The sequence below is a fragment of the Rutilus rutilus genome, assembly GCF_951802725.1.
Source record: "Rutilus rutilus genome assembly, chromosome: 24".
Classification (NCBI taxonomy): domain Eukaryota; kingdom Metazoa; phylum Chordata; class Actinopteri; order Cypriniformes; family Leuciscidae; genus Rutilus; species Rutilus rutilus.
In genome coordinates, this window is record NC_140228.1 from 13,896,009 (window position 1) to 14,031,663 (window position 135,655).

The following is a 135,655-nucleotide window of genomic DNA, read 5'->3' on the forward strand; positions in this document are numbered from 1 at the left end:
ACTCCCTAGTTCAGTAGTCAGGAAAATGACGTCACGCGGACGGCCGAAGTAGCCTAAAGCGTGCATGAACCGTCGCGCAAAGTCGTGGTTGAGGTTAAGGTTGAGGTTAGGGTTAGCTGCCTGGAAGGAGCCATTGGGGGCTAAAAACACCATCGAGCGCAGAAAGTGGATGACCGAAGTATACATATTTTTAAGGCTCTGTTTACATCTGGTATAAAAATGTGTTTTGGTCGATCGGATCACTAGTAGGATAGATGAGGGAGACACATTCCCATGTTACACCTGGTGTTTTAAAAGGTTAGTTCACCCAAAAATGAAAATTCTGTCAGTAATTACTCACCCTCATGTTGTTCCAACCCCCGTAAGACTTTCGTTCTTCTTCAGAACACAAATTAAGATATTTTGGATGAAATCTGATAGCTGTCTCCCTCCTCCATAGGCTTATATGTTATTGTTATATGTTATTTGTTTTTTTTTTGCGCACAAAAAGTATTCTCGTCACTTTATTAACTTATGGTTGAGCCACTGTGGACTATATTAAACATTGTCTTTACTAACTTTTCTGGGCCGGCAAGTTTCAATAACATAGAAGCCTATGGAGGAGTGAGCCAGCTCTCAGATTTCATCAAAAATATCTTAATTTGTGTTCCGAAGATGAACGAAAGTGTTACGGGGGTTGGAACAACATGAGTGTGAGTAATTACTGACAGAATTTTCATTTTTGGGTGAACTAACCCTTTAATTCGTCTCCTTTGTCCATTTTCAACCACTTCTGTCCTGATTTCTTCGAAAGAAGAATTTTCTTCTTCGTAAATGTATGGGCTTTATCAGATCTTTCGATCTAATGGACGAAATGAAATTGGGCAATTTACATTTGAACGCGAAAGGAGCCGACGGAAAAACACGAAGAGCAGCAACTTTCGTTTCGCTCTGAAAGCCGCAAGACCACGCCGAAAGATGTGAGTGTGTGTTAGAAATCATGAATGGCAAGAGAACATTCTGTTTGGTACGTTTTTTTTCCATCTTCAAACCAAACAAGGGTCTTCAGCGACAAATTTGAAATCCCGTCTGGCTAGCACAATTCCCATAAGGCATTAGGTCAGACTCAGTAGGCGTAGAGTATGTCTGAACACATCTTCTGCTTTCTGCTGTGTTTAATTGTTTATAGATGTATTTGACTGTTGTGCCAAGTCTAGCTTTTTCAGCATCTCTGGCAAGGTCATCCATGTGTGTTTTTACAATATAACAGAATTGTTTTCTTTTTCGTTCCTCATTCTCTGAGACTATACTTGATTCTTGCATGAGACCTGCAATATTTTCCTCATACGTTTGACTCTGCTGCTTTACTCCTATTTGTCTTGGTTGTAAATTGTGTGCTGGACCAATTATATGCTTCAAAGCTTTCTTTCTTAGCTAAGAGACTATTGCACAGTGGGAGGATGTGTATATTATGAGTCAAGAAAATATTTGATTCATTAATATGTTATGCTGCCACTGTTTGCAGTTATTTATTCACAAGGCTTTTTGGGATTGCACAAGCATTTTTTTCTTTTGCTATTCAACGCCAAGGTTGTGATACCACACACATTTGAAATTTGAAATTTAATTGAAGTGAATCCATGCTGTGTGGGTGAATAGAAAGGTGAGTCATATAGATGTGCATTATATTTGCAGGAATCTAAGCCACAACCATCATGTCACATATTGTCCAGACTCTCTATTCCTAATTAGTAAACATTTATTTGCACATGTTGGCAGATGTGTAGCCTAATTTTAATTATTATAATTGTGTGTGAGGCTTTGTTTGTCATCACCAGATGCTTGCCAGCTCTTTCCTATGTCTCCAATACAGACCCACAAAACTGCACCAATGCATGCTATTATCCTCATTACTATTGCGTTTGGTGCCAAAATCGACTTTTTCCAGGTCTAGAAGTCACGTTTTTAAAATTAAGCTTTCTCATATAACCAGGTTTTCAATGTGGTTCTTCAACAGATGATGAGGAGGTGAATAAAAATATCTTGATTTGCAGTTATTTCAACTTATTTTAATGTTTAATGTACATCTTGAGGTCACTTGGAAGTGGACTATCCCATTTAGATTTGATTTAAGCCCAATCCAAAAGAGCAAGTCATTACGAGATGAGTGAATGAGCGAACAGAATCAAGCTAAGTGCCAGCTGTGAAATAATTTATGTTTTTTCATAATTTTTTTTCTACTTTAAAGATGGCTTGACATTTCCTCCCAAAGTCCAAGGGAGAGAAGATGCGCTCTCAGTGGAGCGGACTCACCCTGTGGCAACTCGCACAAGTTTTAATGGGTTTATGTGTTTGATTTTTCCAGAGGTGGAGAATTTCACACATGAATGGAGCAGACCTCTAACATCAAACACAGACTGGTGCCTATACCATGCTCTGAGGAAGACTAGGAAGCAAAACATATAGGCTTATTCGCATCTCCTTCTAAATTAGGATGAAAACGTGGCTGTTCTGAACCGCTAGCAAAGCCAATGCTGCAATATCTATGCAAATGTCAATGGCACTCTCACAAAAATTCTGGATCTTTTTCACAGGCTTTGATATCAGTTATCATTATTTAAACAAAGCTAATCTGTTAGTGATATTGTTATTCTACGCACGAGCTAGTCATTTTGTGCTTAAAAAATAAACTGCAAGGAGCTGCAAAGCAAAGCTTAAGATAACCAGGAAGAACTCTACTGCGATTAAACCGAGTAGGATTCATCAACGTCTGAAGTCTTTGATAAAAATCGCACAGCTCAATTTCCATTTCTAATTACAAACAGCGTTCCTTTGTTCAGTATGACTGCATCAGGCCAATGACTTCAAATTCCTATAAAACTCCTGTGCTTAAAAGTTTGCTTTTAAGTGTTCATTTTAGATTCAGGAGGTAAGCACTACAAAGCAAAGCTCTCTCAACAGGACTTCGCTGTTCATTTTTTGTTTGTTCTTTAATGAAGGGTTTGATATTGCGGTACTGATAGGAAAACTCTGTCTCAATGAAATGCAAAGCTTTCACAACAACATGAAGACATGACATTTGGATATGGTCTCATTTCAAAAATAGACTTGATCCTTTTAACCTGTGTACTGTATAACAAGTAAAAAATACAAATACAAATCATCAGTATTACATATATTAAGTCCCTGAAATGTCCCTGTATGGAGTATTTATTTCAAGCTTAAATCCAGACACTGTGGCCCGGTTTCACAGACAGGGCTTAGACTAAGCCAGGATTAGACCATAGATCAATTAGGACATTTAAGTAATTTTTATAAACATGCTTAGAAAAAAACATTACCGATGTGCATCTTAAAACTAAAAAGGCACTGATATATTTTTAAGATCAGTCAGTGCAAGTTTATTTCAGTGGAAACAGCTCAGACTTAGATTTTAGTCTAGGACTAGTCTTAAGCCCTGTCTGTGAAACCAGGGGTAAAACTTATTCCCCCGGAGTCCTAGACTAAAATGTAAATCTGAGCTATTTCAACTGAAAGAAACTTGCACTGACTGATCTTAAAACATGTCAGTGCATTTGTTTTGTCTTAAGATGCACACCAGTAATGCCTTTTTCTAAGGCATGTTTATAAAAATGACTTAAACGCCTAATTGAACTATGACCGAATCCTGGCTTAATCTAAGCCCTGTCTGTGAAACCAGGCCATTAAGTTGCTGTGGGGGTAAATAATTAAGTGTTATTCATATCTTAATATTATATAGTCATTTTAATATATTTCTAATATCTATATTTTAGTAACTACAATCTTATTTGAGGAAGTTTCTGGTATGTATCCACCAGATAAATTAGTCAGTAGTGTCTATAAATCCGTCTCCACAGCTTTTATCATATGTCATATGTGGGTGTATAACTTATATTCAAGGCTCGTTTAGTGGCATTTAAATTATTTTAAAAGCATAATTCAAAGTTAAAGATAAAATAGAATATTAGTCATTGACTTTTCATCATTTCTCAGAAAACTATACATCAAGAATGCATGCTGTAAAAACTGGAATTCTAAGTATCTGGAGTTTCATAATGAATTTCAAATGTAAGACTCTTCTAATGCTAAATACAGAGGGTGACCAAAAGTCTGAGGCCACTATGAAAAGATTTCAGATTTTCTTAGTATTTGGTTTGTCCCTTTTTTGATTTAATGAACTCCACAAGTTTGTGTAAAACCTGATGATGAGCTTGAGCTTGGAAAGCAAGAACATCTGACCTTTGTGCAAAGGAGTCGCATGATAAATGTTATAATTAGCTTATTTGAATAGTGAGAAAGAGTGCAGACTATTCATTTAATGACATGTCTTTGTTTTACATTTGTCTTGTTCAAAAGTACGATATTTAAATGTTTTTGAAAGAAGTATCTTATATATGTTCACTAAGACTGCATTTATTTGATCAAAAATCTAGTAAAACAGATATATTGAAAGTAATGAGTAATATTTGAAAATATTACTACAATTTAAAACAACTGCTTTCTAATTTAACCCCAATCTTCACATTATCTTTCTAATTTGCTGCTCAGGAAACCTTTATTATTACAATGTTGAAAACAGTTGAGCTGCTTCATATTTTTTAATATTAATTTTTTTCAGGATTCTTTGATGAATAGAAAGTCCAAAAAAACAGCATTTATTTGAAATAGAATTGCCATTTTTGATTAATTTAATGCATCCTTTCTAAAAATATATATATATTAATTTCTTTCCACAAAAAATATTGTTAGTTTAACTTAAAGTAAGTAACCTGGTTGCCTTAAAATTTTAAGTGCATTTAAATTGTAAGCCCATCTAGATCGGCCTAATATCGGCATCCGATAGAATGGGGTGAAGGTCTCTGCGCGTTACTGTCTTTCCGTGTGGCAAAGTAATTTAATTCCATTTAAGCTTTTATCTGACTCCATTTTATATCTGACTCCATTTTATCACAACCTCGAATTTAGGTTAGATTGCCAATTGGTTATTGGTCAATTATATAATAGTTTAGCAATACATTTGATTGTTCTATTTGACTCTTTACTTATATTTTACCTGTTCATATTAGGAAGCGATGTCACTCAGAGGTCCTCACGCCTTGTTTAACGTGGGTCTCACGATCACAAGCTCGCCAGCTTCGGTCACCAAACAGAGGTAGGGGAGAGCGGGGCACAACCTAATGCTTTTTGACTTTCTCAGTTTGTGTAAATCTACTTATGGTTCAGAGTATTTATTTTTTCCCACATGTCTAGTACAATTATGTGGTTTTGTTTTATTAATACAGTATATACTTTTTTCTTGATATACCCCGAAAGAATGGAAGTGAAATGTGACAACATGCCCCATAGGTGGGGTACATTGTAACATGTGAGGGGCACATTGTAACATAACATATGGCAGCTTAAAATGTTATCTGAGCTAATAAAAAAAATATACAAAACAAACTAAAATATTTTCTAAATAAAATACAATTAAAAAACTTTTTCAAATAAAATAATGGCAATTTTTAATAATTAAATATAAACTCATTTTTGAGTTTTGACTACGAACACATGAAAACACAGCTATACAACATAGTTCAAAACAAATAAATAATTAGTAATTTCTGAACATTGACTCTCAGTCTTTATTCACCTTTTTCTCACGTTTTCTCAATAAAATTAATAAAAGTATAGAATATAATAGCATATTTCTAATAGGGGCACATTGTAACGCAGTGTTACAACATGCCCCCGCCTGCACAACTGGGATTTAAACCCTGCTAGTGTCTTCTGCTAGTTAGCGAAGCATTAAATAACTATCTCAACTGTTAAATAACATCTTGGAGATTAAAATAATATCAGATTTGTCTTATTTTAAATAAACACAAAAAATAGAGATGAAAAATTAACTTAAGTAATAAACTTACTTTTGCTATGGTTTAATAAATGTCTATGGATATCTTCCAAAAAAAATATACTTTTGGCGGAATTTTTTTTTTCTATATAGTGTTGATATGGCAACTAGTAAATACACAAAGTTTCGTCATCCAAGCATGTGCGGAAGTATTTAAAACAAGCGCGTTACAACTAACCCCGCGTTAGGTTATGCCCCGCGCTCCCCTAATTGCTATATACCTGAGATTGGTCGCATTCACGCTTACACAATCAAATATACTTTGGTATAGTCCCCGTGATTGCATACACTTGAAATTAAAGTAACGTTTTCTTCAGTAGAGGTATGGCCACTTAGGGCCGGCCCGTGGCATAGGTAGACATTCTCTGGTATAGGCAAATGCTAAGGGCGCCGGCGCCGTATATTCATATTTCATATGTTGAGTTCATTTTTTTTATTTGTTTCTTTAATTATTATTATTATAATTAGTATTTTGAATGTGCAATTGTTTTAGGTAAATAAAAGAATGTCTAAAACAAAGCTATTAAGTTTCTTGTGAGTATATGTACACTAACAGTGCAAGTACTGTACTGCGATGCAAGGGGGCGCCACTTAAAATCTTGCCTCGGGCACCAAATTGATTAGGGCCGGGCCTGGGCCACTAGGCCTACTACAGATAGCCTACAAGTCAACCAACTTTACTTATAATTTTATTATAATAGCTTTGGATTGGCCATGCCGTGGTTTCCCACGTAGCCTACACTTTAAAGTAACATTAAATTAAAACAGAGGTAAGACACACCCAGATTTAGGTTCGTCAAGCAGCACGTTTGCTGCCCTTAACAGAAATTCACTTCTTGTCTTTGCAAAACACGTACACTTTAATTATTAGTCGTCAGTAATCTGACGCAAAACTTGCGGTAACATACGAATCCGTTTAATCTACTTGGGAAAACAATTTCAGAGTCAGTCGGAATAAAATCAAATGTAACAATTATGTCAGGTAAATGTATCATGGCAATTTCATAATCAGTTCAAAGATAATAAACACAAAACATCAAATGCTCTGGAATAAAGAGAGAATATGCGAACCTGACGTTAAAAAAATACATGATGCGGAGTGCCTGCATACACTCCGCATCACGGGCTGATTTGAGTTACAAACTGCCGTCCTACTTATGGGGACAAGGGCTGATTTACATGGGGGAACACCCACAGCAGTTAACGAGATATCTCTAAACTCTCCACACCTTATTACCTTTTTGGTTTACTTCTTTGGGAATGAGACCTTTGTACCAGTCGCACTGAGACATTTCAAATGATACCAAACATGTACAGTATAATACTGTATGATAATTGTTCATATTAACCCATATAGATTTGTGGCTGAATTCAGGTAGGGATGGGTGAAGGGAATGATGTGTAAATTGGGAGGTGATCAACTCAAGTGTGATCGTGTCTCGAATGGGGATGGTAATATAGCAAGAGAGTTCAAATGTTAATTTCCTTTGTTTTCTCAGAGAGTAGCCCTCTCTTCCAGTTCTTCCAGTTTCTCCAGTCTTATGAAATAAAAAAAAATTGAGTTAATACAATGGAGTTTGGTTTAATCAACATAACCTCAAAATGTTATGTTATCTCAACCACATAAATTAAGTAGATTTGACAAAAGAAAACCTGTTGTGATAACACATCATGAAAATATTTTTTTTATAGTGCAAAAAAAAGTTTTATTTTTGAAAAGTAGTGTAGATTTAGAATCTCAGATCTTCAATGTGGTCTTGGCAACCTCTAAATAGACCGAAACTGTAGGGCAGAATACAACGTCCCAGAAGAATACTTTGTATGTGAGGTATAAAATATTCATGGGACGTTAGTGTACGGCGGGTAACACTGATGTTTGTGGAGCATCATTTTTAAAACTCACATAATCAAGTCTGCAAAATTCCATAAATATATAAAACATTAAAGAGATATTTACTCACTTCATGCTGTTCAAAGACATGTTATTAGACATAATGGCAGTCACTATTCACTTCCATTGCATGGAAAAAAGTGCAATGAAAGTGACTAGGCACTGAAACATCTTTTGTACAGTATTCAATTCAAAAAAGAAAGTCATATAGTCTTGGTCCATCTTGACCAGGTATCTCTGATAGAAGAGATATTGTATCTTAATGGGTATAAACCTTAATTTTGTGCCAAACTATCTATTTAATGTTATGTTTAAAATGATTAATATTCAGTAAATCACTGTCTTTCAAACAGAACTAGGCCATGTGAGACCATGTAAACTGACTTTATTAAATCTCTATACATTCATGATATCAATGCAAAAACGTTGTTTAAATCAGATATTCACAATGCTGCCAAAGAACTGCCTCAATTAGTGTTTCCGTCTCGTGTTTGAAACAGAACAAAAGTCTCTGCAGTGTCTCATTTTCACTGAAAGCACTATGATTTATCAGGACAAAGATTATTGTAAAAAAAGATGGAGATGGTACAGTACCGGACATGGTTCTTGTGGCTCTTATGTGTGCTGTGCAGGATCCCTTCCTCTGGTCCTATCTGAATCATGAGGCTGTGAATAACAGCAATTGGCACTCGGTCACCAAGCATTGTGGGAATGCCATTATTAGAAGCTTATTTGGTGAAGATGATAATTTCAACACTAGTCCAGAGTCCAGCTGAGAGCCGTGTCAAGTGCGTTTCCAGTACAAATCCATTTCACATGGACCAGTCAAGTGTGGAAACTGTTTTGACAGTCTTGGACACACATGTTTACCTATGAAAAATCCATTTCCTTTTTCTGATTGGTGCATGTGTGCATGAATGAACGTACAATCACAAAGTTGGAATGCAATACATATATCACAGGAGGAGAAAGAGGTAACAAATAATTCCCTAAAAGTCTGAATTTAAATAGCAAACACTTGATGGCAATGTTCAAACAAAAGAAGTTCAAACTAATTTTTTTCTCATATTGAATAAAACATCAGATCTGGGTGAAGCACAAAGCAATTTACAGTAGGCCTATGTGATGTGAATAGAGCAAGGCAAGCTAAAAAAAAAATATCAACTATCTCACCAAACCATTAATCCTCAGATTAATGATTCATGTCACTATGTCTTTCTCTGAGGACATCCGCGTTTATCATTCATAAAGAATGTTAACGTGTTGTTAATCACCCTTTTGTTAAGACAGTGCGAAGGGTCTAAGTAAACGTTTAACTTTGAGGAGGAAAAAGTGAGGCACAACTTCAGTAAGACTAACTTCCTTCACAATTTCTGAGAAAAACAATGAAGGCATCTTTCCTTATTAAACAATACGGGCCGTTCACACTGGGGACTGTAACGACAACTAACTAAAGTTTTAATAACCATTCTAAGGCTTATTTGCACCAAGGAAGATAACTACAATCATAATGATGAAGATAAATATGAAAGCAATAGCAGAGTCCACACCGCAACTGTAACAATAATGGCACAGAGAAATAACATCGTTTTAATCACTTTGTGAACGATTTTTTCCAGCTGATGAATGACAAAAAGCAATATATATTGTTGGTATCACTTTCAGAAAGTTTTATACATTGACAGCCAATCAGAATCCATCATGCAGCAACAACCTGCACCAGGGTCCCGGATACCATAGCTATGGTCCTGGTGGAAGCTAATTTAGTTGTGAACGGACCTTTACTTCTGGTCCTCAAATTCAATCAGCCAAGTGGCGAGAGGCTGCTCACTACAGAGCCAATAGGTGGAGCTTGACGTCCAGATACCCTTCTCTGGACGTAATGGGAGGAGCTTGAAGGTTGAAGTTAAAATGTACGTTATTCAATATCAGTCAAAACTGTCCATTCTTATTTTATTGGAATATTGTGGTATTTATTATAAATGATTCATCCTTGATGAATCCTTCATCCCCTCATAATCTTTAAAACAAAATAAGTTCCCATCCCTCTTCTCTGATGATGTTTACTGGCATGAGGGCGGGACAAACTGTCACTCACATGACATCACAGCAATAGCAAGCAACAACCATCCAATCAAATCCTGATGGACAAAATCAAATCCCACCCTACATTTTTTCATTTGAGAAGCAGTTTCACTTAAATGTACGTGTCAATAGGGAAGAAAAGACTACCGCAGCTTAAGTTTCATGCTGATTTTATCTGAAGCAGTGTCACATTGACAACTGTGATCTTGTTCCGAAGGTGCTCTGAATAGGCATCTTAAACTTCTCCGGAAGTAAAAGAGATTAGACTACGCCCTCAAACCAGACCTGTGAGCGCCAACAGCAGAATCAGAACATGGGACTGATCCTCTCATGCTTGTTTAACACAGAAATGAAATGGATCAGTGCAGTAGAGAGTGATCTGGGTCAAACCGAACATCTGCACTAATCTGTTGGACTGAAGGTGAGTGAATACTGCCAAGCTTTCAGTGCACCATTGCCAGGCAAGAGACAGCAACACTTGGAAGTGTAATGCCTGCACTGTTTTTCTTGTCCAGCATTACTCAGTGACCTACACCATTTTCCTTGGTCAGTATTGCCACTCTAAAAGGCAGCATTACTCGCAAGACTTTCCTAATCTCCGTAAATAAAGATCATAGCCTAAGAGGATGGACCAACAGAAGTGATCATAAAGTTGAAATTATACAAGTCCCAGATCTCAGCTTAAAGGTGCTCTAAGCGATGTCACGTGTTTTTTAGGCCAAAACATTTTTTGTCACATACAGCAAACATCTCCTCACTATCCGCTAGCTGCCTGTCCCCTGAACACACTGTAAAAAAACACGATCTCTGTAGACAGCCCAGGCTCCACAAACAGCAAGAAAAACAAACTGGCCCAGCCTGGACCATGAAACACAACAAACAGTGTTCCAGCCAATAACTGACAAGAATGATTTGGGGGTGGGGGTTGGGGGGCGTGCACATGAAGGGGGGTGTGGGGAGTGGAGGAGAGAGAAGCATGAAGAGGGAAGTTAGCTAGAGGAGAGATGTCCTAGACAACGACAACGACTAACATTCAAAATTTATATTCTTGAGAATTTTGATATGGCTGACCAACGCATTCTCATCCTAGGGCGTCATATACTGACGCTTTTGACATTTCGTCTACATCCAACGCACATGGCACCCTTTAGCGTCAATATGACACGCACAGAGCTTTGTTCGGTTATGGGTAGGTTTAGGTCTGGGGTAGGGGTAGGGTTAGACCGCTAGGAGGCGCGTTCTGGCCCATATCTATCTGCGTCTCATATTGACGCTAAAGGGTGCCATGTGCGTTGGATGTAGACGAAATGTCAAAAGCGTCAGTATATGACGCCTTGGGATGAGATCGGGCTGGGCTGACACACGACCAAAGAGACAACGTTCCGATGAACAAATAAAGAAGAGGGAAAAGGAGAAGGAACGCACAAAGTCCCGAATTTACATCGGAAAAGCATTCAAAAGGTGGCGAGAACTCCACCGGCAGAAGGGCTTCCAATCTGAAATTCAGGTGGCTCTGTTTTTGCTGGACAGGTGGGTAAATCCAGTTTGGTTTTTCTAAATGGTTCATGACTGTTTCAGGAAGCACGGAAGGGAGGGGGAGGGGACGGGATGAGGAGGAGGGAGGGTTGAGCTAGCCTCTGTTTTGTTTGACAATACTTTGAACGTCAACAAGAAGTGACGTCACCCAACATTGCTTAGAGCACCTTTAAGTTTTAACAGTAAACCTCATTATCATATAAAGTCAACAGCAGTTTTTTATTTTTTATTTACACACAACAGGTCATATGTTCAGTTCAAAAGAATCAAAAGATAGATTTTTCACCTACATGAAAATGCAGGGTTTTCTCAATCAAAAAAGTAATACTAGCTGAACCCAAAGACATCTGACCTTTTTGTTTTTTATCTTTACCTAATCTTTACTTTTACCTTATATTAAACACATAAAGATTTTAAACCTGTTTAATCCATGTTTGTGCACTGTTGACAATCATCTGAGCCTATAAAACGTACACAGCTCCCTCAGCCTATAAGACATAGTTTTATACTGCCACCCAATGTTCTGATACATATATTACAACCCTACAAACACCATCTGATATAAATGTTTATAGTCACATGAATTATTACAAGAAAAATGTCCGCTCAAAGGCGATTAAAAAATTCTAAACAATACAATTAAACTTTTATGGTCATAAGAAATTCTGAATGTGAAGCTAAGACATTCTAAAACATGCAGTTTGTTTGGAAACATATAGGCCTGGGACCCGTACCATGATGGTAGTTGAACAAACTCAGGGATACAGGATTAGTTTCGAGTTGACAAAACCAAACCAATCCAGCCAGGCTTTGTTGGTACCATGATGCTGATCATCAACTTTCTCTGTCAACTCAGGCTTTGATCCTGAGTTTAGAAGTTTAGGTGTGACATCAGCAGCAAAGAGCCAATCACGTGAGTGAAAAAGATTGAAACTGCGATTCATTTCTCGCGTGAGAAACGGCGCAATTCACTTCTCTCTTCTGCAGAATATTACGAGATTGAAAAATATTAAGAATTTAAACAAATTTACACAGCAAGAAGAAAATAGCTGTCTATGAAAGAGGACAACTAAAAGAAAAAGTCTTGCTATATCAGTGCAAGTAAAAGTTGTGAAGTTAATTTATACAGTTGATAAAGGTATAGAGAGAATTGAACATTTAAGCTCACATGTAGTAATTTTATAGCTTTATCTATTGATTCTAAAGCGTAAAGTTATATTTCCTTTATACATTTATTCATTTAAACTGCATAATATTGATTTATAAACTAAAATTGTACATGTGTGATCGATTAAGGGTATAAATAATATCTATATCATACAAAATTAATATTCTAAATAAGCATCAGGCTACTAAAAAAGCCAGATGATTTTGTCTTTAAAAATAATTTGCTGTAGTGACCTTTAATTTGGAGAAGAAACAGGTGGAGTGACTTTATCGCATCAGACATGTGTCACTTTGCTCACAGCTGATTAGATAAGTTCGGTTTGCAACCTCTTACCTGGAACATAACCTGCCCCGGACCAGGTTAGCCGTGGAGTTACTATGGCGATGAACACCGCTGAAAGACAAACCACTTTCATGGTGCCTAAAACCCAGGGTTGGCGCAAACTAAACTGAAACATATCAGGCTAGCCACCTAAACCGGCTTCATGGTATAGGCCCCTGGTTTCACAGACAGGGCTTAGATTAAGCCTGGTGTGCATCTTGAAAAAAAAAAAACAATGGCACTGACATATTTTAAGATATGTCAGTTTAACTGCTTTCAGTCAAGAGCCCAACTAAAGTAAACACTGACCTCCATAATGGTGACCTAAAAATGGCGGTTCTTTCCTTTATTGATTCTGATTGTTAATATCAGATGTCTTCACTAAGGGTCAGTCATCATGCAATTAATCACTTATCTCATTAACTTTAACACTGCTTCAGTGTTCATTTTAACACTCTTGACTCAAACTCTGAGGAGAGTCAATTTAACACTCTTTTTTTTGTGAACCTGCAATGTCAACATGAATGTTTCTGAAACATCCCAGGATATTTAAGCTAATTATCGAAATATATTTTTTTCAGCTATAAGTCTATAAGTTAAAAAAATTAACATACAGTACATAGCTTCAACCAGTAAAAATGCTCAAGCAAATCTTTTTTCCCAACAGCCAAATAACACAAACCAAATAACACAAACACACAGTGTACTAATAATGTTCAGCTGCTGATTTATATGAAATTTCTGAATCCGTTTTAGCAACAAACAAGTTCCAACATGTGAATAGTGCACACAAATCTGCTCACATAGAGGACCTAAGGGTACGTTTACATGACAACGATGCACTAAAAACGAAAAGTTTTTCTTTGTACAGACGACAACAGATCCATGAAAACGACAAAAAATGCATGCCAGACAAGTAGTTGGCAGAACACTCGCGCCGAACGCGCATGCCTATAGATTAAACACGTAATAAGCATTCACAGATTCACATTTTCATAGATGATAACGATATCGTTTTCAAAAACGTGCACTTTGAAACCGTTTTCAAAAGTTTGCGTTTTCAGGCCACCAAAACGCTGTTGTCGTGTAAATGAATGGCAAAAAAAACAAAAACTTTTCCGTTTTTAGTTGAAAACAGTGTCGTGTAAACGGCCCCTTAGTTGGTTGCTGGAGGTTCATGTTGGAAGAAGTTAAAAGAGCAGTTTCCCAGTGAAACAAAACCAATTCAAATGTCCATCTAAAAGTGTTTGTCCATTAAGCCGAACATAAGACAACTTTAAAAAAGTTTTAAATGTATGCATCATCTGAATCAAATGTAGGATGTAAGACAATATTGGATACTATTGTAAGTGTTTAAGTAATAACCTCCAGCACCAATTACAGTTCACTGACAAAGAGGATTTATAAAAACATGGGTCACATATGCATGACATACAATTAATCTAAATACCGGTTTTCTCTTTTGTGCAACTAAACAATTAATCTACAACATGAAAAACTATTATTATAAAAATACATATCTCATAGATTCAACAAACACAGTACTTTGTGTATTATATGAGGAGTGAGTAAATATGTATCCATTAAAAAGGCTGAGAGCTGTGATCTCAGTAACCTTCAATCAAAAGCTCATTTTAAATGTAAAAATGTATCAAGAACCCATGATTGCAAATGGATCGTCACTTTACTTTTTCATGCTATCCTGAAAGGAAAACCTAGAAATCAGTCAATAGAAACAGAGCCCTTGCAGCACTATTATTACAATTAGCATTCAACTGTTTAGATTGACACTTTAAAATGATCATACATACATTCTCATTCCACATTCCATTTTTATAGCTGTAATTATATAATGTAATAAGGCATTGACAGATGAAAATACTGTAGAATACCACAGCACTAAATGTTATCCTCGACAAAAACTTTACATGCAAGCTGCTGCTACTACACAGCAAAATGACAACTTTGCACCAACCGACAGAAGCATAGCTTGCTTGTAAAATTTTTGGAATTTGTCTATCGTTCAGATAATTATATCTACACTTATTACTTGCCTGCAAACTACTTCCGCTGAACTTAAATTTTTCATGTGGATTGCTTGAGGAATAATAGCAAGTGCATGACATTAGCAATAAACAAATGCAGTGTACAAACTAGTGCTGTCAAATCAATTAATCATGATAAATAACATCTACCATAAAAGTTTTGGTTTACATAAAATATATGTGCGTATGTGTGTGTGCTTATCTCTTGTGTGTGTATTAATATATGTATAAAGTATATAAAAGTAGACGCATGTGTGTGTGTGTATATACAGTATATATACACACACACGCGCACACACTCGCATACCTGTATATATATACACACACACACATATTATGTAAACAAAAACTATAATGTTAGATGTGATTAATCGCGATTAATTGATTTGACACAAACTTAATATTCTGCGTCAGTGTAAAATGATATGACATCCTTATTAAGTGATAAAATATAAACTCAATATTGAGTTATCATCAAATTAATATGATCAAATTATAATACTGCCTGCTGCAAAATAAACAAACAAACGCTCTAGTGGTTTTTGTCCATAATGATTTGTATTTCATAAAGAATAATAGTGCAAATAAATAATTACATATGTAAACTAGGCTCTTTAAATAAACACTAAAATGTATACTAAATCTGCTTTTGTTAAGACTTGCAAGCTCCTGCAACTTTTTAAGCACCTGTTCTTCTTCTCTACATCTTGCCAACTTAATGAATGAATGCAGTATTATGACAATTTTATTGAAATTATTCCAGATTTATAGTCTTTGGAATGAGTATTATAGAAAGGCTACACAAAATTGTCTTGTGTAGAAAATGGCATAAGACCAACATGAATGTGCTTTGTATACAAATTATAGTACTAATATAATACAGAAAAATGAAGGTATTGTGGAGTATAGCCATAACTAAACGACACTGTCCAAAATTAAAAATTAAAAAAGATCATGTTTAAGCTTAAAAAGATTGAAATAGCTAATGGCTAAATTTCCTTCATTTTTTCCTTCTAAATTACCTGATACTGATTCACTACCATCCCCACTTTAGGTCAATTACACACAATTTTTGTGATTTTATAGTTTTATAACAATTAACCTGGCAACAAAATGAACCCTTCCTACAAAAAGATTAAGTTTAAATTAGCTTAAACAATGGTAAGTATTCTTATTTTGCAGCAAATAAATAAATTAAAATAAAATTAACTTACTGCTTACTTCATGTCTGTTCATCAATTCCCCCATATTACACTCACAATATGTCATTAACAACTTGATTTTTCATCAGTGTATTTGAAGACCCCTGTAAAAAACGTCATTGCACTCACCATCCATGTAATACAAAATAAACATCATACCATTAGATCAAAGCAAGAGCTAAAGCGAAAATCAATGTCAGTTTACGTGAGCCACCAGTCCGTGAGTAAAAAGTCTCCTCCATTCTGCTAGTATCTCACCCTTCTGCTGAAGTCCTCATACTCCACAGTCCATGTTCCTGTCCAGCAGTTTGCGGTGGAGGGTTAGCAGCGTGGAGAGGCAGGCCACGGACATGTGGAAGACCAGCTGCCAGATGTTCCTCGGGCCAAAGAGAAAAGCGTTGCATAAGATGATGAGAGTCAGGAGAGTGAAGGCTTTCAATTTCTTCTGGCAGGTATGGAACAAGTACAGATGACACTGTGTAGGGAAGGAGACACAAATTTGAGTTAGGCAGCTTCGTGTGCATTTACAGGTGTTATAAAATGCCACATGAAGAGTAGTAATGCAATTTACCTGGCAAACACAGCAGAGAAATGCCAAAAGAAAAGCCACCACATTCCACAAACCATCATAATCCTCCTGTAAAAAATGGTGTCATATCATAAATAAAAATTAATTATAATGAATCAATTCATTTATTAATTAATTACATATCAGGAGTTATTATAGGGATTTTGTACCAGTGTTATTTTATCATTATTTATAGACTTAAATAATTATTATCTTGAATTAGCTTTTATTTTTACATTTTCATGTTGTTTTCATTTTAATTTTAGTTTACGTTTTAGTACTTTGCTATGTTACTTTAACTTATTTTATATTATTTATATTATTAACATATATTTTTTCAGCTTTATTTCCAATAATGAAAACAACTTTTAAAAGTTTTTGTTTAACAATAACAAAACAAAAGGGATATGAATCAAGATATGAATCTCCTTCCATCCCCAAAAAAAGCATTATTACCCAAGATGCCACCCTTTTGTGGCATTCCTACATACATATGTCTGCTAGGCAAAAAAAAGTGTACAAATATAAATAATGACTTTATGGTGTCATTTACACCAATAAGGACTTTAAGCCTATACAGCTTTTAATAAACCATGGATATCTGCTACTGCATGACAAGATTATTCAGAGTATCAGCTGATATAATAGATTTTTTTTAAATCAGTATTGGCCAATACTGGATATTTAATTGCATGCTCATTCATGCACTAATTTTATATTTAGAGTACCTTTGAGCCATCTAACAATTGCTTAAAGATAATCTTTAAAAACACTAATAATTTCATAACTGTTAAATGTAAACTTAAGCAAAATAAATATAAATGAATATCCATTTTACATAATATACACTTGAAGCATTTAAATAATCTGATTTTAGTTTTTAGTGTTTAATTTTTAATTTAGACAAAATAGTGAATATATTTACTTTATTTAGGCAGAAGAGAATACAATTTTGATATTGGCTATGTATTGGTTATCATCCATAACATCTCTTAAATGAACACCTGCATCCAACAACACTTGGACCACAGTGTTACCTGAAAGGTGTATTCAATAAGGTGAACACCACGTATAAGGTTGAGGGCAGCACACATGATGTTAAGAACCAGTGAGAGGATCCCTGGTGCTGAGATTGGTTCCAATCTCTGACTTTGACCTTTAAAATCAACAGAGATCAATAATCAGTCCAAACATATCTGCCCAACTTAAGCTGCTGCAGCCCTTATGAAATAACTGCAATCGGCACTATAGCAAACCTGACGCAGTTGCTTGTTCTACATGCCCATTGGCTGCTCCATTGGTGAGTGCCACGTCCTCCATGGTGAGAACCTGAGGGGGGCTGGTCCTGAGGTCTTCCTGCACCTCGGCCAGGGTCACCTCCAGAGATGGACCCCCTTTCTGGTTATAATGCTGCTGGAGTTTTTGAATGGCACTATCTGAAATTAAAACATGAGCAGCTTATTAGTGCAATTGTTAATCTTAAACTGTTTCATATTCATGGTTTAAATACACTTAATGAATCAAATCCAATCCTATGCATTTTTCTGTCACCTTACCAAACTCCAGAAATGGGTACGGCCTGCTTGCCAGGGTCACTGCAGAGTTGTCGAAGCATGCTGTGAATTCCCAGCGCAAGTCTTCCAAGAAGCAGAAGGCCGTGGCAGCGGGGAGACTGCATGCACATACGGTCATGTACGACACACCCTCGGATGAGAGGAAGCTACAACACACAGAGAGACCACTTAGTTAACAAATGAATTCACAGGACGGCCACCAATTTCCTTGGCTTATCTCGGACTCTGGAATGCAGGTACACAAGGCCAGGTACATTCTTATAGTTCCTGTATCTGATTTGGCAACACTTAGAGGTGTAACAATACACTGATGTCACAAAATTCGGTTTGATGAAAGACATATGATAAACTGTTCATTAAAATGCTAAATTTGGCATTACATCAGGAATAGACTTGAATAGGCTTGTATGCTGTCCTTCTCCACCATTAACAGGGCAATGGTGACAGCAGAATAGAATTATTCATGATTCAGCTTAGCTAAAAATACAAGATTATGACGATATGCTTGTACTGGGACCCTGATTACATACATTTAAATTTTTTTTAAAATATTGTATTGTTTAAATTATGCATTTAATTTTTTGGTTACACTTTACAATAAGGTTTTTATAAGATAACATTATTTAACTACATTAGTTAACATGAACTAAGAATGAACAATACTTCTACAGCATTTATTAATCTTAATGTTAATTTCAACATTTACTAATGCATTATTAAAATCTAAAGTTGTATTTTTTTAACATTAGTTAGTGCACTGTGAACTAACATGAAAAAACAATGAACAGCTGGATTTTTATTAAAACCAACTTCAACAAAGATTAACAAAAACAGTAACGAATGTATTGTTTATGGTTAGTTCTTGTTAGTTAATACACTAATACCTTATCATAAAGTGTAACCAATTTTTCATTTATTCATAATAATTTTTTTTTTTAAAGAGACCATGCACGATTTTTAACATAAATGTTAAATGTGCAATGTACCGGATTTACCCCGAGGCTAATTTTCATCCACAGTACCTTTAAGTGACAAACTAACAAGACAAATTGATGGATGGTCAAATGTGAAACTTTCTGGGTTTACCCTATTTGATGCTAAATTAAATCTGTGTAAACTTTTATTTTTGGTGAATTGTGCACAACATTATTGCCGCTTTACTTATTCACTATTCACTGCTCAAGAGCAAAACACTTCCTGGATCACACATTGTGGGTTTGAAGCTGAAGCCTTTTGGTTTCCATGACCACTAAAAGACACAGAGTTGTCCACAAACAAGAGTGCACTTACTGAATGTTGAGTTCATGGCCCCTGACTGTCCCTCTCTCTGGTAATAAACATAGGGATTTTGAGATCACTTTCAGCTGTTGCTTTCTCTCCTGAAGTTCCTTGTTATGCAGGAAATCAGTGGAGGCGGAGAGAGGGAGTCCATCCCTGACCCGGACCACAAAGGCAAACAGGATCAGTGACATGCTCCTCGGAGGCTTCTATGAGAACACATCCTGAACACAAAGCCGAGGGAAGATACAGATAATTATTAAAAATAACAACTACAGCACATGTCTGTAGTATGTCTGATGAGAAGAATCTTTCAACTGTGGATGTAAACTAAACTAGCGGTAAAAATGTAGGCTAGACACATCTACTCATGCTTTAATATTCATATTTTCACTTTATTATTGCTTATTTTGTAACACTTTACAATAAGGTTCCATTTGTTAACAACATTAGAGTGAACTAACGCTGAAAAACATGTCTAAAGCATCGAATGTTAATTTCAACATACAAATTCATTATTAAAATCAAGTTGTCTCTGTAAATTTTATTTAATGGACATGGGCTAACATGAACCGTTGTATTTCAGGAAGTAATGGTTAGTAGATTAATAAATACTGTAACATAAATACTGGCTATTGTTAGTTAGTGCATTGATCAAAATCAGATTAAATTCATACATAGGCACAATGTATATGTCTATAAAACTAAGTTCAAGCATTTTAGCATTTTGAGTCTTTTGATCAAAACATTTATAAGATAATGAGAAATATATATTTAGTTAAGTATATCCAAACGTTTTACTGGTAGTGTATGTCTGCACTCTAAAGACCTACATTATTTATTACTACTTATTTTACATGATATGCATATTATAACAAAATGTTACATTACAGTTTAACATGGTTAATATGAAATGAATTTGTACAGTACATTAAGGTACGAAAGGTACATTAATTTTATACAGTTTTAATAGTGAAAAGGAATCCACCACTGGTTTGTGACTGTACGATAGCGTAACCATTGGTTCCAACATAACTGGACCACATTTTCAAAGTTTGGATATAAATTCCCATGGTGAATCATTAAATGTGGACTGGATTTTTAATTAAAATACAGTAGTTCAAATACACAGTCATTCTACAAGGCACTGCTAGCAGGTGCAGATGCGTTTTACCATCCCTTACCTTACGACAGCTCAATACATTTACACTGATTATGTCAAACAGTGAATTAAAAAAGCTCAAGTGTATAACAACTGTGTTTTAAAAATGTCTCAAAATAATGATTACATAGTTATTTATGACTTAATGATATAAAGACGCGACCAGGGGCTTTTTGTTTGTCTCTCTGAATTATGGGAAACAGGGAAGCCACCGGAAGCCGTTATTTCAAAATAAAAGTCCTTACATTACTGAAGATCAATTTCAAAATGTCAAATGCTGGTTTATGTGAATGTGTTCTATTTACAGAGAGCATAGATACAAAATAAATAAATAAATACATATGAAAATAGTAAATATATTTAATATTTTAAACATATTTAATATTAAAATAAATATGTAATATAAAACACTCTTAATTAAACAAATATAACATAAATAATATAGACGGATATAAATCATTTGCGATATTTTCAATGAAGAAGAAGAACAATTTGCAATTGCTGTGGTGGGTTATGGTTTCCGTCGATAGTCGGCGGCTGTGCAGAATCTCAGTGTAAAAAGCAAAATAGAAAGTAGAAAGGCGATGTTGCCATGTCAACTTTTTATAAGCGCCTTTGGGATTTTTCATACAGCGACCTATATGCAGGTTTTGGGGTGATTATTTACAGAATACAGTTCCGTAGAGGAGGGAGGATATGTGGTGGTGGATATGGATTTAATAAATTCTTCATAATTCATACACAAGTAGCCAGCCACGAGCCATCCCTTAGCCACACCTCTCTAACAAAAACGTCCGATTCTCCTGAGATATCTGGCAACACAGTAGGAGCTAACTTACAGCGATCAGGCGACCGAGCGGGTTTAGTTAGTTAAAAGCTTTTTGCCCTTTAACTATCTATACAGGTAAGTGCAAAAATATATGTTTGTGTCAGTACATGAATACTACTATATCTGAGTCATACTTGTTTTTATGTAATAATTTAACACTGAAGATGCCGTTTATAGGTTCTTATAAAACGTCGTTAGCTTTAACTGGTAAACAATGCTAGCCAGCTAGCAATCAAACGACCTGTGGCCAAAACTTAAACATTTATTATTTACAGTTATGCTTTTTTGAAATAATAATTTTAAGTAGAAATTGTTTTAGTTTGACCTCAGCCATGAGGTGTTGTTTTAGCTACCCGTGCTAATGTCTTTAGCAATTGGCTAATATTCTCAACGAACGAGCACTTCATTTTAATTTCTCCGAAACACTGTGGTTCATTTTGAGTTAATTAATTGATATCATTATCATACTTATTGTAATCTTTTATACGTGCATATTTTTGAACGGGCGTTTTCCTTAGTCAAGGCTCAGCTCATTTATTTGAACCCCTAACTAGTTACATGACTGCTACTGCCATACTATAGTAAACACACGTGTTATAATATTATGAAGTACAACAAGAGATTGGAAGTGTGCCTGATCTACATTATGTAAGATGTCTGAGAATGGATTAAGCCTGCATTTATTGTTTGTAGGTGTTGTAATACGTGCTCTAACACCGAGGAAGTCTATTGAACAAGTAACTTAGTCTATCTGCTTATTAAAAAAAATACACCTTTGTTTTAATCTGTCTTAATTTAAAAGAAGTGGTCGAGCTTGTGTTTATTGTAATGACTTAAGTGGAACTGGGGTTTATTTCTTGTATTTTAAAGTGTTTCCAGGTCTAACATGTGAAACTGTCCTCCTTTCCCCCCTGTGACATTCACTCTGACATTTGCCATTTCACCAGGCAGCAGCTAGAGGACTGATAAACTGAGTTGTTTTGATATGGGAAAGCAGCTGGCATGACATTTTCTGTAGCTGTAATATAATATGTGCCCTAAGGAAGTTCAATAACTTCATTCCCTTCTTGTAATTTGAGATGTTGTGTTAATCTGTTGGCAAGTCATTCCTCTGTTCAGCTAAAAAAGACTTTATTGTCTGCGATTCGAGGGAAAGTAAGTCAGTGCTGTGTGACAGGATAAAGATGTTTATATTTCCCATGCATTTTTACTTGCATGCTTCGTTCTTGTTTTAGTCTGTTTGGTCCATTACTAAACTATATTTGGAGCTCCTCCCTATAGAGAAGTTTCTAGCTCAAAGATAGCACACATCTGGTTTAACCAGAGTTCCTAATTCAGGATGACAGCACACTTCACAGCAACAATGTCTCATTCATCACCCGGTGACAGATAGAGCAGTTTTCAAAAAAGAGGGTGGAAGTTGAGGTTGGAGGGGCATGCATGGAGATTTGCATCTCATTGGATAACCGAAACACTTCCTCAATCTCAGTGTCTGACTTTCTGTTCACTTACACATCAGGATCCACCTGAAACTGGAGAGAAAGCTGGAAGATATCTGACAAATGTATTTCTTTCTGGTGTAGGTGATAGGGAATACAGCATTTAACTGTGTTTTGCTGTGATTTTACACTACAGGAAGCCCACTCTTTTCAAAATGGGGGTAAAAGATCGCCCTCAGTGCTATTTTGATGTGGAAATCAACAGAGAACCAGGTAAGATGTTACAATCATTGCTGTTTGACTGTTCTGAATGGTGTTGTGTGAAGGTCAAATAGTTAAAAGTACAAGTTTTGATAGATAAATGCTTAAAATGTTTGCTTTTAGGTTATGTATATCTGTTAGGCATTGTATTTCAAAATCAAATACAGAAACTATCTTTAGCAGCCAACATTAGTGTTTTTGATCAAATGTTGTAAATAGTAACATTTAAAAGGGGTTCAGAGTAGTTATCTTTAACTTAAAGCATTTTTGTGCTGAAATTTTGAAGTTATGGAGCTTGTACAAAGGATAAAGAGTTAAATCAGCTAATAATAAATGCCTAATAACGAAAGCGAAGCATTATATGTGCATGTTTTATAAGTACTTGGCTAATGGCAGTTAATATTCATGTGCCAGTGTCCAGTGAGTGAGAAGCTGTTGTGGCAGTCCACACCCTGACCTGCAGGGCTGTTTTAATGAACCACAGACTTAGTGTGTACTAAAAAACGTCTGGGTTTCACCTCAGTCTACCACTAAATATGTGTTATAAGAGAGACGTCTGCTTCATAAAGCCAAAACCTCTTATTTAGTGATTTTACACCCATTATTTTACAAAGCAAATGTTTTAACACCCTGTTTATATTCATTTTATCACATATAAATGAATTGGATAGGCCTGTCTTTATGTATTTTGCAAAAATTATTTGAATATGAAGGAGGTGTTGCCGTTTGCCACACTGAAATCAACCTAAAAATGATAGCTAATAAATTGAATTATTTTTTTATTTTTTTTATCAGCAAGCTTAAAACTTATACATTTCTGATCCACGAGTATAACGTTTCCTTCTGCTTTCTTCTAGTTGGACGAATCGTCTTTCAACTGTTCTCAGACGTTTGTCCCAAGACAAGCAAAAATTTCCTTTGGCTGTGCACTGGTACGTATACTTGACAGAAATTGCTTAACATGCTACAGCAAGTTATTTTACCTAGACTGGGTCTTTAAACACGTAAAGAGCTCCAATACCAATTCGTGTCCATGTACACAAGCATAAGCTTATAGGGATATAGCACAAAAATAAACCTTTATAAGGTGACTAAATCCTGGCTGTATATCAACCAAAGCTGTATTTACAGCCTGTTCCTAGAAGACAGAAGCTGCATTAGGCTGCGTTGAGATGCTTTGGTCATAAATTAAAGTTGGTAGTGCTTTGGGTCAATGCAGGGATCTTTTTTCTCACCAGCTGAGATTGAAATGAGAGACTCATGCCTTCAGCTGACTGTTTTGTTGCATAAACCAATCCCCATGTCACCCACACCCTCACCCACCCGTATTCATTTCGGTTTTATCGGAATCTCTTCCATGCTGATCAGATTGGATTAACCTTTTGCTGTCTATGTAATTGTATACTTTAGAGCAGATTCCAGTTTTTCAATTCAGAGTACAGTACTTTACAGTATTAGTATTCATTTAAGTATGTCCACGTTTTTAAAAGCTTAGTCTGTGGTCTTTGCTTTGATTTATGTGCATTTCTGGACACAAGCTCATTTCTGAGCTGCACATACCAGGTCTGTTATATAAAAGTAATCAGAAATGATGTAATTCTTTGGTTTGCTTGCAGGCGAGAAAGGCAGTGGCAAAACTACAGGAAAAAAATTATGCTATAAAGGCTCAACTTTCCATCGAGTTGTAAAGAACTTCATGATCCAGGGGGGTGATTTCACGGAGGGTATGTGCAGCCATACTCATAACTGACTCAGATATATGGAGATGGTTGGTTATGCTCAATTGTCTGTGTGCTTATAAATGAATGTGCTTTTCTTTGCTTAGGCAATGGAAGAGGAGGAGAATCTATATATGGTGGTTTCTTTGAAGGTAAGCCATCTTCAGATCGATCTGTTCTTTATCAAGCACTCAGTAACCTTAGCAAGGTCCCTTAATTTGATTGTTTTAACATCTTTTGCATGACTTTTGAATGGGCATCTCAGTTCTGTGCATGAATTACCAGCCATTGTTTTATTTTTTTACCTCGCTGTTGCTGAGAATCTTGTCTCTGTGATCTTAAAATGATCTTCTTTTTTGAGTCAGCATGGAGATTAAGGGCTATTTATTAATTTAAAGGTCCAGTCTTCTTGCCTAAAATTTTCAACATATTCTTTTATTTATAGAGATTGTGGTCTTTTGCAAAATGAGAAGGTAAGAGATGTACACAGTGCAGTAACACAATGCAGTCTAAACATTCCCTATTCCCAATCCCATATGTGAACCATGACAAAAACGTCCACACTGCACAGTGTGCTCATGGATAAGTGGACCTTGAAATTGATTTGGTTGACTGACTTCTCTTTTTTTGTTGTTTTATTTTGTTTCTTTCTTAATTGTTCCAGGGTGGCTTGTCATGCAATACAATACTCTTGAAAAGTATTAGTTCACCTAAAACTTTAATAATGTGCAGGTCAATCTTTTCTATGCAATTGCAATAAACTTTTACAATACTTTTTAAGTACTGTCAAATCGATTAATCGATTCGAGTTTGTGTTTATATATTATATTTTTATATATTGTGTGTGTATATATGTATATTTATGCACTACATACACACACATATATATATATATATATGTGTGTGTGTGTTTATATAATATATAAACAAACTTTTATGTTAGAATTGATTAATCGCGATTAATCGATTTGATAGCACTATTTTTTTAATAAAACTTTTATGGAGCTTTTGCATCTTTTTGCAGTTGCATCGAATATTTTTTTCTTTTCATGGTCTCTCTATAGAAGGAAGTAAATCACCTGGTTTGGAATGTCATGAGAATGTGTAAAAAAAATAAAAAATAATACTGTTCAGTTTTGGGTGACCTATCCATTTTAGAAATAATTTGGCATAAACAGTTTTAATGTAAACTGTAGTTGTTTTAGTGGCCCTCAGAATAGAAAATCTCTGCTTTTACACAAAGGAGCATAAGAAACACTCAGAGTTCAGAAGCAGGATAGAAGCATCACTGATGACAGGTGTTCACGAACATCTCTTTTCCTGCTGCAGTCCTTCTCCTTAACACGACTTTTTAAAGCAGTCGACAAGCACTCAGTGTCCTTCTTTGTCCGTATCTCTCTTCAACAGATGAGAACTTTACTCTCAAACATGACAGAGCCTTCCTCTTGTCGATGGCCAACCGTGGTAAAGACACAAATGGGTCCCAGTTTTTCATGTAAGTAGTATTTATTCTGGTATAAGACTCACAGAGGGTGTATGTATGTAAAGAATCAACCATTTATCACCAGACCTTTTGCTTACCATTTAATATGACTGATTGGTCACTATTAAATGACACATGCAATATGTATAGATTACGTATTCCCCTAGTGTTCAAGATAATTTCTACAGAGCTCACTCATAGCCTTTGCACTGTGGCACAACTTAAATTAATGTGCATTTGAAAGCCTGTATCTGTTTTAAGAGCTTGCCCAAAAACACAATGAGCATCTGGGCTTCTAATTTTGGCTCAAGTGTAATTCTCTCATACTTATGTTGTTCCAAATTTATTGACAAGACATCTCAATAGAATTTTTAAAGACCACTAGTGATGTACCTTTTGCTATTCACGCTCACGCTGTCTAACTTTCCCAGACCTCTTCAATCTCTTTACCATATATAAATACACACACACACATATATATATATATATATATATATATATATATATATATACATATTCTGACTTTTTATTTTGGAGATTCTACATAGTGTACATGTTCATGTGGGATGCAGGTGCATTTTCATCTCCCTTTTCCCTTGTCAATGTGCATTTAGAAATATTTTTACATCAGAAAGAAATTCCTTTTTTGCCTACAAATGTATTACAATTTTTCTCTTGCCGTTTTTGTGTAAAATTTGCAGAAACTCTAGCATCCTGCTCTACCAAGGTAAAGTGTCTCTCCAAGGCTGTGCTTCTCTCTCCTGACTGTGTATTTCTGGTTGCTTTTAGCTAGCACTGGCTTTTGTTTATCTTTAAATAATGTTTTTATCTCATTAAATACCTGTTCTCCCATTACAGAGAACCTGATGTCTTTCAATTATTGATGTATTTCAAGTTTAGCATTACAGGATGTATTTTCCTGCCATGGACACACTGATTTCTAATTGAAGTTGTCCCTATGATATTTTTAAACAGGTTTAATTGGTTTTGTCAGCATAATGTTGGCAGATGTTGGACCTGTCCCTGTTCATCATTAGTATTTATTCATCCAGCCTATGTTATTGTGCAAGCACTGCTGGTTTTAAATTACTCTGAATTTTGAATTTTGTTTGAATAGATACACTCAAATTTCTTCTTGATGAAAGACTGAATGTGTGTGTGTGTGTGTATGTGTGTGTGTGTTTTTTGGACTAAATTTTCTTCCGTTTATTTTTTTCACCCACATGTACCTGTTGGATGACCTGGACTCCATTATGTAATTTGCCTCATAACAGAACTACAAAGACAGCACCTCACCTAGATGGGTATGTTCATAAGTGGACTTCATTTAACTGGTGTAGTTCAAGCCATACTGTAGGAAATTGCTTGAACTACAAGTAATTTTAAAAGACTCATTTAGAGTTTAGAAATAATTAAATTATTCTAACTTATATTTATTATTACTTGATTTGTATGCAAGATTTTCTCTTAAATCCCCAAAGTTTTTGTAACTAAGGATTGTTGGTCTAATTTAGAGTGCATGTGGTCTTTGGGCTGGTCATCTCGGGCTTTGAGGTCATAAAGAAAATTGAGGGGCTGAAGACCGACTCAGCCAGCAGACCCTATGCTGATGTCAGAGTGATTGACTGTGGACAGCTGATTACAAAGTCTGCTAATGATGGTAAGCTTGTTCCTGTGAGTGAGAGACCAACTAGGAATTTTGGCTGCAGACCTGCCGTCTGTCACTATGCTGTCTGAACTTGCCTGTATCTGATGGAGAATATTTTTTTAATCTCCACATAAACTGCATTGTGCGGTTAAATATGGTATTTAAAAATAGAACGGGTGCTTTGAAATACTGCTGACTTTAATACACTTGTCCTAGCCAGGCATGACATGACAAAGCATCAAGTAACAAATCACTTTTCCATGTTGAGTTTTACCCCTAACCAGCCATGGCAGGTGATGTGCTATAATCCAGTCGCTTATATGTTGTTTATTTCATGCCATGTACAGAAAGCTCCAGTTCAAAATAAACTAATAAAATCACATGTTCTGCGCTCTGATAATGTAAACAGAGATAAAGAGAATGAATAAATTACATTCTGTGTAATTACAGCTGTTCAGTACATTTTCTGACTAAGTTTGATGTATTTTCTGTAGTTCTTCAAGGCAAAAGGAGGAAAACGTTCAATTCTGAGGATGACTCGCAGAGTTTCTCAGAGACTTCATCTCAGTATTCCTCCTCTGAAGGAGAGTCTGACAAGAAGTGTGCATCTCGAAAGAGGAAAAGAAACTCAAAGAGTAAGCACTCAAAGAGAAAAAGAAAAGACGCAGGGATGGAGGGAGACGCAGTTAAAACAGCAGTACATGGAAGGTAAATTACTGTAAGCAGTGTAACCATGGTTGACCTTTATTTAGGTTGTATAATATAAATATATGTTTTTCCTGATTCACAGTCATGGTGAGGGAGAGATGGCAGAGGAAGATGATGGTGAGGCTGAGCAAAATGTGAAAAGGGAGAAGCCTGTGGTTCGACCAGAAGAGATCCCACCCGTGCCAGAAAACCGTTTCCTGCTCCGCAGAGACATGCCTTCCCAGGTGGAGACCATTAAAACGTTAGTGCCTTTTTTACAATTCAACAAACAGATGTTCCTCTTTTTATTCAAACATCACAAGAATCTGTCCTCCCCATCCCCAGTTATTAGATAATATCTGAAATTCTCTGGGGCAATTTTTAAAGTGTTACAAGCAAACCATAGTGATTAATATTTTAGTTTTCTTGCTTAATGATTAATCCCTGAAATCCATGGGTCAGTTTTGATGCTATATTTTAAACCAATAGAGGTAGAGTCTTGAAACTGATTCTTCTCTCACCACCTCCCCACCCCACAATAGGGTTGTACAGGACATGGTCGTGGCAGCAAATGACACCAAACCAGCTGTCACAAAATCTGGACGCAAGATCAAAGGACGCGGAACTATGGTATGACAGCCGTGAATTACATTTATACCACATACAGAAAAAAACTATGACACAGAATGATATTGTACAAAGGACAACGAACAAAAAGCTAAAAAAAAAAAAACTATATCAGTTGTTTTAATTCTAATTATCTAATTCTAATGATTTGACATTGACTCTTAAAAAAAAGTGCTTGATGAGAATGTTGGTCTGTTTGATAGGCCATGCATTAAGTGTAGTTTTTTTTATTCCCCCTGCAGAGGTACCATACACCCCCTCGGTCAAAGTCCAGATCAGAGTCAGAAGGGGAACGGGGGAGCAGTGAGACTCCCCCACACTGGAAAGAGGAAATGCAGAGGACCAAGGCTTACCAGCCCCCCAGCGTGGAGAGATGGAGTAAAGGAGAAAGGTATGTTATGTAATGTTATGCATGAAAGTATGAATCTACTGTATTTTTCATCAGAATTATTTATACATGGCAAGCTAATATTAGGAGTTTATTTCTGGTTTATCCGAGTTCATATTCTTTTGATATGCTTTTTTATGAAAAATATGGTTGGAACTAGGGCTGGGCTATAAAACGATAACAGTAATTATTGCGATATAAATTTTTTTGGATGAAATTATAACAGAAGTTTAATACATTTTCGATGTAATGTTTAATGCAATTTGCAAAAAATGCTGCGCTTGCGTGTTGCAGACCGTTACACTGATGCCAGTACCAATTTGCCTACCTTATAAGCGCTGTAATTTCTGCTGTGTATGAGATACATTAAGCGGCAAACAAAACAGAGCTGCTCGTTTACTTGCTGGCCATCTCGATCACGCAACCACTAAACAGCTCTGTGAGATCTATAAAACTATAGCAGTTTATGTTATTTCTATTATATTAAATGTATTTAGGCTACTGTTTTTCATAAATACCATAGAAACAATATAGTTACTTTTTACCATGGTGGTAGTGAGGTGCAATGCATGGTTTTACCTGTTGTTAACGTGATCCAAATACAAGAAAGACTAAATTTTACCAAATGAAATTTTACCCTATAAAAATGAGGTTATTAATTTTTATTTTATTTTTTTTACCGTTTTTATCAACATAAATTTACATCTGCATTCCAACTCAGGCTACTGCTACTGTCATCTCAATATAATGTCACATGTACATTTCTAAGAGACAAAACATGTAATTTTAAATTTTTAATTGTTCATCTGTTTGGCTAGTGTTTGTCATGTTCTGATGATAAAACCACAATTAACTGTCTGGTTTCTACAACTTTCATTCAGGAGCCAAAATTTGCCTTTACATTTTTAAGAAATAAAGATTTGACATAATTACAGATATCGACAGAATTAATTTTTTTATCATGATCATTTTTTGGCCATATCATTCAGTCCTATTTGGAACAAAGATTTGTACTTCCTGTAATTTTTTAACTATTGTTTAAACAGATGGGATGACAGAAGTGACACCCCAAGGTCTAGGTCCAGATCAGAAGAGCATTCCTTAAGTGAGGCCTCTGTAAACTCCAGTCGGTATCAATCCAGAAAAGAAAAAAAGAAAACCAAACGCAAGAAGAAAAATAAGAAACGTAAGCACTCAAAGAAACATAAAAAGAACAAGACTAAAGAGACCTCTCTGTCTGAGGGTGAGATGAATGGGTCCTCAGGTAAAAGGTCAAAACTCTCAGGTCCTACTGAAAGGAGACATTCTCGATCACGCTCTCGTTCTTACTCTCGTTCGACCTCGCGTCACTCCCACAGATCGTATCGATCTGAGTCAGAAAGGAGACGTTACCTATCAAGCTCTTCTAAAGATTCACGATCTTATTCGAAGTCCAGGAGCAGATCCTATTCCAGAAGTCGCTCAAGGTCTGAGAGGCGGGGCCGGTCATCCATGAGGTCAAGTCGTAGTCGATCAGGGCGGTCTGTTACACATTCTAGGTCACGTTCTCGATCTAGATACAGGACAAGGTCAAGAACAAGATCAAAATCTAGGTATAGTTCAGAAACCCCACCACATTCCAGGAAAAGAAAGGAGTTGAGATCCCCTCGAAAGTCAAAGTCTACAGAGGGTGGTATTTCCAAATTAGACAAGCCTGCCCCTAGATTGGTTCAAGGTGAAGAACCCAAAGCACCAGCAGCAGCATCTTCAGAGAGTGGCTCTGTTTTGCCTTTGAGTGACAGTCCACCTCCCTCTCGATGGAAACCAGGCCAGAAACCCTGGAAACCCTCTTACGTCCGCATCCAAGAGATTAATGTAAAATCAGCCCCAGCTTCTAATGCACTAATCAGCCCATCATCAAATGTACCTCTGGAAAAAATGTCCTCTTCAAAGCCAGACACGGCTGTTAGTCACAAAGGCCTCAGCAGCAGTAACAGTAATGTTCCTGATAGGCTCCTGCAAAGCAGTTTGTCCAGAAGCAGGTCACGTAGTCAATCGAGAAGCAGCAGCAAATCACTGAGTCAGTATGGCAGCCGATCTTCCTCCTGCACTAGGTCAGAATCATATGGTTCAAACAAAGAAGGATCCACTGAAAAAAAGAGAAAACGTAGTTCTCACAAAAATGGCCAAAATAGGGACAAGCATGCAAATCATGGTAGTGGCCACAAATATACATCTCCCTCCTCAGAGGATTTATCTGATAGTCCATACAGTCCTCTCCACGGACAAAATGATTCCTTGGTACAGAGAAACACACTTGATTGTCTGTCAGATCTACAGGCAGTGGCAATGAAAAGCAAGAACCCCATTCAAAGGAAAGAACAAAACAACAACAATGCATCAGGATGGGAAAGTGAAGGAGAGAACTCAAGTAAGAACACTGCTGCAGAACACAACCAAATCCCTGTTAAGGAGGAAGGACTTTCTGAAACAAAAAAGAGGCAGATTTTGGCTCGTTGCTGGGAGTCTGAGAGTGACTCTGAAATGCCAAACAAAATGGTAGGTGGTGATGCCAAGCATGTGTCTGAAAAAGAGGAAGGAGAGGCTAGTTCAGAATCAGAGGATGATGACCCTTTATGGTCAAACCATGGGGCAGAAATGCTCAAGCTATCAAAAAGTAATGAGGAACAGTCTGCAGACAAAAAAAATTCAAAACACAAGAAGAAAGCCAAGCGTAAGCACAAGCACAAAAGGAAGAACCCTTCCAGGTCAGGATCTCGCAGAACCAAGGCAAAGAAATCCAAGAAGCATCAGAAGCCAAAAGAGACATTTCACTGGCAGCCTCCACTGGAGTTTGGTGATGAAGGTGAAGAGGATGATTCAGTCACTCAATCAAAACAATTATACATAGCAAATCCTGATTCTGTCAGTGATGCAGTAAAAAGGCATGTAAAATCTGGAAAGATCAAGCCCAAAGTCTCAGAGAATAAGGATCAAGATAAAGAGATTATCGAAGACAAGTTTTCAGTAGAGTCTTCTAAAAGTATTGATGAGAATGGGAAGATAACTAATCGCAATAAGCTAAATCGCAATACTGCAATTTCAGCTCAAAGACATCCAGAGATTCCAAAGCCAACCACAGATCTAGAGACCAATCTTTCAGACACTAACTTGACAAGAGTCAAATCAAGAGACCCAAATAAAGTTGAGAGATGTTCTCCAGAGCGCATCCCAGAGGCTCAGCAACCAGGTCCCAAAGCGATGGGCTTTTCCCCACTGAAAAATATTCTGAATAATAGTAGTGTGCTTGTTCCATCTCAAATAGAAAAAGGAAACTCTATTACTATTGGACCTACTTTATCTCATGGCAGTCAGCCAGAGGAAACCGTACCCGGTGGCAGTCCTGTTACAGCAGTTGAAAATAAATGGAAACCTTTGAAAGACATGAATGTTATGCAGGCCATCAGTACAAAGACTTTCATTATGAAAATAAACAAACAGCAAGATCAGCTGGATAGAAAGGCTCAGGGTCTCAAAATTGAGATCAAGAGCAAGAGTAGAGTCCGTCCAGGATCCCTCTTTGACGAGGTACGAAAGACGGCTCGGTTAAATCAGAGACCCAGAAATCCAGACAGCTCAAGTGAAGAAGAATCTCTTCCAGCAACAGGAGAAAGAGCTGGATCCCTTAATCACTCTCAGAACAAGTCACGGTCTGTGTCCAGTCACAGGTCCACACGCAGAAGTAGGTCCCATTCATATAGCCACTCCAGGAGCAGGTCCAGAAGCTACACCTACACTTCCAGGTTGGTTACAACAGGCATTGTTTTCCTGTCTACATATGTCCAATCTTTCAGGTCAAGTCAATTTTGTATGTGTTTTAATTTTTCACACAGGAGCTACAGTAGAAGTAGAAGCAGGAGTAGATACAGTAGAGGGCACTCTCGTTCTCGAAGTAGCACCTACCGAAGTTATCGTAGGTAAGATATTTATCCCTGCTTCAGTCTAATATGTTTTTTTTTTTTTAACCCATTGGTGTGTATGTGTAATGTCTAATGTTCCTTATTAATTAAGATGGCATGTGATCTTGTTTTAGTCACACAGACAGTAGGAGTCGCTCTAGAAGTCGGCATAGAGGTCGCCACACATCAAGGTGAGCATTGAGTCAAAATTATTAATGCACTTTGTAACTTGGTGTTATTTAATTATTCTTTGCAATATGCGTTTTATTCCTGGAAATACAGGTCTGAGTCTTACGATAGTTATTCTAGCCGCAGCCGCAGTCGTAGCAGGAGAAGAGGGCGTCGGAGAAGCGAGAGCTCTGATCGCAGGTCCAGGTACATCATAAATAAATCCTCGTATTATCACAACTGTCTTGCGTGAATTTGATAATGTGCCTCACTGAAGCTAATTCTTTGATATCTGTTTTCACGTTCAGGTCATATCGCTCCTACAGTCGCAGTTCGTCCAGGCAACGAAGTCATAGCCGAAGCAGTCGATACAGCTGAGTTGAATTTAAAAGAAGTAGCAATAAGCTGCCTTATCCTCCTTCAAAGGCTTTTTTGAACGATAGACTCAGTTTAAGTTTTGTGAAGTATGTATTTTGATGTCAACTGTGTCATCATGTAATGTGTAATTTGAATATGTTCTACTGTATTTTTCCACATGAGTCTATGTATGAATGTCACTGCTTTATTCTGGTAAATTTTTCTATTATTCCTAAGAAAATGTGCACACAAACTCTTTAATTGTAAAGCTAAGGTTATATATAAACAGCCTCTTACCTCAGTCTTTTGAAGATGAGAACTTGTGAAATGTAAGTCATGTTTGGAAGGATTTTAACATGCAGTCAATGGTGGACATGGATGGGAATTGTTTTGTTTTGGCCAAATTAATGTTTTGTTTAAAAGGTTGGCCCTCTGTGCATTTTTTTATTTGTACATAAAAACAAAAAGTATTTGCTGAATGTATCTAGTGCTGCTTATTGATGCACCATTTAAATATAAGAAACTAAACTTGCCAATTGTAAATAAAACTACATTTGTTTGTGAAATCCTATAATGTGTATTCTGTGAAATGACATTTTCTTGTAGAAACGCTTACTTCATGTTTCATTGACTCCTGCAAATGTACACAAAGTTGACTATGATGCATTAGGATAGAGTCATTGCAAATGCATGTTATTTTAAGTCCGTTTCAGGCTTGTTTGTTAATATTGACCTACAGTGGCTCTACAAGTATGTTTGCTTTTTTTATTTAGTCCTGCACTACAGTGGGTTTGATTAATTTAAAACAAGTGTGTCAAATAGGTGAGGGATCCCAAATTGCTGGTGTACACCAGGACCAGGATTGACAACCATTGCACTGACATTACTGTGTCCAAATTCATGTACTTTCAGAGTATGATTAAGAATTCATTTATTGACTGTTGATAAATTGTTATTTAGGTGTGTAGTGCACATATACTGTATTTCTAGGCATACTACTCATACTGTTAAAGAACTGTTTAACCATAAAGGGCAACAAATCTTGGTACTTAAAGCATTTACACACAAAAGAAGCTGTTCAAATCACAGTTATCCTTTTTATCTTTTTTTACTTTTCAACACCGACCGTTCCTTAGCTCCTGTAGCTTCAGTCTACTGGTTGCTCATAATGTCAGAGGGTGCAGTATGTCATCTGGATATTGTTAGCCTATTGTTTCATTAAAAAAAACTGCATATTCGGACATCCTATTCACTATTTAGTAGAAAAGTGTGCATATTTGGACACAAGGAATATGGATTTCAGGATTCAGCATGTTGTGCACAAGGCAAGGTGATGCACAAGGTCATGAGCACCTGGGTGACAATGCTCCATCTCACCATAAGGACAGTTCGTCATGATCAGTCTTTTTTTTTTAGCTGTAAGATAAAAAAGGAAGAAAAAAAAAATCTAGTGCAATGGCCCTTTAAAACTTCTGACAAAAGCCCATATGATCCCCGAGCTCCAATCACCAATTCCTACTGCAAAAGCAGCCTCTGCATTTTTGTCTGTCTGAATGCTGCTAGCACGGCGGAAAAAAAAGAAGAAGAAAAAAACAGTGAAGGGAAGGATAACTGAAGAAATGTGAAAATCCAACGTACTGTTACATGGCGAGCGGAAGTCCTGGGCAAATGGAGGTTTTCGCGGACTCCTTCGATGCTAGAGACCTCGGATCAAAATGGTACAGTAGACAACGACATTTTGTATCCATATTTTATCTTTAGTAATTTTGAAAGACTTAGCTAGGCCGATAAAACTTGCAATAGTTTGTTCTGGGATGTGTCTGACTTTTTGAATGTGTTAAATAACGTGATGTTGCCAATACATTTGACCGCGCAATGAAGTTTGCAACTTGTACGGAACGCCGACAGTAACAGAAATTGGAAGGATAACAAGAATGCAATGGCCACAATAGCTACATTGTTGCATTTAAATAGTTAAATTCTCTCGTATCAGTGTGGACAGGAATCACGTCGTGACTGGTGCATTTTGTGGACATTGATGCATCAAAAATTAAAAGCGAAACATTTTTATTCCAAATATACTTTTGAAAGGATAGACTTTGTTGTGCAGGAAGAGACAGAATGCATGTCACAACACTGTTAACTTAGACATGACCTTAAATGTGTGGATCTTTTATCCATAGAGTTTAGAAATACAGGAACTTAGGAACTTTAATACTTTAAATTCATTTGTGATTAGATTAATCATTTTCGAAATGTTACTACTTCGAAATACAATTAGAATTTGCCCAAAACAAATAAGCTTGAGACTATTTATATAGCATAATAGTAATAATTTAATAAATTACATCAGTATTAATTTTCACGATTATTGTTAGTAATATTGTAGTCTAATGATTACTTTTTTATCAAAGTAGAAACAAAACAATACTTAGTTCTGCATATTAGTTATAAAAGTTAAACAAATATCTAACTTGAAATATAATTAAAATACTTACATTTCTACCAAAACAAACAAACAATAGCAACAACCCAAATATTTTAAAGGGTTCACATGGGCATAGAAAACCTAGAAGTATCAAATAATTTACAAATTAAATTGTGATTTTCACAACTGGAAAAGTGTGTGTGGGGGAGGGGGTGTTAAAAAAATTATGGAATATAATAAATATTATTTCATTGTCTAGAAGTTGCTCTTTATGTGTGTACCTTTATAAAACAAATTAAAAAAATCATTATTCATCAATCACAAATGATTAAAAAGGTCTGTTTTTAGCAGCAGAGAAGTTAATCATACCCATAAGAATAAAATGGGAAGAGAACTGGATAAGATATGTCTTACAACCAGTTATTTTCATTATCGGCACTCTTATTGTTTTAGTATATTAATATTTTATATTCGTAGCAAACTGAGGGAGAGAATCAGAGAGGTTGCAGGATGACAGCAGAGTTGATTTAAGGAGCCGTCATTAAAAAATAAAAGCATGCATTAAAGTACAGTGAGGCCCCTTCACATCTGGAAGCTGGGTTAATACAGTATCTGGGTCAGGTCACTACTTTATTGCCATGACCCTGTCTTTTTGACCTCCAGTTGCTCGCTTGACTTTTTTCACATCACCCTTAAAAAGTGTGGTTATCTTTTTTTATTATTATTCATACAGTGCATATACAGTGCAGTGTTTAAATATGCATTGTCTGTTGATGGCTGGCTTGTGAAATGAGTCAGAACCCAAAGGACTCCATTATGCCCCCATTAATGCGTTCGGTTATGAGGATACAATCAATTTTAGACAATCACCAGAATATCACTTGATGATGCCATTAAACAGTTTAATTTCTAAAACTCGAATAACAGAAAAGGAGCTGCACTTGGTGACTGGTTAAGCATTGGTGCTAAAAGCTGCAAGGTCATCATGGGATTGATTAATAGGGAACACTCGTACTTATAAGACGTTTCGGATAAAAGCATCAGACAAATGAAGAAATGCATCGAATGCACTGATGACTTCCTAACATGAACCTACATGAATCGCCCCTTTGTTAACTGTTCCTCTTGAAATCGCTATGAAAGTTGTACTTTAGAAAGAGCTAAAACAGAACAACTCTTGCTAAACTCTGCAGTCTTGTCCTTTAGTGCTGCAGCCTGGAAAAAAGCATCATGCTGAGGGTTTTTATGTAACCGTCTATTCAGGACATTCCTGCCCACCCTTGACTTTGAGGCTTCGTTGTCTCTCAGTGCTTCTGTTGTTGGGGACACTTAAATCCATGTGACAAGTGCTCCTCCAATGCCTCCCAGCATTCAACTCCAGCAGAACTGTTCTTATTATTATCGATGTTGAAAACTGAAAAAAAATAAATAATAATTTAGGATACGGTAAACAAAATACAGTAAAACAGCAATATTGTTAAATCAAATAGAAAAGAAATAACTATTTTCTCTTTGAATATATTTTAAAACTCAATTTATTCATGTGATGTCAAAGCTGAATTTTCAGCATCGTTACTCCAGTTTTCAGTGTCACATGATCCTTCATAAATCATTCATAATATGCTGATTTTCTGTTCAAGAAACATTTATGATTATTATCAATGTTGACAACAGTTGTGCCGCTTAATATTTTTTGTGGAAATGGTGATACATTTTGTTGAATAGAAAGTTCAAATCTTTTGTAACATTATAAATGCCTTTGCTGTCCTTTTTGATCAATTAAATGCGTCCTCGCTGAAAAAAGATGAATTTCTTTAAAAAAATGAAACTCTTACTAATCCCAAATTTTTGCAAAATTATAAAATCAGCATAAATTAAAGGCAGTACAACAAATATTTACATGATACTACTATGGATCTATGAAGGATCTATTCGCCGAATCTTAAAGCTACACTGTGTAGGATTTTCTCCCATTTAGCGGTGAAATTGTTTATGACTACCAACTGAATATTACTTTCTAGCCCCTCTCGTTCCGAGGGCGTCGCATTCGTCACGGTGCCACTGAGTGTAAAAACGCGAAAGGCGAAGCTTGAATTTCCAGGTATGTCCCTCTTTGGCACATGTATTTTCGAGATGGAGGCGCTACATGGCTGCCGCCATTCGAGCGACTCGCTCGTATGTATTCTAAATGGCAGATTCTACGCTTACGAGAATACTTGATTAGTTGGTACAAGTAATTACACATTAAAGCAGCACTCAGTAGCTTCGGGATTTCTACGCTGTATTCTCGCTTTTCGCTCGCAGGTTTCTCTCTAGAGCTCCCCCCACAGCTTCGGAATAGATATTTGACAACACTGTTGTAAAAACTCGTTGGTGATTCTCAGACACCAGAGGCTAGTAGATCAACGACATCAAAGCAGATGGGACATTCTTTAAAACGTCTTCTTCATTCAGGTTCGGACAGCGTGAGGGAGCGCAATAATGACAGCATTTTAGCAGATTTCTTTTGGCCGTAAAGCAATTGTTTACATCGCGAGACCTGATATCACGCTATAGTTCCTGACGCGGCGGCCGGTGGCCCGCCGCCCCAAAGTTGCAAGTGCGTATTTTCCGCTCACGGGCATCAGGGGGGTGCGAAACGACCACCATTCAACCCGAAATAAGTAATATAACCATTCCAATGACTCCGAAGCTGTTCAGTTAAGGTAAAAAAGTTACTTAGTTCACCTTTAATGAGCACATATATTTTTGAAAGAACAAAGTGTTTTTTGCTAAGAATCAACTTAAAAATTACACAGTGTAGCTTTAATGATTTCCTTCTTTTTGGTCATGGGAAAGAGAAGACATTTCCCACACCAGTGTCCGTGTTGTTTCCTCACATTGCTGCACACTTAGGTCAGAGTCTGTACATGGAGAAGAGTTGGCCTCTGAGCAGAGTTAGCAGATCTGTGGCAGAGACATGCCAGCTCCACAGGCTCTTCTCTTGGCCAGGAATCCTGACTCAGCTCAGGCTGAGTTCTTCTGGTAGTCCTTGCTCTGGAGATCACATGCAGCTTTTATTATTTACTTCCTGCATCCGATACGTTTAAAGTGCCCCATTATGCTATTTTTAAAAGGTCCTTATTTTGTTTTGGAAGTCTCTTTTAATAGGTTTACATGTATCCAAGGTCAAAAACACTTTCTCATTATATACATTGCAGCATCACCTCTTTTCTCACAGTACTCACACTCTGCTCTGATTGGTCAGATGGCCATGTCTGTTGCCTGACCTCAGCATCTGTATATCAATTCGAGTCAGAGCCATGGGAAAATGTTTCTATTGTTCTGTTGTTTCTATTTGCAATAAAGATTAGGCTTCTGAGATTATAGTATTTTGCAAAGGTGATTGCAAAAATAAATTTTCAATTTTCTGTTGAAACTGTCACAGTGACACAGCTTTGTTTGCGTCGCCAAATGGTTCTTACGGTGGATATACTGTGTCTTTTTACGAGAACCTGATTTCTCTCACCTTGTCAAGTGCATCCTTTATTATTAAACCCAGCAGACGCACGAGAGGTAAAATCCTTTGTTTGTTTGTCTGGCTCAATTTCATGCCCCGCTTGGCACATAATATTTCAAACTGTGATTCTTTTGCTCTTGGTTGCATTAACATATAGATGGAAATGGGAAGTCTTCTAAATATATCTGTCTCAGCCGGCACAGGAAAAGTGCAATGAGTCGTAGACATTCCCATGAGGTTTTGTAATCAAACAAATGTTGTACGACGATTTAAGTATCCAAAGGTTATGAGAGATACTTAATGCCTTATTTTTGCCATAATGACTTTCGTTTAAACTAACATAGTCCCAGTGTGGTCTTTCAATTTACAGATATAGTGATGGATTTTTTACATTTTATCTCGCAGCCGATGCCGACGAGGACTTCCCTGAGCAGAATTTGCTGGACATACAGAAACTCTGCGGTAAACACCTGCTGTCCTCCCTTGCTCTGCTAAAACCATTGGAAAGGTGAGTGTGTCTGGGTTTCTTTCCTCCTCAGAAAAGAGCTTTCATTGGCTTCCAATCTGTTATGCTGTTAATTAGCTGAACCTGAAAACAACTGACAGGGGAGCGCCATCCTAATCATATATTCTGATTGAACTTGGTAATTAGATGAAGGGATGGAATGGATGACAACCTCTTTCAACAATTTCTAACCTAAGGGAATTTATCTTTATATCATTCATTTGTGCAAGAGTTAGTTTTCCACAAAATTTTCACTATTTTTATTTATCGTTTTGCATTCTGGTCAACTTTCAGTTTAGTTTTTGTTCTTTTTTTAGTTTTTATCCCATCATTTTATTAGGCATTATTTTTATTATTAGGTTTTTCTGTATCGTTTTTGATAAAGTGAACTTTATATATTCAGGTTTTTTCCGCAATAGCCTGTTTTATTTATTTTAAACAATTACCTAAATAATTACTTAATTGTATTAAGTAAAATTAATTAGGTAATTGATTTAAATGTTACTTGCTGTAGGTTTAGTACTTTAAAATAAAATTTTATTACACATTTTCTGTGGCTATTAGTTTCTCTGACTATACACACTACCTTCTATTTAGCAAGAATGCATTGAATTTTACTTTTACATTGTTACAAAAAATGTATATGTCAAATAAATGAGCTTTTGAGCTTTCTATTAATCAAAGGATCCTGAAAAAAATGCATCACTGTTTTCACGAAAGTATTAAACAGCACATCAGTTTTCAACATCGATATAATATTAAGAAGCTTTTCTTGAGCGGCAAATCAGCATATTAGAATGATTTCTGAAGGAATAGAGCAATTCAGCTTTGCTATCACTGGAATGAATTATATTTTAAATATTTTAAATTATAATAATATTTCAAAATATGACTGTTTTTACTGTTTTTTTTAAAATATAAAAAAATCGTATTGACCGCAAACTTTTGAACAGAACTGTATCTGTCCGATAAAACAACCAATACATTTGATTAAAAAAAATATGTAATTGAGTAACAACTCATGCCTAGACAAATAGCAATTATGCCTATTTTACAGTTAAGCTTCTTTTTTGCTTCAATTGCTAAATACATCTCACACTTCAATATGAAATGTCTGAAATTGGTGAACTCCGGAGGAAACCCTAAAACAAATGTGATAGATGCAAACGGATGTGAATTATAGGTGTTCTGCCTGTGCCTAAAGCTCACATTATTCGGCACTAGTCAGACAGCTGATCCGAGGAGCAGCAAACAGCCCTGTTCAGTGAACTGGCATGTGTAATAGCAGGTGTTACAGTTCAGGAGGTTTGCTCAGTGAAAGTGATGCTGTGGTTTGTGGCAGCTCTCTGACAGTGTGTAATTATCAACTGGGGGAGAAGACTCTAATGCATGTATCTGTATCTAAGAGAGCTTAGTTAGTTCAACCTAAAATGAACATTATGTCATCATTTACTCAACCTCATGTCATTCCAAACCTCTATTACTGTCTTTATGGAAAAGAGCAGCTCGGACATCCTTGCTTGTGTGTTTCACAGGCAAAAGCAAATAATACAGATGAATGAGTAAATTATGACAATATGTTCATTTTGTGATGAATTTTTACCTTAATACAGACAATGAAGGTGAGATGACACCGGTTTTAGGCTTTTGTCATTCATTTTCTTATTAACATGTAATAACATCTCACTGACCCTAAACTTTTGAACAGTAAATGGAAGTGTGCTTGTAATAGGTCTTTATCTGTTTTCTCATCTCATGTTACTATACTCAACACAGAATTTATTGCTCACTTTTACCTGCTCATAACTGAAACATGTCTTGCTAATTTACAGTGCGCGCGCACACACACACACACACAGTGGCTGTAAGTCATTTGTATGTCTCTGCGAGGGCTATAAGTGTTTGTCTGTCTAGCTCAAGGTCAGGACTGAACGTGCGTCCTGATTGGATCGGGGAGGGTGTAGGCATCGAGCAATACCACACGCATACACAGACACCCTGGGCATCTATTTCTCTGTCTCATTTCTCTGTCCTCTGAGGACAGATCCATCACCTTGGAAAGTGGCTCGTCTCAGAGGGCGATCAGTACACTGCGGCTTCAGAAGTAGAATATCTGCTCCGGAGTGGAAAGCAAGACTGAATCTTCTACGTCTGGCCCACTGAGACTCTTTCCTTCTCACAAATACGTATGGTTTCTTTGTCCTCAGGGAAATATACACTAATAGATTGATTCAAACGAAAAGTGAGAGACCAAAGTGGATCTATCTGTCTGTCTGTCTGCCTGTCTGTCTGTCATTGTTTTTGTTGTTGTTGTTCCTTGGACCCATTTCTCAATTCTTAAGTTACCTTTTCAAAACTCTTCACACAGTTCTCCTAACCAACTTTCAGCTTGGTACTTAATTTCACTTCAAAAATGCGCTAAAACTACTAAGTGTTTAAAACTACTAACTACTAAAACAATTGATGCATGTCTCAAATCAACTCATCTCCATAACACTAGCAAAGGTTGTCACCCAACAATCACACTTTGTCACTCATAAAACAATGATCTAAAAAACACTATAACAACAAGGTAGCATTACAATAATATATATACCTGATATATATCAGGGGTGTTTCCTCCAAGGGGGCAAGGGAGGCGGTGCCTCCTCAAAAATTAGATGAGAAAATAACCCATATTACAAAAAATAAAACAATGCAAATATTACACAATGTGACATTAAAAAGCGTATAAATCACACATTTTTCTAAAGTAACACTCTCTTACAGCGACAATCCGCGCCTCCCCTGAGCCCCATTGATTTTTAACAGAGACTCTAAAGCATGAGGTGTGTTTAGTGGGGAGTAATTGAGAATGAATGGGGGAAAGTCACTTGAGAGGTGGCAGTGCCTCCATCGCGGTATGATTGGTTTTGTTTGGCTATGATAGATTCACGCAATAAATCCCGGCTCGTTTTCGTGTGCGTTCCGAGTTCGCGATTCAATCTGAATGAACAAAATGATGATGTTAATGGGAAGCATAATTAAAAAGTAAGTAAACAGCTCAGCCACTTAGATATCACCGTTTTATGCCACGTCAAAATCAAACTTGAAAAGGCCTGAAAACATGATGGCTGTGGTTTTTTTTATTGAGCAATCATCTTAGTGAAATTAAAGATACTCTTCTATTGAAATGCAGGTCATTTCTAATTGCGCATATTGTCTTGGGCAGAGAGACTCCAGATGCAGAGTCGTTACTTGGCATGTGTGTGTGATTGATAAGGAAACAGGGCCAGACAGAAGCGCCTCTGCACTTTACAGCACTGTGAAACTTCCCTTCAGGCTGGCAGCACAGGAAGTGGAGGAATCCAGAGGGCAGGAGGACAGCGATTAATCTCCCGTCTTTTTAATAGCGGCCTGATTAGATTCCCATGATAATGTTTGTTTTCCATTAATACAGAGTGGGCAGCAGTCTCGAAGTTTAGTCGAAGGTCAGAAGAGTCACTATTCTGTGTCGTGGATGCACTACACTTGCTAAAGATGTGATCTGCTGCGAGGGTTACAGTAATACCTAAAAATTAAAATGGCTATATATCTGTCACAATCATTTATCATTGTGGTGTCACAAAAGGAGATGTTTTGAAAAATGTTCACGCCGCACTTTTCCATAAAACATAAGAATAATGTGTCCAAAAGTAGCACTAATCTCATTCATGTTTGCATATATTCAACATTAGTGTATTATAACTTTTGAACAATTTTGAATATGCAGAAGTATGAATGAAACTTGAGAACTTGGCGAAAGATTTTTAGTGACCAACGACTTAAATATTGGTCTGCTCCTCACACAGGCTTAGATCATATCTAAATCATATCAAGCACTTTTATAGTGCTGTTTTTGTTTTGTTTACCGTAAGGGTGAGGCTGAGTAAACCAATCAGTTATTTTCTATTGTGTTGAGTCAGTCTGGTTGGTGACTGATGGCTTTTTCCAGTACGTGTAAACTCTCATTCCAGATAATAAACCAAAATTCTTCCTAGTTCAGATAGGAACCCATATTCACAACCCTTTCCAATTGCCTCTCTCAATCACTCTCAGTTTATTTTCCATAAAGTCTGTTGTGGTTTTATGCTGACTCAGGTTTTAGTGAGTGTCTGCTCAGATCAGTGTTGAACAACCGTTCTGAAGCTCCATCCTAGCTGTGTCTCTGGCCAGTCTGAGGGAGATTCAGGCTGGCATGATGCCCACTCTTGTTCTTGAGGGTGTCACTCAAGCCTCCCAACCCTGAGCTCTTGTTAGGACAATGCTGAAGGGGAGAAAGGATTGCTGAGTTTGCATTTTCATCGTTCCGTCTTCTGCCTGACAGCCAGAGCCTCCCCCTCCTTGTGCTCTGAGGTCTGTGGTACTGTAACAGCAGAAAGAAATTGTAGCTGGATTAGCCTGGGTCAAGTTACCAGTCTTTTCCAACACAGAGATGCTATTTTGGTCAAAAATTACTTTTTTTATTTGAAGGCATTACTTGCAACTTGCATTAAAATATTGATATTACTGTGTGTTTTCACTTTTACGCTTTCCTAAAATAAATAAAACGAGTTGTTTTTTATGGTGTTCACAGTTTTATAAAATTCCTGTGGCTTGTCGCTGTGGTTTGTTGAGTTTGTTTTGCGGAATGACTTCCTATACGGTTTCTGAAATTGTTAGCAATTCATGAAAAGTTGTTGAGAGGTTGGTCAGTGGTCTTCACAGTGGCTGCATTGTTACAGTGCTCCATGACAGATTATCTACTCATCACTCTCAGTCCATTTAAAGGGATAGTTCACCCAAAAATGAAAATTCTGTCATCATTTACTCAGCCTCAAGTTGTTCCTACCCTGTATGAATTTCTTTCTTCTGCTGAACACAAAAGAAGATATTTTGAAGAATGTTGATAAGCAAACAGTTGATGGGCCCCATTGACTTTCATAGTATGGAAGTCAATGGCAACCGTCAGCTGTATGGTTACCGACATTCTTCAAAATATCATCTGTGTTCAGCAGAAGAAAGAAATTCATACAGGTTTGGAATTACTTTTATTTGAAGATTTCCCTTAAATTCTGCCATTGTGTTACTAATTAATTGGCAGTTTGGTGCATGTGATGGACATCATTTGTCAACTGCTAGAGATTCTACTGCATCATTTATAATAGACAGGTTTGGTTCAGAGAAAACTGAAATTTTATATCAAATCAACTGTTGTAATGTTCTTTTGGTTTTGTTGTTTTCATATATGTAACGCGGTATGTTGTTATGGGAAGAAGGAGGCGGGAACCGGCGAACATTTAAACATATTTAATGATACAAATAAAACAAATTGCTTTATTTGATGAACAGAATTTAGGCTTTTATTCACATTAAAACATTGATCAACAGAAACAGAAACAGAAGCTCAACCGAACCGTTTGAGAAAAAAACCCTCTTTGGTTCTTTCTGAAGCTCAAACGTGCTGCATAATATAAGAATGAACCTCATTGGTTCTTTCTGAAGCTCAAACGTGCTGCTTAATATAAGAATGAACCTCATTGGTTCTTTCTGAAGCTCAAACGTGCTGCTTAACACGAGAATGAACCTCATTGGTTCTTTCTGAAGCTCAAACGTGCTGCATAATATAAGAATGAACCTCACTGGTTCTTTCTGAAGCTCAAACGTGCTGCTTAACACGAGAATGAACCTTATTAGTTCTTTCTGAAGCTCAAACGTGCTGCATAATATAAGAATGAACCTCACTGGTTCTTTCTGAAGCTCAAACGTGCTGCTTAACACGAGAATGAACCTCATTGGTTCTTTCTGAAGCTCAAACGTGCTGCGTAACACGAGAATGAGCCTCATTGGTTCTTTCTGAAGCTCAAACGTGCTGCGTAACACGAGAATGAACCTTATTAGTTCTTGCACGTCAAGTGAACATGCTTGAGCTTCGGTTTACAAACAACTGATGTGTGATATATACATACTCTCTTATCTCTTATATGTGAATAAAAGCCTAAATTCAATTTGCAATAATAGATTGCTTTTCATGCGTTTGTTAAAAAAAATATATATATATATCTTATGCGCTGGTTGATTTTATTTGTAAAGAAATTAAATCCAATAGATTATTAAATTAAGCAATATATACAGTACTGTTCAAAAGTTCGGGTATTCACAGTATTCCTGTGATGGCAAAGCTGAATTTTCGGCATTATTACTCCAGTCTTCAGTGTCACATGATCCTTCAGAAATCAAATGCTGATTTTGGTGCTCAAGAAACATTTTGTTGGTAAAGGTTGTGCTGCTTCATATTTTTTGTGATACATTTATTTTTCAGAATATAATTTTCTTTCTTGCTCTCCATCTGACCATTTTTGAAAGTAAAGGGGTATTTAAAATCTCTACGAAGACATATCAGAAGAAAAGGTAGCCTTCATTTGGGAGTTGTGGTAAACAGTGCAGGAAAGACTGCAGAAGTGAAAGTCAACTGAGGGTTGATCTCGTTCCCCCACCGCTCTGCTCTCTGCTAGCTGGCACTGTGGTGATCGTCCTCAGCCAACTGCATACCAGCGGGCCTGGCCAGCAGCCCTGACTCTTACTGCGTGAAGGCAGTACAGGTTTCTGCTCTGCAATGAGCTCAGCTTTATGAACCACAGTGAAAAGCATTACACAACCCATGTTGCTGGTAATGACAGGTCTGTTTAACCAGGTTTGGTCAAGGTCTTGTTGCAGGAGTATCAGTGAGCTGGCAAACTACGGTGTCGGATGAGTGACATAGTAGCCGACCCAAAATTCAGACTTGTGTGTGATGAGAGGTCGGTCACACTTTATATGACTGTATCCATATGTATAGGTATCAGTCGATATCGATATAATCTTTAAAAACACTAATTATAGTGCATTAACAAGGTTAAATGTTGAGCAAATCTCAAAATTAATGACAATTTTTCATACTATACACATTATAATCTTGTGATGCCTAAATTCACTTGTAGCATTTAATATACACTACCGTTTCAAGATTAGGGTAATTAAGTTTTTTTAATACTTTTATTCCGCAAGGACGCATACAATTTATCAAAAGGGATGATAAAGACATTTATAATGTTATACAAAAGAGTAATGTTTCAAATAAATGCTGTTCTTTTGAACGTTCTTTTAATCAAAGAATATCTCATGGTTTCCACAAAAATATTAAATGTTTAACAATAAAAAAAAGCACCGATTTTAAAGGATCATGTGATGATGAAGTAATGATGATGAAAATTCAGCTTTGCTATCACAGGAATAAATTACATTTAAAAATGTTTTATATTTTGCAATATGTTTTTACTGTTCTTTTTTTATTAAATAAATTATGCCTTGGTGAGCTTATCTTTTAAAAACAATAATTGAGTTTAGTTTTTACTTTATTTTTATTTTATTTTATTTTATTGACTACATATATGGAATTGTAACTTATCAGTTATCAGCCATAATGGGAAAACAATTATCAGTTTATCAATTTTGAAGTTTATCAAATTAAATCTTTGAATTCCTACATCTAAGATATTTGTTTGCACTCTTGTTTAAGTCAGTGAACATGATTTAATGTTGACATATACTACATTTTTAAACTTCCTTGGCTTAAATTGCTCTAAAACTATACTGAAGAGAATATTTTGTCATTTATATATGTTCACATCAGTTTATAATTGTGGATTTGACTCTTTTTATTCCATAGATGCAGTAGAGAGTGACAGGAAATTCTTGAGGAGAGAGAGAGAGAGAGAGAGAGAGAGGGGGGAAGATATGAACACTCACTAACCACTGTGCAATGGCTCAGACTAATGTAATGTCTTTCAGAGATGTTTCATGTTGCCAGTTTTGAATTTGATACAGCTGACTTGGTATTGTTTTGGAATAACAAACCCTTATCTATTTCAATTATTCCTGGTGGCGCTAAAGAATTTTATTTATCCAAATGAACAGCATGAATGCTTCTGAACTAGGTTTCTTGACTTGTGTTTTCTGTTTAGCTATCTGTAGGGTTTTACTCCATCCCAGTGATCATCCACCTTAAATACACAAAGATTCACAAAATATTCCAGAGAAAAGAATAGTGCATATGGAATTGCATTTGAACTTTTTAGTCAGTCAGTCATATCTTCTTCATTATCGAATCACATCATATTTCCACTTGTTCTTGACTATAAAATGTGTTGTTCCACAATAGAGTGCAACAGTGCCAGCCCACATTTTCAGCGGGTTGATTCCATTCATTTCTCCCATATGGATTTCAAAAAAGTATTTGTTAAAGCATTGTAAGCCATAAACCAAGTCAACCAGCTATGAGGTGAATCACAACATTACAAACTTCGATTTTAAGAAAAAAAGTTAAAAATGTAACAAAAATACAAAGGTACAAAACTGTATACAATCCAATGAAGCATTGCGAACAACGATGGAGAAATATAAAACTAATAATTTTAAAAAGTTGATATACATATATACTGTGTATATATTGCTAAATAAGCCAGCTGTACAATATATAAGCCAGCTGTTTCCAGAATGATTTTAAACATTAGTTTACGTGTAATGGTTTGGTCACAGTGAGCACATATGAGGATAAATGTTGTATTTTAAATAAGAGTTTATGCTGTCAATTGGGTGTATTTGTGGGTGACATTTAACAAGATTGATTGGACTTAATGGCCTCCTGAAAAGAAATGAATCCTGTTTACGGAGATAAAAAGTAACACTCTTAATTCCACTTGTTGTTAGTCACATAAAAGTCAGCGTAACCAATCTGTATAATTGTTTGGAGAGTTTGATATTTACTCTCCCTGCTTTCTTTAATTGTTTACTGGCCAGAGTTTTGTCTTGTGCATAATGATAACTCTAGCTAATGGTTAGCGCACATCTCTGAATATCAATGTGCTTTTTACATACTTCTAATTCTCTCCACTCAGTTGGTTTGCCCTTTTCTCTTTATGCTTGCTGCCTCTCCCTTTGTCCCTTTTTTTCCCTCTGTGGATTTTTTAAAGAGATGCTGTCCGGATCGAAACCTTGTCCTTCCTGATCTAAAATAAACCAACCTTGGGAGCAGAAGGGGAGGGCATAGCTGCAAGCTCCAGTAGATCCTGCCTTTCTCACTCTCAGATGGACTTTGTTTGATAATGTTTTCAAGCCCGCTGTGAATGAAATCAGTTCTGTGTAAAAATGTATTTTCACATGTCCTGACCTGATGTTTTTGGCCAACCTTTATACAGTGTTACTTTAATAATAGTTATTGACATTATACATCAAATATATTTTCACTTTTTAGACTGTACACACCAATATCTTGTTCTGAAACGTCGTTATACAGTCAGAGGAAACTATTTCAACCAAACCACCTTTTTTTGACAAGTAGATACCAAGTACAAACAAAATTAATTCAGTAATAAAATACAGAAAACAATCTAGTTAACAATAACCATGCAAGCATGATTTTCACAAAGTTAGTTTTTTAATAAATAACACAAGGAACTACATTTAATCATTTTCACTTACATGCACCAATATAACCAGACAATAAACAGCAATATTTCCCTATATTTTTAACAGATCATTTAATTATGTAAACCTTTAAAGTTTTATAAAGTTTACTGTACATTGTTAATACTGTAAAACTATTAAAAAATGTTTTTGGTTATAAAAAAAAATAACTTAAATAAAATGTAAATATTAGCTGAAAAATTAAATGAAAATTAGAATCTTTGACTTGGCACCTAACTGAAATCAAATTTATTTAAATAAAAATATAAAAAAACCTAAAACTACTAAAATTTACAAAAGCACATAACAAAACTACTAAATCTTAAACAAATTTTAAAATGAAAACTGAAAAGATGAACAAAAATCTGATTTGACATAAATAAATAGCCGACTATAATAGTATATAAATAATAATAAAATAATACTGACATTAACAGTTTTGTAATGGTGGCACAATTCAGACTATTGTGTTAAGACACTAAATCGTTAAATCACAGCCACTATTAATACATCTCATCTTAACACTCTAATACTTGCAAGGTTTGAGACAGGGAAGCATATTGTGAATCTAATAGTGAAAGTGATACCGTGTTTAAAAAATGTAATGGCCAAATAAAACCCCATTAAAATAATTATTCTAAGTCATATTACTAAATGCAATATTTGCTTGTTGCATTTACTGCATTGGTACTTTGCTCTAGAAATGCAAATCTAGATTTAAAATGTTTATTCTTGTTCTGTTTTCCAAGTAGATATAATGGTGCTGTTTATGATCTTGTTATTTGTAAATAATTTGCTAAGGAATTGTACGATTAAAATACATGTTCTCCTGTCTTATCTCACAGTGGACTGCTGACTTCCCCTCTGCTGAGTTCTTTCTGCCGGAGGATGCAGTGCTGCACTTTACTTGTTTAATGGACAGGTTGAACGAACGGCATCTCTACCAGCCTCCCCTGTGCGACGTGGACCTTGTACTGGTGTCCCGCTGTACATTTTCCGCCCACAAGTGCGTGCTGGATGAACATAGACCCAACTTCCAGACCCTCCTCCCCCAGAGTCAACCTCTGCACCACATAAACCTGGCCTTTGAGGTGCTGAGCGTCCAGATCCTCAACTTCATCTATATCTCCATCTTTGGAGTGCTACAAGTGGCCATTGTGCTGCAGATGAGTGATTCCTGCCACAAACTACTTGGCTCCAATGAGATGGCTGACACAGACGGGCAGGGCAATGCCTCGTCCAATCAGATGTACAAGATGAAGGAGATTGAGAAGATGTACACACAGCAAGGAAACGGTACTTTCTCATTGCTTGTAGAGGATAGTGGGGTCAGTAGGGAAATTACCCAGACACATTCATCTAGCATCCACTCCAGCCCTCAGGCCAAACACTTCTACAAAAATGATGACAGCAGAGGGGGAGTGGCTAGTGGAGGAGGGCGGGGCTTGTGCAAAATGGAGGGAGGGGCCTGTTTCAATGAAGCGGGAGCCCAGGATGGTTCTGTCTCTTTTAACAGAGAGCAGATTATTGTGGAGGTCAATCTCAATAACCAGACATTGAATGTTTCTAAAGGGTCAGACGGAAAGGGCATCACCTCAAGTACCTCATCCCTCCTCGTTCACCGTCGCACTAGTCTTCCCGATGCGGAGGAGGGGAAGGAACAGTCTGATAACGGAGATGCTGACGAGGCCAAAGAAGAATATGAACAAGGAAAGGAAGAGATGGAAAATTGCAGTGATGATGAGGAAGATGAGGACGAGGAAGAGAACAACCTCAACATTCCAGAAACAGGACACACCAGCATGGGAAGACGCCGTGCCACAAGAATACTAACTGGCACAGATGCCGCCATGAGACAGACACTAATCGACTCCACACTAGGGGAGGGGAGGAAGAGGAGAAAAGAGCAGGAGAGTCTGGGGCAGAAGGTGAAGCTCGAAGAGAAGCAGCACTTTTCCTGCAAGAAGTGCCCTCGTATTTTTAACAACCGCTGGTACTTGGAGAAGCACATGAACGTCACACACAACCGCATGCAGATCTGCAATAAATGCGGCAAACGCTTTTTACTGGAGAGCGAGTTGCTGCTACACCATCAGACAAACTGTGAGAAAAACATACAGGTACACACACCTGTCTGCATGCACACGTTAACAAGGTCGATCTATAAGGCCGATTTCACACAAGCAATGAAATCTGTGAAATAGATCAACATTGTAATAATAATAATACATTTGTAACACGAAATCTGTTCCCACAGAACTGGGACACTCATTATCGTAATTAAATTAACCATTTTGATTATATATTTTAATGCCGATATAAATTAATACTTTCATTGAGGCGGGATGCAACTTTTTATTCAAGGAATCATAACAAAGTATATACTAAAAATATTAAGCAGCAATTGCTTTCAACATCGATAATAATAAGAAATGTTTCTTGAGCAGCAAATCAGCAAATTAGAATGAAGGATCATGTGAGAATTTTGAAGGATAATGTGAGACTGAAAGGGATATTTTACCCAAAAATGAAAATTCTGTCATGATTTTCTCGCTCTCATGTTGTTCCAAACCTGTATGAGTTTCATTCATCTGTTGAACACAAAAGAAGATATTTTAAATTACATTAAATTTACATTTTGGGTGAAATATCCCTTGAAGACTCGAGTAACAAGTTGCTGAAAATTAAACTTTGCCATCACATTTTAAAATATATTACAATAGAAAAAAAGTTATTTTTAATTGTAATAATATTTCACAATATTGCTGTTTTACCATATTTTGTATCAAATAAATTCAGCCTTGATGAGTATAAGAGACAAAAAAACTTACTGACTCAAAACTTTTCAATGGCAGTACATGTATATTATATTATAATATCCATGCTTATTTCCTAAATGTATTTTTAGATGTAGATCTAATGCTCACTTCAAGTTAATAATTTAAAACACTTTTTAATAACACTGTTAAATGCAATTTTTGGCAATAATCAAAATGAATATTAATCTTTTGTTCTGTAAATTATAATGCTGCGATGCCAATTGTTGAGTTATTTCTGATTATTTTATTTTAGAAAAAAATTGTGTAGAATTTTAAAATCAACCATTTATTTATGAAAATAATGATCAATTTGTTAGTTTGTCAGTGTACACCTAGTTTTTACCCACCAAAAATAATATAGACCTGTCAGCTTCTTATAACACATTTTATCATGTGTAAAGGTGGATTATGTGCATTCTCTTCTGTACTCTGCTATGAGTGCATAATGCAGAGCAGAATGATAAACCAGAGAGTTGGGATGATATATAGGCACAGACTGTATTAGGGTGCGGAGAACAGCTGTTTTCTGCCATTAAAGCAGGTCTGCCAGGCCATTTCCGCCTCAAACTCAAACTGGGTCTAAAACATCCAGCACTCATTTGTCTCTGCTATATTAAGCACTTACGGGGAATTCAGTGTAATTAAGGAAATTGTGCTGTTGTGTTTAATTTGGTATAAATGAATTTAAGTTAGAGGTGCCCTTTGCAATATTCAATCTTTATTTAGCTTCAGTGCAGTTCTTGGTTCTCTCTCAGAATAGTAAAATCCTGTTGTGTTTTCCATCGACCCCTAAGGGAAAGCTGTTTAGTCTAATGCCGTTCATTTGGATCCTCTGATCTTTTGTAGTGCGTGACTTGTGGAAAAGCCTTTAAAAAGCTGTGGTCTTTACACGAACACAACAAGATTGTCCATGGATATGCCGAGAAAAAGTTCTCTTGTGAAATCTGTGAAAAGAAATTCTACACCATGGCACATGTCCGGAAACACATGGTTGGTGAGTACTGGGTCAATTACTGGGTCATTCTGTCATTATTTAGTCACTTTCATGTTGTTCCAAACCCATATGAAGTTTTATTTCTCCTAGTTAAACAAAAAGTGATTTTTTAAAGAATATCCTGGACACTGAGTGTCATCAAAGTGATTAAGGACTGAAGCTATGCTTACTTTGTCTATGGAACAGATTGAAATTTAAGTAATTATTCACTGAAAATCTTGACATGCACCTTTACATTGTAAAAAAAATATTTTTCCGGTGGCACCGGGGTTTGGGCCCCTCATCACTGCTTGCAGCTATATATAGCTGAATATATAGCAAAGTTTGCATTTTCAGGCCCGCAAAACGCCATTGTCGTGTAAACATATGGCCTAAACGCATTAAACGCGTTTTTAGTTGAAAACGGTGTTGTGTAAACAGCCCCTAAGATTAATAAATGCTTTAGAAGTTTAGTCATTTTACTTTTAATGTACAGTATTTGTCAATTATACAAATTTTTTTTTTTTTTTTTGTAGCTGTTTCAAAGCTGCTTTGAAACAATTCATATTGTTAAAAGCGCTATATAAATGAAGGTGACTTGACTGTCCTGAAAGATGTAGTTATGTACGATTTGTGAATGAATCACTCTTTTGAGTCACTCTTTTTGAATCAGTTATCTAGTTCACAAACCTCTTCCAAAGGATTCAACCTCAAACTGTCTCTCAATTCAAGACCCTCCTTTTCAGGCCACATCTTGATACTTTATCCTCATTTTAACATCAAACAATACCACCTGCCACAGCTAGGTGGCAGTCAAGAAGCTGCTTAATACAGCAGCCCTGTCTAATGCACAAAGACATATTGTGGTGTAAATTAACCTTCAGACAGAGGTAATACAGCCCACCCTGGCCTTCATACTGTACGGTACTTTCATCTTCTGAAGCTTGATCTTCCCAGAGCTTGGTCCAACACAATAGTGAAATACCCAGCTCTGTTTTGAGCAGGGGAAAGAGCCGCTGTGACCTTGCTTTACCATCCAGAACAGACTGAGCCGAGGACAGAGGCTGTATTGTTTAATCTGCCCTGACAGCAGAGAGGAAATATCTTATCTAGAAGAACTTCCTTCTACCAGAATCCACTCAATTGTCCACAGGGTAACAAGTTACACTTGCTCATCTAACACTGACAACTGAGTAAATGCAGTAACAATGCAGTCTTATTATACACAAAACCATGCCACAATCTCACTCTAACCTCAAAAACTAACACTGAGATGTGTTTAAGATGAAATTAAGCTTTAATTCCTTTTTTTTTTAAATCAGTTAAATATCTAGTTCAGTCATGAAACTCTACAGGGCGCAGGCTGATTGGCCTCTGCTGATCCTGCAGCCAATGAGATCGCTCTGGTTAATTTTTCCTTTAAGCTATTCCTGCAGCGCGCTATCAGATATCTTCTGAAACCAAATGCCTAGATCTGCTATGGGATTTATGTATGTCTATTTATGCAGCAGCAGCAGCAGCAGCATATCTTACATGCTCACAGCAGTGTATCTGTGTATCTATTAGCAGTAACAAGTCCATACTTGCTCTGCAGCAGCAGCGAAGCAGATCTAGGCCGCAAAGACCAAATACATTAACATTGACATATTTCAATAACATGCTAAAACTATTCCTAGATTTGTCATGATTGAACTGTTACTATGAAAGCAAAACAAGAAAGCATTTCCTGAATTTTGGTTGTTCATTGCAGCTCACACTAAGGACATGCCGTTCACTTGTGAGACCTGTGGGAAGTCCTTCAAACGCAGCATGTCTCTTAAAGTGCACTCTCTCCAGCACTCTGGAGAAAAGCCCTTCAAGTGTGAGGTGAGTTCACTTATGTGGATTATCAGTTGTAGGCCAGAGAGATGCAGGTATTTTATTTTTGTCTTTTTCACAGAAAAAGTCCTTTTCCCTTAAGTTTACACTCAAGTGTAACTTCGTTTTTAAATGTTTTTGAAAGAAGTCTCTTATGTACGGTGGCCGAGAGAGCTCAACGCGCTGCAACTAAAGAAAACACATGCAAATAGAAAAAACACCCGCAAATTAAGAAAACATCATCAGTTTTACAACACATGTGTGCTCCAAATACTCACAACACATCCAAATACAGAAACGCACTGCAAATGTTTCCAGGGGACCCCAATAAGTGACGAACCCGGTTGGGACATGCTTATAGCTCAAAGTCTACTTTTTTATTTTATTTTTACTTTTTTTACTTTTTTTGTGTGCAAAACATACAGAGGTGACATGTTTATGACATAACTTTGTATACAATATACAAAATGTTCAATGTCATCAGAATACAAATGAGAAAAGAAGAGTTAACAATGAGCTGAAAACTAACATAAATAAATAAGAGGGTAATGGTAAAACATGAGGGTAATATATTAATCTATACATCAGTTACATTGTACAAATTTTGTCATGCTATGTTTAAATAAGTTTCATAATAATGTTAGGTAATGCAGGGTCCAAAGATGAGAAGGCAAGTTTTAAAGTTGAGACACTCACACACTATTTTTGTATAAAATGTATATTTATTTGCAATAATAAGAAATTTCTGTCGTAAGAACAGCTATTCAGCTGATGGACACGGCGCTGCGTTGTCATGGGAACATCCCAGGTGAAAATAATGAGGAAATTCAGTTGTCTTTCGTTGCTCCCTTAAGCAAGTGCGATCCAAACGGCTACATAATGGCACACAAGTGCCTTGCTCACTCCAAAGTCCCCACTTCAAGGGCTCTGCCCTTCGAAGGGAGTAGGGCATAGGGATGCTCACGAGCAATAAGCACGTCCCAGCCTGGTTCGTCAAATATTGGGGTCCCCTGGAAACATTTCCTTGTGGTCTGTGCTATTTGCAGCGCGTTTCTGTATTTGGTTGTGTTGTGAACGTTTGCATCGCGTTTCTGTATTTGGCTGTGTTGTGAGTATTTGGAGCACACATGTGTTGTGAAACTAATGAAGATGTTTTCTTAATTTGCGGGTGTTTTTCTATATGCATGTGATTTCTTCAGTTGCAGCGCGTTGAGCTCTCTCGGCCACCGTAGTTATGCTCACCAAGGCTGCATTTATTTGATTTAAAAAAATCCAGTAAAAACAGTGATAATGTAAAATTGTAAAACTGTTTTCTATTTTCATATTCTTTAAAATGTAATTTATTCCTGTGATGTCAAAGCTGAATTTTCAGCATCCATTACTTCTGTCTTCAAGAGTGTCACAAGATCCTTCAGAAATCATTCTAATATGCTGTAACATTTAATTATTATGAATGTTGAAACGGTTGTACTGGATTCTTTAATGAATGGAAAGTTCAAAAGTACAGCATTTATTTGAAATAGAAATCTTTTGTAACATTATAAATGTCTTTACTACCAATTTAATGCATGGTTGCTGAATTAAATGAATCTCTTCAAAAAACAAAAAGAAATTATGAAATTCAGTATCTTTCATCATACTGACTCCAAACTTTTGAACGGACATGTTACCTTAACACTTGACAACCAGAAAGTACAGCGTCCAGTATTTATTGTTTTATCATTTCAAATATTTTTGTTTGAATGTTTTGGTTGAAATATGTGTTTGTGATATATGTCTTAAAAATAACTATAAGCAGAGGAACATAGATGTGAATTATAATCTACTGTATCTGATGCCGCTACTCATGTTGTAGAACTGCAGTGAAAGATTCCAGTACAAATACCAGCTGAGGTCACATATGAGCATCCATATCGGACACAAGCAGTTCATGTGCCAGTGGTGTGGGAAAGACTTCAACATGAAGCAGTACTTTGATGAACACATGAAGACCCACACTGGTAGGAACCACCACTTTGGCACCTGTCATATACACAGTCAACACAAATCTTGATATTATACTATATATAGTATATATATATACTGTATATATGAACTAAACTGCCTGTGTGAATGCACACTAAGTTCTTTAATCTTTTTATCCTTTCCAGGAGAGAAACCATATATCTGTGAGGTCTGTGGAAAGAGCTTCACGAGCCGGCCCAATATGAAAAGGCACCGCCGCACTCACACTGGCGAGAAGCCGTACCCCTGTGACGTCTGCGGACAGCGTTTCCGTTTCTCCAACATGCTCAAAGCCCACAAGGAGAAGTGCTTCCAGGTCAGCAACCCCATGGTATCTGATACCACCAACCTTCTGGGACTGGACCCCACGTCAACTGATATGGACACACCAGCCAATCAGTTACCCAGTCACCCCATGACCCCTCCTGGAGAGGCATCCAGTCTCCACCAGGTCAAGTCGCTCTCGCTTCCCTTCGTTCACTCTATCGTAGGTCTTCCCTCTCCCCCGACCCTGTTTTCCACTGAAAGGGTTAACTCCGGTAACAACTAGTTTTTTAAGGTTCCTTTGATTGTTTATTGTCTGAAACCCAAAGCTTGCAGTAGCTCCCCGTGAGCTTTTTAATTCACATCTGATGTGAATCACTCTCATATGGGTTTACAAACATGCTGAGCGAGGTCTAAGACTTCCGGCAGGTGTTTGAACAGTGTGCGACACTGAATATTCTTTTTAAACTGTGCAAATTTTCACTTATCTTATTCTCATAGAGATATTTTATATACTGTGCAAATAAGCTTCTCGTATTACAGAAAGAAAACAAATGTTCTCATTATTTTTGTTGATGTTCGATGCATTTTTTTGTGAGCTACAGGATTAGCAGTTAGCACTGCATTTCTTCACATGCTCTCTGCTATAGTCGTTCATGCTTTGTCCGTTGAGATTCCCATTAGCTGCATTACGAAATACAAACGCGTATGAGGGCGCTGTGGGACGTGAGCATTGCGAAGTTTCGGAACAGCTCTTTAGCCAATTAAAATGTAGCATAAATATGTCCCCCTGCCATAACCAAATCCAGATGTATCGCAGTAACCAAATCCTGTTAGCATATGTTATAACTGAATATGAAATGTATAATCACTCCAGCACCTTATTTTTAATCATAGATGTATTTATATTGTCCTGTCTTCTTCGTATTCTGAAAGTTTAACGTTTTGCCACATGAGGTCCTCTGATATTTGCAGAGGTTTGTTTTGTGAAGCGTCTGTGCAGGGCACAGATTGGACGGTTGGTTTGTATCAAAGGTTATATGTAGCAAAGGCACTTGAGGAAAACCTTTATTATTTTGAAAAATCCCAAAGAAGGATGCTTCGCAATTCTTTTTCTCTCTATAATATTTTACAATTTTCAGAGCACTTTACTCTCAGTGTTGGCCATGTGTGTAATGGCAAAATCTGAAACGCCTAAACCACTTATGAGTGTGAAATGGAGTGTGTTTTATTTGCATGGAGGCAATATCAAACCTGGATGAGCGCCAGGGTATGTTTGGTTCAAAAATATTTCTGTTGAATGTCTGAAATGCTTTATGGTACACAGAACAGGTTTGACCGCTATTTTTTTACAGTGATTTATCAGTCATCATTAATGCTTTCACTTATTTTTTTCACTTCACACTATTTTTATGCTACTTTAAAATGACAGCGGGCCTGAATAACTTGTAGAAAGTGAAGGCTTCAGTTTTCAAATGATGGAAATCATGTTGTTGTTTTATGCCCTAAAAATGTAGCAAACTATTAGACCTGTCTTCTGGGACTCATGTACGCTGTAAGATGGTCCTGTTGAGAGGCCACATAGAATTCAAAATGATAAAATTATAGAAAGTTTGTCACAATTTCCTTACCCACTGTCAGAGAGGATTTTTATAGACAAAATATAGTTGAAGAAAACACTCTAACAACTCTAGGAGCAGTAAAATGTTGTAGCTATAATAGGTATTATCCTATATAAATATTTAAATATATATAAATATACACACACACACATTTACGATATATATAAACATACATAGTCTGTAAATAAACTCTGTTTAATCGGTTTTCTTTGTTTACATTCTTTGTAGAGTCAAATGAATGTGGTGAGATGTGGAGGTCAGCACTCATGAAAGAACTTGCAAGATGGAAATAAGTTTTTATATTGGGAATAAACTCTAGAATTTTACCTTCTAACCATCTTAAATATTACCGTACCTTGTTCACAGTACATCAGTCATGTTTCTGGGTTAGGAAAACGTAGCTTAATGCAAGTAATGGCAAGTGGTTTTAAATGGTATGTGTTTCTTTAAGAAGTTTCTGAAAGTCCCGGCAGAATGGTCAGTTAAATATGGAAGCTTGTTTCTGCCATGAAATAAAATAAAATAAAAAGGTAATAACGTCTTTTTATCTCACCATTCCAAGAAAAAAAAAAAGTCTGAATTGTGAGTTTACTGTATCTCTCAATTCTGAGGGGGAAAAAGTCCATTTATATCTCAGAATTGCTACTTTATCTCATAATTCAGAATTGTGAGATGAAAAAAATCGCAATTGCGAGTTATAAAGTGGGCAAATTTGCAAATATAAACTTAAAATTGCAAATATAAACATTCACCTTTTTTTATTCCGTGGCGGGTAACGAGCTTGCATAGTTAAAGGAACTGTTCACCCAAAAATGTATATTCTGTTATTGTTATGACTTTATCCCTTTACAAAAGGGGTTATTAATAGCAGAATGCTCAAGCTGCTACATGAGGGTGAGTAAATGATGACAGCAATTTAATTCAATCTAAACTATACCTTTAAGTTTGGAATGGAATTGTAGAAATTCTGGAATTAATAATAATAATAATAAACAGAGCATAACATAGGTGTACACTGTAAAAATATGTATGATCAATAAGATCAGTTATAAGAGGCACTATAACAAACTTGTCTTAAGTGTGTAATGGAATAGAGTTGCCATGATCATTGGGGAAGATAATGGTGATCTGAGCAGAGACCATGACCAGGAGGTCTTTTGAAAAGGACTTTTTTTATTTAGCAGAAATCTAAATGTTGTGCCAGGTGATTATTGTTTAAGCCTTTTATGGTTTTGCCACGGATATGTTGTTAGTGTTCTTTACATGTTTTTCGGTGTCATATTGCACCTTATACCCAACTAACTTTATTACAGTGTCCTCAACCTTCGGGATCTCAATACATTGAGGATGTTTATATTTTTAAAGTCCCTTTTAATATATTAAAAAATATATATTTCATCTCATGTTCCTTTAACGATATTATTGAAATATTAAAAACTTCCCCAGAAAGTTTTCTGATGCACATAGCACTTGCTTTATGTCTTATAACAAGGTGAATCCCTTTTTTTTTTTTTTTGTGCACTTTATTTGGATAGTAATGTTATGGTACAAGGTTTTGGATAACATGTTTTGTTAAAAAGTTTAAAAGAAACTGCTGAAGGCTTTCTGTTATGATCATATTTTCCCCCTTAATTTCTCTCTCTCTCTCTCTCTCTCTCTCTCTCTCTCTCTCTCAAACTAAAGTCTTATTATTTTACATGCAGTGAAATTGCACAGAAGTAAATCTCTATCTTTTGAGATATTGTAGTACGAAAAGGCCATTGAAGAGCTAAATTTTGAATTGATTTTGTGCATCTGAAAGAAAATATTTCTCTTACAGGTTGTGATGTAGAATAAAAGGTGGAAGTCAAGTCTTTACTATTTTTTTTATTGTCTGCATAATTTACTAGTGTGTATTATTCCTAGTTTGCTGCTTATTAAGAAAGACTTCGGATGCTTGTGGCCTTTTTTTCCTTTTTTTTTTTTTTAAGTATGTGTATTTAAGTGATTTTGGAAAGAGAGAAAGATTTATATTAAGAAGGATTTGTCTGTTATTTTAGTTTGTTCTGTTGTGTGCTATCCTTTGTAATAAATTATAAGTGATAGCAAGAGGCGATTTGCACTTCAGAATTTGAGTAGTTTTTCTTCTTTTTGTCTGTTTAATTTTCAAAGAAACCACTCACCATAGTTATATTGGAAAGACATTATAAAACCAAATTCAAGAAATATATTAACTTTTTTTTCCTAAACTAGCATTCAACATGCAATACTTAAACGTACCCATACTTTCAATGTATTAAAACAATCATGAGTGTTCTATACGCTAGTATGTCTTAGTTAACTTTGTGTACATGCAGTTGGCAGTTGTGCTGGTTCTGTCAGCAGAATACTAAACAATACAAAGTCTAGCGGTGCTAATAAAATGAAGCTGTATTTTGTCATTTATTGTATTGGGTAGTATTTATTGTCTGTAACAAAATAAAATTATCATTTCAATTCAATAGTAAACTAAATGAAACATCACAACAAGCATTTTTGTGTTTCGTTTTTTTTTTTGCTTTACTTTGAAAGGCAAATATTTCTCTCATACAGAACACAACAGAAATGTCACCTGAACAATAATACAATAGAAAACAATAAAATTACCAATTAAACAACTTGACACAAGAAGCTCAGACCATAATAATAGTGTTCAGAAACAGCATTTCCACAGCCTTATTTTCAAAATATCTGTAGCTGCTTCTGGTTGCATAGGCTTACTGGAAAAACGTGCCCACATTTTTGCAAAACTTGAAAAACATCAGGCTATATAAACACAACTCACTGCAGTTTCCACCTGAATTGAACACTAGCAGTAAAACACCAACAAATCTTATTCCCTTTCAAACTAATTATAATTACAGGTGCATATTATCCATTAATAAAGACTTATTATGACTTTTCTAATGTAGTAAACTTGCTTGGTAGCTCACCTGGTACAGCAATTGCACTTGTGGGGCCTTGTTTATAAAACGTGCATAGCCTACACAGATTTGAACTTGGAGTGTGCGTAAGCTACGCCAAAAATCCACGTCTACGTTTATATTTATAAAAACTGGCTTTGACTTGGAAAAGAGAGTCAACTATAGCCTACCATTTGGAATGGTATTCCAATTCTCTCGCCATTCTCAAGTAAAGAATTTGTACTCTGACTGGTGCTCTCCCTTAATATGTTAATGACACGTTGTTGTTGTTTTGTGCGTACGTTGGTTCTCTGAGTCTGAATCACACGTACGCACATTTGAGAAATTATCGTAAGATCAAATGTAGGACTGTTTTCTACGCAATATTTCACGTGAGGCAGAGCGCGTTTGGGTATAGTTATAATAAGTGTCGTGAAACTTGAGTCAACAATAAAAGAGCTCACAGACTTGTAGAATCAAGTTGAAATGGTATTGCTCAGCAAATGTTTGTTTGTTTTTTTCCCATAGACTGTAAGGTTATTTTCAAACGTTACGGACATTTCATTTCGGAACTGCCGCCATATGAACAACCTACACATCGCCACATTCACGTTCATCTGTTTCAGATTTAGTAAAACTGAACATGCTTTTATCGCCACTGACTGGACATTTCACTTTGAAAGTGAAAGTGACTTTCGCGAAATAATATAATTTATTCGACATATCATCAATTCGACATAAGTCAGGCAGAAATGTCACCAAAGGTAAGTTTTTCCAATAAGCCTGGGTTGGATGGCTTTTTCTTTTTGTTCCAAATGATATATTATCTTTAAAGTGTGTTTGAATGCTGAATATCAAATGATCACTTTCATGGAATCGATGTTCTGTCCTCTTGTGGTTCGTGCTGGTTAGTATTCATTTTGTCCAATAGCTGATTTTAAATCAGTTTATAACGTCTTTCCTTTTTGGTACACTGACTCAATGGACAGCACTGGCGTAGTCTCTCATTTTTGTGAGTTGAAGACTGTTGAGACGAGCTCCCAGAACTGTTGATCCAGATGCATACTGAATCTCCCTCAGTATGCCGTTCCATTTCCTCTCGCCCTCATCATACCTGAACAAACATGAACTTTTTTTATTTGAACATATCAAAAAATACAAACAAAATACCTGTAGGGCCTATATTAGTAGAGATGCACAGTATATCAGTACCATATTAAAGACTGGCTGATGTTGATTTATTGATATTTAATTTTTAATTGTGCATGCTCATTACAAAGTTCACTTGTAGCATTTAAAAAAATACATTTTAGTGGTTTTAATTTATTTCAACAAAATAGTATAGAATTGTAATATTGCATCCCTTTTTACACTATTATTCAAAAGACTGGGTTCAATATGATTTTTAAAATGAAATTATTAATACATGAAGGATTATGTGACACTGCAGACTGATGAAAATTCAGCTTTGCATCAGGAATAAATTGGGCTACATTTGGAAATATATTGAAATAGAAAACTGTTATTTTCAATTATACAAATATTTGATTACTGTTTTTATTTTTGATCAAATAAATGCAGTCTTCTTTCAAAAACAAAAAATCTCACCAACCCCAGATTTTTAAACTTAAATCAGCTCCCTTTACTTAAAGACTGATTGATGTAGTGAAGGAGCGCCTCACCTCCAGATGTCATTCATCTCCTCCGGCATGAGATCATCGCTGTCCTCTTTGGGGAACATGGCAAAACCACCCACAGCATAGAGGACACCACCCACAGTTACCAGGCTAAGAGAACTACGCTCCTGGGGAAACTCCACAAACTCGGACCACCTGTAAGATAGAGAGGGCTGCGGTTAAATATTAAGTTTAATGCAAGCTAATTGATGAGTTTGTCCCACAAGTCAATGCGTATCATAAAACTCAGATTATAATGCAGCAGATTTTTAACGTATTTATGCGGCCATGGGCCACGCTTACTTGTTGGTTTTGATGTCATAGACCTCAGCGCTGCCTGTAAGGCCAGTGTCCGTAACGCCAGCTGCCACGTAGATCTTGTTTTTGTGGATGGTGACCCCAAAAAGTGAGCGTGCAGTATTTAATGGAGCCAGATCCATCCACTGATGCTTTTTAGTGTCATACGAACACACTCTATTCAAACACTCTCTACAAAATAAGACAAAAATGTTAAGCAGCAAAAACATCTCATTATACATCTTATTATTATTTCAACATAATAATAAGAAATGTTTCTTGAGCAGCAAATTAGCATATTAGAATGATTTCTGAAAGATCATGTGACACTGAAGGCTAGAGTAATGATGCTGAAAATTCAGCTTTTGACATCACATGAATAAGTTGTTTTAAATTGTAATAATATTTGACAATGTTAATGTGATCAAATACAGCCTTGGTAAATATAAGAGACAATTTTTTTTTTTACGTAATTATTCCAAAAAATGTGATCGTAAGTGTATCATGTTAAATGCATATTTCAAACCAGAAGCCAGAAATAGCTTATCAACTTACTTGTTCTCTCCCTTTCCTCCGATTACATAGATCATTTCATTATGGGACACTACTCCATGGCCATATACTGAGTAGGGAAGAGGATCCGACTCGGCCCATTTGAGATACCTTTAAAAAAAACAGGGCTACTTGAAGTATTTGTTTGGAAGATTCATGATTCAATAAACACAAAAGACAAATGTACAGCTGATCTTCAAATAATGAACGTGGCATCAGTACTTACTGTCTGTCATAAACCATAACGGTTCCCAGAATGTGTTCTCCTTCTTTCATTTCTTTCCCTCCAATCACAAAGATGAAGTTATCAGCCTCACCCATCCCGAACAGGAAGCGGGGGGAGGGCATGGGAGGCATACCCATCCAGTCCGATGTTGCAGGGTCAAACTGTATAATATATCAATTATAAAATTAGAATTTTGTGGCTTTTAGTGCATGTTTGTTAGCTGTGAAGTCATTCTAAACGTGGACAAAATAAACGTAAAATTACAAATTAAACATAAAAAAAAAATAGTCTTTGTCCTACAGGAAAGTTAATAAAAAAAATAATGATGACTTATCCCTACACTATACAGATTTTTTCCAATCTCTCTAGAATGAGAATGTCACTCCCTCTAATGTAAATGTCTGTTAATACTAAATCAAGCGTTGGGTCAGTTCTGGCAGGGCTCATCAGCTGACTCTCAGCTGATCCACGTCTACCTATAGGAATACAACGCCTATCACTGTATACATATATAAGCTCTTTCAGTATTATCAGCAGCTGTCGCGTTTCTCAGGAGCTAATTACCCTCCTCAGCTCCTCCTCTCGTCAGTCAGGATTTGGCATTCTGATTACCCCTGAATCAGACTAAAATTCTCTAATTATGTTGCTGCAATACATCCAAGTTGGATCTGTTCTGTTTACCATAAGGGGGGTTATTGCTGCTCTCCCTGCTCTTATCCATGCTAGGCTGCATGGATGCGCAGGGAGTTCTTGCCCAGACCAGAACCATACCGCCAATCCTAACTGTATGCTAAATGTCAATCGTATTTGACGCTAGTGGTCCTGACAGAATAACAACTTATCCACAATGTTGTTAATGGTTAGGTTTCAATGTTTTTCAAATTGTGATGACTCCTGCACTTGACTATGACTACTATATCCTGTCTTAAGTTTCATAGAAAATATGTTATCAACACAGGACAGAAAACCAACCTTCACTTATATCCAAATAGATTGGTAAACATAGCTGGGAAAGATGCAAGAACACGCTGATCTGTTTACTAATGTTGTCAAAGATTTTTGTAGACCACATAAACTTTACAGTGTGTAGAATGAATGATTCTGAGAAAAGAATTAATGAAAACTAGACTGCACTAAAGCAGTAATGGGAAGGAAACTAGTCTTTTACCTGCAAAAAGTATGAATAGATCTGTTCGTCTTTGCTTTGCTCATCAAAAAAGAGTCCACCTGCCACAAATATCTGGTTTTCCTTTGTGACCAGACTGCAGTGGTTTTTAGGGATTTGGGTTGAGAGTGCCGCCACATAACAATCATTTCCCGTTGGGTCATAAGCCACCGATGCAGTGTCATTGATCATGAAGATCAAGTCTCTTAGGAACATCCCGAACCGCAGATTGTCATTCAATATGCCCGGAAGCATCTCTTCCTGCCCCTCTTCCTCCTCTTCATCTCCCTCCTTCTGTCCTTCCTCACCAGCACTCTTTTTGCTTTTGGTCTTCTTGACTTCTGGAAGCTTCCCAGCATGGGCGTCTTTGACCAGTTGCAGTTTCTTCATGATCTCTGGGTTCGAGCTCAACCATTCATGTTCCTCCACATTTTTGGTGAAGTAGTCCTGAGGAACCAGACGTAATCTGATGCAGTCCAGCAGACTCGGTAGGTCCTCCAGCCTCTTTTCTTGGTCATGTCCAACCCACTTGATCAAAGCCTCAAAAACATCTTGCTCCGTTTCTACGTTCAAAGTGTCAGATGCAATAATGGCCGCCAATTCGCTTGGAGTCAGTTGCAGGAATTCTTCATCCCGAGCAATAAACTGGAAGCGCTCGCAAGCGAAGTTCCTCCCAGATATGGCCAGACGAGGACAATCCAGCATCAGTCCTAGTCGAAAAATCGCCAAACAGTTGCTCAAACTCAATCGCTTTTGCAGGAACGAGACACATACAGTGAAAATCGAGGGGATCTGAAGCATGTTGGCCAAAGCGAAGATGTCCTGCACGTTTTGCTCCGTCACGTGGATGTTCGAGGTGTAGAGGTACTTTAAGATCATCCCCATGACGCCAGGCTCCACATCCTCCAGTACGATCTCCTTCTTTTTACTCTCCTCCATACCTGACTTGAAGAAAGCTCTGAAGTACGAGCTGCAAGCAGCCAGGACCAAACGGTGGCATGGAAACTCTTTGTCTTTTATCTTCAACACGCAGTCAACCATCGTATCGCTCTCCAGAAGATCGTATAGACCATCTTGCAGCAGGGTTTGCTGGTACATGCGTGGCTCCTCCATGGGATCTATAGGTATAGCCATATTGATCGCGTACTATCCCTAATGGTCACAATGAAATCAATGGCTAGTCCAGCGCTCTCTGTTCCGCACTTCTGTTAGTGGTTGAGAGAGAAGAGGCAGGGTTGAAACAGTTCCGCTTTGCTGTCAGGAATTCAGGCTTCATCAGCTGTCCCAATGCTTCAACCAAACTCCAACTGGGGGCTATTTATAGAACCTTCACAAAGATGTGGAATCCATACTTGTACATGTGAAACACAACCCCCTGTCATGTGCAACAGCTGACACACTTCCCCATAGGAAAGACAGCAGTCAGAAGAAGCACTGGCCTTCTAGGTGAGATCACAGGCCACTAGATAGGACCTTTATGTGATCATGAATCACCCTCTTAATTTATATATTATTGATAATGGGCTATTATTGCTTAAAATACTTAACTTCCATACATTTGGTATCAAATATCCCACCCTGGAAAATGGCCCAAAATTATAAATCGGTAAAAATTCATTTTAAGGCGGCATAGTTACGCGTTACATGTAGGCTACTTACTATAGTAATTACAGTAAATTATGCATAATTACAAGCAAATAACTCAGTTTTTCATTGCTCAGTACTTATTTGTGTAAACAACGTCACCTTAAAATGAAGTGTAACCAAATAATCTTATTATATAATCCAAAGCCTTTTGTGCTAGTTGACCTCTAGAAGTTATTGTATAAGTTGATATTTTTATAAATTGACTGAGCTGTTATCTGCATTTTCTATCATAACAAAAGTTAAAATCAACGTACAATCATGCATTATATTTAACCGTTTAATGCATGAATGTTTCACAAAACATTATTTTAGCGACCCAGATCTATAACACGGATGGATCTCTGCCTGCCACGATAACATAAAACTCTCCTGATATTAGAGTAACAATTACAGATAAATAAAATAAAATAAATGTTTTTTTTTTAAAGGCTTCAGTTTGAGCAGATGTTTTACCATCATCACTGTCCTTGTCAGAGCTCATTTCCCAGTACATTCTGCATCATTCGGCTCATTCGTGATCTCAAACGTATTCTCAAAACTATCATTTTCAACATGTTTGAAGATGATGTTTCAACATCAACATCTTCAAAATCAATATATTGATCGCTGACAGCTTCTTCACCAGATCCACCATCAAGTGACAGTGACACTAATATTTGATTGCGTTCAGTACTTGCTCTGCAGTAAATCTGAGTAATTTCAAGTTTTGCTGATGATACTTCCTATTCTTTTGTTTTCTGCCTGCGCGGTTACTGAATGAGACGTCACTTCACCATTGTGTATCAAACATCGCCACTTTGTGGAATTAAGGTGAACTGTACTTATTCAGTCATCAAAGATTCAATTATTGTTGTGCAGAAAAAATATACTTACACTGTTACACACCTCGGGTCATTAGCGACCCTATACAATTTTTGCAAAAAATGAATGGGAAAACAGGCATTATTTTATCTTTTTTTGTTTGTTTTTTTGCTTGTAATATTGTTTATAATGAATTGATTGAGAAATACTAAAAAGGTTGATGTCTAACTTTAAAAAATGAATGAGGAAAAAGGCTAGTGAATGACATCCCGGGTCACTAAAGACCTGAGGTATGCGTTTAAGTGTTAATATGACTGTTAACAAAAATATGAAGACAAAATATCTGGTTGATATCAACTGTTCCCCAAATTTTATTTATAAGGAGTCACTGATGAGAATATCAATAGTTCTCACGTGGTCATTGGTTAACTTATGCCAGTTAATATAAATATCCTAGAGTGAAAAGGGTTTCATGACATCAAAGATCTTGAATGTTCTCAACGGCATTCATGCTTTTGTGAAGAGTCACAGTTTAATTTAAGCAACCATGTCCTCTGTGATCTCTGAGAGACTCCGTGATCGATCTCTGTCAATAAGAACTTTACCATTTCCTTTTACAGTAATTTGAAACATGAATTGACGGTCCAAAAAAGTTTAGAAAAGAACTAGCAAGCTGACAAAGAGACATACACAAGGTCATTATTGAAGATTATTTTAATATATATTACAACTTCATAAACTAATCTTGGTGATCTTCAGTCCATTATTTTAATTTGAAGGGTTAGTTCATCCAAAAATAAAAATTCTGTCATCAATCCATGTGACTCCAGTGACCTCATTTTTATGAAGTGACGCAAATTCTTTGTTTGCACAAAAAAACACAATTTACCCCTTTTTTACAAAGTAACTCGTACGTCAACACAGCACGCATGCGCCGTGGTGCTCTCGTGAACGCGTATTGGAGATTCATTTTTTGTAAATAAAGTGGCAAATTGTGTTATTTTGCGCAAAGCACTTACATAGCTTCATGAAATTGAGGTAAAACCACTGGATTCACATGGATTACTTTTATGATGTCTTTACCTTTGCCACACTATCTTTCTGGGGCTTGAAAGTGATAGTTGCATAGGCTATCAATGGAGGGACAGAAAGCTCTCAGAGTTCATTAATAAGTGTTCTGAAGATGAATAAAAGTCTTAAGGGTTTGGAACGACATGAGGGTGAGTAATTTATGATAGAATTTTCATTTTTGGGTGAACTAACCCTTTAAGCACATAATTTCAACCTCAGGCAGTAATAACTTCTTGTATGAACACTGGGTATTTGTATTCCATTTAAATTAAAACTTGGTTATAAAATTAGTAGTAATAAAATCCATCCTCTATGTTTTTAACTACAAAGCACTTATTTGAAAATCCTATTACTTATGTAAAACTGTGACTAATTTAAAGAGTCTGTAATGTTGAGAAATTCTGTAAAAATGTAAATAGTGGTTTCGATTGCAGCATCTTACCTTACAGTCCTGTTATTAAACATTCTTTCTCTCTATTTCTAGACTATGGTTGACACTGAATGTGTAAGAAAACCATTCAGGTTTTTAAGGTTCTCATGTGTAATCTCTACTCTGCCTTTTGCTTGTTTGGGTCCACAGGCTGGGTGGCAGCAGCGTCCATCTTGGTGGTGCTGGGGTCTGTGGAAGTGGGTGCAGGAACAGGGGCTGGAGGGGGGATGGGGATTGGGATTGGGATTGGGTCTGGATCGTCAATCAAAGCCTGTCTTCTTTCCTTTTCCTTGATCAGCTGAATCAAGCAGTAGGTAACGAACATCACAGTGATGGTGGTGAAGGGGAAACCTGACAAACAAAATACAGTTTGATAAACATAAAATCTTTTGGTTTTTAAAATGCATTTAAATTGCTCAAATACCACCTCAGTATTTTACCTTTAAGTAACAATCTATTTGCAACCAGTTTGGCAAATTCAAGACTGTTCAGGGCCAGGACATTGTAAAGGACAATTGTCCAGAAGTTGAAGGTATTAAACACAGCCCTGATCCTGCGTGACATAGAATCTGATATCGCCATCTGTTGGTGGAAGGAAACATTTGTAGATTTGTTTATATTACCAGTCATTTAACATTTAACCACCAGATGGAGCACTATAGGACATTTTTAGCACCAAACATTTAACCACTAGAGGGAGCCCTGACGCACTAGAATTATCATTAGCACTTTGAATTGAGTACCTGACTACAACATCCAGCAAATTATTACTAGTCATATTTCTTTAACTTACCTCAATTGAAATAAAAGGTTCCATGGAGAAGAGTTTTGCGGTCCACAATTCAAAATTAAGGCCAAAGCAGTTTAAGAAAGACCAGATGAAAACCACCCAGCTTGGTCCCAGCCAGAGGGCCGTGATGCCAAACGTGCACAGAGAGGCTATCAGCTCATCCAAAACGTTCTCATGTTTTCCGCCTAGGTAGTTATAAACATACCTGTGGAGATGACGGCATTCTTTGTTAAAATTCTGATGCTTGAAAGCATTGTGTTGCTTAAAGGGATAGTTCACCAAAAATGGGATAGTTCACCGAAAATAAACATTCTTTCATCATTTACTCACCCTCAAGTTGTTCCAAACCTGTATGAGTTTCTTTCTTCTGTTGAACACAAAAGAAGATCTTTTGAAGAATATCAAACATTTGACGGTATTCCGTCGTCATTGACTTCCATAGGAGAAAAAATATATGGAAGTCAATGGCTACAGTCAAATGTCTGGTTACTGCCATTCTTTAAAATATCTTCTTTTGTGTCCAACAGAAGAAAGAAACTCATACAGGTTTGGAACAACTTGAGGGTGAGTAAATGAAGAATTTTTGGGTGAACTTTCCTCTTTAAAAGTCTGATAGATGTAACAATGTCAATCATACTTGCATAGAAATTCGTTTATTCCTCGATCAAAGTGTCTGTAAAAAAGAATGGAATGTTTTTCATTTTTAGAATGATGAATATAGTTTTGTTTTACTGATTATATCAAAATCAATTTGTGAAAAATTTAAAAACGACAACAAATGAAAAGGGCTCACTCACGCCTCAGAGAAAACATAAAGCATTGTAATGCATTTCGGGGGTTTGGGAGGGTCCAGGTGATCCAGTCTTGATACTGTGTTTATCACTCCAAACATCACTGCCGCTTTCACCCAATCATACACCAGATTTAAGTAGGCCAATCCAACTGAATAGTGGAAGAAGAGAAAGGCTATGATGGTCTTTTGGACTATAACTTGAGCATAGTAAGTGAATACTAACACACACATGCTTACCGAGGGCCCAGTCAGAGATGCGTTTAAGGAGCTTCATGTCACTAGGAATGGTCAGAATGTACATGAAGTGAAAGAGGACTGCCACTATCATAATAACCCCCAGGTGTAGCAGGGCCTGGATGGAAATGTTCCACATCTCCCCGTCCTTCCTTGTCAGGTCAGGGTTATTGGCCTGGTGGGGTGTCAAAGGGCAACGCTATTCATTTGGAAAATAATCAAACCATCATTTCATCCGGTAAATTTAGTTGCAGACCTGAATGTAGAACTTGTCGAATGTCATGATGGGTCCGAAGTAAAAGAAGGGGAGGTAAAAGTTGTACTTGAGAAGCTCCAGGATGCTGTAGTTTCCATCTTTTCTCTCACAGTTCTCAAGAGCAAAACTCATACAGCGCATGATGGTGAAACCACAGCCGCCGTAGAACAGAAGAGGACGGAGATCAAAATTGCCAGTCACAAAACCTGCCTGAAAGATGAGCCATCTCAAATGAACACAATCATAATCACAAATAATAATAATGATATGTATTGTTCATTGTAATTTATTTGTTTCTTTTATTTTAATAATGAATAATAAGAATGATTATTTTTATTAAAATAAAAAAAACAATGATTATCATTATTGTCATTTCTTTTCATTTTAATAATAAAAATAATAGTAATAATAAGTGTACACTAATAATTAAAATGATATTCTCTTATTTTTTAAATAAAATGTATAAATTGATAAACATTTAGATTACATTTTATTTTATTACATTTTATAATAATAACAATATACAATAGTAATAATAATTAATGACAATATGGTAATTATTGTTTATTTAATTTAATTTTCTTATTTTTTAAATAAAATGTATAATTTAAAAGTGTATAACATTTATAAAAAAATATTTTACTACTACTACTACTACTAATAATAATATACAAAAGTAATAATTAATGATAAAAGTTATTTATTTTTATTTTATTTGCTTATTGTTTTAAATAAAATGTAAAATTAAAAATGTATAACATTTATAAACATTTAGATTTCAATAGATACAATAGTAACAATATATAATGATAATAATAGTTTTGTTTATTTTATTTGCTTATTTTTCTTAAAATATATCATTAAATATTTATAGCATTTATAAACATTTAGATTTAATTTCTTTTCATTTTAATATTAGTACTAAACAATAGAAATAATAATTAGTGAAGATAATTATATTTATTATTTAATTTGTTTATTTTTTAAATAACATTTATAATGAAATTTATAAAATGTATAAACATTTAGATTTAATTTATTTTGTTTATTTATTTTAAAATTAAAATTTATAATTAACAAATTATATTTATAACATAAACATTTAGATTTAATTTATTTTGTGTATTTATTTTAAAATTAAAATGTATAATTAACAAATTATATTTATAACATAAACATTTAATTTATTTCCATTAAAAAAAAAAATTATAACAATAATACCAAATGGTGATGACCGTTATGTATTATAGCTTTACTGTAGCACTATTTACATTTTTATATTTTATATTTTTACAGTGTCAGTGACATGCCTGCCAGGAAATGAAGGGCTCCATTTTGAAAGTAGCCAATGTAGTGAGTCCAGCAACGAAGCAGAGCCACCTGAGCTTGACCAGAGAGATGCTATAGAGCAGCACACAGTGAGACAGGATGAGCATGACGTAAGCCCAGCCCATACTGCAGAAAACTGCCAGCATACCGTACACCATGAACACCAGAGATCTGTACTGTGGGATGGGGAAAAAAATGAGAGAATGAGCCTCTCAGGTTGGCCGTATGGAGTGATAAATTTAGTCAATAGTGTCACATGTAACACAGATGTGTCTGGACTTTCAAGAGCCACCTGCGGAGCCAGCAAGGAGCAGATCTTGGCAAAGATCACATGACCTGAGAGTGCAAAGATGATATGCACTCTGAACGTGGAGAACCACATCATCCACTCGACGTCAGCTGTATCCTGCAGAGCGACACTGATAAATCAGTCCACATTCACAATTTTATTTAGATCCAGTATGAAATTACACATACAAAATCTCACCATTTTTCTGCCAGAGTAGTACCATCCTGGCTGAACACTGGTCTTGAAGGTTTTTTTGTTGGCATTTGCTGAATAAAGAATCATAAAGTCATGTAACGCTCTGATTAATAGATGTAAAAACATGGATGCAAAAAATTGCTTATCCATTGATATTATTACTAGCGCTGTCAAATCGATTGTGATTAATCGCATCAAACATAAAAGTTTGTGTGTTTGTGTAAAAAAAAAAAATATATATATATATATATATATACACACACATTCATAAACTTTTATGTTTAGATGCGATTAATCGATTTGACAGCACTAATTATTATATTAAATGCAAATTCAGTAGTTTCTGGCATAAACCCACAAAAATACCTTTCAGTCATTTAATTCTGCAAAAACATGGATTTATAGATGTGTATATTATATGAATGCAAAAAACTGCATATTCAATGATGTTATTACTGTATATTGAATGCAAATGCAAATTTTGTCATAAACCCACAATAGTACCTTTCTCTTTCTCTTCTCTTCCTCTGTTCAGTCTCTTGGTATATTAATACTGACATATGATCCCTGCTGCGTACTTTGCATAGCTTTCTGAGGCATGCGAATAGCTGTGCTGTCTTTTTCCTCATACAGTAACTGTAGTGCTATTTCTTTGCTCTACTGTAAACCCGTTGCCTTAAAGTGATTAAGTAAATCAACTTTGATTTAATTAAGTTAAACGTGCAAGTAATTGAAAAAATTAAGTTAAGTGAACTTGACAATTCCACATAACTTTTTTTCCCAATTATGCATGAAATTTATTTACTTAATAATTTTAAGGCAACTGGTTTCCTCACTTTTTTTAAGTTAAGTCATCTGATTACTTTTTACAGCGTGGTTCTATGTGCATTTATGAGTGAGAAAAGGAGCTCAGGTGGATGTTACAGTAAAATGGTAAAAAGCCTCACAGAAACTTTATTCTTACAGTGACATCATTTTAGGGTCCCATATGTTCATGTATACTTACAGCTGGACACGTCAAATATCCATCTGGCAGCCCAGAGCATCGCCATACACAGCACCACATTATACAAGTAGAGCTCGTACCTCGGAAGAGCTGCTTTGACCCCCATCGTACACAGGACAACCTAAGAGAGTTTGGAAAGGTGCAGTTTGAATGAAGAAACAAATCTGGTGTCGGATTTGGCCATTTAAATATTTCCCAAACAAGACAGCCAATGAGTGCTTAAGATCCTACTAAATATATCTTGGTAATTGGTAATCTACTATGGGATGAAAGAAAAATATTGCAGCGTTACTATAGCTCAACTTTTAGAACGTGACGTTAGCAATAGCAAGGTCATAGGTTCGCTTCCCAGGGAGCACATGAATTGATACAATGTTTGCTGTGAATGTTTGTAAATGGATAAAAGTCTGTTAAACTGCATAAATATAAATTGCATCAGTCCACTTTAGACATACTACTAACTATAAGCAACTTTGCAATTACTAACTCTCATTAATTGGCAACTACACATTAACTAACTCTCATTAGAGTACTAATAGGTTGTTAGTTTAGGATTAAGGTTAGGGTTAGTTGACGTGCATGCAAAGTCACTTATAGTCAGTAGAATGTGTGTTGGGGGAGCATCAAAATAAAATTAAGCAGACTGTCTACTAATACTCTAATGACTGCTAGTTGACATGTAGTTGCAGTTACTTATAGTTAGTACAATGTCGTAAGTGTACTATCAAAGTGTTACTGAATTATAATCTCTGAACACTTTCTTACAAAAATAAATGAATAAAACCAAAAAGAATTTGAGGGCAGGGCAGAAGTTTCCAATGATTTGAATTGTGTGAGCAGGAAGCATCTACACTATGTGAGCACATGCTATTTTTAGCTAGACTATTTTCTGCTCTCATTGTACTGACTGAAGCATCACTTGTACATTTCAAGCCAAATGCTGTCTTTTCTAACCAGCAGATTATTCTTTTGTCTATTTATCTTCTAATAATTTAAAGGTATGAACTCAAATAACAAGGTCTGCTTTGTTGTGATGTTTGTTATTGTGAGATTTCACCTTAAGTAAATTAGCAGATTATTTCTTGGTTAAATGTTAGTGGGTCATGCGCTGCGTGTAGGTGCCGAGCAGATTTTAGAAACACCTATTGTACTAACCTTGAGCACAGCAATGCCACCGTAACCCAAAGGGCCTTTGAAATACTGAAAAATCCACTTGAACTTAAAATAATCACAAAAATCAGCAAAATAATAGTCTAATGCATCCTCTCTGTTTCTACAAGGTGTCAGCTGGGCGCACAAACTGCCTGTTGGGCAGTTGCGGACAGTTAAAGGTGAACAGGAGATGTATTTATATTCATCTGAAGCTGCCCATAGGGGGGCGGACCCATTGTGCCATGTTGTATCAATAGAAACAGGCTTGGACCTCCATTGCTTGCATACTGAATGCCCTACATAAGAAATAGAAGATGGGTTAGAAAAGGTATGTAACATAAATATATACACGCAATTATAAAAGGAAACACTATAGGCTTTGAAACATTTATATAAATATACAATATGAAACTGTACCTGAGAAGCATGGGTGTGGAATATCAAGTTTTGCTTTTGTTAAGACTGAAATCACTGGTTTCCCATAGGTCAGGGGTCAACTAGAGAAGGCATGTTAGGTAATGGTAGTCCATTCTGCCTAAAGTAAACTCTGATAAGACACAGTAGATGATATAAGCTACTGTATATAAAGGTATTGGATAAATCTTTTACACTGCCTACCACTTGTGCATGAGCCTACATTAGTCAGAATCTACCTATCAGCACATTATTAAAGAGCTATTTGCTAATACAGAGCATTGTTACAGTCCCTTAGTATAACTGAAATGTATTTTAGGCTATTACTTGTTTAGCAGCCTTTAAGAAAAGCCAGGAGCCCGGGCATACATTCACACACTTCAACACCTGTTTCTGTCAGGGTCAAGGCTGTTTTTGGATGATCATATTTGGTTGACAATTTGGGCTGGGGCACCTATCTATCTTCAAACCTAAATAAACACCATTCCGTTCAAAAATAAAACATGTTAATCTTAGCTCATCTTAAATCTTAGTTACCTAGTTCTAAATTAAGCCATTGTTTATGCACTGTAAAAAATTTTTTTTTTTAAGTACAATCAGCTTGTATATTTAAATAATTTCAACTTAAATTGCATTAAACTTTAAAAAATTAGTTGAATCTTATATAACTTATAAGAAAAAAGTGAAAATTGCTTAACTTGTATGTAAAAAAAAAAAAAAAAACATATATATATATATATACAGTGCTATGCATAAGTGAATACACCCATGCTAAAGTTGACTAAAAAGAGGAATAAAAAATCATATTTTGGAAATTGAACTTAATGCCTTAATTTAAAAAATTAGGAAAAATCCAACCTTTAAGGACACCAATTTTCTTTGTGAATGAATAATGTATCGTAAATAAATAAATGTTCTTCCTTAAAATACATGGTGCATAAGTGAGTACACCCCTATGTTAAATTCCCATGGAGGCAGGCAGATTTTTATTTTTAAGTATTTAAAAAAAAAAAATTTAGGATACTATGCATCCTGATAAAGTTCCCTTGGCCTTTGGAATTAAAATAGCCCCACATCATCACATAGCATTCACCATACCTAGAGATTGGCATGGGGTACTTTCCATAAGATCATCTCTCAATGCAAATCAAACTAGCTATTAGGCTAACTGAAATAAAACCATGCCAATCTCTAGGTATGGTGAAGGCTATGTGATGATGTGGGGCTATTTTAATTCCAAAGGCCAAGGGAACTTTATCAGGATGCATAGTATCCTAAATTTTTTTTTTTTTAAATACTGCCTGCCTCCATGGGAATTTAACATAGGGGTGTCAACTTTAGTCATGGGTGTATTCACTTATGCATAGCACTGTGTATATATATATATATATATATATATATATATATATATATATATATATATATATATATATATATATATATATAAAACACAATGTATAAACATGTTGTCACAACTTAATGATCATATCATTTTTTACAGTGTTCACATTAAGAACACCTGAAATACCAGATTTAGTCACAATGACTTGATTTAGTAAGTCCTGGCAGTTCGGCTGTTTAGTTTTTAAGCAGAACAATGTAATATGTTAACATATCTAACATCCACATCACCAAGCTTTGTCCTGAGAAACATTAAAAACTAGTGGTTTTCAACCCAGGGCCCACTAGGGAGCCCACAAGATGAATAAAAAGTACTTAATTTAATACTTTTTTTTATTTTTTAGTTTATTAAAATAGTCTAAATTACAAAAGAAAAAAAACAAGATCAAGAATGGAGTTTTATTTTTATTATAATAAAGTAAAAAAAAAAATGAATCGCAGTTAGTTAAATATCAATACTTCCAGTTTCCGTTTAAAAAAATAATTTTAAATACAAGCCTATAATAGCATTTATCAGGGAGCCTTGTGTTGGACAATGAGCAGACTTTGAGTCCAAAAGATTTTAGCCATACAAAAATCAACTGTCTAGGAGCTGTTATGCCCCCACGTGGCCAACGAATTCAATGCATCTTTCGCTTAACACACACTTGATCAAACAAAAATTGACCAAACACACTCTTATAGGTCCAGAAAGTGCTGGTTTGATTTATTTGACCATATGCAAGAATCATGTCTTTATTTATCAACCATAAACAGGAATGGTGAAATCCTTTTACTAGTACAGTAACCTAGTTACGGTCATCCTTAGGTCCTTACAGAGTTTCCTTGATTTTTAAAGGAGTACTTGAGTGGTTCCAATTGTGTGGAACATCTGGTGCACACTGATTGGTTGCACATTATAATTGCCATAAATTTAATCCTATGAATGCAGATGAGATAAAAATGTCTGTGACTGCCTCCAGTGAAAAGGCAGATGAGATAGACAAATAGAAAGCCTACTCCTCCACCGTTTCCTTTTTGCTGGTCTCCTGGCCTTCAAAGATCGGGTACTTGCTTTCCACCTCTGCCCATGTGATGGCACCATTGGCCAGGTCACGAATAATTTCGGGCAACTCGGTAACCTGTAAATAAACAGGTTGTACATGTCAGCAAAATAGTCAACACAAACGCTCACTCAAATGAAATGAAGACACAATTATGATCAACTGCTTTACCTCAGCCCTGATCTGCCTCATGGAGTCACGGTCTCTCAAAGTGGCCGTGTGGGGCGTCTTATTAACGGTGTCAAAATCGATGGTGATCCCGAATGCAACACCGATCTCGTCCGTTCTGGCATAGCGCCTACCAATAGATCCTGAGGAATCATCCACCTTGTGGGAGACACCATTCCTGGTCAGGGCTTCAGCTGTAGAGCGAAGTTATTACAAATATTATTTCGATATCATTGAAGGATTTTTATAAATAAAGTAAGAGATGTTATTACTCACATAATTCTCGGACAAACGGCATAAATTCCTGATTTTGGCTCAATGGAAGGACGGAGCATTTGTATGGTGCAACAGTTGCAGGAAAGCTGAAATACTGAATAGAGAAAGCCGCCAAGTTCATAAATAAAACAAGACAAAAATATTAATAACAGAATATTACAGCATAATGTGTTTACCGTTCTCTGTTCGTCACCCTCTCTGATACGGAATGTGTGCTCAAAGATGGAGTACATGATTCTTCCGATGCCGAAGGAGGGTTCGATCACGTTAGGAACAACCTCCTCAACTGTGGATAAATTAAAGTTTATTTATGTATTTTACATATTCTTGTTGTATGCTGACATAAAAGGTTAGTTTCTGCCTCTTACCATGCAGGGTCTTCTGGAACCTCTTGACATTAACCATGTCCTTGGTGAGTTTGAAAGTCTTGCCCTCAGTCTCAATGGTGAACTCGCTGCAGTGACAGAGGAAACCAATCAGTGAACAGAATCATATTAGTGGGCACTATTGGTTTAAAAAACTATGACATAACTTGATGAGCAAAGTTTTGCCTATTGTAAAAGGAAGCTGGGATGGGACATATCAAAGGGCCTTTTTTAAATAGTCAATAAGAATTTGACTGCATGTAATTCAAAACAGTACCAATATCAAATAAAAATATCCCTTATATTTCAATATTGGACAGGTGAAAACTGTGAACATAATTGCAAAAAACATGTACATTGACTTTAGGACTAAGACAGATAAAAGCCAATAATTTATTTATTTATTATTTATTAATTATTATAAACTTATGCATTACCATTCAAAATTTTGGGGAACAGTTACATTTAAGGAATTAATACTTTTATTCTGCAAGGATGCATTAAATTGATAAAAAGTGACAGAAATGTCTTTATTTCAAATAAATGCTGTTTTTTAAATTACTTTCTATTCATGAAAGAATCGTAAAACATTTATCATGGTTTACACAAAAATATTAAGCAGCTGTTTTCAACTGTGATAAAAAGAAAGAATTTCTTGAGCATCAAATCAGCACATTGAACAATTTCTGAATAATCATATAACACTGAAGACTGGAGTAATGATGCTGTAAAAACATGTTTGTTTGTTTTTTTTTGAAAAAAAGTTATTTTAAATTGTAATAATATTTCACAATTTTACAACTTTTACTGTCATTTTGATAAAAAAAAAAAAATTTTAAATAAAAAAACCTGCCTTTATATTGTGAATCTTCATATTTGGGGGTCATTGACATTAAACATTTTGGTAACACTTTATTTTAAGGTGACGTACAGTAGTTACACGCTACTACATGTACTTACTATAGTAATAACAGTAAATTATGCATAATTACAAGTAACTAACCCTAAACCAAACCCAAACCATAACTCTATAGTAAGTACATATAGTTAACTAATATTACTCAGTACTTATTTGAGTAAGTAGAATGTAACTACGTCACCTTAAAATAAAGTGTTACACTTTATTTTAAGGTGTCTTTGTTACACTGTAATTATACATTTAAGTACTGAGTAATATTAAGTAACTACATGTACTATAGGATTAGGATTTGGTTTAGGGTTAGTTGTGTGTAATTCTGCATAATTTATAGTTATTACTATAGTAAGTACATGTAACAATGACACTGTAAAATTAAGTGTTATCAAATAAAGTGTAACCAAAATTTTGAATACTGTTAAGGGTGACATATTATGCTTCTTTTCATAAGATATAATATAACTATGGTGTCCCCAGAATGTGTCTGTGAAATTTCAGCTCAAAATACCCCCAAGATCATTTATTATAGCCCTTTTTTGGGTGTGTGCAAAAACTCGCCATTTTTGTGTGTCCCTTTAAATGCAAATGAGCTGTGTCTGTGCAGCCAACGACAGAACAGTTTGCATGCTTTGCTCGAACTTTTGCCATTGCGTTAGAACTGGTTACACTGTTGTCGCTTGTGAAAACGAAATGGCGGCGCTGTCGTGGGTGGAAACGTGCAGATTAATGGGCGGTAATATTATAATAAGATCCCCTTCCTTGCAGAGAAAGGCTTATCAAAACAAAGTTACTGGGTTACTGGGTTTCTGGGTTGGTAGATGCACCGGGGACCCGATTACAGCACTTAAACACGGAAAAAGTCAGATTTTCATGATATGTCCCCTTTAATATCGATGATGCTCACCCATTCTCGTTGAGGAGTTTCTCCTGCTCTGTGATATAGCATTCATCACAGATGGCCAGGTACTCCATGGCAAACTTGGCATCCTTCTTATAGGCTTTGCCGATAGCTCCTTTGTTTGGCTCGAACTGGACAACATTTACAACTTTGTGTGAAGCAGTTAAGGAAGGTGACTGAAGACAAACAGAATTAACATTCTGTGCTGAGACATTCAGATCCCAATCAAATGCTTTGACAATTGTAATTAGTAAAGTAATGCAGGAAGTTGAAGGATATGGGTTCCTTCAAGGGTTTCTCAGCAACCAGAGGGACTTTGGTGGCCCGTGCGTGGCACAGAAGATCGTAACAGGAGCGATCAGCACACCCCACAATCTCAATCCACCCCTGAAAAACAGCACGTGCAAACACACAAATAAACACCTATTCTAATGCACAGAAGGTCCTCGAGCAAACACTGTACGTACATAGGAGGTTTTGGTCTCAGCGTCCCAGCAGTCACAGGCATAGTGGGCCATCTCATTGTCCATATGCTGACGGAAACGAAGCTTGTCTTTTGCCACACCCACTTTGACCAGATAAAGGTAGATCCTTCCAATGAAGTAGCCCAAGACGGAGTTGTTGATGATCCCCTATACACAGTACGAATGTTTGTTAGAACAACCGAACTGTTAATTATAATCAGTGCATCATAAATTAGATCTTGACTAACCTGCTCCACTGCATCACCCAGCCTCATTATCTGGGCAGATTGCCCACTAGTCTGAGCTTTGGAGGAGTAAAGCATGATCTGCAGATCAGCAACATTTGAGAACTTGGAATGAACCTTCTCAGTCGGGTCTACAAAGTGCTCAATCTCAGCCATCGTAAACTCTCTATGGAGAGAAACATCACTTCAGTACATTTGAAATCCCAATGGAAACACTTCTGTGTGACAGCAAAACAACCAAAGCGACTTGTGTTCAAAAGGAAATCATAACCCGCACCTGACGCGAATCAAGCCAGAGCGAGGAGAGATCTCATTCCTGAAGGAGTTTCCGATCTGGGCGGCGGCGAATGGCAGCTTCCCCTGGTTGAACTCCAAAAGACGTTTGAAGTTGAGGAAGATTCCCTGAGCGGTTTCTGGCCTTAAATAGCTAAGGAAATAATGTAGCCCCAAGAGTAATGAATCAGTCTTCATACTTTGGGTATTTTAAAATTATAGCATGTAGTCTAGTGGTGCCCAACATACCCTTGCATGTTGCCCCCAGGCCCAATGGAGGTCTGGAACATCAGATTGAATGAGATGGGAGGTGTGAGGTCATTTCCTGTAATGGGAGACTTGACATTGTATTGCACAAACAAATCTGCCAACTCCTGCTGAGTGTAGTTATCCATCTGAAAAAAATTATTATAATAAACAGAACAAATCAATAAATCAAATAAACAAAAGATTACCCTACCCCCCCCCCCCCCCCCCCAAAAAAAAATTCTTGCGGATTCTGTGTGGACATCCCTATTCATGAACGATTATTAAAACATTGCCCAAGTGAGACATACCTGAGTGATGACACTCTCCATCTCAGTTTTCTTATCTGCCGTACATTTTTTGTCACTCATTAATTTCTGTAGATGAGCTAAAAAGCAAAAGACAAGGTATGTATTATTATATAGTAGTAGTATTTATTTTTATTTATTTAATTTCACCACAGGACATATTACTGCCACTATTACTGTATATTTCCTGTATTAAAATGAAATATATTAAAATAAAAACCTTTTTACATTTTGAAATAGAAATTTCCTATTGAAACCATTTAAAGTTAATTGGCTTAAATCACCCTGAAACATTATACTTGCTAATAACTTACAGGTAGGGGCATTTTCATTATAGAGCTTTTTATAAAAAAAAATTAAAAATTAAAAAAAGTTAACTTTGGCAACTTTAAGGAGTCCAGATTTAGGTGCCACAGTTTTTCAAAGAGTATAAACCACTTATTCATTTCAGTCGGTTGGTGGTCTACAGATTATGGAGTCGGACTGGTTCCCTGATAAAGCCTTTGTGATTCTTACAGATCCTATTGTTTTCTTTTACCCCTGAACATCTACAGCATCCATGGAGGAGTCAGATCAGTGGACAACAGAGCTGACCTGAGCCTGATTGTCTCATTGAGCTCAACACAGACGAGCGGTTGTTAATATAAGAAACAACGACAAACCTTTAAGGAGGTGGTCGGCACGGAAACACTCTCCGTTCTTGACATCCTTCACCATGTAGTCGGCAAATTTATCCACATGTCCGGATGTCCTGAAACACGACAAAAGCACTGAATAAGAGTTCCAGAGATGATGCCATGGCAACAGATTGAATGAACAGATTAAAGGTGAATAGAAAGCTGAATGCTCACTTGAGGACGGGCTCTGGTGTAAGCATGGTGCAGTCGATCTCCAGAATCTGCTCCTCCTGGATGAAGTGTTGCCTCCAGACCTGGAGGATATTGTTCTTCAAAGCACATCCGACTGGCCCAAAGTCATACAGCCCACTCACACCTGTCTCACACACAAAAACAAACTATTAGTTGACGATAACAAGCCAATCTTAGTTATTTTTTACTAGTAATGAAGTTATTCAAATATTTATGTGGAGGAATATTGTAAACAATGAAAATACTCACCGCCATAGATAGCAAATGCCTGATCGTAAAAGAAACGTCTTTTTAGAGTGTCTTCCATCTTGGTTCGATCCACAATGTCATCTTTGGGCTGTAAGGCAAGCTCCTGTAAAATTGAAAAAAAGAGACAAATGGACTTATGTAAATAATTTGGATAAGATATACACAACTAAATGAACTCAAAGCAACTTATTCAAGCTAACAATCTTCTGATTATTAAAGACAAAGTGTGTAATGTGTTATTAAACAGAACTGCAAAAATAATGGTGGTTTTCAAACAGGTTTCCAGAACACTTTACCCACCCGCCATTGGTCGGTCATACAGATAGTCCCACCCCTAAACTCACACTATTGGTTGAACCAGTAGAACTAGCTGCTTTCAGACAGATGAGTGCAACAGTCAGGTTCCAAAGGTAAAAATCCCATTATGGTCTCCATAGGGGATTTTTTATTTTTTTTTACTATAACTTACAGTATAAACCCTTAAAGACAACTATTGTGAGCTACGAGGTTGTTAATCGATAAATATATGCTTTTGTTGAAGCCATCTGTTCACATAAATGGTCGTGTTTAACAGCAAAAGTCTTGGTGAAAAACCCACAATTCTGCTAAGAAATCTTCACCAATCAGAGAATCAAAACAAGCACATTGCTTCAAAAGAACTCTCAAGTGCCTGCCCACTCCCATAAAGCACAGCAAATGAAGTAATCAAATATATACATAAAGTAATGATGCTGAAAATTCAGCTTTGCCATCACAGGAATGAATTACATTTTAAAGTATATTAAAACAGAAAACCATTATTTTAAATTGTAATAATATTTCACAATATTACTATTTTTCTGTTTTTTGATCAAATAAATCCTGGCTTGATGAGCATAAGAGACTTCTTTCAAAAAAAAAGAAAAAAAAAGTAATGTTTCCAAATTTTTGACCAGTACCATATGTATGCATATATGTAAGTGTGTATATATATATATATATATACACACACACACACTACTCACAATAAGTTAGGGATATTGTTATTTACATGAGTGCTATTCCTATTTGGTCTGAATTTTAATGAAATAAGTAAAAGTATCCTTTGATATTACTAATAATGAATGAGAAGAAACACCATTTTCATTAGTGTAATATTTATTACCCCAAAAATGTAGACAATAACAAGGGTAGCCCCAAATAACAAAAATTGACAATGTCAGTAGCGGGTGTTTCCACCATTTGCCGCAATGACAGCTTGACAGCGACGTCTCATGCTCCTCACTAGCCTCATGATGTTGTCCTGAGGCAATGCGTTCCACTCTTCCACAAGTGCTGCACGCAGTTCTGCCAGGTCACGTGGGGGTGGGGTACGATCATCCAGTCTCTGCTTCAGCTGGTCCCAAACGTGCTCTATGGGGTTCAGGTCAGGGGACATTGCTGGCCATACCATATGAGGCACTCCGACTTCCTGAAGTCGAGCTGTGACAATTCTGGCACGATGTGGTGGAGCATTATCATCCATGAACAGAAAGTTGGGGGTGTGCTGGCGGAATTGGGGGATGATGATGGGTTCTATGATGTCTCTGAGGTAAGAACGTGCAGTGACTGAGCCATCTACAATAACCAAATCAGTTTTGCGCTGACTGGTGATGCCTGCCCAGACTGTTACACCTCCTCCACCAAAGCTACGGAGCCCCCCTAGTCCCACTTTGTCCAAAAAAAAAAAAAAAAAAACTATCTTGTGGCCTCAAGATAGTACCTCGTGGCCTCAAGTTACTTCAAGGCCTCAAGGCCACGAGTTACTATCTTGAGGCCACGAGATAGTTATAATAATTTTTTTTGACAAAGTGGTTTACTTAGGGGTTACTAAGCTAACCCTGGGGACCATGTTGACCTCGGCGTATTCCTCACCTCGCCTTCTCCAGCAACGCTGATGACCATCATTTCTGTGCAAGGTGACCCGACACTCGTCAGCGTTGCTGGAGAAGGCGAGGTGAGCGATACGCCGAGGTGAGCGATACGCCGAGGTCAACATGGTCCCCAGGGTTAGCTTTGGTGGAGGAGGTGTAACAGTCTGGGCAGGCATCACCAGTCAGCGCAAAACTGATTTGGTTATTGTAGATGGCTCAGTCACTGCACGTTCTTACCTCAGAGACATCATAGAACCCATCATCATCCCCCAATTCCGCCAGCACACCCCCAACTTTCTGTTCATGGATGATAATGCTCCACCACATCGTGCCAGAATTGTCACAGCTCGACTTCAGGAAGTCGGAGTGCCTCATATGGTATGGCCAGCAATGTCCCCTGACCTGAACCCCATAGAGCACGTTTGGGACCAGCTGAAGCAGAGACTGGATGATCGTACCCCACCCCCACGTGACCTGGCAGCACTTGTGGAAGAGTGGAACGCATTGCCTCAGGACAACATCATGAGGCTAGTGAGGAGCATGAGACGTCGCTGTCAAGCTGTCATTGCGGCAAATGGTGGAAACACCCGCTACTGACACTGTCAATTTTTGCTATTTGGGGCTACCCTTGTTATTGTCTACATTTTTGGGGTAATAAATATTACACTAATGAAAATGGTGTTTCTTCTCATTCATTATTAGTAATATCAAAGGATACTTTTACTTATTTCATTAAAATTCAGACCAAATAGGAATAGCACTCATGTAAATAACAATATCCCTAAATTATTGTGAGTAGTGCATACACACACACACAGTACATAAATATAAAACAAAGATAAATAATATCAGAACGTATGCACCTTTAATGTAAAAATTACAACATATGCAATGCCACTGAAAAACCAAACTGACATTTCAGAGAAAAAGAATTCAAAATTAAAATGACAATTTATTTCATTTATTGACACACACACACACACACACACACACACACACACACACACATACATACATACATACTGTACCTCGTAGCTGGTTGGTTTGGTTTGGTTTGTAGCTCTTTAACGAATTTAAAAACAACTCTTTACCAAAGACTTTTTAAGAATCCCTAATGAGAAACATTTATAGAAAAAAACCCTCCTGGAACCAAGCTCGCTGAAAAAGTGTTCACGAACTGTTGCACTCTACAGTCTATGCATATTGAACTGGGATAAAAGAAAAGGTATTGAACCTAATAACTAAACACTTCATATTTTACGGCATACCCACGTTACTTTAAGGAAACATGAAAGACAGAATAACATTTCTCACCTTGGCCTCAAGGGTTCTCTTGCGAGCCTTCAGTTCTGCAACGGCCTTATTGACATCAACGTCAGGAGCATTTTCTCCCTTCAACTTACGCACAAGATCACCCTATGTGGAAAAATAAACAGTTTAGTTTATTACTATGATTAGATATTAGAATACGTATCCATCAACATTTTCCTAGAAATATGCTGAGTTTCGTTTTAACGGTCTGTGTTTTTCCCTCCCACCCTCAGTCTCCACTGGTCTCTGAATGTCAGAATTGCTCGTCTCAAACGTGGCACTGACAGACAGAATCATCCAACAGTACAAACCCGAAACAAAACCACCAAACTGTAATACACTTCCTGAAATATCCCTTTAGCAAAAAAGCATTATGTACTTTTCCATAATAAACCATTTTAACTGTTTTGAATAATATAAAAGGGCCGCATTGCATTCCTAAATGATGTTTCCACCTCGAATAAAAAGCAAATACGTATTTAATGCAATGCATGACAATGTGATATAGTATAATGCTTGTTATTGTGTGTCATTACCTGCTCCTTCACTGCCAGCCTCAAGGGAGCCAGAACCTCTTCAATACTGCCATCCATATTCTGTCCTCCCGTCATCTCCAGCCACGCGCTTCTCTTCTTCTTCTTCTCACACAAACAGCCCGACAGCGAGAGTGCTCTGTTCGGAGGGGAAGCACACAGGCGTATGGGACTGGATCGGACCCTCGGAACAGCGCGGACGGTGGCAATCTGTGTACCGGTCCTGAGGAGGAGTGCTGATGTTGCGCTACGCAGAGACAGCATGGACCGAGAGGAGGAGCAACCACACCGCGGAACTGAATGATGAAATCCTGAAAAATGAGTAAGTGACGGCAGGGATTCAGTTCGACACTTTCGCCATTTCTTTTTGTAATAATGGATTGAGTTTAATTGAAAAATGGCAGATTCGCCACAATCTCTCCGTCTTCGAAAATAAATCGAAATTAAAAAAGTGAAAAGTAATAATAAAAGCCATATTATTTTATAATAAAATAATAAAAATAAATTAAATCCTGCTTTAAATAAATACATTTTTACTAATACATGAAAAATTATAATTAATAATAAATCATTTTAAATAGTAGGCTATTTTATTGACTTCTTGAACGCAACACCTTGTGGAAAAAAAGAAAGAAAAAAAAACAATACACAGAACAATAAAACATACATTACAACGAAGATAACAATTAGAAAACACAATAAAGCTACACAATATAAGTTCAAATCAAGAATATAATTATTCCTCCTTTTTAAAAACTAGAATAATTCACACAATGTCATGACTTAAGAAATAAAGTCAGCTCTTGACATTTGACTCAATTTATGTAATTGTGCGTTACTATTATTAGTGCTATCATATTCTCTACAATACACGGTCTTTTTATTTCAAAGACACGGTGACCTTTTTCTTACTGCAATTCATTCATTGCAGGGTAGCAGTTATCTAATTCCAGTCCATAATAATCCCAGGAATGTTCCAGATCCTGTAACAATTTGTCCTAACATTAATTTCGTGGGTGTCATTGATTTTTGTTTTCAATATTTACTATTGAGATCGATAGATGAATGAATGAACCAATTTTTTTTTTTTAAAGCTTGTTTACACATTATCTTTTACATGCACATGTTATGCATTAACCGATTACCTGCTTTAATGGCAAGGGTAATTTCTCAATTTTTGGCTAGTCTAGATTACCCCTACCCTAACAACAACAACAATTAATCATTACAACATCCACAGAGTATAGCCTACCTCAGGAAGACACTTTGGAGAATATAATTAGAGAAGACAATTTACTTAGGCGATATGAATATAATGATATAATACAATTTACATATTGTATACGAATATTTCAAAAATGTAAAAGGGAATATAATATAATATAATTTCCTCTCCAATTGTCTCCTTAAACAAACACTTGTTTTGCGAAATTCTTCATTTGTACGTCGCTCTGAAAGCATCGGCAAAATGAACACAACTGACTTCAGTTGATCTCCTCCAATCACAGGATTCCAGGAGTTAAACACTCAGCGAACAATGTACTATTCGGCCACAAGATGTCAGTATAAGCACACATTTAAACAGTGCCTCATTTGGAACAACTGTGGAATAACAAAAACATCTATTTATTCTAAAGCCATTTGCCACAAAGTAAACACTACAAGTACTCTACTTTGCATATAAACGTCATTCATTAGTTATATAGACTTCCATTATTAGCTAAAATAATATTCTGTAGTATTTGAATGTTTTCTTGTGAGTTAGGCTAAATAGAACAACTATAAATTCTGATTCGGTTTTTAAAAATCCAAATTAATTTAGCAGCTCAACAGAACAACAAGCACTAAACATGATATATCTTTTAATGGCCTGTTGGCATTATTTATTTATAGTTGCATTGTTTATATTTTATTCATATTAAAAACATGAAAAAGATACAGAAATGTGATAAAGGATAAATAGGCAGTAAAACTAGTTGAGGTGAAGGTTGCATCACACAGATCGCCTTATTAAACATTAAGATCAAACACCCACCTTCATAAAATATTCAGCACCCCTCCCACCTCTCGCCCTGTCATTAAAACATTTCTGAAATCACTGCAATTTCTCTTAGTAGGCCATCATTCCCCAGATTCGTCTGCTTAATGTAGCAATATAGGCTAGAATTTATTCTTTTCTTCATCACCAGATTCTTTAAATTACATGTTTCATATAGCTTATGGTCTCCTGGTTCTTAGGTCTGAAAACAGGTTTGAAATGACATTATAAATGTGAGATATGCTATCTAAAGTGAGAGCAAACAAAACTAGATCAAAAAGTGCTGTAGCTTAGATGAAGCATAAAGATCAGACCATATATATATAAAAAACTGCAATAAACTTAACAGCTTCAGATTACTAAACTAGTTGTTTTTGTAGGCCTATGTAGTTTTCTTTGCTTTACACTTCTTTGTTAGATGGTTTTGATACGACGCAAACTGTAAATATCCAAGTGTCAAATATCCTTCGTCTTTTTTCTTTTGTGTGGTTGTTTTAAGTGTACACAAACTTTTTTTTCCCCACTTTTTTTGACAGTGTGGCTGATGTCAAGTAAAAGTAACTGTAGGGTTACCTTACCATGGTACATTTTTCTAAAGGGTAGTTTCACACGGTCAAATCATGTGTGTGTGCGCGCGCACACACACACATATACACACACTGAGAGAAGGGGAGAGAAAGAGCGGCTGCAGATTTAGACTCTTTGTTATTACACACTCTCTGTCACTGATCTCCATAGACCTGATTTCACACGAGGGCTGAAATGTCGCCGATTGCCGTCATCTGACAGGAGCATATCGTCTTGCATCGATCGCCGTATGATCATGAAGTGTGTGTTGTATGTTTATGTGGATGCGGTGGTGTAAGATCGTGTGCGGTGAATGGTGCGTCTGCCATCTGGACTCACTCCGCTAGCTCGCTAGCATCAGGCTAGCTGAAAATTATCAAAACATAAGTGACTGAGGAGGAATAAAATCCCGTTTCCATGGACAACACGTCCATCATTACCCAGGTAGCAAATCCAAAGGAGGAAGAGATCCTTTCTTGTCAAGAAAAAGGTAAGGCGATAGGCGCCCGCTTATGTGACTGGATGTTGGATGTTTTTGTTTTGACAGCGGAATCACTGCGGCTTTGCTGTTGATGCTCTTAAGATTTGATGAATCCATAAGATTATAAAGACTAATTATTATTTTTTAAAATTGTAATAATTATTATTTTTTTTAATAGTTTTATATTATTGACGTTTTTTTATTGGAAATCAAAACTAAAATACAGAATATGATTTTTGTTAAAAAAATTTTCCTTCTGACTGAGAATCTCAAAACAAGTGTTTCCAGTCAGCTGCCTTCTGTTCGTGGTTTTAAGCAACAATGTATTTAACATGGATGCACTGTACTCGCTCACAGTTATTTCCCTAAGCATCAATCTTAATGCTTGTGCTGGAGCCAGAGCCTCAATAAGCGGATCAAATTATTTAATGCCACTGAGCCTGAAATCAAAACACTGAACTTGCTTTGCCATTCAGATCCCAGTTTTTGTACCAATTTCAAATGATAAACGTGCGTTATTGTTCCGCTCAGAAATGTTGATGGTTTTCTTTCTTGAAAGCAGTAACTGTGAATGAAAGAATCAGTTTAACTGCTACTAAACATATGATGTAATTTCAGTGTAAGCGGTGGATTGCTGCTGTCTGTAGTTTAGGATTGGGTTAACAGTGAAGCAGAAATGTCTTGGTTAATTTTCCCTTTGGATTTTGCAGTGCTTCTAAATAAGATTCATTTTACTCAATGAGTTTGCCCAGCAAATCAATATCTCCTCCATCTTGGCACTTTCCCCAAGTGCTCTTGACACATTTTGAGTTGTTTTGGTCACCATCTGAAGCCTAATGCGGTTAAACCCCTTGTTTTTCGTGGGATTAAAACAATATGGTATCAAATGCTTATTGAATTCCATAGCACTTCCATGGAGCGTCAGGAAACAAACTCCTACTTATGCAGTTATCAGTGGCTTTTTATAATTGCTTCTTCATTTAAGTAGTTCTCAAGAGAGTGTTTAAACCCATGGAAGTCTTGTGCCTGCTTAAGTCAACACAACACGCACTAATGTGAGATGAAGTTATGAGATTAAGCCCAAATGAATTAATGCGAGTAAATAAATCACGTAAATTATTTTCATGTGGCTTTCGGCTGAGGATAACAACACAACATAAACATTTTACAGTCACTTAGAGCACAAACAGATGGTAGTCCACATGTTGGAGGGCTTACTTGACGAGAGAGGAGCAGAAGGACGAGGTCTGGTTTTGGGACGTAAAGCGCCCTCTCACCGCTCCCCTGCCGGGAAGTTGGATCAGTTGACTGAGGATACCTCCACTATGAGAGGATCACATGACAAAGGAATCCCTCATGTCTTGATATCAGTATCAGTTTAACATACTTTTTGATTTAGGATGAGACAGGATGCCAGCTAAGCTCGAATTCTGCCCATTAGATTCAGAGATGTTTCTCGCTGCAAAAATGTTGGCCTCTTATGCTCGGCTCCAGAGAATAAGTTCAGCGCTCTGTCTGTCAGCCAGGCGTATTTTGTTTTTGCCATGAAGTGGTAAAGCAGTGGTCCTAAATAAATAATCATTTCAGCACGGGCACGGCCATGTTTCGCACACTCGCAAATCAAGCCATAGCTGCCAGCCTGCCACCTCTTATGGGAGTGAATGGACCCCTATAGCAACATTGTTTACATCACAGTAATTCTTTGAACAGATTTAATGTGATTGATGATTGGAAATAATGTCCTTTAAAGAAATATTCCAGGTTCAGTACTAGTAAAACTTAATCAACACAAAATAATTTTCTTCAAAAAAGTAGAAATCTGGGTTGCAGTGAGACACACTGAAAGTGAATGGTTGAAATGGAAGCAATGACAGATTCTTTCTTCCCTATCGATGCATCTGAGAGTGGAATTGAAAAATTCGCCACCAAAGATAAGTCTATCGTTTTACGAGAAGATTGAGTTGACGTTTTAATTGAAAGATTTCCATGGAGGAATCGTTCACAATAAGATCAATAACATGCATTTTGTAAATAGATATGGTGAATTTTCATGACATTCTCACTGTTTATATAGTATAGCCATGATGTGTAAAATTCAAATGAATAGAAATTGATTATTATGACCGCCGCTAGCGTAGCTAGCGAAAGCGGTCATATAGGGATTGTCAAAGTTTTTTTTTTTGTCAATCTACTGAATTTTCCGTCAACGATACCAGGGACACCGAAACACCGGGGAACATGAAATTTGGTGGGCATGTAGCCCCACTAGACTTTTACGGAAAAATTTTGTTTGGTCCCCGGGGGGCACCCCCCCCCCCCCGCGCTGGGCCCCCCCAAACCCAAAAAATGCAGTTTTTCCTAAATAACTACTGGAACCGTGGAACCGAGGATGAAGAAATTTTTATGGTATGTTGGTCTTAAGGGCCCACATCAACCTAGCCCATAATCACTCATTTGTGATTTGCGCCCCTCCCATAAAAAATGAAAATGCAATATTATTCTGCTTTAATCGCCCCTATCTTCAGTGGAGATGTTCAGAACTGCACCATATTTCATGTGTATGATTAACTTGACATCCTCTGGGGGTATGCTAAGTTTCGTAGAATTTCATCCATGGGGGGGGTATAAAATAAATTCATTTATGTGCACATTTAGTGACTGTACACTCATCGGCCTGTAGATGGTGCTGTTGAGCGAAGGGTTGCTGGTTTAGGATGATACTGTCACACACACACATGCAGGAATACAAACAAACGCAAGCATGCACACACACTGACATCCACACGCACACGCACAGACACACACCCATACACACACATACAAATCCACATGCACAGACACATGCGCACACACAAACACACACACACACAGACAGACATGCACATACTACTACTTTTTTTAGGTATATACATAAACACGCAATACAGCCAAATTGCTCCACGTCATTTATTTTTGTGGAAAGCCAGTGCAGGCCTGAGGTCATATTTTGTACCGCCATGCGGTACATCTAGTTTAAAACAACTTTACAGTTCAAATAATACAGAAGTTTTAACAGAATGATTATTGTAAGTGCCCTGTGCTTCACATTTCTGTTTTTAAAACCTCCAATCGCATCTACTTCCATGTTGTGTTGTTATTCCTTTAACCTGAAATTAAGTTTTTAGATGACGTGTCCACTGAGGGCGGCACCCACTGGCATTTCATATAATAAATGTATTTACTTTGCTTGATGCAGCTTGAACACCCCTTATGATTTTGCATGGCCAGGAATTCCCATCTCTGCTTTTGATATTCAGAGCTTTCTTTGAGCTTGCATTTAAAGAATCTCATTGAAAAGATGCCACTGTCTCTCATCTACAGCTAAAAAAAAAAGGATAATGAAGCATAGCTTTCGAGGTTTGTCATGCAGAAACACAACCTTCCCTTTCCAAAACGAAGCTTTGCACACACCGGTCCCCTCGTACGGTGAAAAACTCTCCTGACCCAGTGGCCTTGGATGTCGGCCACGCTTGCTGAATATTTCAAACCAGATGGGGCTATTTTCAGAAACCTATCGGTTTCATTGTAAGCAAAGAAGCATCTGACAAATGCTTGTCGTGTTTTGAGTGCGGCGCTGGTGTTTGTGCTTATAGATTGCACCTTTATGCATAATGTATTGAGTTTAATGAAGTTGACATTGGAATCTTATTGCTGAGGGTTTCGGGACAAACACCGTCACAGGTGATAAAGCGAATCCAATTGTAGATGCACGTGATGGATGAGGTACAGACTTTTAGGGCTTGTTAAAAGCTTTTTACCCTTTAGTCTCTAAGAGAAATAGTCAGTCAAGGTTAGGTCTCCTTCCACTTTATTTGGGAATATGCTCTCATTTTGCATTCTTGTTGCAATCTTAGCATACCGAATGCGGTCGGGTGTACAGTCTGGAGGCCTTTTTTGGTCTCTGAGTGAGTGTGCTGCAAATTACAAATATGTGCTCATAATTCCAGTTGATTAGAGTACACATTATGTTTGTTTGCGAGGCATGAGGCCTTGTTTTGTCAGTCCACAAAAACTCATAGCATAAGCGCTAGGGAATTGGCCAGGCCAGCTAATGTCAGGAAGCACATGATGACATCATACAATCAGCATGAAACACTATTATCCAACCAACTGTATAAACAACCCCTGTATCATCCATCTGTGGTTGACATGCAGTCTGTTTGGCTTGCTTCGTGCAAATTATGGATTATATTAGCTTTATGCAGGCATGGATTGTGATGAGGGAAAGTAGTTTATTTAGATTTTTTCTTATATGGATGCACTGATATTAAAATTATACTATATTGTGCATATAAATAAAAACTAAAAATGACTTGAATGCTAGAAATGCTACTAGAGAATTTAGGCATCGGAACATTATAATACATAATAGCCTGTGAAAAAGGAATATTCATTTTGTGATTTGCTAAAGATTACATTTAACAGTATTACATTATTATTGCTTTTAAGATCAACTATAACTGAGTGTAGTTAACTGAAAGGTAATTTAAGTGTAAAAATTAAGGGGAAATGAGCATGCACAACAATTAAATATTCAATATCAAACAATACAAATAAATTAAACAAAACTCTAATATCGGCCAAAAACTATTGTGCATCCCTCTTCATATAGTATATAATTCTCTTATGTTCACTTAGGCTGCATTTATTTGATCAAAAATACAGTAAAAGCAGTAATATTGTGAAATACTGTATAACAGTTCAAAATAACTGTTTTCTATTTCAATATTTTTTTTAAATGTAATTAATTTAATCCTGTGATTTTCAGCATCATAACACAGTCTTCAGTGTCACATGATCCTTCAGAAATCATTCTAATATGCTGATTTGGTGCTCAAGAAAGATTTCTTATTTTTATCAATGTTGAAAACAGTTATGCTGATTAATATTTTTGCGGAAACTGTGATACATTTTCTTTCAGGATTCTTAAATAAATATAACATTCAAAAGAACCAACGCTATCTCACGACCAATTCGTACGAATTCGTACGAGTGATAAAAAGGTGGCTAATTCGTACGAATTCGTACGACCTCACTCGTACGAATTTGTACGATTTGTCTAAACCCACGTGATGGGTAGGTTTAGGGGCGGGGTCAGGGGTCAGCGATTTAGCAAAAATTGTACTAATTCGTACGAGTGAGGTCGTATGAATTCGTACGAATTAGCCACCTCGTAGAATTCGTACGAACTGCCGTGAGATCAGGCTGAAAGAACAGTGTTTATTTGTAACGTAAAAGTCTTTACTCTTTACTTACTTCCTTTCTGAATGAAAAAAATCTTGCTGACCACAAAATTTTGAACAGTAGTTTATGTATGTCTTCAGATTGAATTATTGTATATTATAGTTTTATTTAATAATGTATTTTATATACTGTCCCAGAAATTGTACATCTTAAATTCCTCTTCTTTAAAGCCACAGCCATACACATTCATACGGACGTCTATGATTAATTTAGACGGGGGACATATTTGACAGTGAGATGCCCACATTATTATTGAGGAGACATTATAAAGATGCCTCTGGCTTCCCCCATCATGCTTTGCTCTCTATAAATAGCATATTGGAACATGACGTGCTAATAGAGTTCAAAAGGAAGAGTTTCCCTGGCTATCCCGAGGCTACAGATACATTCCCACATGGGATGGGATTGAATTTAATCGAATTCACTGTACTGCTCCATGCTTTGGTGTTGCATTGCTGCTGAACTGACCAGCTTTGCTCTAATAAGTCTTAACTTTGTCAGGAATCATTGGATGAGCCGTTTACCCTTAATCAGATTAGCAAGTGTCTGAGCGAAGATGTTTATCCCCACACCGCTCACATCGTCAGCCAATTAGAAGCTGCCTGGCTCCTCCTACAGAATCATATTTCAACATGGGAGAGCACCAACGTTGTGGTCCTTATGCAAAAATGGATTTGTCGCCTTGCTCAATAGCAAAAGGATGTTTGACCTCCTAATTCTCAGTTTAAACATTAGTTCCTGCAGAAATACCAAAACGTTGTGTTCTATAGTTTTTAATAAGCATGATCATCGTGCTAATGGCCATTGATAAGCCAGTCATCTACTACTGGCTGAACTTCATGTTTAAACCTGCTGGACTGACTAAAACTCTTCCATTTCCACCTTAAGTTGGCATGACGTATCTTGATCTTCAAGCAGAATTTTTTAACAATGTACTGTAAATCCACAAATCTGATGAAGTTTGCATCACTGATTTTTTCTGTGCGCAACTGTGAAGCTCTTTTGAAACAATCTGAAAAGTGTAAATCGATAGATATAGATCTTGGAGGCTTGGAGAAGGTGATGCATCTGTTGACATTCAGAAGCTTGAGGCGCTTTTGAGAAACGGTCCGCACTAAATCAGACCCACCATCAGAAGCCTAAGAGGTATTTATTCTCTTCCTAAGACACTCTTCCTCTCTTTAATTGTCATCTCTGAAGACGCCGTCTGTGGATTTGTGGCTTCTGGAAGGCTGATGGAGGTGTTGAAAGGAAGCTGAGGAGATTGTTGGCGGTCAGAGTAGCCAGAAGTCATCAGGGTCAGATAGTGTGGGTGGGCTTCGCTTCCGCTTGTGTAATGATACTCACTGGCACCCTCCTGAGTTCTTCATTTGATGGCGCTGGGTGTGTGTTAATGTGTTAGTATATGTTATCTTAGTGTGAATGTGTGAAATACTATGGTTCTCTCAGTCTTAGGTTTTCTGTATTTAGCTCCTCTGTAGACTCTAAGAGTAGCAGTATAAATTTGTGCTTCAGCGTATGTTTGTGCTTGTTGTGTTATTTATGCAGCAGATCTCTTGAGCTTTGTTTGAGCTTTGCTTCTGGTTTGTTTTGGACCGAATGCTAATCATCATTCCAGCTGCAATAGTACAAGGCATTCGGTACCAGAAATACTGTATTTTCATAAATATGTATTTTCAACAAAATTATATTTTTTATATAATTTTTTTTTTTTTTTTAATGTAATTTTCATAACAAGTGGGAAAAAATACAAATCACTTATTTATACATACACATTTATTAGATGTTTCAAATAGCAATAATTTGCAGTAACTCAAAAAAATTTTTTTAAGGAATATCACCATTTTTGTTCTATGTTTTAATATTAAATGTAAACCTCTGTTGTGCAGCACTTTGTTTGCCAATTTTTATTATTATTATATTTTGAAAGAATTTTAAATGGTTTGTTTTTATGCCTTCATTTTATTAACACTGTTTTGATAATACATTTTTATTAAATAATTAATCCAGAAAAAAAAAAAAGAATAAATCCGGAAAAGAAATTTGAAAGAATAAAACATTTTATAAAGCATTATTATTTATTAAATTGTTCATGATCTATGAATTCAACTGATTAGACATGCCTTTTGCTTATTCATTTAATTAAACCTTTAAACACTGAATACAGAAAAAATCTATACAAAAAACAATGAATTTGGGAAAAAAGGAAACACATTTTTTGTTAAACTTTTGATAAATTGTTGCAAGTTTCATGATTTCATTGAATTAGACATGCTTTTTGATGACTAAAATTTCATGTAACCATTAAAATGGAGCCCAGAACAATTAAAACGAAAAAAACGAAAGACGAAAAAATTTATTAATAAACTGTGACAAAACACAACAAATAAATGTTACTTTGTATTTATTTTTTGTTTATTTATATCTTATATACATTATGTGTATCTTTTTCGTATCTCTTTACGAATATATCTTTTATTTTACTATCTGTGCACTGTTGCACGTGCAAACATACTTAGCAATAAAGCTCTTTCCTATTCTGATTCTGAAAATGGATTTCATAGGGCCTTACAGTTTTCTTTTATGTCCACATATTGACTTATCCAAGTCCATTTTAACAGTATGACTTTCCATTATATGTTAATGTTAATCATCATAACTGCATGATTCAGATATTGTACCCTGTTTTCACAGTGGCAGAAACAGCCGTTTCCTCCAGTGGAGAGAGTCTCAATTTTAGACCTACCGACCTTGGCTCTGTGGGCAGTCAGCGGTCCCCTGGGATCAGAGTGGTTCTCTCTGTGAATGTGTTTTAAACTGGGTATAATTACGGTGGCCCAGTAGTTTACAACACAACGAAATTTAAAAAGGAACGAAATGAATCCACAACACAACAGAAATGAGCCACAACACAACGGAAAATGTACAACACAATATAGAGTCGGCAATCTTAATATATCAGTACCACGATTAGTTTTAACAGTATTATCGACATAAAATATTACTTGAAAATCACATGAATTATAGCTGCGTATTTATACTCGAGAATGCTTTGACGCGCTACCACAGCTCATGATCCCTAAGGGAACGTCCGGCAATTTGTTAAAACGTATTATTTATTAGCTCTAATGCATGTAGGTGATTTTGAATTAACACATGTCGATATACAATGGTTAGCTACATACTGTTAAAACTAATTGTGGTGTTGATATATTTTTTAGACTGCTGACTCTATAGAACAGTGGCATGGAAAACTAGCTTTATCGCGCTCCGAGAGCCCTCTAGTGGTCAGAAGCATTTCCGTTGTGTTGCGGCTTTATTTCGTTGTGTTGTTCATTTTCCGTTGTGTTGTGGCTCATTTCCGTTGTGTTGTGCACTTCTGGGTCACCGTATATAAAAGGCTCAAGTTCACTCTATTAGCTGAGGGGTAATAGTGGCTACAGGAGATTGAGGCAACATTGAGGCAGGCTGGGACATGACCAAAACATGCTCTGATGATGTTGACACCATTTCAAGCACTGATGCCTTTTGAATCAGATCACTTTAAACAGGCAGATCTGTGGTGAAAGGTTAAAGTACTCACAGCCTCCTACACTCCAATCTACAGTTTTTTATAGATGCTTGCCAAGGCAAGCGTCAATATTATTATAGCTCATACTTCTAAAGTTAGAGCTTTGATCTTTGGTGTGTGTGCCTTCCCACACCTTTGTGCTATAGACATGAATGATACCTCAAATCATTTGGATTGTTGAAGAGAGGTGTGCTATTATTTTTATAACCTATCTGTCTTATTTTGAATGGACAAAAATGGACAAATGAAATGGACTTACAGAAGAGACCTGAGCCATTTCTAGAGACCAGAATATCATAGAGACTTAAAAAAAGTCTCATAGCAACATGCTTAAAAACACCCAGAATACCTTTTGCATAGCAACACCCTGGCAACCATCCACAACACCCTAATAGTGGCAGCAGGTTTTGAATAGTCAAGCCCACTCACATTTTGTTCTTTTGATTTTGGCCAATAAGCAACCACCCAGAACATCATAGCAAGTTAGCAACCACATAGAAACATGCTAAAACTCTCTGAATACCATAGCAACTGCATAGCATCACCGTGGCAACAATCCAAAACACACTAGCAAAGTGGTGGAAGGTTTTGAATGGTCAAGCCCACTCACATTTACTACCTTTGATTTTGGCCAATAAGCAACCTCCCAAAAAAATCCTGGCAACCACAAAGCAACATTGAATTGCCATAGTGTGATTGTTTGAATTCCTTTCTATGTAAAGCACTTTTAATTGCCCATAGTGTATGAAATGTGCTATATAAATAAATTTGCCTTGCCTTGCCAACATGCTAAAAGGCAGTCAGAATATCTTAGCAGCTGCATAGCAACACTTCGGCAACAATCCAAAACACACTAGCAAAGTGGCGTAATGTTTTGTATGGTCAAGCCCACTCACATTTTCTTATTTTGATCTGGACCAGTAAGCAACCACCCAGAACATCCTAGCAACCACAAAGCAGCATTCTAAAAGACAGTCAGAATATCTTAGCTACTGCATAGCAACACCCTGGCAACCATCATCAATAAATTAGCAACTTGGGAACGATTTTATACGGTCACTCAATCCCACTTACATTTTCTTATTTTGATCTGGACCAGTAAGCAACCACCTACAACATCCTAGCAATGGTTTAAAACCACTCAGAATGCCTTAGCAGCTGCATAGCAACCATCCATAACACACTAGCAACGTGGCATCAGGTTTTATATGGTTCATGCAATTAACGTTTTCTTCAGAAAATCTCCAATTCAAATTCAGATCGCCTGCTCATAAATGCCAGCATATGCACTACCCACTAGGCCACGTCTCCCACTAATTTTCCTGAATTATCATGCTCAATTTTATTTTTGATGGAAAATTCCCATTTTCTCTGTGAAAGGACACATCAGAATATAACAGATTATTTAAAGTCTAGTGCACGTGTGTGTGTGTGTCTAGGTCTGTAAAACGATGCCATTCTGTATGAAATCTGAGAGTCTCCGTTGAGTCTTCAAAGTGAAGGGTGAACTACATTTAACGGTGAGCTTATCTCCTGAGAGTGTATAAAGTGGAACAGTGGTGCTGTAGGGAAATGTTTGTGTGTGGAAACGACATGATTACCTGCTTTCAGCAGCAGTAACCTGCAAATGACCATCGACATTCTCTGAGTTGAATAACGGGGACGCCCTACCAAATTTAGATACGATATTCTGTATTCCAGTCATGGGGAATTCAACCGTCAATCCAAGCACTTTTATTTGCATAAAAATCAACTTACAGGCACACGTCTCTTTGTAAGACTGTCTTTGTCACCAGCGTGCCCTTTTCGCATCAGTCCCGAGAGATGCCTGGATCAGATGCTAATGTCAGAATCAGAAAGACAGAGACAGAGCACGAAACATATTGTGTGCAGTAGTCCTACATCTGCTATCTTCAGTCTTTTTTCTCCCTCCCACCTCATCTGCTCTGCCTCTGCTTTTTCCAAAACAACGTGGGACGTGTTGTGTAACAGGGCTGAATAGTCACATCTCTCTTATTATTTTCAGCGACTAATTCCACCGCGTCTGTCACATCCTTGATTTCTTCAGCTGCAGTAACGTGGCCGCAGGGTCCGGAAGGGTCTCGTCAACAACGCGATACATCACAAACTCACATGAGAGATGAGTTCTTCATACCACCCCAACACTGTCACTACCAAGCAGTTTGGGGAAAAGATCAGATCATTCACTTTATTGTTTGTAGTGGGTTCAAGCAGTACATTCTCATATTCCCACCATATATGTCAGATAAAATCACCAAAAAATATTATACACAAATAATATTAAATAAAAAATAAAACTTGCATCTTTTTAATATTGAAATTAGTTCATTTTAATTAAATGCGGCTCCAAAGTTCAAGTTCAGGGAAAAAGGAGGCAGGAACTGGCAAACAGTAAACATAACTTTAATGACAAAACAAACATAAACAACAAAACGAAAGCCCCTCACATACCCCTTTTCCACCAAGGCAGTGCTGGTGCCGGTTCGGAGCCGGTGCCTACTCGCGAACCAGTTCTTTGTGTTTCGACAGCCAAAGAACCGGTTCTCGACCAGGAAAATTGGTTCCAAAGCGGCACCAACTCTTTGCTGCACTAGAACCGTTCTTTTACCACGTCATGCTTACGTCGGGGTCTGGGGGCGGGGTTATTGTCGAACTTCTTCTCGAACGTAACCTCCGTCTATAGTAATCCAGACGAGCAGCACAAATGTGTTCTAAACGTCGTCTTCTGACCCCAATATAGGATCGCAAAGCCAGGAGAAACATTTGCAGAAAGACGATGTAGTCCGCCATTGTAACTGTTATGCTTGAATTTGGCGCAAGCGTTTCTAGGAAAGCTAAGACGTAGCCTATGGCAACGTACACAGTGACGTAACGACGTCGTTCGCTGGGCTCTCTAGTCAGTGGAAAAACAAACAGGTTCTGAGAAGGTTCGGAAGTTGAGCCAACTTTGAACCAGCACCAGTCTCCGAACCAGTTCTTTTTTGGTGGAAAAGGGGTAACAGAAGACAAAAGCACCAACATGAATGTCCCAGGCCTGGTCCTTCCCTTTGCACTGTCGTCACTCCTCCGTGTGACTCGAGACCGGTGTGGCGCCATACCACCATCGCCCTTCGCAGGTCGGGGGGCATCCACGAAACTCCGCTCTACTCCCCGTCATGGCGGCTGCAGCACCTGAGGGTAAGGACAGATGAGGCGAGAGAAAGACGGAAGGAGGAGTAGGGATAGAGGGGAGAGAGGAAAAGATAGAAACATAATTCTGGGCCCGGTTCCCAGAACATACTGCCGGTCCTCAACCAGCTGAGAGGCCGTCACTCGCGGTGCCATGCGATGGTACTGGACGCTCCTCTGTGTACGGCTTCCTACTCCTCCGTCCCCTGGTGGACGACGACGGCTCTTTCGGCTACGGTTGCCCGTCAGAAAGCCCCCCGTTCCCTCGCTCTGCCTGCTCCTCTCCATCATGGCGGACATCATGCCATTCCCACAGCTCTCAGCCCCATTAAAACGATTTTTTTTTGTATGTTTTAAGGCTGTCATATTGGATAAAAGACTCCTTAGCCTTCTCAGACTTCAAACACTAGAATTCCTCTTTTTCCTTGTCTCGCTCAATGCATTGTAAAATGAATATAGTTTCCTGACAGATCATTCTTCTTTTTGTCCGTTTGCTTGTTAAAACTTTGTGTAAGGCAGTGGAACGAAACATTGAATTGTAGTTCTGCTGTACCAAGTCTTACCTCATACATTTGTATTTTAAGGCACACCTGGTCAAGCCAGGATAAGGAACTCCCTGCCTCAAGGTGATGTCTTTGAGTCGGTTCATCATGGTACAATCCTCTTTGCCCTCACAAAGCCATCAAACATAAGTGCTAGTTATCTCCAAAGCAAAACAAGTACTTTGATACGGATCATTGGTAATGCCCACAAGAGGCTTCAAACAAGTGCTTACTTGACATCACAGTAAGAGGCGGCAATTGTTTCCTTGTCAAAAACAACTAACCGATACTGTACAGTAGTGTATCATGCACTGCTGTTCTTGCTGCTAAGTAAAATAAAATATTTTTTTCAATTTTAGCTGAGTTTAGAATTGAATGTGATGAGATAAGAACACTGGATTATACAAAGTAATAGACACAATAACTTTCTAAATAAAAATGTATAAGTTCTTTGTTGATTGCACACAAAACAACCAGCCTGACCAATGTAGTAAGTTCTTTTAATCGTTCAGTCAAAAGGCTTACAAAGTCCAGTTTCATTCCATTCCAATACCAGTTTAATTATATGGATTAGGAGATGCAGACATGAAAAACATCCTTGTAGACATTACAGGAATAGGTTATTTTGGGGAATTTTGGTCTTCGTCATTCGGCTGTCTCGCCTCTGTGATGTCCTCCGGTTTACATCATCCTAACTGACTCGAGACTTGACAATGTGATCAGCACAGCGAATATGCAAACATTTAAAAACCCATGATGTAAGACATGGATCTTCACTTCTCATCTGGCTGATTAGGGAAGAAATCAGCCTGAGGGAATCGTTTGAGTAAGATAATACAGTGTAGAGGATGTATATACAGTAAATCTCTTTCTCATTTTTCCTCGTTCGGATCAGCTTTTAGAACAAGACCGCAAACAGATTTGTGAACTTGTTTTTTATTAGCCTTGTTACCTTTGTTTGCTCACAGTGGACTGAGCTTCTTAATTATTAAAGCAACGGCCGAGCAAACGTTTGATGCTTTAACCGGCCCTTGCTTCTCTCTGTTTCTGTATTCCTCTCTTATTTAACCTTTCCCCCATTTCCTTTACACCACTCTCCCCTCACAATCACACTGACTACAGCCAGTTCTGACCCCTGTAATGAAGCTGGGGGTCTGTGTTCTTTGCAGATGGGCAGTTTTCCACGCTTTGGGTCAGAGGGTTATTATCTCTTCCTGTCAGGAATGTCAGGAATTTCCTCTGCTTTCCTCTTTCGACTGTGAAAGCAAAGAGGCCGTGCCCACCCATGTGACCGCTCTGCATCGGATTACCTCACTCGCAGACTGTGGGAATGGTCCGCACACGATGAAAACAAAGCTTCAGCCAGAGTTCCATTCGCTAAGCTGGAAACTGCAGTATGAATTTGTCTTTGCGACTCTTGATTTGCATGTCAATCAGCTATTCCCTGTGCAATTCTGTTTTTGTGCATTTGTTATTTACCAGAAAGATAGCTGTCAATCAAACATCAGCATTTAAGGACCGTCAGGGTTTTTATCTCATCCTGTCTCCTGCGGTAGCTAGGTTTGGGTATCGTTTGAATTTGAACAATTCTGATTCTTATTGATTCCAAGTTTTGATTCCAATATAAGACATTTACATATCAAACATATTTATTCTGTCTTTTTGCTAAATATTCTGTTGCAGCTGAATACCATGAACAAAAATTCGCAGCATGAACAGCCAACTAATAAATTAGACTAACTTATATAAGTTTTACACATTAAAGACAAGAAAACAGTCAGCAATACAATAAGAACAAATCTGCAAATTAGTATAGCACAAATAAATATAACTTTGAAATCAAATGTAAATTTTATAAACAATATATAGATTAATCCTTATTAAAGTTACAAGTTATTCAGTAAAGATCAGTGAGTGATTTTCTTTCTCTTTTGTTCTTTGATTAACCGTAATGAAACAGATGGCAGGAGATTTTAATAGGCTGCTGTAATTTTAAGTCCTAATGCACTGATCCAATATACTGTTACACATGCGTTTTCTTTCTCAACTGTTTACGTTCACTTAAGACATAATAGACTGTGTTTATGAGGATATTTTGTCATAATTTTGTTTCTCTCTGTTCAAGCGCAAGAAGACCCGAATTGAGTTATTTCACGTCTTCTTTGGCTTGAATGGTTTAAAACCAGATTAAAATCCACACACTAGAATCGATAAGTGGAATCGACATTTTTATTTTATAACAAGTACCGATTCCAGAACTGGATTCCCAACCCTATTGGTAGCTCTACTACACTCGCATCGCTCAACCAATCAAAATGAACACAACAGCTTGCATTAATCTTTTTGAGTTATGACAACTCAACCAACAAAGTACACAGAGTAAGAGGAACTTAATTTTAGCATAAACACATTTTTAATAAAAAATTTGATTAAATATCCAAATGACTATACTAATAATTATTATTATCATATTTTGATTATGATTATTATTACTAAATTAAAATATTAAACAAAACAATACATTATTAATATTTAATACAAATATAAAGACCTAGTATTTAACAATAATATTAATACAAATATAAACATCTAGTATTTAACAATAATAATAATAATAGTTTTATTTTACAGTACAACAGTAAAATAACAGTTCTAATATTTATGGCTGTCTTAATTTCTTAATTTTCAAATTCATACGTTTAACCATCAAGCTCCTAATGCTTCTCTTGTTGACAACAGTCGAATTATAAAAAACTTTTCATTACACATTTATGAAGATGGTTGGCACATGTTGCGTTCCCAAATGCATGTTATGAACTCAAACTGCAAATCATAACAATCAATAATTAAAGGTCATTCACATAAAAGAATTCAGCCTGTTGATGGAAAATGTTCTTCTAAAATAATAAATAAAAAGCAAAATTGCCACATGAGAATAGAATATGTCCTTTCATTTTAAAAGAATAGTCATGTAAAACACTATATTTTTATTAGATACTATCGTTTTTATCAATATGTTGAATTAATTTTATGTTTCCAGTTTCGTTCTACTTTTAAAGTTTTTTTTTATTTGACATTTTTATTAGGTTTTTTTTTATTTTTTTTTTATGTCTGTAGGTTTTATTAATTTTAATCTCAGTTTTAGCTATTTTAGAACATTAAGTTAAACTAAATGAAAATAATAAATGTACCTTTGGCAACTAGCTGAAGTAAAATAAGTGTAAAAAATATATATATTCAGTTAGGTCATTTTATTAGTGATTAATTTAGTTATTTTTTCAGTTTTGGTTATAGGTTTAGTTATCTATAATAACACTGGTAGAAAGAGACAATTAATAGGCTACACAAAATAAATACATTCAATAATGAAATAAACATTTATTTTATTTTATTCCTATGCAACCAGGCCACTCTGAGATGCTGAGAACAAGAGCTGATTGTGCACAGCTATACACTCTGAGACATTTAATCAAATTGCAGCCTTTGCGATTTGCGATTTTAATCACGCTAAGCCATGTCGCGATTTCGGTATTTCGATTAATCGTGCAGACCTAATCTCTACTTTGTTAGACAAATGATTGCATTTTAGTGAAGTGAGGTTGAATTTGAATAGAATACGCTGCAGCAGGGACAGCACCGCCATGCAAACTGACTCCAGCCACATTCCTGTGGTCAACCAGAGAATATGTTTTTAGATGGGTATGTTTGTACGAGTGCGTGTGGAGAAAACCCTGTTTGTGTTGGACGGATGCTTGTTCAGAGGGCTGGTAAAGGGTACAGGCTTCACTGCGCTGGCCCACCTCCCTCCATCTCTCCTTCCCACCTGCATATTATTAGACTGCCGTGCAGGGCAGACGATCAAGGCGGGAAAATAGTCTCAAAATGGAGGCCCGGGAGGGAGGGATCGCACAAGAACGGTGTTTTGGGAATGTGAGCACAGAGGTCGGACTGCACCATTTGTTCTATGACAGACTGTGTATCTTCAGTAGACTTAGTTACTCGTTATAATAAGCTTGAGAACTTTAAGAGTGTAGTTATGTTTTTAAATAAAGTATTAAATCACCCTAGCATTTCTGTGTGGAAGGTTGTTCGGCTCGTTTGCGTCTCGTTATGCCTCAGAGCTTGTCAACTGACAGGTAATTATAGTTAGATAGAAAATCAGAGGGTCTGGTGCCTCTGCCTCTGTCTTTGGTGACGCCCACACCATCTCTCAAATTAGTGTTGCACAAGTACATTACGAACTGTTTACATAGTGACTCCTCGTGTTACTGTTCTTTTATTTTTCTCAAAAATACCGAATAAAATCTGTTTAATAAAAAAAAAAAAAGTAATATTTTTTTGGGGGGATGGTGCAAACCTTGTGTGACTGTTCCTTTATATAAAGAGGACAGCAATAATTTCAAATGTGTCGCCTGTTCGGTCTCAACAATATCTCATATTTTGCTGAGACTTGTCAAAATAGTCTATAATCAGTGATTCTGATCTCACGGAAAAATCTGAAAAGAATACATTTTTATAACACTAATTTTAAGTTTATATTCTCTTACTGTGTGAGAACACAAATGAGGCAGTTGTGGAAATATATTTTTTATTTATGTACTTTTTTTATTATCTTTTGCACATGTTTTCGACATTGCACTCATGTGGCATTTAGTTTCATTTATTTATTAATTTTTTTAATAGTATTTTATAATGTTAGTTAATGCTTCTTCCACCGAAACAAACTTTTGTTTTACATGACCATTTTCCATCAGCAGGGTTTTCTATAAGACCTCTATGTATGGCCTGTTATGGATGTTATGATTTGTCTTGGTAAAATAAGCAGCATCCCCAAATATGCTGAATATTGTACACGTGGGCTCTCATACAATAAAGGACATTTGCTTTGTGACCGTATATAAAAAAAGGTTTAAATAAATAAATAAAGTATATTCTAAACTATATTCCATAATACCTCCCTTTTAAATCACACAGACTTCACATGTTGTGCAGTCACCTTATATAAAATATAAGCAGAAGTGGCCTGCTGTTCTCATACAGGTGGTTAATAATGGCTCCAGCTAAAGCTTGTGGTTTGGGGATCATCATAAAGACTAATGTACTTGGGCTGGACTGAGTTCTTTGCTGTATATCGGGCCACAGGAAGCGGATTTCCTCATTGTCTGATGCTCTCTGTGACCTTATGTGTTTTCCAATAGCAGTAATCAGACAGATGCTGTTAGCTATTACCCTAATGCTTCTTCCATTATGAGATTGAGACCCGCTTGGCTCACGGGTTTTATTTTTATTTAACCTTTATGTAAGGAGGTTTGACACGCTGAAATTTAAAAGCATTTGGACAAGACATACTGTTCCTGGCCAAGACCAGAATTGGCACAAAAAGTTTGAGAGTTTTTAAATGCAAATTGAATAAGTTATCCTTAAATGAACAAATAATAGGCTGAACTACAAGTCTTCCTGCAAAAACCTGTACTGCTCTGTACTAGTTTCTGATTTAATGAAAGTGTATAATTGGTTGATTGTTACCACTTTAAGATGCAGTAACAACAGACGCTTGGAGAGCACTTGGCCCTCACGACTGACCTGGATAACGTGAAACCCAATCTGTACCGTGCCAGTTTAACACGCAGCAGGTCACAAGACATCTAGACCGACATCTCAATCATCAGTGATTGAGCATATTGTTACTCAATTTAAAAGGAAACATATAAAATACACATTTTCCAAATGCTATTTTTCTCACCTCTTCTGGTTTGCCATACTTCTGCTGCTGCCAAGAGCGACCTGTTCTTCCAATAACAATACCTGGTCTGCCCTGCAGGCCTCATTAGATAACCTAGAGAGCAAGTTTTTGTTATCCAGTCTTTTTCTCTGTTTATTACCCAGCAAGTCAACTGAAGTGCAACCAAGTGGTGTGACTTTGGAAATATTACGTATTTTTTTGTTTCTTAGTGCCGTTTTTGTAGTTCCAATTGCTGGACAAAATATCATGCAAATATGTGCGCATACCCAGAATGTTCTTATGAGATGGGCAAACGAGTTACTTCAAAAGGAAAGCTTTTGTTTTTTTTGCTTTTGGTTTTGTTTTTACTTTTTGTTTTGTTTATTGCTTTTTTGCTTTTGTTTTTGCTTTTGTTTTTGTTTTTTTGTTTTTTTGTTTATTGCTTTTTTGCTTTTGTTTTTGCTTTTGTTTTTGCTTTTTGTTTTGTTTTGTTTATTGCTTTTTGGTTTGTTTATTGCTTTTTGGTTTTGTTTTTGCTTTTTTTATTGCTTTTTGTTTTGTTTTATTTTGAAAGGTTCTGCATTTATTTTGATTATTCTATTATTTTATTTTATTTGCTTTTTTTTGCTTTTTTTTGTATTTTATATATTTTATTTTATTTTGACCCTTAACATCATACATATGTTTGCATAGCAACTATAAAGCGTTCACCTGATGTAACAGACTCGATTTCTTTTTCTAAAAGGATTTTAGACCCACTGCCATCAGCTTAACCATGTCTTCCTCACACAATCAGCTTTTACAATGTCTGATTTGTGGGAGCTTTTAATGCTGGTTGTGTAAGTGTACTTGAGATATATTGCTGTTCAGGATGACGAGCAGTTGTATTCATGGAATGCAATCGCAGAACAGCAGGCGTGCAAGCGCAGGGGGCAAAGGTGACAGAGTCGTCCATGGAGACGCGTTCTGTGTACCATAATACACAAAAGGAGCTGTTTGCACACTTGTTCGGTCATGTGTGCTTTACACAGTAACCAATAAGCAAACTCCAACAGACCGTTGTTTTTTCACTCGTTACGACCTCCTTCGTGAATGTGCGCTGTATGCGAGGCCGGCGGGTTTTAAGTTACAGGGCAGGGAAGGTAAAGCCCCAGATGTTTTGAACAGTTTGTACATTGGAGTGACCAACGCGTGGTGGTGTGTGTGTGTTTTTCTCTGTCACAGTCTCCCAGTCCAACAGCAGTTTAAAGAAACACAGGAACAGAAGTATCTTTAGTCCCTTCTTCTGCTGTTTCCGGGACTATAATGCAGAACCACCAGCCACCAACAACAAGACCTGCTCCCTCCCTCCACCTGCCGAGGAGAACAGCAGCCCTGCAAAGGTGAGGCCTCATGTATTTCTCTAACGGCGTGAAAATCTTCGGCACTGGATGCATGAAATTGGACAGTTTAGTTTATGCGTTTGAATTGCTAATGTTGTGTCAGCTCAGAATAACGTCTGTTTGTTAGCAAACTTTGCTCATTTTCTCTCGGTTTAGCTGAGTTTTTTTTTTTCGTTCTTTTTTTTCTTGTTTGTGAGCTGCGCCCGAATGCAGGCTCTGTGCACGCTGTTCCCGTGTCCATACCGCAAAGTTTTCCAGCTGTTCCGAACTCTGTGAACTCGCTGTGATGTTTACCATCCAGTTCTAGAAATGATGGGCCTGCTTCCTCGCACACACATTCTTCAGTTTCCACACACACGCACACACACATACACTCTCTCTCTCTCTTTCTCTCTCTCTCACACACACACAAACAAACACACACACACATTCCTGAACTGGTTATTTAATTCCAATAAAATGTGTGTCTTTTGTGTGTCTACTTGCTGCCCAGTTTGTTCCTTCCCCTCTTTTTCTTTCTTTTTCTTTCTCTTCTTCTGCCATTCGCTATAGCCTACTCTTAAGGGGGAATACACTAAGAATGCATTGCGCATGCAGAAAATGTTGTTTATTTGCACATGTTGTTTTCAGTTTTATAAAGACATTTTTCAAAGCAGGTCACCACGAAGAGAAAGTAAAAAGCACAAATGAGATCTCTTTAATATCTCAGTTGTTTCTCCTATTGGGAACGGAATCAAATTGAGATTGACTTTTGCCAAAAGATAAAGACTAGCCAAATTTATTATAACATTGATTTTAAATTTGAATTGGTGAAATAAAAATACAAACAAATTTCTATTTTAATTTTAGATGAAAAATCGGAGACATAATCGATACTTGAACTCCAATAAATCTTAAATAAAGCTTAAGACTGGGATGGTGCAAATATATAATGTACTGACACTTGATCCCTGTGTGGCTGTTCTTTTACAATAAAGGGGCCATTCTATTTTAATTTATTTATTTTGTCATTTTATTTTATTTTATTTTGTACTAGCACACCCCTAATGAAGACTCCAGTCCACCAGTAGGCTAATAAAAGCTGTTTTATTTTATTTTACATGGAGCAGACCACCTCATGGGGGCCGCCATATTGAGATCACATGACCAGCTGATCGCCATTTTATCGGACACTTTTGTTCACATAAGACTTTTTGTTCACCAAGAAGACTGGCGCAATATTACCAAAAAAACTACAAAGTACACTTTCAAATACTTGTGGCGTAGAGTTATTTCAGCCCATTTAGTGTCTTGTGCCGATTGTTAAGTGTATTTACCCCTCACTCTCTTTCTTGTTCTTTTTCTTTCTATCTTTTGCACACATCCAAACACACACACACACACACATCCAAACGCTGGGCAGTGTACCGTGTGAAATGACCTCACTGTCCATGGTGAAACTTTAAGCCTCGGCTCTCCACAAACACTCATGTGTGCTGCCAAAGCAGGTACAGGCAGCTATAAATGGATCTGAATCAGATCGCGTTACTGCGAATGTTTGCTTGTAAATGACTCGCGATCTGCTGAGAAATGTCCTGCCATTTTGGATGTGCATGCACTCTAAGCTGCTCTGTTTTAGACCCACAGACACTTTAAATGAAACCCATGTGTTTCCCAGCCCTCACAGAGAGAATCCTGACAAGATTACACTGTGAACAAGGATGTGATTTTTGTTAGCATGTCTGTGTGTGTTTTAGTCATGTAATAACAATGTACAACTGTTCGTAATCTCTGTTGCATTGTTTGCTTTTACAGTGTTGTGTTTGTTGTGCTTTTTTTGTTGCTTTTTTTGATTATTCTCTTTCTCCCATTTAGTTTTTTCCCTCTGTCTTTCTATTTATTTTTTATTTATTTTTTTCTCTGTCTGGTTTTATTTTTCAGTGTGATCAGGTTCAGGTCATCCCAATTCCCAGTGTATGTATTATCTTTTTTTTGGTGCATGCTTATGCATATATTTTCTCTTTTGAGAGAAACCTGCCTGACTTTGTTTTTCTGGAGTGCGTTTCGCACCTTTACTTGATTACATAAAGAAATAAAAAGCAGTATCTTGGAAAACAGCCACATATTGTTCATAAATGACAGAGGGATTTCAAACTTGTGCTGTCAATTGATTCAACATTTTAATTGAATTAATTACATGAAGATTATTCAAAGACATTACTATTGTGACTAATGCATTGAACAAATATTCCATATTTTGTTTGGTTTATGTATTTTAATATCATTTAACATTAGCCTATCACTGGCCTGCAGTCTACGGCAATACATTTTGCAATGACCTGCAGTGCAAACCTTTCCTGCATCTACTTTTATTCAGTACAGAAAACATTCACGCACAGCTTATATCTCATATCTATCGGCACATAACTATGCCTTTGCTGCTGACAAAACCAAAGCAGCAAGTGTGGGGAAAAATATGAACCATTAATATCAAAACATCATAGCCTAACATATCACATCAAATCCCCCAAACTGCCCTTTATATTTTCTAATTGTATTTCACTCAAAATACAGAATTTGAGTACTACAAATTTGCCAATTTAGGTAAATCCTGGTGCATTTCACATATTTTATGTATTATTAATGTGTATTGTCCCTGAAACAAACAAATAAATAAATAAATAGTTTACCTAAAAGGGAAAATTCTGTCATCATTTACTTATGTCATTCCAAACCTGGTCTTTCTGATGAAAATTTTCAAAAAAAAAATTTTGTCCATACAATGAAAGTCAGTCGAATACTAAACAATGTGATTGGCTTACATTACTGTATATAGACTCCCCCCCCCCCCCCCAATTCAAAATATCTAGTCATACTTTTTGGGAAGGACATGAGGGCGAGTAAATGATGACAGAGTTTTCCTTTTGTCCAAATGCCATTTCATGTTGTTCTTTACCCGTTTGTACTGTCATAATATTGTTGATAGCAATTAGCTGTACTCGAGGACAACAGCAGTCTCAGAAAGTCAAATCCATCCCACACTGCACCTGCTAGAGGACGAGCGTGCAGAGAGGTTTGCTGATCTGAGCCAGGCTTTCATGATGGGCCAGAGATAGGGGAGACCCAAATCCTGACACACACTTCACCTACCTCTGCCTGCTCAGCAAAAACCCAGCATCCACGCTGAGAACATGCTGGCAGGAGGTTTAATTCTCACAGTAATTGTAATCAAACCATGGGTGTTTTCTAAGATCAGAGCTGGGAATGTCTCACTGCCTGTTTCCAGATCCTGTCGCTCTGACTGGCTAACAATAATGAGTTTCATATTTTCAACTGCATGATGTCAAACATCTTCTCAATAATGCATTTTGAAAGTGTCTGGATGGGGCAAAGGTTAAGTTTGGAATTTAGAGAACCACAAACCGGCTGTCATTGTTCTCTCAAAGCAAGCAAATTATCATAATGCAAGCAAGTAATGAATTGTAAAGCATTTGAAAGCCATTAAATGAATGCTAGGATTGATTGACACAGCATGAGGCTACAATTATGGTTAAAGCATTAACCATAGAGTTACTGTAATGATGTAATTGTATGTACTCATGGGACATGCGTAAATTTCACCGTGTGTGTGGTCTTGTTTGTGTATTCATATGAATGTTCCCTCAGTGATAGCAAAACCCGAAAAACCTATATTGTAAATTTTATTTATTAGTATTGGTCGATTTTGTATATTTAATTGTTTTAATTTCCCCCATTTTTACATTAATTTACCTTTTCCGTCATCTAACGCTCACTTAAAGTTAATCTTTAAACAAGAATGATTCATAGCACTGCTAAATATTATCCTTGGAAAATCAATTTTTCAAACTGTAATGTTGCAATGCCTCAATACACATGAAGCGTTTAACGGTTGATTAACTTGATTTTAGTTTTTAGTGTTTTGTTTTTTAATCAATTTAGATAAAATAGTATAGAATTTTTATATCAGGCATTTATCGGTTATTGGTCATAACATAAAAATAATTCTTGGGGAATTCAATCTGTGAATTACTTATAGTTGTCGAATTTGAGACAGGAAAAAAATGCTTGCTTTCCCTTTAAGAACAGTAGAAGTCAATGGGACCATGATATTAACTGCGTAGGATATGTTTATTCCATAATTGACACGTCACAATTATATACTTAAAGTACATACTGGAGTAATTATAAATTATATGAATAATTAATTCAACTTTAATATGATTCGATTTGCTGATAGTGAAAGGTCATGGAGGACCATGACCTCTGAAATGCTCATGTAAAGAATATTAGATATATTGAATGTGAATGTACATATACACTCACCTAAAGGTTATTAGGAACACCTGTTCAATTTCTCATTAATGCAATTATCTAATCAACCAATCACATGGCAGTTGCTTCAATGCATTTAAGGGTGTGGTCCTGGTCAAGACAATCTCCTGAACTCCAAACTGAATGTCAGAATGGGAAAGAAAGGTGATTTAAGCAATTTTGAGCGTGGCATGGTTGTTGGTGCCAGACGGGCCGTTCTGAGTATTTCACAATCTGCTCAGTTACTGGGATTTTCAAGCACAACCATTTCTAGGGTTTACAAAGAATGGTGTGAAAAGGGAAAAACATCCAGTATGCGGCAGTCCTGTGGGCGAAAATGCCTTGTTGATGCTAGAGGTCAGAGGAGAATGGGCCGACTGATTCAAGCTGATAGAAGAGCAACTTTGACTGAAATAACCACTCATTACAACCGAGGTATGCAGCAAAGCATTTGTGAAGCCACAACACGCACAACCTTGAGGCGGATGGGCTACAACAGCAGAAGACCCCACCGGGTACCACTCATCTCCACTACAAATAGGAAAAAGAGGCTACAATTTGCACGAGCTCACCAAAATTGGACAGTTGAAGACTGGAAAAATGTTGCCTGGTCTGATGAGTCTCGATTTCTGTTGAGACATTCAGATGGTAGAGTCAGAATTTGGCGTAAACAGAATGAGAACATGGATCCATCATGCCTTGTTACCACTGTGCAGGCTGGTGGTTGTGGTGTAATGGTGTGGGGGATGCTTTCTTGGCACACTTTAGGCCCCTTAGTGCCAATTGGGCATCGTTTAAATGCCACGGCCTACCTGAGCATTGTTTCTGACCATGTCCATCCCTTTATGACCACCATGTACCCATCCTCTGATGGCTACTTCCAGCAGGATAATGCACCATGTCACAAAGCTCGAATCATTTCAAATTGGTTTCTTGAACATGACAATGAGTTCACTGTACTAAAATGGCCCCCACAGTCACCAGATCTCAACCCAATAGAGCATCTTTGGGATGTGGTGGAACGGGAGCTTCGTGCCCTGGATGTGCATCCCACAAATCTCCATCAACTGCAAGATGCTATCCTATCAATATGGGCCAACATTTCTAAAGAATGCTTTCAGCACCTTGTTGAATCAATGCCACGTAGAATTAAGGCAGTTCTGAAGGCGAAAGGGGGTCAAACACAGTATTAGTATGGTGTTCCTAACAATCCTTTAGGTGAGTGTATTATGCATGCATGTGCTGTATATGACTTGGCTTGCATCTTTGGATATGTGTGTGAGTGTGTTTTGCCTCTCAAGTCCATCTGCCTCCATCAGGTCAGGCTTAGTAAAGGACATCTCTTTCCAGTTACTGGCAGACCATCTACAGAGGCAGCTTGTGCTTAAGCAACATGAGTTGGCAGTGAAGCCAAACCAGTCACTTTAACACAGAGCTGTAATCATTGTTTCAAGGTTATCCAAAAGCACCAGTTCCCAGTACATCATTTGGGATTCGTTATTGGACCACAACAGAGGAATCTCCAATGCATGTTGTGTCCCATTGGAGGAGAGACCGTAGCTTTTGATTATAACTCAGAATGTCTGGCTGATATGATAAGCATGCATCTTTATCCTCTGTTTGCTCTCCTCTCCTGCTTGTATTCATCTGTGCCGTATTTCCTCCAGCCTCCAGCCAAATACCTCTTGCCTGAGGTCAGCATTAATGATTACGGCAAGAACTGTGTGGTCATTGACCTGGACGAGACCCTTGTGCACAGCTCTTTCAAGGTACTTGTGCATACACACACACACACATACATAAACACACATGTATGTTGTTATGATATTTCATATAGCAGTGAATACATGGCATATTTATATGACTGATAGCTAATCAGTTTTACTTTGGAAACCATTGCCGCCCTCTATATTGGCTGACTTTTGAAAAATTTAAGATGACTTTGGCTGTGTTCCAAAACCTAGTTAGCTGCCTACATAGGGAGCCTTTTAAGGCATTTTCAATAAAAGGAGCCATCTTATTCTGCCTCTTAAGATAACTTGTTTTGGCTAAATTTAGTGCCGTAACTATTTTTTTGGTGAAGGAAATCACAGAATGCATAATCCCAGCTGACAGGAAACGTTAACAGAACTTTTGCTAATGTTCCGTTTTAAAAGTTATGAGCGAACTTTCTTCCAGTAACTTTCATTGAACATTCTTTCAGAGTTATCTAGACTATAATAATGTTCTCAAAATGTTAGCACAAAACATTTATACATCATTCATAGAAGGTTTTTCTGAAACCGTTTTTTTTGTTCCCGTACTTGTAACAAAAGTGTCCCTCGTGGGTCAAAATGACCCGAAGCCCTAAAATTATGGTTTTGGGGTTTTTTTTGTCCAGAAAGCTTATATAATTTCATTTTGATAATATTTTTTGATTCTGCATTGTAAATGTGTTCAAATCTAACTACTTCATAACTGTGTGCAGTCTGCATTGTGACTGATTGATTTTTATTTGTAAAAATTGAAAGAAAGAAAACATTGCCCCTGTTATAAGACCCCACCCATTCATTTTAATGGGAATTCCGAGGTGTGTGTGTATGCATGTGAGTGTGTTCTGCATTGGGGATGTTCTATAGCCTCATGCCTTCATTTGTGTGTGTGTTCGTTTTGGATTGTGACCCGTGAGGGATAGATTTGTTACTTTTTTTATTACAACCACATAAACTCCTCGAATCCAGTCAATTTTTTTGTGTATATTCCAAGTTCAAGTGTGACAAAAGTGTTAAGGTCTTGAACCACTCTGATGAACACTCAATAAAAAAATAAAAATAAATGTTTTTTTTTTTTTTTTTATGAGTTTCGGGTCAAAATGACCCGAGGAGAGGATGAGGGTGATTTCAGAACGTTCAGAGAACATTCAAAAGTAACATTCTCATAATGTTTGCACATGTTTTTTATAAAATAAATATTTTTTGCTTGCAAAATAAAATTTAATTTTGAATGTTCAGAAATAATGTTTTCATAAGCAAATGAGCAAAACATTCTACCGTGTCCAAAGCAGACCGTATTTTTTCATATAAGAGACATTGCGGCCGTTTGTTACTTGAATGTGCGAGGCTTCCGGTGTCATTTGCTTCCAGTTATTTTAGTGCCAATAGTTTTACCATTTACTGCACTGTATTCATCTAGTTATTTACCTATAGTGGCTAATGAATCTGACGTCTCACACATTCACAGAAAATAGCGTTCTTCTCTCTTGCAAAATAAGGTGAAAGAAAGCTTCCTATGAAGCCACAAGACAACAAGGCAGCTCGCTAGGTTTTGGTATAGAGCTTCCATTTCAGTCCTTATTCCTAAATGTAACATGAATCATTTCAGGGGATTCACTTCTGCACAGTAGTTTTAAGTGGCCAAATGATTTATTTGAGCAACCTAAGACATAATAACAGAAGGCATTGGCAGTATTTGAGGTTGTTTGGTTGGATTTGAAGTCCTGGGTGAATTAAATCCTCTTCAGAGACTAAATGTTTGTCTGGTCCCTAAAAGTACTGCTTCAGGGAGCCACCTGCTTAGTGCAGTGACCCACTTCTATGCATCTTGGTTTTATGCTGCTCTCTCACACACACATATGATCAAATAAACGACTGTGGCCGTTTGATTACACACAATCACCCCACATTTACATATGTACACACATCTAGCTTAATGTCTTCCACAGCTGGATGCATCCCCACTCCCAAGAGAGAAAGACAGTGACAGATACTGAATGTGTTTGCTCGAAGACTAATAACTGTGTTTTGTTAAAGCAAAGCCTGTCCTCCTTTAAAATGTCTGCCTGGCAGCTCCTGTTTTCGCTCAGAGAAGAGAGGAAGGCGGCGACTGAGAGAAAGAGGCCCAGAGAAAGGGATGCATGCCTTTGTGCGCGTTCACAACCTCACACACACTCACAAAAACACCCACCCTGACACCAAAACACATACACACATATCGCATTAAAAAGGTATGCTCACAGTTACACAAAAAAAAGATTCGACCATGACCGTACTTGAACGTGTGTATTCTATTACTCATGATTATTGCTTAGTTTTGCCTCAATGGCTTGTTTTTCTCGGTTTTCGTTTTTTCCCGTCACATTTACATACAGCAGCCACAGAAAGTATTTGAACATTAAACAATATTAAATATTTTGTATCTAATGCAATGGTGCAATTTTGGACATAATGCTTATTTTACAATACTGACCAAGTCTGTACTTCATTGCGCTAATCTTTTAATTGCCTTTCTTAAATAAATAAACTTGAAATATTGAAGTATTAAACGTTTAAATATTGTTTAAACATTTTTTTTAGTACATGTCTGGAATACTTGATTCTGATTGGTCAGAATATATTGTATATTGTTATATTTGTATATTGACCTGTAAACCAATCTCCTACAGTATTCTTGTTTCATATCTCATATCTGTTTGTTCCCACATAATAAGATCATTTAATCTCTAATCAATATTCCAAACTTATGTGGTAAGTAGCCATGCATTTAGTGGGATAATGTACAGTCAGATGGTTATTTTCACAAAATGAAATCATTGAAGGTTATACAAGACCCCTTCCAACTACATGTTTGTATTGAGTTTGGTTATAAATCATTTGGTATATATTTTGCTTGAATATGTACAGGTCATTACATAAACCTATTTGACCACAGCATGCAGCAATTTCTAATTTTAGAAATAATTGGTTAGTAGTCAAGGGACAGTGAGTTCACTAGAAGAGAGGTCAGTATGTGTAATGTCTTTATATAAGTATTTCATTACATACACTATTTTCTAATCTCATTCTCTCTCACTTGCACTTTCTGACAGTTGATACTTTTGTTTAGAGGACAGTTGAAGCTTATAATAAATATGAGAATATAGATTAGCATTGGAAATAATGTATACCTGATTTATATGGTAATAGGATTTAAGATTGCATTTTCTAGCTAATACAGTGTCACAATCCCCATTAGTAGCCTACTATAGATCACACACTCCTCCTGCTGGCCATATAATGAACTGATCAGTGTAAATCAGTTGACTGAAAACTGATCTGAAATCAGTTCCTTCATTAAATATTTAGACATTGAGGTACTAAAACAGTTAAAAAATGTGTCCACTGTATTTCTAGATAAACATTTAGAAACTGTGTCCACTAAGAAAGTAAATTTTCTTAATTTATTTAATCTCGTTCTACAAAAAAAGTTTGTTTTTTAAGCATAATCATCAAAAAGTATATAAATGTATTATTAAAACAAGAAATATGTCAATTGGGTAAGAACATTATATTATTTAAATCTAAAATAAATTGTTTAAAATGATCAAATGTATTAATGTATCTTGTTTTGAGGTTGTTCAGGATGTGTACATTGTTCTGGAAGACACATATTAAGAAAACTGTGTTTTTCTGTGTCTGTGGAATTGTGTTGTGAATGAAACTATCCATCCTAGTCATGATGTTACGCAAGCCAGGTCAGAGAGGGGACAGGTATGAGCTGCCTTCTCAGCCGTCCAATCAGTTTTTAACAAGTCCAAGCAAAAGCAAAGCGAGCAAAACTTTTCTCTCTTCTCCTCATCTCCCTTTCCCTTTCTCTCTATGCATTACGAGAGCTCAGAGCCTCCCGCTGCGTTTCTTTCATCGTCTCCCTTCGCTCAACGGCACTTCTCCTCCCTCTCCCTCCGCTTTCTTTAAAAGCGTATCAAGTCTCTTTTCAAAGAAGCTTGCCGTTCCCAGCTCCATGCAGTCAGCTGTCAGAAACACGCTCATGCACATAAACTCTTACAGCTCAAAGAAGTCTAACTGAAAGACTTGACTGCAGGTATCTGTGAAGCGATGGATGCCTCCCTGTCTCTCTCTCTCTCTCTCTCTCAGAGAACACTGACCTGATACAGCTGTAACATTCTTTCAGTCGGTTTTTCAAGCAGACTCCTAATGTGTGTTTTCCTGTTTTGTGCCCGCAGCCTATCAGCAACGCAGACTTTATAGTCCCTGTGGAGATTGACGGAACAGTTCATCAGGTACAGTTCAAGTGGGTTCAAATGTGGCCGTGGGTAAATGTTCACACTTTGTCGGAATCTGGACTGTTTTTTGGGATTCAGTGTCACTTAACCTCAACAATCGGTGTCATGAAATTAAATTAAAGAAATATTCTGGGTTCCATACAAGATGAGATCAATCGTCAGCATTTGTGGGATAATAAAAAAATTATTATAAATTAAATCGAATTAAGGTTTAAGGTGGTTAAAACTGGTGCATTATTTGAGCCGTAAAGTTTAAACCATCTTTTTTACAGCCACTTACCACATTGAGTTTTTTTACATTAAAATCATAGTAACGTGGTAATTACATGTTGTGGCTGTACGAAAAGTGAAATTATGGTAAACGGTAGCTGTGGTTGCCAAAAATGTTCCATAAAAAATATACACATGCTGAGGTAAATACTAGTATATGACTATATATAGAGTGCATGGTGTCAAAAACATTAATTCAGCATCATAAGATCTAACATAAAACTCTAATGTACATTAATGGTAAGAAAGAACTAAGAAGAAACCCCATTAAAATGTGAGCTGTCATTTTTTTCACTGTAAATTATAAAATGTCCAAAAACTACATTTATACAACAACAGTATTTTACTGTAAAATTACATTAAAAGTCCCATTAGATCTGTTACTGTTTTTCACTGTATCCACCTTATTTTTATCTACACATTTGTAACTTAAATCCCTTCAATTGTAAGTGCCTCACTTTAACCCTGAGTTTTGCTTTTTTATAGAAAATATTTTTTTTGGTTATCAACATTAAGCCACAAATGCTGTCCTTTTAACTTAACTTTTACTGAACCCGGAATATTACTGTAAAAATACATCTTCGTGATGGCCACGTCGCTGTTCTGTGGATTTTCTGCCATATTAAGACATCAGCTGCTGGAATACATCTGCGAAGTGGCTGATACCTGGTTCAAGTAATCCAGGATAGGCTTTGTGGATCAGGGTCGGCCTGTTCTTGGTTACTTGCACTTGGTTACAGCAACTGATCGACAAGTTCAAGACTGAAAAGCTACGAAGAGGTTTGTTGAAAGTTCAGTGTCAGCGTCTCCCCTGTCTATTTCCAGGAGTCAGAAGTGATTTGTTTCCATCAGTAATAGCTGTTTATTTGGTTTGTTTGAAGGTCTACGTGCTGAAGAGGCCTCATGTGGATGAGTTTCTGCAGAAAATGGGCGAACTCTTTGAATGTGTTCTTTTTACAGCCAGCCTGGCTAAGGTAAGGCTCTCTAAGGTTTCTTCACACTGCATATAAACCATTTGATCCATTTCTAGTCAATATTTTACAGACTCGATTTATAGCAACGGAAGTCATTTTCAATAAAAGTTGATGATTTTTCAGTGGCATTAGCAACATTACCATTGCAGTGTGTGCGCATCCCTGTGACTCAACAAAGTTAAGAAAAGTTTAACTTTATGCAAATAAGTGATGAAGTGAAGTCTCCTGTGAGATACTCGAGGTGGAACGGAGGACGATAATGTTATTGAGAGTATATATATTTATATAAAAAGCTATGTGTGGAAAAATGAGTCATACAGTTTGTCAGTGGTGAGTTTGGTTCATGCATTGTTAATCATTCATCTCATTGATATGATGTATAATGCACCTCTGGTATTTATATAAAATTCTTCCTGTAGAACATTCAATTTTAGCAACAAGAAAACTAATTTGTTGTTAAAATAGTATTACATCTATATTTTAATGCTGCTTTTCATCTGTGTGTGTATATATATATATATATATATATATATATATATATATATATATATATTTATGTACATTAGAGAATAATATATATATATATATATATATGTGTATATATATATATATGTGTGTAATATAGTTATTATACATAATAATATGTATAATATATATATATAATATATTTAATGATTTATTTTTGTTTATGTGTTTTAATTAATCTATTCTATCTATTTTATTATCATCATTATTATTATTATTATTAAAGAATAGCATTCTTGAGTACTATTAACACTCTGCCTCCATTAATCTACAGTATTAGGACACAGTTCAGCTTCAGTTTTAGAATTTATTTTTGGTAACACTTTATTTTACAGAGCCCTTGTTACATATGCCACATGTACTTACTGCTGTAATAACAGTAAATTAACTAACCCTAAACCAAACCTTAGCCCTAATAATATTGTAAGTACATGTTGTTAAATAATATTACTCAGTACTTAAAGTAATAGTTCACCCAAAAACTTTAATAACCCATAATTTACTCACACTCAAGCCATCCTAGGTGGATATGACTTTCTTTTTTCAGCCGAACACAATCAGAGTTCTATAAAAAAAAATATCCTGGCTCTTCCCAGCTTTGTAATGGCATTGAATAATGCCGAGTTTTTGAAGCTCCAAAAAGTGCATCCATCCATCTCGACTCCAGTGGGTTAATAAATGCCTTCTGAAGTGAAGCGATGGGTTTTAGTAAGAAAAATATCCATATTTAAAATTGAATAAACAATTCTTACCTGAGCTTACGATACGCCTATGTCAGACATCGGGTCAGAGGTCACCCTTCCACTGGAACTCGACCCTCTCATGAACGTGTGTACGGGCGAGGGAGGGGCTTCATACAGACAGGAATGAAACAGAGCATTAATGTTTTTGGAAAAATCAAGCATGAAAGCCTATTCTAGTAGACCCCAAAACAAAATCAATAGGTCCCCTTTAAATATTAAAGATAGTGTAATTATATTGTAAATATAATTGCTGTATTGGTTGTGTACTACGCTCATAGCTGTCCCTGTTTTTGGTCTGGTAGTATGCTGACCCTGTAGCAGACCTGTTGGACCAGTGGGGTGTGTTCAGGGCACGGCTCTTCAGGGAATCCTGTGTGTTCCACCGGGGGAACTACGTCAAAGACCTCAGCCGACTGGGCCGGGAGCTCAACCAAGTCATCATAGTGGACAACTCACCTGCCTCCTACATCTTCCATCCAGAGAACGCTGTACGTACCGTACCACTGTGGCCCGCACCTGCAGTCGACATGACGTTACAGCATCAGAATACACTTGTACACTATAATATAGGCTGCATGTTGACTCCTAGAACTTGTGATGTGTGCGAATGTGTCTTTTATCCTTGAATCATTTTTTTCAGTGGAACTAATGAGGTAGAACCCAGCCGCTGGCTCTCTGCACTCCTTTGTCAAAACTTCACATCAATTATAGACTGTAGCAAGAGACCCGTGGAGGAAACTGCAGATCCTACCTCAGTGCTGTCACCTCCTACACTTGCTCGCATCTGTCCTCTTATTAGATTTGAAGGTGTTATTCTGTATTCAAACTAATGAGCCGAAAGTGCTTATTAAAGCCTGTTATCTTTAAGATGGTGGAGACTTCTTCTCAAGACACTGCACAGAGTTGGCAAAATAAGTTGGTTTGCTGAGTCACGTATGCCTTTATCTGCCACTGCTGTCAACAGTTCCTCCTGCGCGATAAATCGGAATAAAATAAAAATCTCAATACGGCTTAGTTAACTGAATCAAGAAACAACTTCTATATTATAGGAGACTATTTTAATGACATTTTTAAGAGAACAGAACAAGTTTCAGTTATTTTGCATAGTTCTGTCATGACATCTCTCTGAGAGATTAGCATGGTAATGGATATGGCAGTGTTAATGTATTTGGTCTTGGCGGAATAGATCTGCTACGCTGCCGCTGCTTCAGAGCTAGTGCAGAAACTTGCTACTGCCAATACATTCACAGACATTGCTGTGAGCATGTAAGACATGCATGAAATAACCCCGTAGCAGATCTATACAGGTGGAGCTGGGGAAGGTGGAGGGTTTCTGAAAAGCGCGCTGCAGACTGCTAACTGCAACACTACCGGTATTGAATGTTGAGCTGCAGCTCATTGGCCGCTGATGCAACAGCAACCAATCAGCTGCGCTATGTAGATGACGATGCGATCGCTGCCAAATGAGCATAGACTGTAAAAAAATATGGACGACGCCCCTTCGCTCTCTTCCATTGGTGAGAACTGAAGCCGCCAGTGTGCCGATATGGCGCTGACATCTTGGGGTTTGAGTCTGCGCAGTAGCGATTTCGGGACCAGACTTGCGCAGTAGTGAGCAGGAAGTAAAGCCTTGAAATCAAGGCCCCGCCCTCATTCTCGGTGTAAAATAATTAATTATAGAAATTTAGATATTAAATTTAAAGCTCCAATCTCCTCAGTCCTCAGAAGATCCCGAAAAAAAAGTGTGTTGGTGCTTCAGTGACTACTTCGCTCAGAGAACCTGTCAATCACAGCTGTCAATCATGACGTCACACCGCCGTTTTTATAGCATCAAATAACTAACTGAAAACAAACTTATTTTAAAAACAAACACTTGAATTTACATCAGCGTGATTAAAAACTACAGTAAATGACAGAAACCACCTTCGGAAAAAAGATATTTGAAGTGTAATTAATTAAATTGTTTAGTTGGTCTCAACTCCCGTTGAACAACACAGGGAGGCGGGGTTTATGACCTATACTAGGACCAGTCACCGGGGGGGCGATCGAGACGTTTTGGCTTCACTTTTCAGGGCTTGTGCGGCACGCTTGCAAATGAGTTAAGGACATATCAGCCACATCTAGAGTTTCATGCCAGAACTTTCATTCACAATTGTTATTTTGCATTTGGTTGCATATACATTTTCATTTTTATTCTTCATAGTACCTTCATTACACATACCCATCCTGTACATTTTGTATCGTGTTTATATATACAGTACTGTGCAAAAGTTTTAGGCATGTTAATACCCCCCCCCCCCCCCAAATGGTTTTAAGTCAGTTATTTATATCTTTTGCTGTAGTGTGTCAGTAGGAAATATCAGTTTACATTTCCAAACATTCTTTTTGCCATTAATTGTAATAATCCAGTGAGATTTGTGTATGCACGAGGAGTCTGACAACAGCCGGTATGATCTGATCTCACCATCATCGAGTCCGTCTGTGATTACATGAAGAAACAGAAAAAACTGAGACAGACTAAATCCAGAAGAACTGCGGGAACGTCTCCGAGATGCTTGAAGAAACCTTCCTGCAAAGCTACCTGAAAAACGATGCGCAAGTGTACCTGGACAAAAGCCGTTTTAAACGCAAAGGGTCGTTATACCATATGTTGATTTGAATTAGTTAATAGAAGTTAAATCATAAATAAATTCAATTTGTGATTTTATTTTTGAAAGCGTTCTCACTTTACAGCATTTTAACACAAGTGCCAGTACTTTTCACAGTTCTGTAGCTTTGCAGGAAGGTTTCTTCAAGCATCTCGGAGACGTTGTATAAGCTACTGGATGCCTTGAATTTCCTTCGGGATCGATAAAGTGTCAATCGTTTAGTTCATGAAATTCATTCAATCTTGCTTAATACTAATTTACTGAGCATAGTTGGTAGTTTGACAAAAGCGTTTTTCGGCATGTGCTTAAAGTGTGTTTCTGTGTTTGCAGGTGCCGGTGCAGTCGTGGTTTGATGACATGACAGACACAGAGCTGCTGGATTTACTGCCACTGTTTGAAGGCCTGAGCAGGGAGACGGACGTTTACGGTGTGTTACAGAGCCTGAGGACCAGGTAGCACACGGGTCCAGCAGCACTGCCTTGCAAACACAAACGCCCCCCCCCCCCCCCCCCCATCCGTCTCGGGTCGAGCCGATGTTCAGTTCTGGCCTCTAGAGGACACCACTCACCCAACGGACGCCACTTTATCTCTCTCAGTGGACCAACAGCCAACAATATTCCTTGGCGAGCAAATCTATACACTCGTGAAGAAAACAAAGCGTCATCTTTTTAAGAGAAACACAAGAGTTTACTATCCTTGAGTATATTTAACAGGAAAAAAGAACAGAGAAACAACAAGACGTGCTATTTTTCCGGACCGGCGTGAAAAAAAAAGAGTTTTTTCTGTTCAGGCTATGCAGGCAGTCTTTTCCGTGGCATCATCGGTAGTTCCAGCAACTGTGATTTTATTTTTTCTCGTTCTCTTGTACCAAACAAAGTGCCTTCTGACTGTTGTTTTTATGTGGACACAAATGAGTTTTTGTATGCTGCATATTTACAATTCGAAACCTTTAAACAAACACTTACTGTAAGACCAAGGCAAACGATGAGTCTTTTAAAATTCATGAAGACTTTACGGTGACGGTCAGGAGATTTCACTGGACTGAATGATATTATCGAGCGAAAGATGATGCCGTTATTTTCTTGGGTTATTTTATGCCTTCGAAAATACAGCATCGTGTTCAAAAGAAATGTTTGCATCTATTACCCAACTGTGATTTGAACTAATAATACAACATATATTGTGAAAAAAGCGGTAATCAACAATCCAATATGTCAGGATTTGAAATTTATAATCTTCATTATCAAAATAAAAGATGCAATCAATATAAAGAATGGCTCACATGTTTGTGTCTGTTTGTGTGCATTACACTTGAGTAAGTTTCAAAGGGATGCTGGGAAGCCATGAGCGGATTACACAGTGAGTCCATTGTACAGGATCTTTACAGAACAGTGAATTTAAATATGCTTGGTTTTCCTCAGCAAGATTGATTTTGTGTCCTCAGAAATGTGGACTGTGTAGTTAATGAGCAAACTGTGCGCTCGTCTAGTTTGATGCATGATTTGCCGTGAACCTTAAGCGGTTCACTTACAGAGAAGCAACTAAAAGGCCACCAGTGACAGTAGAGTCATTTTTGGTGGTAAAACTTTGGAAAAGGCATTTCTTTTTTTTTAGCCATGAAAATATATGTGGATACAGTCAGCTGTGGATGTATACATTAATGAGTTTTGTATCTGTTGACCTTGGAGTCTGAGGTAAGATGGGTTTTTTTTACATTTTCACAAATATTTCATATTTTTAACTCAGTTTAAAAGTGAAAAGACCGCTTTAAGGAAAATATTTCGACTTGACCTGATAAAAAAAATACTTTTTGTTGGTGTAGCCTTATGTAGTCAGATTGATTTAGTCATTAAATAATTTTTCTGGCTTAAATAAAACTAGTTAATTCACCCCTTGAAACATTTATTTCAGATTTTTACAATATATTTACACTGTCAGTAGTTCCTGATCTCAATGATTAGCTTCAGAATATCCAAATATGGTAACTCAGAAACCTCTGTGAATCACACGACCTTGAGCTTTATGGGCCGTGTGTGTTTGAGGGTATAATATGACATTTTGAATTTGGGTGCTGTCAGAGAGATGTTTGCCTAAGGTGTATCTGGGATGGGGGATGAAAGGAATAGCTGAATATGAGCTCTCATATGTTGGGCTGCTCCTCTGGATATGACTCATAACTGTTTGCTTTACTATTGTCATGAATGTTTGTCTATGTGTGCGTTCTGCACCGAGAGGGAAGGACACGCTGTTCTATGCCAACTAGTGAAAAAATACTCTTAAATCCTAAAGGTTCCTTCCTTATGCTTATTTGAGTAATGCAGTCAAACTAAGCGGTTACCACCAACATACTGCCATGGACAGGTTTGTGTTGCTTAACAAACAATTTAATGGATTACTTAACCGGCTGGCAAACCTATTATGTAATAATGACATTGGGGCAATTTTGTCCAAACCCTATTGATCTCTTTCCCTAAACAGTGTCAGTGAGTTTCTTCACATTAAATTGACATTGAGAAGAAAGAAGCTATAATTGTATGCTGGAAATTGTTATTTCTGTTTCAACAGGCCTTTGAGAGGGTGGAAGTAACAAAAATTACGGAACCCCTAAAGGGAAAAAATATGAGATGGGAGAAAAATGAATAAATTTACATTTAAATGATCAAAAATAGCCATATTTTACATTATAAATTCATTACTTTCATTATTAATTTTTATTAGTGATGTTGCTGAATTCGATAGATAGATAGATTAGATAGATAGATCATTAAAACTGATATTTTCACTCAGGAAAGAAGCTTTTTCTTTCCATATCGCCCTCTTCCTCAGAATGGCATTCTGGCCTGCAGTTAAGGTGAAGCCTCGAAACCTTAATGAAGCACCACTCTGCCGCTTATCTTTATTTGTTAGCGCCTGATGGGCCGTTTGCCATAGTTTGCCTCTGATATCTGTCCAAGAGCCTCTCGCAGGGGATTCGTTCGCTCAGTCTCTCCATCTGCTGGAGTGGAAGACATTCATCACTGTCTCCTCTCTCTGGATCTCCTGAGTGTCTGTGTGGCGTTCCCGTCTGATGCCTTCCTTATGATCTAAGAGTGAAAGAGCTGAGACAGAGCTGATGTGAGCGCAATCCAGACACGCTTGAGTCTCTCTGACATCCACCAACTTGAAGCTTGTTTTAGATCACTGAGGGAATGCCTGATTGAGACAGGGATTCCTAATTCATGTAAAGAGTTATAGTTCAAGTTCACCCAAAAAGACGTTGTTTCAAACACACCTTGCATTCATTTTCATTTTCAGAATTGAAAATATAAACAATGTCCTGGTCCATTTTTTTTTCATGCAAATATCATTTATTGTGAACTGCTTTCAACCTTCAAAAAGCATGGAACAGGCTAACTCCATAAAAGAGTTTTTCTTTTTAAAGGTTTATTTATAGGGTTATGTACGTAAGAGGTCAAAGGGACGCCTAATCTTGTCCATATAAAGTCCTGTGTGAGTATTAAGGTGTGTTTTTCACCTGTAGGGCTGGACATATACAAGCCCTTCCCTGATCAGCACACATTCACTATACACACAGGGAGCCGCTCATAGACATTCATCATAACTCATTAATACATCAATACCCTGAACAATACTTCTGTGTGCCACGTACAGGTAAGAACAAAACTATTAGAATTCATCAGTCATTGAATGGTACGTTTACAGTTATACAGTTCTTGAAGGATATTTTTAGTATAGGCTACTGTGTGTGCCAAAGTTTTACATGATTATTATTATAACCAGTTGTATGAGATTCAAAACTGATCTCAAAGTATCTTTTATTTGCAATTCAAGCAGCTTTAGTTAGTTTCTAGCACATTATTTTGTTATGTGTAACTTAAACTTATAAATTTGTCATAAAGAATCAAAAGTTCATGCATGACCTAACTCGCACTGGGAAATATGAGACTAAACCATGTAAATGATTAGGACTAATGGAAAAACCTGTCGACTATTGTTTAAAAAGCTTTGTCAATAGACAGGAAAACCAGTAATTCAGGACAGAAAGCACACAAAACTATTAAATACGCAGTGCTTGTACAGCTTTAGTAATACGCTGTTTGTCAGAGAGTGATCAGATGAATGTCTTATTTGAATGTAACAGGATCATATGAGAGATTAAAAGCTGTTGAGACCGATATTACTTCTGATTATTAGTAGATTCTGACCAACTGTGCTTCAGTTTGTCTGTTTTCTCATTGAAGGCCATTTTCTGAAAAGTCAAATATTTCTGTTTGTTTTGGGTATATGACAAAAAAATTTCATTCGGGATGGTGTCTTCTATCCTTGCGCTCCTTCTGTGTTCATGCTCCACCCTTAATACAATATTTCAGTCAATATTTTCGCGCCCCAGTTTCTTAGCAACGGCTGCTGTGATTATGAAAGGTCAGCGTTTCTTTTCACTGTTAACGTTGAGTTTTATGAGAGAGGATTGGTTGCTGATGTGTAGTTGTTGTTTACTTGCGGTGCATTATTTATTTGCAGGCAACCTTCACAGCTTGTCTGAATATGCTTTTTGAATGGATTCTCAAGCAAAGCACTTAGTGTATGATAAAACGTCTGAAACAGATTTTGGCCATCATATGACTCCAGTGGCAAAATTTTCCCAGTAATGTGCAATGTGAATAGTGACCTGTTCTAAATTAGCTTTTGATACAAATTTCTATTGCCAAGTATAGTTTTTGTGTTTACTGAGCAGATTCTTCAATGTGAAATCCATTTGTTGCCATGGTACTGGGCGGCACTGTTTATTAGTGGAACAGAATCTCAGGAGGAAGCGAAATCTCCATATCATCTTCATCCTTTCAAAAACCATCTGTTCTCAAGTCACTCAGTGTTATGAGTGATGAAGGACCAGATTTTTGTTCAAAATATTGCTCTCTGATATTTCACATTTGCAAAGATCTGTCATAACATTTTATGTTTGAACATGAAATCTATCTATCTATCTATCTATCTATCTATCTATCTATCTATCTATCTATCTATCTATCTATCTATCTATCTATCTCTATTTCTCTGTCTGTCTATCTGTCGATCAATCTGTCGATCAATTTGTCTGTCTGTCGATCGATCTGTCTATTTGTCTATCAATCTGACTATCAATCTGTCTATCTGTCTGTCTGACTATTAATCTATCTGTCTGTCTGTCGATCGATCGATCCGTCTATCTGTCGATCGATCTGTCTGTCTGACTATCAGTCTGTCTATCTGTCTGTCTGACGATCGATCGATCCGTCTATCTGTCGATCGATCTGTCTGTCTGACTATCAGTCTGTCTATCTGTCTGTCTGACGATCGATCGATCCGTCTATCTGTCGATCGATCTGTCTGTCTGACTATCAGTCTGTCTATCTGTCTGTCTGACGATTAATCTATCTGTCTGTCTGTCTGTCGATCGATCGATCTGTCTATCTGTCTGTCTGACGATTAATCTATCTGTCTGTCTATCTGTCGATCGATCTGTCTGTCTGACTATCAGTCTGTCTATCTGTCTGTCTGACGATCGATCGATCCGTCTATCTGTCGATCGATCTGTCTGTCTGACTATCAGTCTGTCTGTCTGTCTGACGATTAATCTATCTGTCTGTCTGTCGATCGATCAATCTGTCTATCTGTCTGTCTGACGATTAATCTATCTGTCTGTCTATCTGTCGATCGATCTGTCTGTCTGACTATCAGTCTGTCTATCTGTCTGTCTGACGATCGATCGATCCGTCTATCTGTCGATCGATCTGTCTGTCTGACTATCAGTCTGTCTATCTGTCTGTCTGACGATTAATCTATCTGTCTGTCTGTCTGTCGATCGATCGATCTGTCTATCTGTCTGTCTGACGATTAATCTATCTGTCTGTCTATCTGTCGATCGATCTGTCTGTCTGACTATCAGTCTGTCTATCTGTCTGTCTGACGATCGATCGATCCGTCTATCTGTCGATCGATCTGTCTGTCTGACTATCAGTCTGTCTGACGATCGATCGATCCGTCTATCTGTCGATCGATCTGTCTGTCTGACTATCAGTCTGTCTATCTGTCTGTCTGATGATTAATCTATCTGTCTGTCTGTCTGTCGATCGATCGATCTATCTATCTGTCTGTCTGACGATTAATCTATCTGTCTGTCTATCTGTCGATCGATCTGTCTGTCTGACTATCAGTCTGTCTATCTGTCTGTCTGTCGATCGATCTGTCCGTCTATCTGTCGATCGATCTGTCTGTCTGACTATCAGTCTGTCTATCTGTCTGTCTGACGATCGATCGATCCGTCTATCTGTCGATCGATCTGTCTGTCTGACTATCAGTCTGTCTATCTGTCTGTCTGACGATTAATCTATCTGTCTGTCTGTCTGTCGATCGATCGATCTGTCTATCTGTCTGTCTGACGATTAATCTGTCTATCTGTCGATCGATCTGTCTGTCTGACTATCAGTCTGTCTATCTGTCTGTCTGACGATCGATCGATCCGTCTATCTGTCGATCGATCTGTCTGTCTGACTATCAGTCTGTCTATCTGTCTGTCTGACGATTAATCTATCTGTCTGTCTGTCTGTCGATCGATCGATCTGTCTATCTGTCTGTCTGACGATTAATCTATCTGTCTGTCTATCTGTCGATCGATCTGTCTGTCTGACTATCAGTCTGTCTATCTGTCTGTCTGTCGATCGATCTGTCCGTCTATCTGTCGATCGATCTGTCTGTCTGACTATCAGTCTGTCTATCTGTCTGTCTATCTGTCTGTCTGTCTGTCGATCGATCTATCTGTCTGTCTGTCGATCGATCTGTCTGTCTGATGATCAATCTGCTTATCTGTCTGTCTGTCTGACGATTAATCTGTCTGTCCATCTGTCTGTCTATCTATCTGTCCATCTGTCTGTCTGTCTGCCTTTCTAATGTTCAAATATGCAAATTTTATCTCATTATGTAATGTAGAAGATGTGTTTATAAGTGTTATATGTGGTTATATACAGTGGATATCTGTTTTAATTCAGATAGTTTGAGCGTTGAGATTTCTTCTCAGAATCCATCAGAATGACTGAAGCCCAGGATGTGTTTAAAAACATCCAGCGAAAGCCTGGCCTGCAGATCTGGACCATCAATGTAAGAGACCACTGTTGTTTGCTCCCCTTTTTGTGAGCTCTATGATTTAATATTTATAAATAAAAAAAAATAACATGAAAACAAGTCAAACTGACATTGCATTTTTTATTATTCACTGTATTATGTATTATTCTGTTTTCTGTTTCTTTAGAAAATGAAAATGGTCCCTGTCCCAGAGCAAGCGTTTGGAAATTTTTTTGAGGGTGACTGCTATATAATTCTTTATGTAAGTCATTTCAATCTAATTCTTCAGGTCATTTCAAGTAGTGCTTTTGGAAAGGCTTACTACACATGAACACTTCTGAAAATCAGTTGACAATAATCTCATAGAACTTTGTCCAGTTGAATTTTTAAAGCTACTCTTTTTCCAATGTTAATGCATGGTGGATTTTTCTTGGTTAATTAAAAAAAAAATCATAAATTCATTTATATAAGTTATGTTATATAATATTATATAAATATAACATTTAGTGCTGTCAAAACGATTAATCGCGATTAATCGCATCTAACATAAGTTTGTGCATATATATATATATGTATGTGTGTGTGTGTGAGTGTGTCTGTGTATGTATGTATGTATGAATGTGTGTGTGTGTGTGTGTGTGTGTGTGTGTGTGTGTGTGTGTGTGTGTGTGTGTGTGTGTGTGTGTGTGTGTGTATACAGTATGTACACACATATATTAGGTATGTATGTTAGACGTAGCCTAATTAATCACAATCAATCAATTTGACAGCACTAATAAAATTATAAATAACAATTTGAATTAATTGATTAATTAATTTATTATTACTGATGTACTACACTGTAAAAAAATTCTAACCTCCCCAACTCAAAATCTTCTAGTGACTGGTCACATCTAAATTTTAAAATTAAATTTACAGAATTTCACTTGGGCCAATTGAAAAATTTAGATGTGACCAGTCAGTCACTAGAAAATTTTGAGTTAGGGAGGTTAGAAATTTTTTACAGTGTAAAAATAGGTGCATGAAACCTTTTTAAACATGGGTGTATCTGTCCTCAAGCAATTTTTCCTGTTTCAACCAGGTGAGCAACAGCACCACACAATCCACTGATATCCACTACTGGATAGGCAACACTTCCTCTCAGGATGAGCAGGGAGCCGCAGCTATATATGTAACTCAACTGGATGAGTATCTCGACGGCAGTCCCGTCCAGTACCGGGAGGTCCAGGGATCTGAATCAGCCAAATTCAAAAGCTACTTCAAGAGTGGCCTCATGTGAGTGAAAGTGAAAGTAAAATATTTTGGCTTGCTCATGCCAATTCCATAATGGTCTGATTATGTCCTGTTCCTGCAGATACAAAAAAGGTGGTGTGGGATCAGGATTCGCTCATGTGGAGACCAATACGTATAACATTCAGCGCCTGCTCCACGTCAAAGGGACAAAACACGTGACCGCCAGAGAGGTGAACTACTGTACCAGACACCTCGAATCACAATGCAAAATTAAGATTTCTTCTAAAGTGAAGGCTCAGATCATGAATATTAAAAAGTTGATGCTTTCTTGACTCCTTAGGAGCATATAGTCACAACCCATAATTAATATTCATGAGCCACCCCTTCCTCATAGTAGAATATGTAGAACTAGGCTATCCACTGACTACATTTTGCCAAGACATGTTCCTGGGTAAATATATTTTACTGTAAAAATGCATTCCTTTCCAAAAATGTTGTCCTAACCCTACCCATAACTTATCCCTAAAATCAATGGAAATGAAGAGGTGAATAACTCTGATGTAGAAGCACCCAATCCTGGTTCTAAGCTTAATCTTGACAAA

At 36.9% G+C, this 135,655-nt stretch overlaps 8 protein-coding genes across 17 annotated transcripts in view; 4 read left to right on the forward strand and 4 right to left on the reverse strand.

The window, feature by feature from the left end:
* Positions 1 to 15,948: 15,948 nt before the first annotated feature.
* On the reverse strand, positions 15,949 to 20,924 carry sec22c (SEC22 homolog C, vesicle trafficking protein). The gene is made up of 7 exons (XM_084399342.1): positions 20,746 to 20,924; positions 19,574 to 19,785; positions 18,266 to 18,429; positions 17,966 to 18,145; positions 17,747 to 17,865; positions 16,713 to 16,778; positions 15,949 to 16,616 (listed from the first exon to the last, which is right to left on the reverse strand). Exons 2-7 carry the CDS (start codon positions 19,753 to 19,755, stop codon positions 16,416 to 16,418), a joined length of 912 nt encoding a protein of 303 aa, XP_084255468.1. The 5' UTR covers positions 19,756 to 19,785; positions 20,746 to 20,924; the 3' UTR covers positions 15,949 to 16,415.
* Positions 20,925 to 21,522: 598 nt separating this feature from the next.
* Positions 21,523 to 34,832, forward strand: nktr (natural killer cell triggering receptor). 2 transcript variants are annotated; one of them, XM_084399437.1, is made up of 17 exons: positions 21,523 to 21,627; positions 23,188 to 23,264; positions 24,110 to 24,184; positions 24,869 to 24,976; positions 25,078 to 25,122; positions 26,378 to 26,465; positions 27,728 to 27,757; positions 27,968 to 28,113; positions 28,596 to 28,809; positions 28,892 to 29,050; positions 29,331 to 29,418; positions 29,658 to 29,806; positions 30,850 to 33,585; positions 33,676 to 33,759; positions 33,876 to 33,932; positions 34,024 to 34,116; positions 34,218 to 34,832. In XM_084399437.1, exons 2-17 carry the CDS (start codon positions 23,207 to 23,209, stop codon positions 34,285 to 34,287), a joined length of 4,200 nt encoding a protein of 1,399 aa, XP_084255563.1. In that variant the 5' UTR covers positions 21,523 to 21,627; positions 23,188 to 23,206; the 3' UTR covers positions 34,288 to 34,832. The 2 variants fall into 2 exon arrangements, with proteins under 2 accessions (XP_084255563.1, XP_084255564.1); XM_084399438.1 differs by lacking the exons at positions 21,523 to 21,627; positions 23,188 to 23,264; positions 24,110 to 24,184 and adding an exon at positions 25,416 to 25,443 and having other exon boundaries at positions 24,910 to 24,976.
* Positions 34,833 to 35,762: 930 nt separating this feature from the next.
* On the forward strand, positions 35,763 to 59,706 carry zbtb47b (zinc finger and BTB domain containing 47b). Its single transcript, XM_084399065.1, has 7 exons — positions 35,763 to 35,984; positions 40,599 to 40,701; positions 51,045 to 52,319; positions 53,865 to 54,012; positions 55,742 to 55,857; positions 57,704 to 57,848; positions 57,999 to 59,706. Exons 3-7 carry the CDS (start codon positions 51,114 to 51,116, stop codon positions 58,400 to 58,402), a joined length of 2,019 nt encoding a protein of 672 aa, XP_084255191.1. The 5' UTR covers positions 35,763 to 35,984; positions 40,599 to 40,701; positions 51,045 to 51,113; the 3' UTR covers positions 58,403 to 59,706.
* Positions 59,707 to 63,165: 3,459 nt separating this feature from the next.
* klhl40b (kelch-like family member 40b) lies at positions 63,166 to 67,869 on the reverse strand. Its single transcript, XM_084399066.1, has 6 exons — positions 66,579 to 67,869; positions 65,411 to 65,571; positions 65,188 to 65,295; positions 64,639 to 64,824; positions 64,342 to 64,491; positions 63,166 to 63,773 (listed from the first exon to the last, which is right to left on the reverse strand). The coding sequence occupies exons 1-6, from the start codon at positions 67,707 to 67,709 to the stop codon at positions 63,638 to 63,640; spliced, it is 1,872 nt and encodes a 623-aa protein (XP_084255192.1). The 5' UTR covers positions 67,710 to 67,869; the 3' UTR covers positions 63,166 to 63,637.
* Positions 67,870 to 69,199: 1,330 nt separating this feature from the next.
* Positions 69,200 to 77,008, reverse strand: hhatlb (hedgehog acyltransferase like, b). 2 transcript variants are annotated; one of them, XM_084399141.1, is made up of 12 exons: positions 76,572 to 77,008; positions 75,417 to 75,537; positions 74,414 to 74,481; positions 74,219 to 74,332; positions 73,908 to 74,102; positions 72,598 to 72,807; positions 72,345 to 72,516; positions 72,112 to 72,256; positions 71,952 to 71,987; positions 71,318 to 71,519; positions 70,965 to 71,106; positions 69,200 to 70,875 (listed from the first exon to the last, which is right to left on the reverse strand). In XM_084399141.1, exons 1-12 carry the CDS (start codon positions 76,905 to 76,907, stop codon positions 70,643 to 70,645), a joined length of 1,974 nt encoding a protein of 657 aa, XP_084255267.1. In that variant the 5' UTR covers positions 76,908 to 77,008; the 3' UTR covers positions 69,200 to 70,642. The 2 variants fall into 2 exon arrangements, with proteins under 2 accessions (XP_084255267.1, XP_084255266.1); XM_084399140.1 differs by having other exon boundaries at positions 72,598 to 72,803; positions 73,904 to 74,102; positions 76,572 to 77,007.
* Positions 77,009 to 79,061: 2,053 nt separating this feature from the next.
* gars1 (glycyl-tRNA synthetase 1) lies at positions 79,062 to 88,784 on the reverse strand. The gene is made up of 17 exons (XM_084398400.1): positions 88,443 to 88,784; positions 87,910 to 88,011; positions 84,704 to 84,806; positions 84,437 to 84,578; positions 84,248 to 84,336; positions 83,589 to 83,665; positions 83,281 to 83,426; positions 83,036 to 83,185; positions 82,762 to 82,924; positions 82,517 to 82,681; positions 82,329 to 82,436; positions 82,056 to 82,201; positions 80,239 to 80,324; positions 80,047 to 80,156; positions 79,871 to 79,964; positions 79,598 to 79,788; positions 79,062 to 79,504 (listed from the first exon to the last, which is right to left on the reverse strand). The coding sequence occupies exons 1-17, from the start codon at positions 88,701 to 88,703 to the stop codon at positions 79,379 to 79,381; spliced, it is 2,259 nt and encodes a 752-aa protein (XP_084254526.1). The 5' UTR covers positions 88,704 to 88,784; the 3' UTR covers positions 79,062 to 79,378.
* Positions 88,785 to 91,078: 2,294 nt separating this feature from the next.
* On the forward strand, positions 91,079 to 128,002 carry ctdspla (CTD (carboxy-terminal domain, RNA polymerase II, polypeptide A) small phosphatase-like a). Of its 4 annotated transcripts, XM_084398965.1 has the most exons (9): positions 91,115 to 91,534; positions 111,057 to 111,214; positions 113,135 to 113,167; positions 117,193 to 117,294; positions 120,993 to 121,029; positions 121,503 to 121,559; positions 122,714 to 122,806; positions 124,377 to 124,562; positions 127,053 to 128,002. In XM_084398965.1, the coding sequence occupies exons 2-9, from the start codon at positions 111,138 to 111,140 to the stop codon at positions 127,176 to 127,178; spliced, it is 711 nt and encodes a 236-aa protein (XP_084255091.1). In that variant the 5' UTR covers positions 91,115 to 91,534; positions 111,057 to 111,137; the 3' UTR covers positions 127,179 to 128,002. The 4 variants fall into 4 exon arrangements, with proteins under 4 accessions (XP_084255090.1, XP_084255091.1, XP_084255089.1 ...); XM_084398963.1 differs by lacking the exon at positions 120,993 to 121,029; XM_084398966.1 differs by lacking the exon at positions 113,135 to 113,167.
* A 229-nt stretch (positions 128,003 to 128,231) lies between these two features.
* vill (villin-like) overlaps positions 128,232 to 135,655 on the forward strand; it is a 19,066-nt gene continuing 11,642 nt past the window's right edge. Inside the window, exons 1-6 of one of the 5 annotated variants that reach the window (XM_084398955.1) lie at positions 128,232 to 128,416; positions 130,243 to 130,373; positions 133,748 to 133,856; positions 134,008 to 134,082; positions 134,902 to 135,095; positions 135,175 to 135,283. In XM_084398955.1, coding sequence (XP_084255081.1) covers positions 133,788 to 133,856; positions 134,008 to 134,082; positions 134,902 to 135,095; positions 135,175 to 135,283 — 447 coding nt within the window. In that variant the 5' untranslated portion in view covers positions 128,232 to 128,416; positions 130,243 to 130,373; positions 133,748 to 133,787. The remainder of the gene's footprint in view (positions 128,417 to 130,242; positions 130,374 to 133,747; positions 133,857 to 134,007; positions 134,083 to 134,901; positions 135,096 to 135,174; positions 135,284 to 135,655) is intronic. The other 4 variants (XM_084398956.1, XM_084398957.1, XM_084398958.1 and 1 more) reach the window with 4 other exon arrangements.

Excerpts from the sequence above, each read along its gene's own strand:
- sec22c (XM_084399342.1), bottom strand. The coding sequence starts at position 19,755 with ATGTCACTGATCCTGTTTGCCTTTGTGGTCCGGGTCAGGGATGGACTC. Across the intron at positions 17,866-17,965 it reads AGAACAAGCAACTGCGTCAG|GTCAAAGTCAGAGATTGGAA; the intron begins GTTTGCTATAGT and ends TTGATTTTAAAG. Across the intron at positions 16,617-16,712 it reads TTCTCTGCTGTGTTTGCCAG|TGTCATCTGTACTTGTTCCA; the intron begins GTAAATTGCATT and ends TTCCCTACACAG.
- nktr (XM_084399437.1), top strand. The coding sequence starts at position 23,207 with ATGGGGGTAAAAGATCGCCCTCAGTGCTATTTTGATGTGGAAATCAAC. Across the intron at positions 33,586-33,675 it reads AGCTACACCTACACTTCCAG|GAGCTACAGTAGAAGTAGAA; the intron begins GTTGGTTACAAC and ends TTTTTCACACAG. Across the intron at positions 34,117-34,217 it reads AGCTCTGATCGCAGGTCCAG|GTCATATCGCTCCTACAGTC; the intron begins GTACATCATAAA and ends TTTCACGTTCAG.
- zbtb47b (XM_084399065.1), top strand. The coding sequence starts at position 51,114 with ATGGACAGGTTGAACGAACGGCATCTCTACCAGCCTCCCCTGTGCGAC. Across the intron at positions 55,858-57,703 it reads AAAAGCCCTTCAAGTGTGAG|AACTGCAGTGAAAGATTCCA; the intron begins GTGAGTTCACTT and ends CTCATGTTGTAG. Across the intron at positions 57,849-57,998 it reads ACACATGAAGACCCACACTG|GAGAGAAACCATATATCTGT; the intron begins GTAGGAACCACC and ends TATCCTTTCCAG.
- klhl40b (XM_084399066.1), bottom strand. The coding sequence starts at position 67,709 with ATGGCTATACCTATAGATCCCATGGAGGAGCCACGCATGTACCAGCAA. Across the intron at positions 65,572-66,578 it reads TCTATTCATACTTTTTGCAG|TTTGACCCTGCAACATCGGA; the intron begins GTAAAAGACTAG and ends TATATTATACAG. Across the intron at positions 64,492-64,638 it reads TATGACATCAAAACCAACAA|GTGGTCCGAGTTTGTGGAGT; the intron begins GTAAGCGTGGCC and ends TCTATCTTACAG.
- hhatlb (XM_084399141.1), bottom strand. The coding sequence starts at position 76,907 with ATGTTACATACCTTTTCTAACCCATCTTCTATTTCTTATGTAGGGCAT. Across the intron at positions 74,103-74,218 it reads GCTCCTTGCTGGCTCCGCAG|TACAGATCTCTGGTGTTCAT; the intron begins GTGGCTCTTGAA and ends CCCATCCCACAG. Across the intron at positions 71,520-71,951 it reads ATAAACGAATTTCTATGCAA|GTATGTTTATAACTACCTAG; the intron begins GTATGATTGACA and ends TCATCTCCACAG.
- gars1 (XM_084398400.1), bottom strand. The coding sequence starts at position 88,703 with ATGCTGTCTCTGCGTAGCGCAACATCAGCACTCCTCCTCAGGACCGGT. Across the intron at positions 83,666-84,247 it reads TGCCGACCACCTCCTTAAAG|CTCATCTACAGAAATTAATG; the intron begins GTTTGTCGTTGT and ends TTTGCTTTTTAG. Across the intron at positions 83,427-83,588 it reads TGGAGAGTGTCATCACTCAG|ATGGATAACTACACTCAGCA; the intron begins GTATGTCTCACT and ends AATTTTTTTCAG.
- ctdspla (XM_084398963.1), top strand. The coding sequence starts at position 91,462 with ATGGACAACACGTCCATCATTACCCAGGTAGCAAATCCAAAGGAGGAA. Across the intron at positions 91,535-111,056 it reads CCTTTCTTGTCAAGAAAAAG|TCTCCCAGTCCAACAGCAGT; the intron begins GTAAGGCGATAG and ends TCTCTGTCACAG. Across the intron at positions 122,807-124,376 it reads TTACAGCCAGCCTGGCTAAG|TATGCTGACCCTGTAGCAGA; the intron begins GTAAGGCTCTCT and ends TTGGTCTGGTAG.